Here is a 136,290-nt window from a genome sequence, read left to right on the forward strand (position 1 = left end):
TTTTTATGACCGATATGTAGATAGATCAGTGATTCTCAACCAGGGTACTATGGGTGCCACAAAAGGTTAGCACTGTTAGGTTTACAACATGATTCACAAGGTAAATCTATTCAAATAGAAATCCATAGCTGTGGTCTTTTTAAGTTCTTTGCAACAAAAAAACAAAACAAAACCTGCTCTGTTTTCCGTAGGCAAAAAAAAAAAAAAAAGAATGAAAACTAAGAACATTTCTAAGGGGTGCCTCAAGTGTAAAAAAAATTGAGAGACATTGATGCAGATGAATTACTAGTATAAAGCCAAGAGTAACAGACTTCAAGGGTATTACTTCAGAAATGCACAACAGTCCTGGTCTTGCATTTGTTTCTGTAGTGCTTATAAAAATTAACATGACTTTTGCTGTTATAACCTCTTTGCACCACACATAGTACAATCCTATATAGAAGGTAATCAATGTGCTAATAATGAAAAATACATAAGCATTGGAATCTGACCTTCGTAAATCAATTTCATAATAGAAAATTATACTAAATATTTTCTCTCTCTCTTTTTTTTTTTTTGAAGAAAAAGGGAAATGAAATTAAGCACAACAATTTTATTTCCAGAGAATTTTGCCTGCTTAGTATTTCACATCATCTTAGTTCTAGTGATTTCTCATACTTACTACCAGGCAGTAATAAACTACCAAGAACAAGCCATCTTGATACAAGTGATAAAAAACAAGCTCACTTCAAGAGGTACACTTTTTAAAACTTGTTTTGATTCCTTAAGAGAATGCATTAAAGGCAAGGCAAGAACATAACATCCGTAATTGGTTTATTCCATAAAAAAGCCATACTGTTTTCCAGCATATACTCATTTGAACTGTTCTTCCCTACATCTTAGATTTTTATTTTTTTACAAAAATACATCATATTGAGGCTGACATTTGAGAGTTTAATTTTTTTAATCCAAAAGAATAATCCAGCTATATTTCTGCAGTCAAATAGTTCCAGACTTCATGTCTTCTATTTTCTCAAACTGAATTTGACAGCTTTTAAATAAGAGTTCAAAATACGTCCACAATAAAAAAAAATATTGATCTTCAAATCTTATATACAAAAAGGATAGTTTGGCGACTGTGGAGGTGGACTAAAAGAAAGTGTCCAAGAATATCAGTACCTATACTTGGTAGAATAGTCTTTTGGTGACACCACCAGACCTCTACCTTTACGGGCTCCTCTATAAACTGTTTCTATAATGTCAATCATTTCTTGCTTGTCTTCCATTGCCCAATTAATTTTGTTGTTGTTACCTGTTCCTAAATCAATCATGATGTGTTTGTTCCTGCAAGAGGAAAGCAAATACCAGTCAATACATTGCATTGCCCTCTTCGGAAGTATAAACTTACTCGTCCTGAAGAATTTCACAGAATTCAGAGACACTATATGTAGCTCTTTCAACATATCCTTGCAGGTCAGTCAATAAGCCTAACTCTGAAAATGGCAGAGCTTATGTACCATTGTAATACTGAAGCTGAAACTTTTAAAGTAATGTTTTAACTTTAGGAACAGAAAAATAAGGCATAAAGATAACCCTTCTCAAGATTATTAATTACTCAAAAATAGTTATTTATCTTTAAGAAGAAGATAGATTTAATATTGTATTTGATTTTGTGGTAACAGGGTACAACTACCTCTCAAAACCAAATTTAGCACAATTTAGTCAATTAAAGGTAGACCTAACACCCCCCCAAAATTTGAATTTGGATTTTCTTTAACGCTTTAACAGCATTGTTAAAATTACATTAAAAATAGTTTTTTTTCCTTAGACTCAAGCTCTGACATTTCCTAAAGTACTGTGAACATAAACTATTATGCTAGCAGTTGGTCTATTCACTTTGAAATGATCAGGACGCTTTTATTGCCCAAAGATGCTAAAAAGTACAACCACAAAATGTGATGATCACACAAAGTATTTTGTTTTATGCCAGTGTCCTTTAAATGTAACTGTATGTCCAAGTCTGTCATTTTACAAAGAATTAGCAAATGTAAAGGACTTCATTAGAAAAATAAGTTATTTCTTCTGCGATACATGGAAACTATTAGACACTTGTAAAGCTAACATTTAAAATGTAAATGTTTTAGTTAGTTTTATGACTTTTTACATTTTTTAGATATTCTGTACATCTGACTTATAAAATCAGATTCTGTACATACACAAATGTGCAGATTTTCTAATTTTAGAGGAACAGTGTTGTGTTCATATGGCTAGCTGGAAGGGGAAAAAAAAAAAGTTTTTTCTCAAATTTCATGGGCGGTAAATCCAAGAACGCCTTCTGGACACAACGGGACAGTTAAAAAAAACAAACAAAATCAACAGAAATACCCCACATTATTAAGATTCCAACTTGATGGAAGTGATTCAGGTTGCTTAAGTTGGATGGCATATTTTCATGACACAAAGCCAATGAAAAAAAACAACAAAAACAAAACAACTGAATATGGAATGTTATGCAGTTATGAAACAATAAACATTGAACTTTCCACTATATTGAGACTCTACCAGAGAGAAAATTCAGCACCAAGTGAAGGTTTTATTTGTAGTGTCAGCTGAGTTCATGAAGTGCTGTTTTTAATTCACAGGACTACAAAATTTAGTAGCAACCAGCCTTGTCATCAACTTGACCAAAGATTTTTATCAAGATGTTAAATTAGATTAGATAAAATGCAGAGTGGCTTCCTTCCCAGTTAACATGCTGTTATTAGAGGTGCACTGATACATCAGTCAGATACTGGATCAGCACTGATATAAAGAAAATTGACTGTATGGGAAATTGGCCTGATGTGGCCAATAAATGCCCATGCAGCCACAGAGCAGCACGCAGGCAGCGAGGAGCATAGCCCGACAGCTTGGAGAACTGTGTGCAGCTGGTAAGTCTGTTGTGGTGGAAGGGGAGAGAAGGGGTGTGGGAGGGTAGATCAATGGCACTTGCAGTAAGGGAGGGAGTGGGGCTGGAGTAGGTGCTGCCCAGCTGGGGTAGGGTGGGGCACCCAATGGAGCCGCAGCTCATCCAGGGGGCGTGGGCTCCTGCTGCTGCGCGCACCCTGGGACGGCAGGGGGGCGGTGGCGGGGGGGGGGGGGAGAGCGTGTGCCCCTGGATCTGTGCGGGGTAAAGTGGGCTGCAGCTGCCCCCTAATCCCTGGACAAGCTGCAGCTCCGTCCCTCATCCCACCCCAGCTGGGCAGCACCTGCCCCAGCCCCATTCCCCTCCCTCACCATAGGGGTCCTTGTTCTGCCCTGACCCCCCCCCCCCCAAAACCTTCCCTCACAACAGACTTACCAGCTGGATGCAGCGGTATTGGAAATCGGATCGATATTGCCAGATAGCCTATTTTTTTAAGGAGGCATATATGTATTGGCCCCCAACATCTCTATTGGTGCACCCCTAGTTGTTATTTTTACATAAAACAACATTTCCCCATAATAAGTTGTTAAATATTTTAATATACTTATCAGCATACAAAAGACAAAAATGCATTGCCTTAGTTATAATACACAACCCAGAATTACCCATGTAAGTTATATTGTAGAAATAAGACATACCTAAAGAAAAACATGACTGTACAGGGATCATACAACTCGTACATCTTGTTGAAATCTGGTACTTCTGTAATATCCACAAGATAAATAACAGCAAAGTTTTTCACCTGGACAAAAAAAAAAGCAAAATTCCAATATATGAACAAATAAATACCACAGCAAATTGTTGTTTTTTTTAAATGGTGATAGATTTTATAGAAATGTTTACATTATTGCAATATTAATTCTGCCCAGTGTTCATTGGTAAATTAGTTTGATCTCTTTTTTCTTGTTGCCTTTGTTAATTACTTCTTAACAGAATAGAAAATACACACTATACTAATATTAAAGAAAGGTGGAATTTACAGCCAGCAACCAACAGAAAAATGGCTTACTAAAACTGTTATGTACACACCCCATGATGCCCAACTCTCCATTGCATGCCTCATTTAATAAATATAAATATTTAAGAAGTGTGGTAGCAATTGCTGTTATTAAACACATCAACCTTAACTCCATATTTTCAGTGGTAAATTCCAGAAGCTTTCACATAAGCTGAAGTTTTTCTACATTCTCTAATTTAAAAAAAAAAAAATCTGAGCAAATATGCATCAGCTCTTACTGAGCAGGATAGTAGGAAAATACTAGCAACATTAAAAACTGAAGCTTTTTTTGACCAATGAAAGTGGTAGCATCTGACATGGAAATAATTCTTACTGAATGTACCTACATATGCAATTCATGAGATTCAATAAACTCTGGAGCAGTTCAAGTCACTGCCAACTGCTCCCAGGAGCAGAGCCTACATGTGCGCCTGGGCAAGTAGCAATTTTAGCTGGGGCAGAGCAGGCCCCCAGCTTGCTGGTCTGACTTGATGCAACGTACACCCTGCAGTCAGTATCTACAGGTGCATTTCAGCACAGTAAAGTACTCTGCAGTAATATAGTACTGTCTCCAAAAGTACTATCCTACAGCGGAATTAATTAGTTTACTGTGCCCCAAAACAGACGCATGTGTAGACCATGACGCTTTACTGTGGAGCTAATTAGTCCATCTACATGTATATTACACCCCCCCAAGAAGTGATTTTACAAGTGCCACTGAAAGTACACTTTTATTTGTCTGAGTTACTACTGAGACAAAGCTACACATTCTACATGTACAAGATATTTGAATTTTTTTAAGTTAAGTTTGTGGGTAACTTCACTCCCCTAAGAAAACTATTGCCAACTGAAAAGTAAGCACAGTATACAAACTGACATATTTGAGAGATTAAGTCAGTGGAGATATATTTAACAATGATAATATATGTGTATACAAGAATGAAATATTTTAAGAGATGATATAGCTGTATCTAAATTACAGCCAATTTTGAGAATGGTGTTTGATCCTTTATTTACATGGTACTGTAATCTGGAAAAACGAGAGAACAGTCAGGATTGGGAGAACGTTTTTTTGATTCCTTTGGATCAGACTGCAAATTTCTCTCTCCAGATAATGGAATCTATAAGAATATCTCCCCAAGCTTAAATATTTTTCACAGTATTTGTGATTTTTCAGACAACCCCCAACTGGAAATAGTATATGATTAAACTAGAAATTACATTAAAATGTTTAAAAACTAATCAAAATATAAATTCCACAGAAATTCATCTGGTATAGTCTGAAATTACACATTTTTTAAAAGTCTGCATACACAGGTGCTGTAATTAGGAAAGTACTGTGATTTTTAAATTTGTTTCCAGATTCTAGAACTATTTGGTATATATTATGAACCAAAATAAAAATTAAAACTTAGGAGTTTCAAATCATGGTTTCTGTTCAGGAACTGCTGTACACAAAACCAAAAGTTTGTTAGCACAGTTCACTTCTGACATATGATCATGTTTATATTTTACTGTTATTTTGCTGAGCCAAAGTTGTTTGCAATTATTTTATACAATTTATCACCTTAAATGCCGCTGCAAATATAACAAGTACTAATACTCTAACAGTGCACATTGCATTGCAGTTCAGGTGCAATTTTCTTTCGGGAAATTCTTTACAATGCACATTTACATGAAAATACAATTTCTATAATCCACCAAAAGTAATCTTTGGATAAATTAATAGTGCCTGCTTTTCTTTAAGATTATATTCTCTACAATTTTTAAAATATATTTTATTCACTGAAAGTATCCCTGAAGAATTTATGAAACAAAGGGCATGTCTACAAATTGCCATACAGTAAAGCATGGTGTAGTATAGGTGGTTACTGCGAGGTGCACACAGCGCATGGGTAGATTTCACCACTACATCGCCATAGCAGTGCACTATAACTGCAGAGCATGCTACTATGGCAACATAGCTGGCAATCATGTGTAGACCTGCAAAAATCGCTACATTGCTGTAAGTGTGCCATATGGCGATGTAGCGCATTGCTATGTCACCGTAGGGCAACATGTAGGTGTGCCCAAAGTGTTTGTATTTTCTGAACTACACAAGTATGCCGTTTAAAAAAAATGTCTTTTAACACAAAAACTCAATGCAATAAAAAATATCTTCTATCAAACTGATATATTGTTGCTTATCCAGCTTGTAGTGCCTCAGTCTGGTTTCCTTTCCTAAAGTTTCAGATAACTTCTTTGTTTTATGAAGCCAGGAACTTTTACTGAATAGTAAATAGGAGTGCACCGATAGAGATTTTTTGAGCTGATACTGATGGCCAATTTTTAAGGAGCCGTATCAGCCAATGCCGATCTGACTGCCAATATGAAGCTGGGCAGCTTAGAGACCAGTGTTGGGCTGGTAAGTCTGGTGTAGGGGAAGGGGTAAATCGAGGCCCCGGCAGTGAGGGAGGGAGTGGGGCAGGGGCAGGTGCTGCTCAGCTGGGGCGGGGTGGGGTGTGGGATGGAGCCGCAAGCAGCTCGTCTGGGGGGCTCGAGGGAGGGAGGGTGCGGCTTCCACCCTGCACACACCCTTGGAGGGCACACAGGGGGGAGGTAGAAAGTGTGCCCCTGGATCTGTGGGGTGAGGGTGGGCTGCCACTCTGGGCCGGGGCTGTGCCAGGCTCTTCTGGGTAGGAGGCTGGGCTGCACTCAGGGCAGGCAGTGGTGGTAGTGGGAGCAGGGCTATAGGGGTTGGAGGGGAAGGCTGCAGCCACCCCAAAATTCATTGGGGTGCATGCAGCAGCAGGAGCCACTCCCCCCAGACCAGCTGCTCGTGGCTCCATCCCATGCTCAAACTGCCCCAGCTGAGCAGAGCCTGCCCTAGCCCCACTCCCTCCCTCAACACGGGGGCCTCCATTTGCACCACCCATGCCCATTTCCTCCACCCACCCTTTCCCTCACACCAGACTTACCAGCCCAACGCTGGTCTCCAAGCCGGTGGGCTGAGCTCCTGGCCCCATGCATGGTGCCGCTGTGCGCACGCATGGGGCATTTATCGGCCGCATCAGGCAAAGAAAGCCGATTTCCGATACTTTAAATTTTCCCTGTATCAGTGCACCTCTAATAGTAAATAATAAATACCCAGTTTTTTAAAAGATGAACTTATTCTGAACATCACAGCAAAGCATTTATGGATTTTATCACAATAATCTGGAAACCTCATGAACATTAATTTAATTTACCCTACTAACACCTCACTTATTAGAAAAGAAGCACAGGATGATAAAGTGCTGTGATTTTCTACCAGGATGCCACAGTACCCTGAGATGCCTTGATATCCTTTCAAGGGCATTGCAAGGTGTCACACTATGGTAGCACTGTTAGGTGTGCATAAAATAAACCCAGGGATTTCAAACAGGAATCCTTAGCGTTAAAAACATTTTGACCTATTGTGGTCTTTCTGAGTTCTTTGCAACAGAAGAATTGTTCCATTATTTTTCTGTGGTCAAACAGGTTGAAAACTAGGAGCTGGCATTTTTCAAGTGGTACCTCAAGTCCACGTGTCAGAGAGGTTTTATTTTTTTCACCTTCCTCAGAAGTATTGAGGGTTGGTTGCAGCCAGGGCTGGGATTTTGACTGGTGTGTACCAGAACTCCTGCTGGGACTTAAACATTGAGATCCCTGGCTATAGGGTCTTGCTTCTTTCTCAGCTTAGGGGCAGACTTGGGGTCAGGAAGGAATTTTAGACTTTAGTCAGATTGGTAGGGACTGTGGGGTTATTTGCCTTCCTTTGTGGGGGTTGGGGGTAATTGCCCTCTTCTTTGGATCTCTTAAGTGTATACAACAACTCTCATAGCAGAGGAAATTATCCATCATTATCACCTTGCTTTACCCATGTCAGATTAGGGTGTTATTTTGTGTTGCTGCATCAGGGTCAATTGTAGTTTTACTAATAGGTACACAGTGCATTTGTATAGGATGGTTTGTATAGGGATGCTCCTGCCTCTGGCCAGGGTTGGACTAGGTGACCTCCAGAGGTCCCTTCCAGCTCTACTTTTCTATAATACTAAAAAGGTTGAGAACCATTGATATAATGACTTGCCCAAAGTATGAGGCAGACAGAAACAGAACTCAGACCCCAAGTCTCAGTCCAGTGTTTTAACCATAAAACTACCTTTCCTTTCCTCTTGCTTTCTCCATGCCCTCTACTTCAAACCTGGCAATATTTTTTAAGCAGACTCTGGAATGAGAAATTAATGCTTTACAGCATCAGACCAATAGAATCAGAGCCATGTTAGTTGTAAGCTTGTAGGGACAGGGACTAACATTTTGCGATATACACTGTACAAACAGAACAATTACATCCTTCTAAGTAGGTCAGTATTGCTCTTGTACTACACAAAACTGGTTCTCTAACATTTCAAGATAGTGCCTGCTAAATCAAACCATAAGAGCAAGAAATTAACTAGTAACCATAAACATGATTAACTTCAACATATAGACAGGAATCAGTAAATCAAGTTCCAGTGAGATTCTTTAGTTTACATCAAATCTTTTTTGCTGGTACTATATCAAATCCAATTTTAAAATATTTATTTTTGAAGAATATACAAAAACAAAATGAGATACTTAGATAGCTAAAACTATTCAGTGAAGATATCTATGGACACGAATGAAAATCTCAGTACCAATATTAAAGTGTAGTGCAGCCTAAGTAAAAATTCTTGCAGTAGTTTCATTTAATCACTGGAACTTCTGAGAAAGTATTTCCTTGTAGACCACAGGGACTTATGTATAGTGTTCCATAATCTGGAAATAAAAACACTACCGATAAGATTTGTAGCATGTCTTTTGTCCAAAGAGCTTTTTTACCTCCACCTAGCTTTCAACTGAATTCTGATTTAATGAGTTGACTAAAACTGTTAGTTTGTAAACTGACACTGCACATTATACAAATATTGAACTCAAAACTATTAATTCCTAATTGTAGGAATTTCATAGAAACAGTGAATTAAAGTGATACTGAAATATGTGTATCGAGATCTATAGAGTACGTAAAGAAACATTCTTATCTGGGTATTCTCAATAATGTATTTATCTGAATAATACCCATGAAGAACTTCAATAGACCCCCTGGAAGAATGTATCTGTACCTTTATTTTCCTTTCCAAGAAAAGTCTGAGAGGCTATGCAAATCCTAAGGGATAACACACTTTTTTTCAATATATAATCCTGCCCCCCCCAAACATTAACAGCTCAATGAAGTTAAGCAAAAGAAATAAAAAGATAAAAGTTGGATATTTTCTCTATTTTATTGGGTCACTTTGGCTTCTGTTGAATGTGTTAAGAAGGCTTATAATTCTTATTGCATTTATCAATCCCTTTCCCAAAAAATGATATTATACCTCATGTATGGTTTATGTAGCAATACAAGAACAAGTAAAACTGATTATCCAATTTCTAAATTAATTCAAATGTTGCTAGTGGAAACAAGCCTGTACTTTTTTTTGGGATCCCAAATACATTACAAAATTAAGTTTCTGAATTAAGCTTGAACTACACAGTGTAAGTGTGGTTTAAGCTGCTCCACGTGTTCTGGGACCCACGCTGTGAGCCGTGTGGATACTGGGGTAGTCAAAGCAGGCACTGCGTGCAGCATAGTTCAGCTGAAGTAGCAGCCATGCTTCATGTAATGGTCACCTCAGCTGGACTGCGCTGGATGTGACAACCGCCCAGCAGTTTCAGGACTGTGCTGTACCTGGAGCCTGCTCCAGCCAGTTGAGGACCTGTGCTGCATGCAGTGCCTGTGAGCTCCATATAAGCACAGGTTCTGGACTAGCTGGAGTGGGCACTGTGTGCAACATACTTCCCAGGGCAGGTGCTATGCATGGCAGTCTGGCCACAGCAGCCACCGTTTGCAGCATGGCTGCCAACTCGCCCAGACAGTGCCATATTTAACGCCCATTTCAACCATTCTGAGATCTGTGCCACACAGTGCAAGTCCCAGATGGACTGGGAATGATTATCAAATCAAGCAAGCGGAGTGAGAGGCAGGGGAAAAGAAAGAGGGATGGTGAGGGCATCTGCAAGCTGGATCTGGCCTGTGGACCAGTCCCATGCCATGGGCATGTCGTCCCCACATAGGTCTGATCAGACCTAGGGGCAGGACTAGGGGACAGATGGTGGGACTCTGTGGGCTATATGTTTAACACCCCTGACACAGAGCCCAGAAGAGCTCCAGGAACAGAATCCAGAACTAAATTTCTACCTTCCTGTTACATGCAACCTCTGAACATACCACAACAGTAGTTCTCCAAGGCAGACAGAGTGGTGGGGTAATCTACTGAGCTCAACAACATCACTTATGTTCCCACAGGACAGCATAGTGCTGAGATACTATATGGTTCTCCATGTGTTACCATCCAAACAGGAAACAGTATAACTACCTTAGTATAATGCCACAGACTGGCTGTCACTCAGAGCCACAAAACATTGTGGATCTGTGACAACTGCTCGTTAAAACAGTAACTTTTGTCACAGGAAGTTTCCTTGGACAAATTAAGTGTGGACAGGTATTTGGTTGCAGCACCTCTGATCAGCCCTTATCATTGTAGGGGACACCCAGGCAGCCCTCTCATCCTTGTTGCCCTATGGCAAGGGTGATAGGGCTCTGATCGAATACCGCCAGCAGCAGTTGATGAAGGGGAGAGGGATAGGGAGGGGGTGATGGCAGAGACCAATCAGCCTGTGCCATTGCAGAAAGCTCACCTGGCAGCAGCCAATTAAAGCACTAAAGCCCATTAAAGGACCAGGAGTTTTAAAGGACTTATGGGGCAGCCCAAAACCAGCTCCAGTCAGCTCTCAAGCTGCCCAGGAGCTAGGAACTTTGAGGGGCTTGCAAACCTGTCAGGTGACCTGGGCAAGGGGAATTATGGAGCAGCCTCTATTGCCCCCTGGCTAGAGAGCATACCTTTGTGCAGTTGGGGGTAGTACATATGTGGTCACCCATATATCGTTTTTGTTGTTGTTTTTTGTTTTGTTTTGCTACAAACAGGCCCAAATAGATATATATTGTTTCCAACTTGGGAGGCAACATGCACGTAGCTAACTCAGGTAACTCCATACAATACCTTGAACCAACTTAAGGCTACAGTAAGGCAGCTACAGTATATTATTTCTGGTTCTGGCTCTGTAAATTGCTTTGTGCTATCAAGGGGTACCTATACACGAGCAGAGAAGCTGTCCCAATCCGCTGTAGTTACAGCGCATCAGAGCAGGCTCGACTAATTGTGTCTGCTGGAGCATGGCAGTTACTGTGCTCCAGCAGACTCCAGCATCTCACATATCAGCATCCCTTAGCTTAAAAATGGCAGTGGGCGTGCTTTAAAGCAGGGATGCTGGCACATGAGATGCTCTGGGTGGTTTAATTAAAGCAGCTCTTGGAGCCACTTGAATTAAAGCACTCCCCTCTCTCCCCAGAGCACATGTACAAACGCCTAGGATGGGCCACAGTTCAAATAGGCTGAGAACCACTGTGTTATGGAAAGTCAAACCAAGGAGGAAAACAAAGGAAGGTGTGACAGGAAACTAAACCTGCTGTAGTGGTAGACCAGGTTAAGGAATCCTCATCCAAGTTAAGGAAATCTAATGGATTTTCATTTCCTGGGCTGAAAGAAGCTGCAAACAATCCAGGAACAGCACTGTATGAAACTGTCTAGCAAACCCCCCTGATTAAAGTCCCATCTACATTTGTCTAAAACTCTTCTATATCTGAAGTTGCTTTAAGACAGCTGAAAGATGTATATGAATATTGCAAGCTACAATAGGTTACAAAAAAAAGCTTGAAACTGGGATCTACTGCAGGATACAGTTGTAAGAAGTGCATGGCATATTGTCCATGCCGGCCAGCTAAACTGTTTTAAAAGTCTTAAATTAGATTTTAAACACAAACATGGTTAAGATACAAGTTGGATTGCACTTACAGAAATTTCTAACTTTCTTTGGCTTATCAGAGCCTAAGAAATAGTGAAAGACGGGACAGTTAGAGGATTGGGTTAATTTAAAGGGAAATTTTGGGAGTTTCTAAAAGCATCAAGAGGGTGTACTAATGGAAAGCATAGGAGAAAATGAGAAAGAGACAAATAAGTTTTATAGAATGGCAACATGCTTTGGATTACCTCAAACTTTAAATATTAAGAGATTTACAAGCTTTAGACTGATATGATTAACAATTAATATGTCTTTTTTGGCTGAATACCAACAGTATTGATTGCACTTCATTTATCAAATCTCTTTCCCTCTTACATTAACTCTTGGTGTAGTTTTTGCCTCTGAGTAACAAACAAATGGCCACTGCTTGAGTAGTTCTCATTACTAATCTTACTTTTAACCATTGTTGCATAACATAGATCCAGTTCTACAGTTTAAAACTGTTTTATTTATTTGTATAAAAATTATCAAAGTTCCATGCCTTTGGGGTTCAGAAAAATTGAAGACCCCTCTTAAAACAGCCCTTTGAAAAGCATTTCAGATATCCTCACAATATTTTAAGACTATTTTACATTTTTTTTGCTTTGACAAGCTTCTGCTTAAAAGTGGATAACAGTATACAACATATGTATTGTGAGATTTTCAAAAGGAAATGAGTCATCAGTATGCACAGCACCAAATTGAATGCTTACTTCAGTTACTAGTAACAGACTTCTACTTTGCATTTTAGAATTTTGCTATATGGTCCCCAAGACATTCAGATTAATAATGTTCAACTCTTTCTGGTTACAGAGTACCCCAAAACATTACTACTTCCTAAAACATGTTGCACATTTAAAAAAAAGTTGCACCTGGATATTAAGTGTAATACAGCTACATTCTCTCCAAATGTAGCATGCAACTACAGCACATTAACATTTTGAATTATATTCTAGTAAAGCACCTGTGCAATTGGAACTTCTACTCACTCTTTACAACAGCTGCGAGATCCAAACATGGCTCGTAAGCAAGAGGATGAGGAAGGATCCCCCCCTTTAATCTGCCATTTCTGCAGGGGGAGATTTTTAAATAAAAAGTTACAATGCTCTTTTCCCCTCCACAATCAAACTTAAATGCCAGTATGCCTTCCAAACTGCCAAGAGTCCTGCCAAAGATAGATACTAACACTAATCCCACAACATTCAAGGGAAGCATAAGATGCATATAAAGTACCAGGAAGCTGTTAAAAAAAATCCCTAAACTAAACTCTATTATGTCTCAACACTTGGAACAGGTACAGTAGCCTTACCAGAGTGCCCCTAAGAACACTGTGCAATGACTAATACAGAAACACCTTCACATATGGTTATTCTGTAGAAAAAGGCACAATCATTTCTGAAAATAATTACTGACTGCCATCTGACACAAATTCAGATAATATTCCTTTTTGTTCTGGTTCTTTTTACCTGTGTTTTATTTGAGTTTGCTGACAGTTCTGCTTAACATGTCCTGTGCTGCTGCATAGTGGTACAAGTAAGAGAGGCTGTACAGTTAATCACCTATTTACATAAACAATGCTTAATTTCTTTTCAGTATCTAAACTGCTTAACAGGAGACTTACTTGTGTTCATAGGGTGTTGTTTTTCCATTTGGAAAAGCTTCACAGATTAGCACAACATGCACAGATTTCAACAAGTTTTACAAAGTCTAAATACAGTCCATTAGCAAATGCTAAGTGAAGCACAGCCTACTCCTGGGCTTTTAAATTGCTGGAAGTGTTTATTTAAAGGCATGCCAAAGTGTGTCAATATTTTAAACTATTCCAATTAAAAAGTTGCTAGTGTATTAATGTTACATTCTCTCACTTAAAAGGAATAATGACAACATGAACTTATCTATAATGTTACTACTAGTTTGGTTACACACACGCTTCTTTCTCTTTGCAGATTAAGCTATTAAATCCAGGGGTGCACCGATAGAGACGTTTTGGGCTTAAACCAATGGCCTATTTTTAATGAGCCATATTGGACAATACTGATCTGATTGATGATATGCAGTGGAGCAGCTTGGAGAGCAGCATCCAGCTGGTAAGTTTGTTGTGGGGGGCACAGAAGGTGGGAAGGGAGCGGGGCTGGGGCAGGCACTGCACAGCAGGGGTGGGGTGAGGGATGGAGCCATGAGCTGCTCGTCTGGGAAGCACACGGAGGGCAGCTCCTGCCAAGTGCACGCGGGGGAGGGGGGCATGCGCTCCTGGATCTGTGCACAGGCCACGGGTGGGCTGCTGCTGCAGGCTGGGGCAGCGCTGAGCTCTTCCCCGGGGGTTGGACCAAGCTGCGTTCGGCGAGGGCTACAGCAGTGATTGGAGGGGAGCTAGAGGGGGAGAAGGAGCTGGAGCCACCCCAAATTTGCCGTAGGCCTGATCCCAGCACCGCCACTGTCCACCCTAAATGCAGCCCTGGCCTAATCCCCCCCACCAGGAAGAGTCCGGCGCTGCCCCTGGCCCCGGCCCACAGTGGCTGCCTGCCCTTGCCCTGTGCCCAGATCCGGGGACACACGCCCCACCATACCCTCCCACAGTGCGTGCAGGGCGGGAGCTGCTACCCCCTCCCCATGTCCTCCAGATGACCTGCTGGAGGCCCCATCCTGTGCCGTGCCCCAGCTATGCAGTGCCTTCCCCTGCCCCAGCCCCACTCCTGCCCTCACTGCAGGGGCCTCAGTCTGGCCCCCCTCACACCCCTTCCCCCACAACAGACTTACCAGCCAGACCAAGCTGTGCTCCACGCTACCAGGCTCCACTCCTGGCTTCCTGCATGCTGTGCCACAGCTGCGTGTGCGCACAGGGCATTTATTGGCAACATTATCAGCCACATCAACCAAAAAAAAGTTGATTGCCAATACTGTCAATTTTCCTTATATTGCTGCTGATCCAAGATGGGGCAGATGTATTAGTGCACCACTAATTAAATCCTTATCTATTAACAACAAATAGAAATCAATGTTTTAATTTAACCGCACTGTTTCCATTTGACTGAATGTCAAAGAACATGTCCCTTTTTAGTATCTGATGAAATGAGCTCTTGCTCTCATGAAAGCTTATACATCTCTGATTCAGTTAGTCCAGGGGTGTCAAACTCATCAAGCGCTGTGAGCCAGGGTGAAAGGTGAGGGGCTGGTCCACCGGCTGGATGAATGGAGCAGGACCGATCCATGGGCCAGACCGGGCTTGCAGACCAGCCCTGCATGCTGAAACCAGCATGAGGGTGAGCAAAGGATGGGCGCTACATGCAGTGGGTGCCCTGGACTGGCTGCACGTGCTACATGCAGCACGAGCCCCAGACTAGTTGTGCACTCTGCAGGAAGCACGTACCCAGCACAACCCCACATGCCGTTTCGCCCTGGCCTCATGTGCCGCATGCAGGGTGCAGGGCTGACCCAGCGCACGCAGCACACGAATCGTGGGTCCACTCCAAGACCCGCAGGCAGCACCACAGGCCAGATGACAGGACGCTGCAGACCAGCTCAGTTCTGCAGGCCCTATATGTGACACCCTTGAGTTAAACCGTCCAAGTGGGGGCCAAGTGCTTTGGTAGGCATGCCATGAGACCTGCACCCTTCGCGAGTGGGACTCTAATCTTTTTCCAAATTTGCTGCTCTGCTTTCCGCTCCCTGCTTGCTCCCACACTTTGCCTTTTGTTCCCTGCCTGACCTGCTGTTTACCACACACGGAGCCTGCCTGTGCCACAGGTTGGCCCCGCCACATCTGTCCGGCATGTCTCTCCCCTGCCTCCTGCCAGAACATGCTGGGCAAGGGCGGGAAATGCACCATCCCGCAGACGGACAACTTGGTGGCCAACAAAGTGCCCGAGGCTGCGTGGCCTCTGCCGGGCACCAGCCCACACCCACCTTCTCGGCGATGCTGTACAACACCTCGTCCATCTTCATGCACGTGGGATCCCAGTCGTGGCCGAAGCGGATGACCACCACGCGGTCCTCCTCCGACAGGATGGCCTGGTCCACCTGCCAGCCATTGTGCAAGTGCGGTAGCATGTACGACATAGCGGCGGCCGACCTGCGCGAGGCCTGCGGACCACAGGGTCGCGAATGAGGGGGGAAATCCCGCGTGCCCGCCCCTCCCCCACCTCAGCCAGACCCCGCGCCCCTTCCAGCACGTCCCGCCCCGCCCTGTCCCGGGACACTGACCTCCGCCCCCGACCGCGGAGAAGACGCGGCCCCGCCGCAGCAAGCCCACTCCTGCGACCGGACCGAGATACAACGCTCCCGCTCAGCCCAACTCCCGGCGTCGACGTAGGAGGGTGGAGCGGAAGTGACGCGAGCGCGTTTCTGGGCCCGGAGTGAAGGCAACAAAGAAGCGCTTCCGCCCTGTCTCGGCCGGTGCCTGAGCCCTGAGGGGCTGCGAGGCTGGAGGAGACTCGCTGCTTCCTTTCGCCCACCGGACTGTGTAAGGCGAAGCGGGGTAGAATCACATCTTGGAATGTACCAACCCCACAGTGTGCGTGTGATGGATTAGGACTACAGTTTGGAATATACCAACTCCCAGACAGAGAGTGTGTGTGTCGGGTAGTTTAGAACTACGGCTTGGAACATACCAACTTCCAGAGTGTGGGGGGAAAGTAGGGAATGAAACACAGGTTGGAACATGCCAACCCCCAGAGTGTGGGGGGGAGCCCAGGCCATACCACCAGACGAACAAATGCTGCGCCCCGGGCAATCAGGGCGCCCCCAGGCTCTGGGAGGAGTGGGGGTTGCTGCACTCCGGGGCGGTACGGCGGCCGGGCGACCATGCTGTGCGTGGGCTGGGGGCGTGGTGCGGCCCGGGCTTACCTGTGGGTGGCCGTGGCCCTTCCCCGCTTGCGCGGCGAGCGGCAGAGCAGCCGGACGGGCCTGGGCGCGCGCAATTGTCGGCGCGCCGGGGTGGGTTGGGGGCAGGGGGCGAGGCGCGGGGCCTCCTCACCCCTGCCTGGTCTCGCATCTGGGTGGAGCAGGGGGCGCAGGTGGATCAGCGTGGCTATGTCTTAAATATGAAATGGTTTGTCAGAAGCTCAAAATGATCGGATTTGCTGAAAAATTGTCTACACTGAAAAAATATGCAAAATAGATATGCCAAATAAGCATGCAAATGAGCCTTATTTACTTTTTATTGCTTATTATAAGTCAATGAGTGGGTGAGAACTGGGTCTTCAAGTTGAAGCATTTCTTTATTTCGAGGCATAAGAAAGCGCCAGTAGCAAACCCAAAAGTCGGGTAAGACTGAGAGTGAAGTGGGTTTTGCGTATGCTGCATCAGTTTGCTGCCTCCAAAATTACTGTATATTTTGAGCACTTTTACTATTATTGATGGTACATTGTACAAGGGTTGAAATGATGGTTCTGATATGGTAATGATTGTACACCTGGCAACACTGAGGTGGATCTGCCCGAGGTGGCTCGGGTCAGGCAAGAGTATGATGTGGGGTCAGGCCAGCCCCGTGGTGTTCCCCCGGGCTCCAGACTCTCAGCAGCAGGGGGGCAGCCACCGTTTCCCCATGGTCACCAGGTTTCCAGCCCGCCCTGGGCTGATGAGGCTGCTCCAGGGGCCGGGTCTCGGGCATCACCCCGGGGTCAAGCAGCCCCCAGTCTAGGCACAACAGTGGGAAGCTCAGTGCAGGCTTTCAGCTGTGTGGGGTAGTGTTGAATGGGCCTGGGTTGTCAGAGGTTTCTCCCTTTGGCAACCCAGTCCCATTCAGCAATACCCCAAGCCTGGCGTGGAGACCTGATGCACTGGTTGCACTGGAACAAAGGATCGTGAAGCGCAGATCAGAGAGTAATGGCAAATGGTGGCTCCCATCTTTTTTAGTAAAAGCATGGCAAGGTGGAGGGGGAAAGCAACTTGGGCTCGTGGGTTTGCGCGCAACTTGGCAAGCTATTTGCACATCCGGCCTCCGCACAAATCATTTTTCTTACTCCTGTTGACTGTATAGAAAGTTCTTCTAAATCATATACAGATGTGAATCTGATTCGGATCAGTCGCGTATTGTATGCATGTATGAGGAAGCCTCGAGGGCTAAGAACAAATGGTGTAATACATCGGAGAGTTTTGCTTTTCATTTTAAGGATCATCAGTTATTTCTGGGGAATGTAAGCGGTATTGTTCTTCATGACCTGTACCAGCTGCAGGTCTTTACCGGGCAAGGCTGCCACTGAGTTCCAAAAACATGTCAGGTAGCAAGCCACTCAGCTCTAAGTAGGATGATGTGGCTGAGAAACAAGGACTCTGAGAACTGTGTACTAACTGGATTACTTTGTTAGTGAACTAACCTCATTTTCTTATGGTGCCAGTCCAGAAACTGTCATTACATTAAATGCACAAACAGCCGATTTGATGCAGGGAACCATAAGAACGGCAAATTAAGTCTATTAATTAAGAACTATCAAATTAACAGTAGGTCGGTTGTTAGAGCAGGAGCATGAACGGCGCATGCCCCCAGCAGCTGGGCGGGGCACAGCTGCGCTGGTGGCAGCAGGAGCCCGGTGGTGGTAAGCACAGAGCTCCCATAGATGCAGCTGGCACTTGCAGGGGGTGGGTGGCGAGCACTGACCAGGAGTTGGTGACCACCCCCAGGTGCTGCCGGCGGTGGCAGCCAGGGGTGATCGTGGACCGCCCACAGATGCCACCGGCGGGGTGGCAAGGGGTGACTGCCTGCAGGGGGTGGTCTTTTTGCAGGGGGTGCATCACCACGCTCAGGGGGTGGACACGCACCCATGTGCACCCCGTACGCATTGCCCCTGAGCAGGAAGTGGTCTTCAACCGTGTGATTTAAAGGAAATTTCTTAGTCATCAAAGACTACAAACTGCATGTGCCTGAATATCTGGGTCCGGCCAGTGTGTGCTCGTGAGACCTAAATACATACCCAGCCACCCACACACACAAAGCAATTCATGCAGAGAACTTAAAATAACTCTTAGCTATCCCTGTTTCATGAATCTTGATTATTATTGATATACATTTTCAAGAGTGATAGCGAAGAGCTATGAGAGTTGCGTGGAATGAAAGTAACTTGAGACTAAAATGATTGATGGCTTTTGAAGTGAGAGACATTGGATATGGAGAAGCTAAAGGATAGCAAAGCATGGATAATCAAAATTATATAGGGCCATGCCCTCCAAGAGATTCTAGATCTGAAGTCAGGAGGGCCAGATTTCAGTGGTGGAGCCTGATCCCACATCTTTCAATTAAGGATCACTGCTAATTTGTGAGTAGGTTCACATTGTGTTATTGAGGATAGTATTTATTTCCATTAAGTGCAAATTTACAAGTGTGGCTATAGCTGCTCCCTAGCAAATTGTTCATTTCTCATGTATAAGGGAACATTTCTCTTAATCCTTTTGGCAGGTCATGGGAGACCAAGAACTGCCTGGTGTTCTGATCCTTGGAGTTGGAGGAGTAGAAGGTGTTCTGGAAAACCATGTGGGGCTCCTGAAAAAGAACTTTCACCTTATCACCATGAAGGAATTTCTTGAAAACAAAAAAGAACTGAGTGAAAAAATCAAATCTATTTTCATATTTGAACGCAGACCCACCATTGACCGGGGACTCCTTGAAAGCCTGCCTAACTTAAAGGTGATTGCCAACTCCGGAGTAGGAGTGGATCACCTGGACTTGAAACTGATTTCTAGCTTTGGAGTGAAAGTGACTAATACTCCACAAGCTGTATCTGACTCCACAGCAGATACAGGGATGGCCCTGATGTTGGCATCTGCCAGAAGACTAGTGGAAGGTAACCTTTTTAATTCCTTTGCTGATGTTTTTCTTCCATTTGAGCTTGTTTTGGCATTTTCCATTTTTCACTTTGTCATCGTTCACCTGGCTGAAATACTTTTTAGGAATCTATTTAGGAAGAAAAGCACTGAGGATTCAGCTTTTCAAGTGGTGCTGCTTTTCTGTTTTTTCCTCTTATACCTTGTACCCAAACCTGCTCCAGCACAAGTCACTGTTCACGAGATTAAGGCCTCTGTCTAACCTAAGTGCAAACATCCAAGAAAACGTTACAAACAATGAAGAATTCATTCAGCAAAAATCAACGTATTGGAGACATAGGATCAGGAGGAATCCCCTGGGCCACTGAGACCTTATTCCCTGCTATTGTATGCAACTTTCATACATCACTTTAAAAAACTGGTCAAACTCCATCTTAAAAGTACTTGGATATTTGACACCCCCTTTACTCCTATGAACTATTCCAGAACTTCATTCTTTTGATGGTTTTGTGAACATTCCTTCTCTTTTTAATTTCCATCTTAAATTCCTTCATAATCGGTTTATTTCAATTTATTCACTTTTTTTTTTAGGTTGTCAGATTGCAGTTTCTCCAGACACTGAGCGTTTTGCTGTTGACTGGCTGGGAGTGGAAGTCACTGGGGCTACCCTTGGGATCATTGGAATGGGCAGGATTGGCTATAAAGTGGCCAAGCGGGCCAAAGCCTTTGACATGAAAATTCTGTATCACAACAGGAACCGAAGGTACAAGCACATTTATTCTGACTTGAGCTGAATCTAAGATATTTTGATAATTTAAAATGTTATTTATAGAGCATTTTCTTCCAACCCCTCCCCCGTTTTTGCTAGTTGAGGCTCAAATTCTCTTTGACTTAATTAATTAAATAGTTCTCTTGTTGCCAGGCTCAGAAATTTCAACATGCCCTCCTAGAATGTCAGGTTGAGCAAAAGCCAAACTTCTGAGGCACAAGAGTTAATGTATAATAAACTCAAACTCTTGGAAACCAAGCATATAAATGCCCACATAGCTTTAATTTTTGCAACCCTAGAGCTAGCACTAGCCACTAGGTATTATATGTAGTCACTCCAGCCATACTCACTGTGCTAGTTGCCACTGTACAGAGTGATGAAAAGATCTGTTGAAGCTATGAATGTGATTATGATGTAATGGGGTGTAGGTTGTAGCCGTGTTGGTCTAAGGACATAGGCAGACAAGGTTCCTTGGGTGAATTTGATATCTTTTATTAGACCAACCCAAATAGTTGGAGAATAGTTAATTAAGAAAGCTTTTGAGTTCAAAAACCCTTCATCAAGCTAAGGAAGTTTCAGCAGTTGGTGTGTGCTCTTCCCCCCCCCCCCCGCCCGCCCGATGGGGCTGGTGCCCCCCCGATGGCCAACAATGATGCTGTCAGTAGGGCTCGTGCCCCCTCTGACAGGGTCGGTGGCTTCTGCAGGTGCCCTCCCCAGATTCAGGAGGCACCAGTCACTCATGTCTGACAGTGTGTTTGAACCTCTCTCCCTGACTCCCTTGCTTGTGATCAAAGGAAAGAAGTACACATGCATCTACAGTCAGGTAACTTGCCACCTCGATAAGAGAGAGGTGGTTGATGTTGAAAGGACTGTAAAATGTGTTTGACTTCCAAAAAGCCTTTGATCAGGTGTACCATGAGGTTCTTGCAAAAAAATTGGAGGATTGTGGGCTTAACTGCGAGACAGTTAGGTGGGTGTGAAACTGACTACGGGGTAGGACCCAGAGAGTCATAGTGAATGGATCTGTGTCATCCTGGCAAGAAGTGGACAGCGCTGTCCCACGGGTCGGTGCTTGGTCCAGTACTTTTCAACATCTTTATCAATGATTTGGATGAGGGGGTGAAGAGCTCACTGGCCAAGTTTGCAGATGACACCAAGTTATGGGGAAGTGTGGTCATGCTTCAGTATGGGCTACAGATACAGGCAGACCTGGACAGGCTGGCAAGTTGGGCGAGTCAGAACCAGATGAAGTTCAACATTGAGAAGTGTAAGGTGCTCCACCTGGGGACGAACAACCCCCTACACACCTACAGGTTTGGTGGTGCCAAACTGACCAGCACCACAAACGAAAGAGACCTGGAGGTAATAATAGACCGTAGCAGGAATGTGAGTCAGCAGTGCGATGCTGTAGCCAGCAGGGCAAATAATACTCTAGTATACATCAACTGATGCATCTCCAGCAAAACCAAAGAAGTGATTCTTATGCTCTACTCGGCATTGGTGAGACCCTAACTGGAGTACTGTGCCCAGTTCTGGGCACCACACTTTAACAAGGATGTGGCAAAGCTTGAGAGAGTCTAGAGAAGGGCCATCCATATGTTCAGAGACTTGCATGGCAAGCCATACGGTGAAAGGCTGAGGGACCTGGGACTCTTCAGCCTGAAAAAGAGAAGGCTGAGGGGTCACTTGGTAGCAACTTACCACTACATCAGGGAAGTATATCAAGGGCTTAGTCAACAACTGTTCACCAGGGCATCCCTGGGGAAAAAACAGGAGTAATGGCCACAAATTCCTGGTAGGCCATTTCAAGCTCAACATTAGGAAAAACTTCTTCACAGTTAGCATTCCCAGACTGTGGAATAAGGTCCCTCCAGAGGTGGTGTAATCACCTACCCTGGAAATCTTCAAGAGGAGACTGGACAGTCACGTTGCTGCAGTCACCTGACCCCAGCTCTCTTTCCTGCCCGGTGCAGGAGTCTGGACCCGATGATCTGCGGTCCCTTCCAGCCTTACAATCTATGAGATCCAGTTTCCCTTGTTCAGCATTGTGTTCTGTAGGTTGTGTCAGTAGTGAAATACAAGGATCTTTTTTCCAGTGAGATTTTTTTTGACCATTAGATGGGAGATGAGCCTGGTGTGGGATTAATGATTAGTAAGTGAAAGTATAGCATTAGATGGCATCACATGCATAAGAGAGAAGGGATTAGCAATTGAAAGGACTGTAAAATTTAGCAGAAGTAGTATTTTTTTCTGTTGGGTAAGCCAGGCATTTGGTTGCAGGGGGGATGTAGGTGGCACCTGTGCAATATGGCCCCAAAGAAGAAAATGAATCTGCATGTAATGGACAATATCAGAGATTGGAAATTCTCAGTCAACAAGGACGCTACAGCCAGCTGGTGTGGTTTGCTCAGTGTGAACCTGCTGGAATGTCTGGCATCTCTTGCTCTTGTTCCTGTGTTTGCACTCAATATTCCTTGATCTTGTGTATTGTAAGAGTTGTTTCCCCAGCTACTATGGAAGCCAGTCAGTACCCTAAGACAGTTGGCCACAGCTGGAGCTCAACAGCAGCATGATTGGCTGTGGTCTCAGTACTGTAGTCTTAAGGACAGAGAGAGAAACTGCCTTCTGGCTGCAAAATGTACCTGATCCCTGACAACTAAGGAGAGAAAAAATACCAGGCCTGGTCTGTGCTTCTACATGTTTTTATTTTCCAGATCTTTGTGAGGGCTCAACTTTAAATTGGCATGAATTGGCACAAAAAAACCTAGTAGCACAGCCAGCTAAAGTGATTCAGGCACACCAGTTTGTCTAGCCGGCAGCACACAACGGAGTTGATGTGCTTCCCAGCTGTGTGCAGAAGCAATCCGTTGAAGCTTGTCCATGTGAAGGAGAGCAGTGAGGAGTTGCATCTTGGGAGCCCTGGCACAATTTATGGCAACTTTGGATCATTAACCCTTGTCTGCACCCCTATGGGCACATAAAACTTCAAAGTAATCTGCGTAAGGATGTGGGAAAAGGGTTCTTTGAGAAGAACTTCTTCTTTGAGCAGTTTTAGTAATAGAACAATGATGACAGATTTTTCTGGTCAGCCACTACAAGGTGACATAATTGCATTTGTGTGAGTGTATCTGACTTCCTATCCAATAAGAGTAGTGATACGTGCACACATCTTAGCCAGTATATTATTATATACTACATTTTATTTACCTATTTAGATTTTTTTGCAGCAGTTTCCAAACTGCTGACCAGATCTTGAATTCCTTCCTTAACTTGTATTCTGTTGTCTCAGAAGCAGTACTCCCATTAACAGGAACCTAGCACAAACTAATGTAGGCCTTCATGTTTCTGTTCTATATCTGGATAACTGCAGAAAAAACAATAGAAGGTTTTAAGATAGGCACATCATTCTTGAGGTTAAAATATAAATTAAGTGTGTTTATTTCTGTGCTCCTTAAATCCTGAGTGTGCTTTAGTATGGTAATTTTTTTAGTACCATTGAACAGTTCTAATCATTTCAAGAAATGGTCCACCTGCTTTCATCTCGCGCTAAATTATACACTGCCTCATGAGAAGTACTCTTGAGAACAAATATAACAACAAGCCATATGTTCCAGTGACAATAACAAATGGAGAATGGACCATGAAGGAGCATCTGCTCCTGGAGGGAGTGGGGGGTTTCTACTTAGATAGTACTAGAGGTAAGAGGGTAATCAGTGTATTAATTTAATAGAATCATAGAAAGTTAGGGTTGGAAGAGACCTCAGGAGGTCATCTTGTCCAGCCCCCTGTTCAAAGCAGGAACATCCCCAACTAGATCATTCCAGCCAGGGCTTTGTCAAACCAGGCCTTAAAAAACTCCAGCGATGGAGATTCTACCAGCTCTCTAGGTAACCTCTTCCAGTGTTTCACCACCCTTTTAGTGAGAATTTTTTTCCTAATATCAAACCTAAACCTCTGTTGCTGCAACTTGAGATAATTGCTCCTTGTTCTGTCATCTGTCACCATTTTTGTTGCCTTCCGCTAGACTCTCCAACTTGCCCACATCCTTTCTATAGTGGGGGCCCCAAAACTGGACACGGTACTCCAGATATGGCCTCACTGGTACAGAACAGAGCAGAATAATTACTTCCCTTGATCTGCTGGCAATGCTTCTACTAATGCAGCCCACAATGCTGTTAGCCTTCTTAGCAACAAGGGCATACTGCTGACTCATATGCATCTTACTGTCCACTGTTAACCCCCAGGTCCTTTTCTGCAGGGCTGCTACCCAGCCAGTCAGCCCCCAGCCTGTACTGGTGCGTGAGATTGTTCTGTCCTAAGTGCAGGACTTTGCACTTGTCCTTGTTGAACGTTATTAGATTTCTTTTGGCCCAATCCTCCAATTTGTTTAGGTAACTGAATCCTAGCCCCACCCTCCAGCGTATTTACCACTCCCCAGCTTGGTGTCATCAGTGAACTTGCTGAACTTGCATTCCATCTTCCAGACTGTTGATGAAGGTATTGAACAAAACCAGCCCCAGGACTGATCCCTGGAGCACTCCACTGACTGCCAACTAGACATTGAGCTATTGATTACTACCTGTTGAGCCCAACAATCCAGCAAGCTTTCTATCCATCTTACAGTCCATTCATCCAACCCATACTTCCTCAGCTTGCTTGCAAGAGTGCTGTGGGAGACAGTAACAAAAGCCTTGCTAAAGTCAAGGTATAATATGTCCACTGTTTTTCTCCACATCCACAAAGCCAGTTATCTCATCATAGAAGGCAATCAGGCTGGCCAGGTGTGACTTGCCCTTGGTGAATCCATCAAATTTGCATAAGACTGAGCTTGATTCCTCCCTTAGCAATCTGTGTTTAAAGCACGGGTTCACCTCTCACACCAGAGCCTACACTGAAGGCCAGTCAGAAGAGGATTCTCACACTTCTTTCCCTTTTATACAGTTCCTTTTTATATTTCTAAACCAGCCTCTCCCCTGCTAAATGGCCTTCATTTGATCAGAGAGATGTTTTCTTGTCCAAATGAGGAGCTACTTGTGCTTCCCAAATTAGCTAGTAGAAGAGGTCTGCAAATCTCCTTGATAGGTCCCCTGCTAGTGACCTTTGTGTGGATCATTGCAGCTACAAGGGAGCATCAACTCAAAGGTGCCTGATGCTTACACAGTTTCCTACTTTGCACTGCAAGTGACTTGCTAGTGAAGTGGTTGGCAGTGATTCTGGAAAAAAGTCATGTGCTGGTCTAAGATAGATGTTACAGAAGAAAACAAAAACCAATAAGAGATCGTTGTGGTTTTTTTACTCCTTCAGGAAAGAGGAAGAGGAACAGGCTGTTGGTGCCGTTTATTGTAAAAAGATGGAAGACTTGCTCCAGCAATCAGATTTTGTCATGCTGGTTGTGAACCTGACGCCGCAGACACACAAACTGATTGGGAAAAGGGAGTTAGAGCTGATGAAACCCACTGCTACTCTCATTAACGTCAGCAGAGGTGGGGTGTTATATAAGCATGAGTTGGGGCTCCATAGTTAAGAATAAGTTGAATCTTGTCTTTTTCTACTGAGAAGTTCCCTTATGCAAGTATTTCATATTTTATTTAGCACACAAGAAAGTTCTGCTCAGATAGATAATGCTCATTATACATGGAATACTGAGCATCTACAATTCCCATTGATCTTTTAAAAGGAGTAACAGGTGCTTAGCAGGGTCTTAGCACCTCCCAGGATTTAGCTTGGTAGGAGACTATTTCCTCTAGTTAATTTAAAGATGTGCAGACAAGGAGAGCCCAGTGCCTGCCAGCTGGAACCAGTCTCATATATACACCAATCTGACTGTCCTGGAGGCAGCAGGCCCCATTAGTACCACACAAAAATACATAAGTGGCAGTTCCAGAGACATTACAATCACAAGAGATAACACAGATAAAATGAAAGATGGAAAAGGTTTGGGCAAGTGACTTATCTAAAACCACATGGAGGTCAAGGGCATATCTAGCGTAGAAAGTCTGTCTGGTCCCAGTCCAGTGTCCTATATATTGGACCATGCCAGCTCTAATTTTAAACAATCTAATTGTTGCTAGAACTGTGTCTGATTTTTATAATGAGCTGAAAATCTATTAGTATTGCTAACTACTTTGAGACCTTTTTCTTGATTAAAGATGTGGACGTTTCTTGTTCATTGGTGTATGTATCTGGGCTGCTCCTGGATAAGATGTTATCATGTTAATGCAGGTGCAGTAGTTGATCAAGATGCATTGGTAGAAGCTCTTCAGAACAAAGTCATCAGGGCTGCAGCTCTTGATGTGACTTACCCTGAACCTCTGCCAAGGTAGAAAACTTGTTTTGTCTCTTTAATCTAAAATTATTTCAATCCTAAAGAACATGAATTAAAACCTGAAAATATTTTCTCATACACAACACGCATCTTTCCTTCAAAATCAGCATCCCAAAATTGGGGTACGTATTTTAAATGGGGAAGCTGTTTTCCTTGCTGAAAAAGAAGCACTCCAGGAGACGCTGCCCATGTTGTGCAGCTGTCAAGATGACTGCTCCTTGCGTCTTTCACAGCTATGGCTATTGGTTGAGTACTGCAGTTTGTGCCCAAAGCAGCAAGCAAACTGTTGATAGTATCTTAATGAGACTTTTGATGTAGAAACAACACTTTATTGACAGGAACTTGCATAAAGAACTACTTAGCAGTGGTTTTCAACCCGTGGTCTGCAGACCCCTGACAGTCCACAGACTGTCTAAGGGTTCTATGAAAGATGACTATGATCAACCAAAAGTATGTGAATACTCACACTTACAATTCAAAAGGGGTTTGCACATCCTTTCAAAATTTTTTAGGGGTCCACAAATGAAAAAGGTTGAAAACCAGTGACTTAAAGAAGTAACGGTCTTGCTACTGCTCTTTGTAAGGGTCTAGTGCCTAACCTTACACGACATAGATTGAGTCCTCCTGGGAACATAGAGTGGGCAGGAAGTGTGGCATTGCAAGAGACAGTTTGTCATACCAAGAGGTTTATGTTGCCATACTTCCTGCACACTCTGTTTCCAGGCAGACTTGATGTCACAGAATTGGACTTGATTCTGGAAAAAAAATTTTTTCTATGTTTTTCCTTCCAAAAACAAGTTGCATGTTTTATTTGGGAGGGAGAGTTATATGTAGGAAAATATGGTACTGTTAAGTTCCACAGCATCCGTTCATAGCTGTAAACATATTTTAGATGTAATTTTCAGATTTCATCCACATCTTATGTAGTTTTTGGTCCTTTTTGGTTTTCTGAGCACAGAAGTACAGTCCAGGACCCCCAAATTCCATTTCTGCTTCTGACACTGACTTTCTCAGTAGCTGTGAACTAGCTGTGTAGGCTGAGATACCTTTTTCAAGGCTGAATGAATGCCCATTAGATCAAAAACTTACTTGAAATACCAGTATCAGTCACTAATCGCTGTCACTACCACTATCAGTCACAGATTCATTTAAGATGTGTAAAGGTAAATCCTCAGTCTCCTATATACACCAGCTCTGTAGCCAGAGCTGTAACCAGTCTCATATATACACCAATCTGACTGTCCTGGAGGGAGTAGGCCAATGCAAAAGAAATAGGTAAATTAATTCCTTTTCTGTTCTGAGTAGCCTGTGCATTATGGTCCCCTCTTCCTCACCATACAAAACTTGGCAGAAGTTACTACCAGTTAGACTAAATGCAACAGCGCAGTAGCATAAAGTTAAACTCTAATCATTCTGTCTTGTTTTATTTCTTCCAGAAATCACTCATTGTTAAAGTTGAAGAATATTATTATAACGCCTCACATTGGAACTGCTACAGTCCAGGCCACCTGTATGATGACTGAAGAAGCAATAACAAATATGCTTGCTGTTCTCAATGGTCTCCCTATTCCTAGTGAAGTGTGCCCCAAATGACATGTCAGGAGCCACAAATAAATACACAGCGCTGTATTTTTATGAAAGGACATTTTTGGCCTTGCAGTCGGCCATTAAGTGACAGAAAAAGAATAAGTTTCTGCAGTGCTATCACAGTTGTTCTGCCACCCAGTGGCTATTTGCCATAATTGTATTCTTATGATTTGATTAATAATGATGAACTAATAAAGTACAGAGGCTCCAAGGTAACCTGTTGCAGACAGTCTTTTGATATCCCCGATCCGTACTTTCATCAAATGTGTGCTACTTTTTGCTCAGAATACTTGGTAATGAAGAAATGTGCTTGAAAACATGTTAGTGGGTTTTGAATTGTCTTCATAATAGCTTGAGATTAGAAACGTATTTGATTAAAGTGGAAATGTTCACTAAATATATCAAAATCACATGATAATGAAAAGGAAAAATATTTACTGAGGATTTAATGCAACTCTCTTGGACATGTTAAGGATGAATCATTGAAAAATTCCCTACAGAAATGTGACTGTGCTCTACAACTCCTAGCCAGCACAGTGATAGCCTTATATCTTATATCACATGATATCAAGATGCAATAAGGCTGACTTTCCCATTCATTAAATATTTTTTGTCCTAATGTTCCAAATCATATTTTTACTACATTCTTTATCTTTGATTATCAATGTTAGTATATTAAAGCAGACCATTAAAAAATTATCTTCCCGTTTTCCCAGGGGCTCTTTTTAAAAGCCAAAGTAAACGGAAAAGTGTTATAGTACTTATATCAGCTTCTACTCAGAAATACGTTATTGGGTAGCCAACAAAGCTGGATCTGCCCCCGGAATTATACAGATGATCTCTCAGCTTGAAGCAAGAATTAATAACTAAGCATAAACTCACTCCAACCCAAAGTCTGACTCCCTTCTCCAATCAATTTTCTGAGTAGGAATACAGAACACAGTGAAACCATGGAATATCTTATTGCTGCCTTGTGTTTCATAAAATTGGGAGTCTCCCATTTTTCTGTAGCATAGCCAAGCCTCCTGGAAGGATTCTAAAATAAAGACATCATAATATTCTAAGACAATCCAGCAGATAAATAGTCGGTGTTTCCATAAGTCACTGAAGATGCAAATGCTGTGGAGTATTTAATAATAGGCAGATGATGCTAATGGCGACTAAAGGTCTTCAGTTCTTGCACTTATTTTCCCTAAACCCCTTACAAAAATCTAGTAAAAGGTTTAATCTACTTATATAAGAAGTCTGACTTTTTTTCTAGATACATTACCAATTCACAGTTGTCATGGAAGCACTGGGGCCTATGGGTGCTCAGCACTTCAAAACACTTTATTTCAGTGCCTAATTTTAGGCACTTCTGTTGGAAAATATTTACCTACACACCTAGTTATATAGTTTGTTTAGGATATTTCTGATCAAATATTCTACCTTTTATGAACTCTTCACATTTCTTAAGCAGAGGTAACTGCAAATAACCTTAGGAATTAAATAGTTAATTTTTAACTTGATAGGTTTAGTGTTCAAAGTTCAAGATTAATCTTAGTTATTATTTACAGGGATCACATTTGGTCCAGAAAGTGTTTACATATTTAGGTGCAACTGATCTGTAAAGGTTTTTTTAATTATTATTATTATGAACACACTATACATGGTCTGACACTCAGAGATCCAATGGAGTGAGTTTGAGTTTGTGCATAGTTACTGTAATGTGACAGCCTAAAACCTAGAAGGAACAGAATTGCTTGGAGTTGGGTTTGTGAACACTGTCTTTTTTTGAAGGCTGTTGATAAGTGACTCAAAAGATCCACTTAATTTAGTTTGTTTACCTCACATTTTATATAAGAGTTTTCATTCTGCATTTCTCATAATGAGAGAAAACAGACTGATAATGAAAGTGCTGCCTAACAGTTCTTAAAAATGTTCTGAAATATTCACATAATTGTGTGTTTTTCTTCCTTTTGCAGGTCATGGAAGAACATGAGCTGCCTGTGCTTTTGGTAAATGAGGTGGGAGGAATATGCGGTGTCCTGGAAGCGCATGTGGACTTCCTGAAGACACATTTTCAACTCATCACCATGAGAGAATTTCTTGAAAACAAAAATATTCTTAGTAAAAAGGTCCAAGCCATTTATTTGTGGTGGCACAAACCAGTCATTGATCCTGAACTTCTCCAGAGCCTGCCCAACTTAAAGGTGATTGCAAATTCAGGAGTAGGAATGGATCACTTAGATCTGAAACTTATATCTGGCTGTGGAATAAAAATGGCTAATTGTCCACATGCTGTTTCAAGCAGCACAGCAGACACTGGAATGGCTTTGTTGCTGGCATCTGCTAGAAGACTAATGGAAGGTAATGTTTAAATTACTATACAGGTTTCCAGAAAATCATATGAGCTATGCCTACCCACTCATATTTTTCCTAGAATTATTCCTATTGTAATAAAGTGGGACTATCCAAGCCTCAGAAAGGGGCTTGCATAATGAATATTAGTATTTAAAGTACTAAACCCTGTTTTTAATATTAGTGACTACCTTTATACACTATATTCCTTCTTATAACAGATTAACTGCTCAGGTCTTTGTTGAAAATCTTTGAGGAAAATCTGTTTAAAGGACTTTGGTATAACTTTCTAGTTATGAGTGGAGCTAGATGTTTAGGCTAAAACCCTGAACCTTCATCTGTGCAACTACTGCCATTATGAGAATAACTGAACAGCTAAACTGAGCAACACCTCTTTCCGCTATCATTACGTTTTGCAACCTTTTTCAGCAATATATTTTCAACGTGTCAGGTTTTTGACCATTAGGGATTTATTTCATGACGTGGTGATAATTTCTATAGTGCTGTTGACAAAAAAGTGACTAATAATTTTGGGTACCCTTATTCTCATACTTCAAAAGGTTTTAATACCTTGAGGTGCCTAGCACTTTCTGAAAATCAAGCCCCTTCATGATGTTTCAGATTACAAACTGAAAAATATTATTTAGTTTTCAAAATCCGGACAATACATTCTAACGCAAACTTTCCTTCAGATCCATAAATATGTTTTATTTTAAAACCCTACCACTCCGTTGCACAAAAATAACCATTGTTATTGTGAAAGACTGCTGTTTTTTGTTTGGCAACTGTAAAAAAACTCATAATAACAAATGGCCCTGTTCCCATTTGGTCCTGTGGCTAGGCATTTCTGCTCTAAAAGATTTAGAAGTAGTGCAGGAATTAGTTGTGGGGTAGTAGCTTCTTTATTCTTTCCTGCTAGGAAGGTGCTCCTAACGCTCAGCTCCCCCACTGTGAGAAATTAAATGCCTACAACTTCTTGTCCTTTCATCGTCTTACGGTCAAAAGCAGGAGAATTGTCTTTTACTTTCATCATTCCTTGCTTCGGTATTTTGGCCCAGAGGACAACATTAGTAAGACAAGTTATAGAAACCAGGGCCAATTTTAATCTTGCCTGGTGTATCAGAGTTTTAATTCTGTATGCTCTGTGCTTGCCTACACTAGGAAAATTTCTCTCTGGGAGCTATCAGGAATGGGGGCTGTGACGTAGACAGGACTCAGATATTTTTACCACATTATCTCATAATTTCAGAGTACTGTTGACAAGAGTACAGTGATTCTCAGCCAGGGTGTGCCTTGAGATCCTTTCAAATGTGCCACATGGTGCCACACAATGTCAGCAGTTTTAGGTGCGCAAACAGAATTCACAAGATAAAGCCAAAGGTTTCAAATAGGAATCCATTGTGTTAAAAGTATTAAGACTTGTGGTATTTCTGAGTTCTTGCCAACAGAAGACTTGCTATATTATGTTTTTATAGTCAAAAAGTGAATGGAAATGAAGAGTTGGCATTTTCTGTGGGGGTGCCTCAAGCCTAAGTTGAGAACCAATGGCTTAGTGATTAGAACCATTTGGGTAGCCAGTGCAGTTAAAAGAGCTTTCCGAACTGGTTTTAAGAATGGCTTTAATTTTTTTTTGAGCGGGGGGCGCGGACCAGAAATAAGGGGACTTTTCTCCAGTGTAACCAAAGCTCTCGTACAAAGGGCTTTTAATTGTTATAGGTAAAAATTACTTTTCTTTCAATATTTCTACCTCAGCTGATCAAAAGATCAAACATTTACCAGTATTTTCTGTATTGTTAATGATTCTAGGATCTGCACTTGGCCACTAAAATTAGACACTGTGAATATGATCATTTTGTATTTTGTCCCACCACTGTTCACTAATGTCCTTCTTTTGAAGTCTGTAGGCTCACCTAATTTAAGTTATCAGAGACCTTCATCAATTGGGAAACACAATTACATTTTCACCCACTGGGACCACAACAACCACAGGTTTTTATTATGTTCTTTGTTTTCCAATAGCTTAATTATTTGCTTATTCCCAGTCCTTGTGCTAGGCCTGCTGCACTGTAGCCTTGTGACCTTCCTAAATAGGGACCCTGAAGCATAAGCCATCCATGGCAACTGAAAGCAGAAATGTGTAACAAATTATTTTCAATGCTACCTTCCTTCAGTCTATAATGAATACTGTTTTGGGACTATGTTGTGTTCAAAGGATGCAGTAGTATGCAGGTCTTTGCTACAAAATGGCGTTTTTCATCCGGCACAGGTGAACTTGAAAGATGTGGACTTCCAAGCATCAGCTATCTCGTGTGATTGTCACAACTTAGGCAACCTCATCTTGTTTCTCTGTAGCCCTTCTGGGACGTAAGCTGCGGAGCAAGATTTCTCTGAGTTTTTCCCCACACCACAAAGAAGGCAGGGAGCAGCCAAGATGCCTGACTTTCTCTTTGTATCCAAGCCTGAATGGAACAAGTGGCAGAAGGAGGTGGTGGCTTATGCTGCATGAGCGTGGGAGACATTGGGAAGAGACTGGGGAGACAGGGTGGGTGGCAGGGGATAGAGGATTGCACATGGCATGGGGAACAGAGTAGGAGCAAAGGTTGAAAGCTGAAACACCCACAGATTAGTACAGGTTACCAGGTGGAATTGGGAAGGCTGTTCCAAGGTCTGTTCAACTCTGAATATCTCTTTCAGCTTGCCCACCGGTTGCCAACCGCCGCATACCTACAGCAACTCCAGGTGGCCTCCAGGATCCTCCAGCTGTAGCTGAACCTAAAAAGAGCATTCTGTCTACTTGTTCCTACATACTGAAGCCAGTCTGTTTCTCACATGGACTTTTTCATCTTTTTAGGCTGTCAAATTGCTGTTTCCTTAGACACTGAGTGTTTTGCTCCTGACTGGCTGGGAGAGGAAGTCACTGGGGCTACCCTTGGGATCATTGGGATGGGAAACGTTGGGTATAAGATTGCTTTGAGGGCCAAAGCTTTTGAAATGAAAATCCTGTACCACAACAGAAAGCAGAGGTAAAATTATAATCTGTTGCAATATTTTAATTCAGAGGGGGACAGTGATTATGTGATTATAGCAAAGGACTGAGGAGGAGCAGAGTTTGATTATGTTTCATTCAGGTCCATATTTAGGTGCTTAAACCCTAAGTTTACAAACCTAACTTTGTAATGTGTTTTTTTTTAATTGGGTTTGTTTGTGATTTGCCACAGAGGTACCTAACAAAGGAAAACAGGGCTTCTTCCCTTTCTATTTGCTTATGATCTATACAGGTCAAGTGTGTTTTACATTTTTTCTCCCCCACCCCCCGCCCACACACACACTTTTTAAAATTGGATCTTATTTCACTGGGACTCTCCAAATTGTTATAGCACTTCAAAAATAAAAAAGGCCAAATAGCTGAGAAGAATGTTGTTTTTTGGTGATACTACTCACAGCTCTTTGTGAAATCTTGTTCCTGTTGAAGTGAATAGGAATTTTGCAGTCTGTTTCAATAGGGCCAAGATTTTGGTTTTTAACCAATTCTAACTCCTAGGAGAAAAGAGGTTTATATTAAAAGTCCAGTTCAATACTTCTTCCATCCAAAGGATGAGATAGTTCACAATGTGTATTTGAGATCACTGAAGCCTTGTTTATATTGAGCATTTTAATAATTAGCGGCCAGCAGCTAGTAAGGAGTGTATTTATGAGCCCATAGCAGAACTGTTAGAAATTATGATTTTCACTGCTGCCACTTTGCCTGTATTTGAAACTGTGATAAACTTTCTTTGTAATTTTCTTATCTTACCTTTAGTCAAGGAGTAGGATATGCCTATTCAAATAATACACATTTGTGTTAGATGTGACCCAGATAAACATACCGCATAATTTTGAGTTATGTTCAGCTCCTGATTAATTTGCTTCCTGTTTGTTGTTTTGGATTGCCCAAGAAAATAATTTGTGTTTTAAAGGAAAAAAAGCCATGAGTAACACTAACCCTGAAGTTTCACTTTGAGTGGAGCACACATTTTTACTATTTCACACTTAACTCCTTTTTTGTACCCTTTTGTACAATGGGACCCTAGAAGTACAGGTCCCATTGTAAGTCAGTTGGACTTATGTTCCTGGCCATCACAGGTGCTTTTGACAATCTGTTCTTTAGTTCCCAAAATCTAACTCGGGAAGTTTATAAAGCAAAGGAATGACATAACAGTTCCCTTTCATAAAAAGCTGGATCTGAAAATGTGCCTCCATTTTCCTGACTTCACCAAGTATTGAACATTTTGTTATGTCCAAATCCTGAATCACCATTGACCCTGAGGGATTCCTTTGCTACTTTCATCCTTCATAAAATAATGGACTTGCTGAAGGATGGTAAAAAAATCAGGTTCCCTCTAAGGTGCACGTGTGCGCAGCCATGCACAAGTAAAAGTCTGGCCATGCACTAACTTTTTAAGGCTGCGCACCAACTGGGAGAGGAGCTGGGCTGCGGCGTGGGACACTTACTAAAGGTAAGCTCCTCCCCAAGGCGAGGTGGAGCCTGGGGCCTGGCACAGGCTCTGCCAGCTCTGGAGAACTGCTCCGCTCTCCCACATTGCCTCGGGGAGCGAGGAGGCACATGGCATCAGGGTTGGGGAGTGGAGCAGTTCCCTGGAGCTGGCAGAGCCCGCGGAACAGTTCCCTGGAGCCAGTGGAGCCCACGCCAGCCCCAGCCTCCATCCCTGCCTTGCCTCACCTCTGGGAGGAGCCACTGCCTGCCCTGAGTGAGGCTCTGCCAGCCCCAGGGAAGTGCTCTACTCCCCAGCCCTGACGCCATGTGCTTCTTGACTCCCTGAGGCGATGCGGGGGAGCAGAGAAGTTCCCCTGAGCCAGTGGTGCCCGCCCTAGCCCCAGGTCCCCAGCAGAGCCAGCCCCAGCCCTTAGTCCCCTGGTGGAGCCTGCCCCAGGCCCTAGCCCCCAGGCTCCACTGCCTGCCCGGAGTAAGGAGCTTACCTTCAGTAAGTGTCCCACGCTGCACCGAAAGGGGGAGGTGGGACCAAAGCACCGTGCTTACAGACCGCTACTCCTTAGGGGGAACATTGATCAGTACTGCCCCACAAACCCAGGGATCAGACATCCTTTGTTTCTCCTTGACATCAGCTTTGTTACCTAGTGATACTGCGGAAAAAAGGAAATATTTTTGTAAGCATGACTTCCAGCTATGTGATTTTTATTTCTCCATTAGAAAAGAGGAAGAGGAACAGGCCATTGGTGCCATTTATTGTAAAAAGATAGAAGACTTGCTCCAGCAGTCAGACTTTGTCATGTTGGCTGTGAGCCTGACACCTCAGACACACAAACTGATTGGGAAAAGGGAACTGGAGCTAATGAAACCCACTGCTATTCTCATTAACATTTCCAGAGGTAGAGTACAGTAAATTTTTTAAACAATGTACTGGGCTGGCTGCAAAATGTTTGTCATCCCTTGTCCTGCCGGCCAGAGTATTGGTCCAATTTGTACTGGACAACATTATTGTCATGGTCATCAAAGACAGTCAGGCAATCTAGAGGTTCCTCCCTCCTTCCCCAGGGAGTTGCTTTGGTCCAGATGAAGGAGGATGGGTGTGTGAGACAGTGGTTGGTGAGCTAGAATGGGTCAGACTCTAGCAAGACAGTGGTTGATTAAGAAAGCATAAAGACCTAACTGGACCAAAGGATAAACACCATGGATACTGGTGTTGAAGGAGGTGTGTACCCCACCCCAGAAAGAAAGAAGGTTTAGAATCTTAAGGTGCAGACAGAAGTGCAGCTCCCCACTGTAACTCATAGCACTTGCACAGAAAGTGCTACAAGTTATAGCAATCCCCCAGACCCAACAGATGTTTACTGTTGTGTCCTGGAGGCTGGGATATTCAGCTGCAATTTGAAGTGGCTGCGAGTCTGCAGCAGCTCTCCCTTAGCTCTTCCCCTCCCCACTCCCAGCCCCAGCTCAGTCTTCAGAATGGCAGGGAGGGAAGGGAGCAGAGGGAGTTCAGTCTGGGTTTTTTTAGCTGGTGCTGGATGATGGGCCAGGTGGATAGGAGCCACTCCAAGGTAGCAGGGCTCCAATCCACCTGTTCCAACTTTCATCACAGGCTGAAAAAACCCAAAACCAAACTCCCTCTACTCCCTTTCCCCCTCCCATTCTGAAGACAGCACCAGGACCAGGGCTGAGCTGCATCAGCCCAGCCTTGCTCCTAGCACAAGCAGGCAGATGTTAATGAAGGTGCTCCATTTTGGAGTGTTTTCATCTGAACCCTTATACAATGAGGGTTCAGACTGTTGCAGGACTGGGCCCTTTAAAATGCTCTGCAGCTTTGCACTTGTGTTTGGTCATGGCTGTAGAGTACTTTCAGGGGCAGAATCTGGAGAAAATTGTTACTTCTGTCTGCACCTTTAATAATAGCACAATTCTGTTTTTGGCATTTCTACATTAAATCTCTCTCAGCTTTGTTTAAAGGCTCAAAGTCTGGTTCACGCTTCATGTGTTTTCCAATTCTGAGAGCAAATTAAGTTTGAAATTGTTAATTTTTTTCCTTATGTGTACTATGAGAAATAGCGTTTACCCACTTTACGGGGTAGTTTCAGGATTAGATAATGTTTTGAAAGCACAATGACAATGTAAAACACAAGTGTTAAGTAACAATAAATATTACTGTGTACATGCAACTGCATAACTAAATCTATTTGTACTTCAATTTTAAAACCAAAATCTTTTTTCTTGATTACAAAATCTCTTACATTTCATTTACAATCTTCCCTTTCATTGTTAAATTGCTATCTGTCTGTGATACAAGAAAGATATGCTGTTTTTTTGCAGGTCTAGTAGTGGACCAAGAGGCACTGCTGGAAGCTCTTCATACCGGTATTATTAAGGCGGCAGCTTTAGATGTCACCTACCCTGAACCACTGCCCAGGTAGAGAGCAGTATTTATCTATCAAACATTTAAAATTTAGAGGACACAAGATAAGGCCAGTAGGTGGGAATTTTGCAGGATGGAGAAGCATCCAGTTGTTTTGTGTTATGCATTATGATGGGAGATCTCCTGAAATGCACAGTATGGTAATACAACAAATTCAAACAAAAAGATGTATGTAAATTTAAACACATGCGTAAGTGCTGTGCTTTGAAGTGGGGCCATTTTTAATATCAGTAGGTGGCTTAACCACACCTTTCCTTTCTGTTCCTTTTTTTTGCAGAGATCATCCATTATTAAAATTAAAGAACATCATCATAACTCCTCACCTTGGCATTAAAACACACAAGACCACTCGCATGATAACAGAGGAAGTAGTTGCAAATATACTGGCAGCTCTCAATGGTCTTCCAATGCCCAGCGAAGTGCTTCCTGATTGACATATATAAAAGGATGTCACAACTATAAAATAGTATTATTCTGTAACTGTTGGAATTAAATCTTGTTACTAGAAATATGTGAAACTCTTCCTTTTACTTGAATTCAAAGCCAGTTGTGATTTTTAGGTTGTACGCATACATACAGCTGTGAATGAGTTGTATATGTTACTGTTGCAGGTGGATAAAAACATTAAATAGATCTGTGACCGCAGTCTGCTGATGATGATTGCTAGTGTATATGCAGTACAAAATAAATATGTTCTCAGGAAAGTTAAATGAGACAATCACATGGTATTTTTCAATATGTTAAAAAGCCTACTTTCAGCTATGGTGAACATGTCTGACCTCGTTGAATCCCTTCTTGGTTTATCATTTTGCAGTGATATTTTTTTAAATACAGGAGACCACCAAACCAAATTTAACATTTTGTAAATTTTAAAGCCTTGAAAATTTATATCCCAGAAAACTTTAATTACCATTTTAAGTCATGTTGCATGATATTTAGACAAGATAACATTTTGCAAACTGTGTTGATTTTGGAGACTTTTAGAAATAGTATTTCCCTTCAAGACAGAAAACAAAAAAATAATGCCTTCTAAATATAAAAATAGATTGTCCATCAAATTTTATAAGTCATCCCTTAAATGTCCACTGAAACTTAGCAGCCAGCTAGGGGCCATGCTCTTCTTGACCTGCTGCTCACGAACAGGGAAGAATTGGTGGGAAATGTATTAGTAGCTGGCAACTTGCACAGCAGTGACCACGAGATGATTGAGTTCAGGATCCAGAGGAAAGGAAGGATGGAAAGCAGCAAAGTAAGGACCCTGGACTTCAGAAAAGCAGACTTCAACTTGCTCAGGGAACTCATGGGCAGGATCCCCTGGGAAGCCAGTCTGAGGGGAAGAAGAGTCTAGGAGAGCTGGTTGTACTTCAAAGAAGCCTTACTGAGAGTGTGGGAACAAACCATCTTGATGGGCAGGAAGACTAGCGAGTATGGCAGAAGACCAGCTTGGCTTAGTGGGGAACTCTTCAGTAAACTAAATCACAAAAAGGAAGCTTGTAAGTGGAAACTTGGATAAACAACTAGGGCGCAGTATAAGAGCATTGCTTGGGCATGCAGGGATGAAGTAACGGCAATCCTGTGGCCACGCCAGACAAGAAAGCTGATATTTTTAATAGTTTCTTTGCCTCTGATTTCTTGAACAGGGACTGCGACATCCTACCTACCAGAGGTAGGGACAATCTCGGGGATAGCTCTATCAGGCCTTCAGTCAGTGCAGATGTAGTTAGGGATCTTCTGGAAGGGCTAGACATTTTTAAATCTGCAGGTCCAGATGCCCTCCACCCAAGGGTGTTGAGGGAGCTGGCAGGGGTCATTGCAGAGCCCTTGGTCCAGCTGTATGAGCATTCGTGGTCATCTGGCCAGGTGCTGGGGGATTGGAAACTGGCTAATGTGGTCCCAATTTTCAAGAAAGGGAGGAAGGAGGACCCAAGTAACTGTAGGCTTGTAAACCTCACCTCGGTGCTCAGGAAGATCTTGGAGAGAATTATCAAGGAGCACATCTGTGGGGGGCCTGCAGGGGAGATCATGCTCAGGGGCAATCAACATGGGTTCATCAAAGGAAGGTCCTGCCTGACCAACCTGATTGCCTTTTATGATCAAGTAACTAAATTGTTGGATGATGGTGTCGCCGTAGATATAGTCTTTCTAGACTTTACGAAGGCCTTTGACACTGTCTCTCACCCCATCCTCATCAATAAATTAAGTGACTGCGGCATTGATGCCTACACAGTTGGATGGGTAAAAAATTGTCTGTTGTGGCGCACCCGGAGAGTACTGGTGGATGGGTTGTACTCAACCTGGCGAGATATGAGCACTGGGGTACCTCCGGGCTCGGTCCTCAGGCCCGTGCTGTTTAACATCTTCATCAGCGACTTGTACGACGGGGTGGAAAGCACGCTGTCCAAGTTTGCTGATGACACTAAGATGTGGGGCAAGGTGGACACACTTGAAGGGAGAGAGAGGCTGCAAACAGATTTAGACAGACTACAAAAGTGGGCAGATGAGAATAGGATGGGGTTCAACATAGACAAATGCAGGGTGCTGCACCTTGGGAGAAGGAATCCACAGCATACATACAGGCTGGGGCATTCCCTTCTTGAAAGCACAGAGGCAGAAAGGGATCTTGGAGTCATTATTGACTCCAAGATGAACGTGAGCTGCCAATGCCAGACCGCAGCCAGCAAGGCCAGCCATACCTTGTCATGCATCCAAAGATGCATCTCAAGTCGGTTCAGAGAGGTGATATTCCCCCTCTCTGTGACTTTGGTCAGGCCGCAGTTGGAGTACTGCGTCCAGTACTGGGCTCCGCACTTCAAAAGGGATGTGGCCAGCCTGGAGAGGGTTCAGAGGAGGGCCACCCACTTGGTGAGAGGGCATCAGGACAGGCCCTATGAGGAGAGACTGAGGGACCTGAACCTGTTCAGCCTCAGCAAGAGGAGGCTGAGGGGGGACCTGGTGGCTGCCTACAAGCTCATCAGGGGGGATCAACAGCAAATAGGCAGAGCCCTTTTCTCCCCAGCACCACCTGGGGTGACAAGGAACAATGGTCATAAGCTGATGGAGAATAGGTTTAGGTTGGAGATCAGAAGGCAATATTTTAGTTAGGGTGGCCAAAATCTGGAACCAACTTCCCAGGGAAGTGGTCCTCGCCCCTACCTTAGGCAAATTCAAGAGGAGGTTGGACAATCACCTGTCTGGGGTCTTGTGAACCCAGCATTCATTCCTGCCTGTGGCAGGGGGTCAGGCTAGATGATTTGTTCAGGTCCCTCCTGACCCTAGCTACTATGAAACTATGAAGTCAGGAAGGCCAAAGCACAATTGAAGTTGCAGCTAGCAAGGAACATGAAGGGTAACAAGAAGGGTTTCTGCAAGTATGTCAGTAACAAGAGAAAGACCAGGGAAACTGGGTCCTTACTGAATGGGGGGAAGGTCAAACTAGTGACAGAGGATGTAGAAAAGGTTGAAGTGTTCAATGACTTTTTCATCTCAGTTGTCACAGGCAAGGTAAGCTCCAGGCAACACAGTTTGGGGAGGAGGGGAGCAGCCAACAGTGAACCAGGTTAGGGACTATTTGGTACAAGTTTGTGGGGCCAGATGGGATGCACCTGAGGGTGCTGAGGGAGTTGGCTGATGTGATTACAGAGGTGCTGGGCATCATCTTTGAAAACTCATGGCTATCAGGAGAGGTCCTGGATGATTGGAAAAGGGCAAACATAGTGCCCATATTTAAGAAAGGGAAAAAGGAGGAGTCAGGGAACAATAGACCAGTCAGCTTCACATAAGTCCCTAGAAAAATCATGGAGCGGATCCCCAATGAAGCACCATCATGCCCCAGCCAGCTCCTCTGCAGCTCGTTGAACTGGATCATAGGAGCCCTGGACTTGCAGGATGGCCCCCAGAGCTCCCTGCCAGCCAGGGATACTCTACCCTAGCTCCACATGCTGTGGTCCTAGGCGCGTGTGAAGACACTCCACCCAGGAGCAATAAACTCTGGTACAAACTGTGCTGGAGTTTATTTAGCCAGGCTAATTTCAAGTGTAGATGGGCTCATAGTGTAACAGAGAGGACATATGTCTCTCCAATCTGATCAGAACCTCTCTTATTTTAGTGTGTAATAATCTTAATAATTCTGCTAAAAGGCTGTGCACAACTCTGCCTAGTACTTTAGCATTTGCTAGGCTCAGCACTCAGCAATAACTCTGATTGTGCTAGCTCCTGAACTGGAAGCAATACAGCAGTTTTTGCACCATTGAATGGTGTATGCCCTGTTTTGTTGCTTGCCATACATAATACCATTTCTCAGCAGGGTTAATTAATCTGGGTGAAGCATTGTGCAAAAACTGCTGTATTGCTTCCAGTTCAGGAGCTAGCACAATCAGAGTTATTTCAGGCACATCTGCATAGAGCTGCCTTGTGCCATTTAGACCAGTGGTATCAAATTGGCCTGGAACCCTGGGCCAGATCCAGGCTGCAGGGCTTCTTGTGGACCGGATCAGGCTGCTGTGGCCACCAGAGCAGTGGATGCAGTGGTGACAGTGGCAGCAACCACCACAGCTACACAATGACCACTGTGGCAGGAGCAGGAGTGGCTACTGCAGCAGCAGCAGTGGTGGCAATGGAGCAAGGGTCTGTGGGCCAGGCAATTAACTGTACGTTTGGCACCTGATTTAGACATACTCTCTAAATAATGTCAGGATGCCTATAATCTCAAGCGGTCCTCTCTAAGAAACCTGTTTGAAATGAGTTGCATCACAGCAGTTCATAGATTCATAGATGTTAGGGTCGGAAGGGACCTCAATAGATCATCGAGTCCGAACCCCTGCATAAGCAGGAAAGAGTGCTGGGTCTAGATGACCCCAGCTAGATGCTCATCTAACCTCCTCTTGAAGACCCCCAGGGTAGGGGAGAGCACAACCTCCCTTGGGAGCCCGTTCCAGACCCTGGCCACTCGAACTGTGAAGAAGTTCTTCCTAATGTCCAATCTAAATCTGCTCTCTGCTAGCTTGTGGGCATTATTTCTTGTAACCCCCGGGGGCGCCTTGGTGAATAAATACTCACCAATTCCCTTCTGTGCCCCCGTGATGAACTTATAGGCGGCCACAAGGTCGCCTCTCAACCTTCCCTGGCTAGGTCCAGTTTCTCTAGTCTCTCCTCGTAGGGCTTGGTCTGTAGGCCCTTAACCATACGAGTGGCCCTTCTCTGGACCCTCTCCAGGTTATCCGCATCCCTCTTGAAGTGCGGCGCCCAGAATTGCACGCAGTACTCCAACTGCGGTCTGACCAGCGCCCGATAGAGGGGAAGTATCACCTCCTTGGACCTATTTGTCATGCATCTGCTGATGCACGATAAAGTGCCATTGGCTTTTCTGATGGCTTCGTCACACTGCTGACTCATGTTCTTCTTGGAGTCCACTAGGACTCCAAGGTCCCTTTCCACTTCCGTGCCACCCAGCAGGTCATTCCCTAGGCTGTAGGTGTGCTGGACATTTTTCCTCCCTAGGTGCAGCACTTTGCATTTCTCCTTGTTGAACTGCATTCTGTTGTTTTCTGCCCACTTGTCCAACCTGTCCAGGTCTGCTTGCAGCTGTTCCCTGCCCTCCGGCGTGTCCACATCTCCCCATAGCTTTGTGTCATCTGCAAACTTGGACAGAGTACATTTCACTCCCTCATCCAAGTCACTGATGAAGACATTAAAGAGTATCGGTCCAAGGACCAAGCCCTGCGGGACCCCACTGCCCACACCCTTCCAGGTCGAAACCGACCTATCCACCACGACTCTCTGGGTGCGACCTTCCTGCCAATTCGCCACCCACCGGACTGTGTAGTCATCCAAGTCACAGCCTCTTAGCTTGTTCACCAGTATGGTGTGGGATACTGTATCGAAGGCCTTCCTGAAGTCTAAGTATACGACATCCACCCCTCCTCCTGTGTCCAGGCGTTTCGTAACCTGGTCATAAAAAGAAATTAGATTGGTCAGGCACGATCTGCCTGCCACGAACCCGTGCTGATTTCCCCTCAGCATAATTTGTCCTGCCGGGCTCTCACAAATGTGAGCCTTGATAATTTTTTCAAAGACTTTGCCAAGGATGGAGGTGAGACTGACTGGCCTATAGTTGCCCGGGTCCTCCTTCCTCCCCTTTTTGAAAATGGGGACCACGTTGGCCCTTTTCCAGTCCTCCGGAACCTGGCCCGTGCGCCATGAGCTTTCAAATATTCCCACCAGTGACTCTGCAATGATGTCGGCCAGTGCCTTCAGCACCCTCGGATGGAGCTCATCCGGGCCTGCCGACTTAAAGGCATCCAGTTCTTCCAAATGACTCTGCACCATTTCAGGGTCTACGCATGGAAGTCTGGCGCCTTGCTGCTGCCTCTCTACAACCCCAGTGAGAGACTTGTCATGCCCCTCACTTAGGAACACTGAGGCAAAGAACTTGTTGAGGAGTTCAGCTTTGTCCCCCCTGTCTGTCACCAATTGTTTCTGCCCATTTAGCAGGGGTCCTATTCCTCCCTGGGCCTTCCTTTTACTCCCTATATATCTAAAAAACAATTTCTTGTTGTCTTTTACTTGGGTTGCCATCCTCAGCTCCATGGTAGCTTTGGCCCGTCTAACTGCCTCCCTACAAGCACGAGCAGAGGAGGTATATTCATCTTTAGTGATCTCTCCCTGTTTCCACTTTTTATATGCTCCCCTTTTGTCCCTTAGGCTGCCCTGGATTTCTCTGGTCACCCAGGGAAGCCTCCTGGCCCCTTTCTCTCTTTTGCCTTGCTCGGGGATCGTCTTGCTTTGTGCCCGAAGGATCGTTTCCTTAAGGCACAGCCACCCTTCTTGGGCTTCCATCTCTTCAAATCTCCTACTCTGCAGTGCGTCCTTGACTAATCGCCTGAGTTCATTGAAATCAGCTTTCCTAAAGTCTAGCACTTTCACCCTACTAGTTACCTTACCCACTCAACGTCTTATGGTGAATTCTATTATTAGGTGATCACTGTCCCCCAGATGGCTACTGATCTGGAGGTCCGCTACCATGTCCAGTTCTCTTTTGTTACTCTTTTGGGATTTACCAAAATGCACATGTAGGGTGTGTCTACATGTGCATTATATACAGGAGCAGTTTACTCATGAGTAAACTACTTGTGAGTAAATGCTCCCAGGCAGGTGTCTACACATGTTGGAAAGCAGGAGCAGCAAACTGCTCTCACTTCCTGGGGTCCTGCAATGGGCCCCTGCCACCACTAGGGGAAGCTCTGGAGCTCCTGTTCCTGGCTCAGCTCCACCAGTGCAGAGCTGGGTGGGGAACAGGCTGGGGAGCTGAGTGCAGTCATGTTTAAGACATTCATAGCTCTTTCTCAGCTAAGACCTGGGGTTACTACCACCTCTCTCAGCCAAGAAGTTCTTACCGTTCTACTCAATATATTGACATAATCTTGATTTACCATTTATGAAGCAGGCAAAGAAATGAGTTTATGGCACTGAATGAATGCCCTGAGAGACAAAAACTTCACATTTTCCAAAGGGAGCGTGCTCTCTCACACATTGTCAGCAGGCAGCCTAGGTTTCCACTCCAGTACCTTATCCATAGAAAATTACTCCCTCTCACTGCTCTCTTTGCTTCTTAGCAATCAACTCCAATCTTTCAATCTACAGCTTCCAAGGGCTTGAAATTTGAGCAGGGCTGAACGTCATCTTTCCTTGTGACTTGCTGATTCTGCACTTCTGGATTTGCAGCAAGACTAGAAAAGGCAAATTGCTCAGCTCTCTGAAATATCTGCAAGAAGTGCTTCTAAAGAGGTAACTTTCATTTGTTTAAAACAACTTTTGAGTCATTCTGCAGACAGCAAATGAATGCTGTCAGCTTGCTAGCAGACAATGCATCTCAAGAAGGGCATGATTCATAGATTCACAGATGTTAGGGTCAGAAGGGACCTCAACAAATCATTGAGTCCGACCCCCTGCCCAGGCAGGAAAGAGTGTTGGGGTCAGATGATCCCAGCCAGATGCCTATCCAGCCTTCTCTTAAAGACCCCCAGGGTAGTAGAGAAAACCACCTCCCTTGGAAGCCCATTCCAAATTTTAGCCACCCTTACTGTGAAGAAGTTGATGTTTTAAAATTATGTTTTAACTCTGGCCTTTTAGCCCTTCTCCTGCTGCTGTTCTGTAGCTATCATATTGTTCAGAAACAAGCTTTGTGGATCATGACTCTCCTCAGCTGATGACATAGCGGTCTTAGAAGAGTGGGAAGTCTGACTTTTCTGTAATATCACAGTGTTCTTCTAATTTAAAATTACAAAAAGATCCTCCACTCAAAACTTCTGTATCTTTCTAGAGTCCTGACTCCCTCCCCACTAGATTTGAAACGAAGTACCAGTAATTAAAAAAAAATAACAAAAACCCCCGCCTATATAGGGGAACTCAGATATTGTACAAGGAAAAAAACTTGGAAATATTAGAAACAGGACCTGACCTGGAAAGCCTAGATGCTGATGGAACTGGGTATGGGTGGTTTAAATTCAGAGTTTCTGATACAAGATCATCTCTATAAATATCTGCTGCTAGGTGTGTTCCTAAGCAAGTTGATCCAATAAAAGAAATCACCCTAAGAAATCCTTGACATGCTTTTCAGAAGCATCTCTGTGCACCTTGATGGGATACTTCAGCAGCTACTTCCCTTCCTTTCCTCTAAATTTAACCAGACTCATCCCAATTTCCTAGCCCTGTGAATATCAAAGAGAATTTGTCTCTGTAATAGCCAAGTCCTCTTGCTTTTCTCCTTCTCTCAACCACTATGGGCTCCACACAGTATTGCCTTTAGCCAGTCTGCCTCTTCCCTTCCTACAAAAATCTAGAGGTAGTGTTGCTCACAGTGGATGCATCTACATGTGCAATGAGTGCACATGAATAAGCTCTGGAGTTTATTGCTCCAGAGTTTTTTTCTCCCAGGCTCACTGTTTAAGCGTGTGCCCAGGAGTAATTAACTCCAGAGCAATCAGCTCCAGAGTTTATTCATGCACAGCATAGGAAGACCGGTCAGATCAGCCCCAGTTGACAGGAGACCAGGGGTCAGCCTGCCAGCCCAGGGCTGCTCCAACAGTGTAGGGGGCTGGTTGGGGCATGAGGGTGCTTCAGGACAGGGTTAGGCAGCAGGCAGCCCCCACACTGAAGCACCCTTATGCCCCAGCCAGCTGGGTCAGCATCTACACGTGTGCTTCTGCACACAAAAAAAAACCTCTGCAGGAGGGTAGTAAAAGCTCTATTATCCAGCATCCCCTGGGAATGGGGTATGCCAGCTAATCAAATATGCCAGTTAATCAAATATGCACAGTCTGGTGTGCTCGCCAGGGTACAGGGAGGGGGGCCCCATGCAGGCTGCTTTGCTGTGGGCCGCAGGCCAAAGAAGTGACAAATTAAAACTCAGCTTGCGGCGGCGAAACCAGAAGTCCCTGGAAGTGGTACTTCCGGTTTTGCTTTTGCCACATCCCTTGAATGCCGGCTAATAAAGTGCTGGTTAACACAGCTTTTGCTGTACTTGTATTTACAAGTACTACCTTTCTGTGGAGTTTATTAGTTTCATGTGCCCTAATAGGGTCGCATGAGTAGATGTGGTGACATTAACTGGGCTTGCCTACATGTGTACTTTAATGCACAATAGCCTATTTTACTGCATGTTAGTCATGGCAAAAACTGCTAATATGCTAATGTGCAGTAAAATTTGCCTACTGAGCATTAAGTGTCACTAAAAAAGCATGTGCTTTCACTACTGTGCATTAGCGCAACCTAATATGCATTTAGTTAGTAGGTCACATTAGAGATGTTAATTTAATGCACAGTAGCAAAAGCACATCAATGAACATGTAGATGCACCCACTGCGGAGCTAAATCATCAGCTCCACAGTAAATGTCTCATGTAGACATACCCAGTGAGTGCAAATTATCATATACACTTAAATACCTGAAGCTTGTATGAAAATCATAGTGTCGTTTAAGTCTCCATAACCAGTGCCAAACTGGTTAGTTCAAGAAAAAAGCATACCAGCTTTTTGCATTTATCTAGGAGTCACTGAATAACCAATAACATTTGTTTCCAGGAGTGCTGGAATGGGGAAGAGGGGCTGTGAGAGGTGGATTGGTTTGTCAGCACTTGACCACTGCTAGATAATATTCTCAAACTCCAGACTATGTATTCCAGATGTAACCTTCCACCTCTATTACAAGACCACAATTTGTCCCTTGCAAGAAGAACATGAAGTGGCAGGAGGGTCCCATAAGGCACCTAGCTTGGGAGTAGTCAGTGAAGGAGCATGTATTGAGGCACAGAGCTAGAGGGAATCTGCTTATTAAAAAAATGGCTGACTGGTACATTCAGAGCAGAGGAAAGATGAGCAAAGGACACTGGGGGTTGAGCATCAGGTGTGGAATCTCTATCACATTTCAGGGAGGCAAGCTGTTCCTCTTTGTGGGACAGATCTGTCAAAACCACATCTGCTACTCTGACCCCAACTCCTGTTGATATAAAATGCAAGGAGGAGAGTATGTTTGAAAGATTTATTTCTCTGAAGTGAAGAATAAATACCAACAAAAACAAGTTCTGTATTCTAAGGCAGGGGTTTTCAACCTTTTTTGGTTGGTGTAGCCCTGGCACCTGGTCGAGAAGCAAGGAGTCCCCTGGCCATTCAATGAGCCGTGGTTGTGGGGGCAAAACCAGAAGCAAAACCGGAAGTGCCCCCACTTCTCTGCATCGCTTCCCAAGTACCCCCTGGTTGACATCCCCTCCTCTAAGGTGTTTGAGTCTCTTCAACTCCATCTGTAGGCTGACTGTGAAAATTGTAAGTGCTTTTAAATTTTTTCCAGGAACTATGGGTGTCTACAGATGTGCTCCATGCATGTTTTACAGTGATGTAATTTAGAGCAACCTTTATAACATGATAAAGTTACAGTGTTTTTAAACATGACAGAAGTGCAGTGTTTGGTGGAGAGGGCCTCTGAGCCTCCCTGCATTTTCCAGCCTAAGAAGCAGGGGGCACTCCACAGCTGCCTGGGGCAACAGGAGACTGGACAGCAGCAGACCAGTGGAGGAGGCAAAGTTGGGATAAGAGGCTGTCACAACCTCTCATCCTACCCCTGCTGTCTCCCCCACCTCCCGTGCTGGGAGCAGGCACAGCTTCTGCTACAGGCTGGGCAGCAGCTCTCACCTAGGCTGACAGTCCAACTCCAAGCATCTGGTCCTCAGCCATTTAAAGCACTGTAGGGTGCTAAAGTGCTGTAAAATATGGCACTTCAAATTTAATACCTCATTTAACAAGGATTAATGTATTTTTACGCATATAGTCCACACACGGATATAACCCAAACCAATGTATAACCCACGGAAAATTGTATTTTTGGAAAATAGTCCATGTATAGACTGCACCCATATATTCCCCGCACCTGATAGTGTTGGTACTGGGTGGGGGTAATGACCGCTCCTTACCCAGCTGCTAATTGCCCGACATGGTGATCAGTGCGTTGGTCTCAGCCAGTGTCCACAACATGCCCCGGCAGGTGGCGGCCGCGGTGGCATCACCCCCAAGCGAGAAGGAGACAGAGGGCGAGGCCCCACTGCGGCCCCCCAGCCTGCCCGTGCCACTGCCCCCTGCCCCAGCCCCTGGCAGCGCAGCCTGGCCTGCCTCGGCCTCCGCAGCAGCAGCGGCATAGCCCAGGCTGCCCAGGACCAGCGGGGAGGCGCTGCTGGGCATCCACGACATGCCCTGGCAGATGGTGGCCACCACGGCAGCGGCAGTGTCCCTGGGCGAGAAGGAGATGGAGGGTGAGGCCCCGCCACGGCCCCCCAGCCCACCCGCGCCACCGCCCCCGCCCTGGCCCCCGCGGCAACGGTGGCGCAGCCTGGCCCACCCCAACCCCCACGGCAGTGGTGGCGCCGCTGGACGTGGAGGGGTCTGCATAGCCCACACCCTTGTATAGCCCACAACCATCCTTCATGTTTGTAAAAACTTACATAACCCGTGAACTATATGCGAGAAAATACAATAATTTAAAGCACTGGACCCATTTTTAAAGTGCTGTAAAGCTGTGCACTTCTGTTAAATCACAGCAATAGAATGCTTTACATGGTGAAAGAAAGCAACTTCTGTACATACCCTAGAAGCCACCTATGAAGCATCCTGTTCAAAAAGTTATGTTTTTTGTTATGACTTGTTGTTGTGTCTGATTTACTGGAGTTTTGAATGGTGCTGCTTTTGCTTTTTCTCCCCCAGGAGGTGTTAATATAATGATGCATTTGTTTTCAAAGGCTGTGGTGCAGTTAACCTTATTTATGTTTTTAACCAGTCTTTAGAGATACAGTTTATAAATTGTGCTAGTTTTTACCCCAAACTTTGTTTCAACTTTATCCCTACAAAAATGGAGAAAGAATAACATTTAGCTTGTCTGTCTTTAATAAATGTAGTTGAGTTTCAAATGGCAGATCTTTCAAGAATAAGCAGATTGCAGACACATCAATATATTTCACTGTGATTTTTTCCCATTGAAAGTAATTTTAGATACAAAATAAACTGGTGCAGTGACTTCAGTCCCCATATACTATAATTTAAACTAACACAATTAGTCTATTTATATCTCTAGATACTCTTGTTCAAATTCATTAAGTTGAGTTACATAAGTGGGAACTAAATCACAGATCTGTGAGTTCAGAGATCTCTTTTAACCCACAAAACTCTGACTTTATATAGACTTTGACCTGTAAATAGATATTGTTTAACTCTTTCTGTTAAATTTTATTTTGTTGTTTTTCACATATGGATGTCAGAATATACTGTTTGTAGCATGACATACAATCCATTCTTGCCATAGTAACAAAACTCTGCACATACTGGACTACTGTAACAAAAAGCTGGTGACTCCTGTTACTTTATGAAGAAAAAACCGCGGGTAGAGAAGCGAGGCAATGGCAAAACCCTGGTGCCCAGGCAGGGGACGGTCCCATCATGGTAAAGGGTTGCACCTGCTGCCAGTCAGGATATCTCAGCCTAGAGCTAGCTGGCTGGCAGGAAACAGGCAGCTGGAGACCTGAGGCCATGACTGCTTACTGTAGGTTTGGCAGCCCACAAATAAGCCCACAGGGCAATGCCCAACTCAAGCAGCAGGACGCTGCTAGATGAGGAGTCACAATGGCATCAGTCATTCATTAGACCCTGAGGAGAAATCCCTGCAGGTGGTTAGGGAGTCACCTGACCAGAAGGTGGCCAGGCTTGAGGCATGACAGTCTCACCCTGCAAACTGCTGGATAAGAGCTCTGGGTCAGGGAGGCTGCTGAGGGAGTGTCAAGCTCATGTGATTGCCTTGAGTCCTGTTAGGGGCAGGTTCAAGGCATGGCCAGGGGGCCCAGTGCCTGGAGCAGGGCAGAGTTTGGGGACCAGGGGGCCAAAGCCCAAGAAGGGCTAAGCCAGAGCCCAATACGGCAAGGCTAGGGCTGAAGCCCAGAAGCTGGGTCTGAAACAGTGAATCCTGAGATAAGCGACCCAGTGAGAGAACAGGGACAGAGGCCAAGTGGGCCAAAACCCTTACAAGAGAGTGATCTGACAGATGGATACCATCTTTGAGGCATGGGCATGGTGTAAAGGGGAGGTCAGAGCCACATACTTAACCCTTAAGGCAATGAGCATGGACATAATAACTATGGGCCAATTAGCCTAATGTCTATCCCAGGGAAAATCCTGGAAAAATTCATTAAGGAGTCTATGTGTGATAGGCTTGCAGAAGGTAGGATTCTGAATGACAGCCAGCATGGCTTTGTCCTGGGCAGGTCTTGTCTTACCAACCTCATCTCCTTTTAGAATCAGGTAATTCACCACCTGGATAAGAGAGTGGAGGTTGATGTTGTATACCTTGACTTCTAAAAAGACTTTGATCTGGTATCCCACAATATTCTCACGAGAAAATTGGAGGATTGTGGGCTTTCCTGTGAGACAGTTAGGTGGGTATGAAGCTGGCTACAGGGTAGGACCCAGAGAGTCCTAATGAACGGATCTGTGTCATCCTGGCCAGAAGTGGCCAGTGGTGTGCCACAGGGGTTGGTGCTTGGTCCAGTACTTTTCAACATCTTTATCAGTTATTTGGATATGGGGGTGAAGAGCTCACTGGCCAAGTTTGCAAATTACACCAAGTTATGGGGAAGTATAGTCACACTTGAAGATAAGCTACAGATACAGGTGAATCTAGACAGGCTAGCAAGTTGGGCAAGTTGGAACCAGATTAATTTAAACATTGAGAAATGTAAAATGCTCCACCTGGGGATGAACAATCCCCTACACACCTACAGGCTTGGTTGTGCCAAACTGACCAGCACCACAAATGAACGGGACCTGGGTGTAATAATAGACCACAGTATGACAATTAGCTGGCAGTGCGACTCTGTTGCCAGCAGGGCAAATAATACTCTGGCATGCATCAATCGATGCATCTCCAGCAAAACCAAGGAAGTTATTCTTCCCCTCTGCTCAGCACTGGTGAGACCCTAAGTGGAGTACTGTGTCCAGTTCTGGGTGCTGAACTTTAACAAGGACGTGGGAAAACTTGAGAGAGTCCAGAGAAAGGCCACCCATATGACTAGAGACTTGCACGGCAAGCCATACGAAGAAAGGCTGAGGGACCTGGGACTCTTCAGCCTGAAAAAGAGAAGGCTGAGAGGGGGCTTGTTGGTGGCTTACCACTACATCAGGGAAGTACATCAAGGGCTCAGTCAACAACTGTTCACCAGGGCACCCTTGGGGAAAAACAGGAGTAATGGTCACAAACTCCTGGAAGACCATTTCAGGCTCAACATTAGGAAAAACTTCTTCCCAGTTAGAGTGTCTAGACTGTGGAAGAAACTCCCTCCAGAGGTGGTGCAATCACCTACCCTGGAAACCTTCAAGAGAAGACTGAACAGGCACCTTGCTGGGTCACCTGACCCCACCTTTCTTTCCTGCCTGGTGCAGGGGGCTGGACCCAATGATCTTCCAAGGTCCCTTCCAGCCTTACAATCTATGAATCTATGGATCTGTGTTCACAAGAGGGGATCTGACGTGGGAAGCCCTGGGATAGCCTCCCTTTTTCTAAAAGACAATAAAACCAAGGCCTGGTGGGCAAGTGAAAGAGAGTGTGCAAGGACAGCCAGCTAGGCAAGGACAGAGCGGCCACCAGGAGGTGTCACAGCCACCCCCCTGGGGATGAGTACTTGTTACAACTAGCTACAGAATAGTGCAACAACAGATTTTCAGAAGAAATATGATTAATATAGTTTGGACTTTAAACTAGAAAATGGTTGTATAACCGCCCTGTTGAACTGTTTGAAACAAAACATGTGTGGGGAAATGTTACTTATGAAAACATAGTTTTTCATCCCTTTTCTAGGTCATGGAAGAGAAGGAGCTGCCTTATGTGTTGACAGACAGTATAGGAGGGACACATGGAGTGTATTTGGAGCACACGGAGTTTCTGAAGAAATATTTTAACCTTGTTGCCATGAAGGAATTTCTTGAAAACCAAAAATGTTTTGGTGAAAAGATCAAAGCTATTTATATATGGTGGCAAAAGCCAGCTGTTAACCAGGAGCTGCTCCAGAGCCTTCCTAACTTAAAGATGATAGCAAACTTTGGGGTAGGAGTGGATCACTTGGATTTGAAACTGATCTCTAGCTTTGGAGTGAAAGTGACCAATACCCCGTTTGCTGTGTCTAATGCCACTGCAGACCTGGGCATAGCTTTAATGCTAGCATCTTCCAGGAGATTGGTAGAAGGTAACAATTCATATTGTTTGGTACTTTTTTTTAAATATAAAATGACTTCTTAGAAGTTGTTGTATAAAATAAATGTTAATGCAAAATTAAGGGTAAAATGTATGTGCACAAAAAGCAAGGTATGGAGAAAAATGAAGGTAAATATCTCACAGGCCCCTGGCACATGTTCATTTAAAGGTGCCATGGGATCTGCTCCCTGGGTTGCACTAAATTTAGTTAAGGGGTGGGGTGAATGGAAATGAAATGACTGGTGAGACTATTCCATTTTTCCTTGGTTTTTTTATATACTTTTTTACAGTTCTCTTCTGTATGTCTTATATGATTATATCATCAATATTTACCAATTACCTTTTACGGTGGTCATTTTCCTGTTAGGCTGCCATCTGCATCCTGATGTCTCAAACTGCTAAACCACATCCTCTTAACTTTTTTGCTCAGATAGATTAGATTATAAAAAGGTCACCCTAAACTGTGACCCACTTGCTTTCCTTTTAGTTAGCTGTATTAGTTATGTCATGGCACAAAATGACATTGCTTATGCTAAGCATTTTGCTAAGGTGGCTTTCAGATCTATACTTGATCCCAACAATCACAACTTCTACCATGCCAAACATGTGGGAAGAGGTACGATTATGGGATTGGGGATCAGATCCGAATCATACCCTTTCTACTTGTCAGTACAGGGGGAGCTCAGATTCATGATCCTGGTCTGGCAAGTCGAAGCCAGGTGCCCACAGATCTGGGTCCAAGACTGATGATCAGCAGGGATGGTTTCAGACCCCAGTGCAGTCGTGTCCTGGCGCCAACAATCAGCTGATTGTCAGCCTGGGCCCCAGACCTGCCACATATTTAACTTAAGGCACCATACAAACCAGCCATAAAAATGCTCCACATTATTATTGTACATAAAACATTGTCATGGCTGATTTGCCATTTTATGACACCTTAAATTGGGTGCACATATAACACCTTTGCCATTTATGCTGTGATTTAACATGTTAATCGTAGCATAAACGTAATGTGTAGAGGGGGCCATAAGAACTTTACCCACACATGTGATATGTACAATTCCCAAACAAAAATAGCAGTAAGACAGATATGCTCCCTTTTCCACCCACCCAAAGGATTAGGATTTATCTCCTAAAGCTTTTCAGGGAGCAGTGAACTCTGCCTCTAAGACTGATATCAACTGGTTCCCCAGCAGCTGGTATTCCCTGCTCTGTCTCTTCTCTCTGCTGCCTTTTGTATATCTGCAGGAGAACCCAGTGGCAGCCAAGTATCCTGGAGCCACCAGGAAATGGAGAATCTTTGGTTCCACTGAAAGTCCTACAGTGGTACTAGTACCTATATTTCATAGTGTCCACAGCATCTCATAGATGGGGCTTAGCTTCTAATGACCAGCCACACTGAATAGAAGCTACATTGGCTCAGGTATAAGTCTAAGGGTTGGCAATATTTACAGAGCCCAGGAAATCTGGCAGTTTTGTTTTGAATGTGAAACGGAGGTTAAGTCTAGTGTCTCATTCCATTCCCTTACTCTCTCCCAGTAGGAGTTAGAGATTTATACTGTCATGAGCATGTAATTAAGTCAAGAGCCCTGCCTGTCAATGCAACATCATGTTTTAGGGTCAAAAGGTGGTCCTTTACTCCCATGATAGCTTGTGACCAAAAGTAGAGTTATATGGAGGCTTGGAACCATGCTACTCCTCACATAATATTTGTTTTGGTTTTTTTTTAGGATGTCAGATTGCAGTTTCCCCAGACACTGAGCAGTTTGCTGCTGACTGGCTGGGAGAGGATGTCACTGGGGCGACCCTTGGGATCATTGGAATGGGCAGGATTGGCTATAAAGTGGCCAAGCGGGCCAAAGCCTTTGACATGAGAATTCTGTATCACAACAGGAACCGGAGGTGAAAGTGCACCTTGCTTTTCAAGATTACCTGTAGCTCTCATTATCAAATATTTTTCTTGTCCCAAGTGGGATGAGGATGTAGTGACATGATATTGTTGTTTAGGCCCTTTTTGATTATTTGTGATTTTAATTCTAAGCAGTGAGAAACAGTTCTGGCTTGTTTTATTTTATGTTCAATTTAGGGCCAAAGCAGAAAGGAATAGAAATGTGCGTGAATTGCCGCTCTTCCTATAAACCAGAAGTTCACAAACGTTTTCAGAATAGACCATGGCTTAATAGAGTGTGAAAAAGGGAGATGGTTCAGTCAGTGCATAGCATGAGACCTGAATAGAAGCAGCTGGTTTGACCCTGAGGCAGCTAAAAATAAAGAAATCAGTAGCATGTGACCTGCTAGAGCTCTGTGGATCAACTGTGGTCTATAGACCACAGATGGAAACTTCTCCTAACATAAATACCATAAATCCCCTCCTTGAATTGTGCCTGCCCCTATATTGCAGACATAGAAAATGAAAATTGATTGAGATGGGAAAGTATTCATGTCGGAGCCAGAAGCTGTGATGACCAGTGTATCTATTTACTACTTCTGCATTGTAGTGTTGGGGCCTCATGCTTGGCACTATACAGACATTCAGCAAATGACAGTCCTTGCCCTGAAGAACTTAGTGTCTAAAAGATGAGACATAATTGTGGATGGTGGTAAATGACCCAGTGAGACACTGGCAACCTTCTGGACATCTCTAGTATCCCCAAATAAGGTCCCTGGCTGCAGTCTCCCTCATAAGAATTGCCTTTGTTCAATGGTTTGCTTTTGTTTATCTCCTCTTCTCATTTCTTACTTTGTTACTTCCATACACTAAGTTTTATCCTAACCAGGAAACTTCACCAGGAAGCTGGTATCATAGCTCTTGGAAGAGAACAGCTTTAGAGGCTCTTTAGAACAGTGCAGTTTGCTGTGGGTCAGGCACTAACTCATAGTTTCATAGTAGCTCCACTGACTGGCAAAAGGCAATCAGGACTCATAGTAGACACATCTTTTATTAGACCAACAAGATTTTTGAAAAAAAATCTCTTTAATTACAAGCTTTTGAGCACAAACACCCTTCATCAGGCATTGGAGAAAAGATTGTAAAAGTTCTTCTTGGTAGAAATTAAATTTCATATTTCTATTGACTCCTCTGTGAAATCCTATGAAATATGAACTTTCATTTCTACCCAGGAGAACTTTTACAATATTTTCTCCAATGCCATACAATGAGAGGCTGAGAGATATGGGTCTGTTCATCCTGGAGAAGAGAAGACTCAGAGAGAACTTGTTGGCAGCCTAAGGGGTGCATATCAGGGACTGGGAAAATGTCTGTTCACCAGGGCTCCCCAGGGGAAGACTAGGATCAATAGTCATAAATTGCTAGCTAACCACTTTAGATTACAGTAGATGTAAGGAAAAACTTCTTTACAACTCGAGTATCTGGGGCCTGGAATAGATGCCCGCCAGAGGTGGTACAATCACCTACTCTGGGTATCTTCAATAAATGTCTGGATGCTCACCTTGCTGGAGTCATCTGACCCCAGTAGTCTTTTCTGCCCAAGCACAGGGGGGCTGGACCTGATGATATTGAAAGATCCTTTCCAGCTGCTAACATCTATGAATCTATGATGGTCTGAGTTTTTTGCAACAGAATTGCTCTATTTGTCTGTAGTTAAAAAAAATGAGTGAAAGCTAAGAGCTGGCATTTTCTGAGGGGTCTTGAGTCTAAAAAGGTTGAGAAGCAGTTAGAAAGCAGGCATTCCCAAACTGTGGTACATGTACCCCTGGGGGTACGCAAGACATCTCTGGGGAATACACAGGAGAAATTGTGTAACAGCAGATTTAATTTTCATTAGAATAACTGGCATTTAAGGGGTTACAATATAAACTATATACTGGTAGGGATACATGGTCAGCTGGTAAATCTGGAAGGGGGTACACAGTAAGAAAGTTTGAGAGCCTCTGAGGTAGAGGATACTTATGTGACCCCTTACTGAGCAGCAAATAAGATATTGACCAATTATTCAAACTTTGGGAGAGCAAGGGAATGTGTTTTGTAATGCAGATTTGAGCCAGGGATGTGAATGGTTAAATGTTTCTATATTTAACTGTATCATATGCTGATAACCAGTACTACCTTACTGGTTATCATTTAGTGCAGGGCTGGGAGTAGTCCAGCAGGAACGGGGAGAAGGGAAGCGGCACAGTGCTCCTAAAGGCGGCAGGGCTGGCAGGGAAGAGGGAGGGAATAGGGGGTACTTGTACCTAGTATGGCAGAGAGGCTGTGGAGGAGCAGCAAGGGTCCCAATCTTTCTTGTGGAGGCATAATAGCCCTGGCCCTTTCCATGCTGTCCACCCTGAGGTGCACGTGTACCTGTTGCTGGCAATAAGCTGGGCCAGGGCTCTGCAGACCCCACTGCAGCCACTTGCAGCCCCGGCCCCTGGGCAGCTGCACATGGATGCCAGCAGTAGGTGAGGGACCTTCCCAGCCCACTGCTGCTGCCCAGAGAACAAGCAAGTACAGGTGGAAGCTGGTCCCCAGTAGATACATGTTATCATGTTTAACTGATAGCATTAGGGGAGTTTAAATTGGTACTTAATTAATTAGTATTTACATCTGTCACGGCAGGGTCCTCACGGAGGGCCGTGATCTCCTTGAGGCCCTCTCACCGCGCTACTCCGGCCCGAGGGCACCCTCCGTTCTCACCCGCCACGTCTTGATGGAATATATGTAATAGGGAGGCTGCCTTGTGTTACCTCGGGCCTGTCAGCTCCTGGACCCCTCGTGGGTCTCCCCGTATAATGGGCGCTACCCAAGCGCCCTAGCCTTATGGGCTATGCATGGCTCCTACCTCCCCTGATACCACGCCCCAAGCCTCGCAGATGTAAAGGACGTTGTCCGGTCTGTCTCTCTACTGTGGCCCACCCTGGGCTCCCTCTCTCATGCCCAGCCTCTTGCTGGGACTCTCGTCTGGCCCACTCTGGGCCTCCCCTGCCAGTGTGGTTCCGCTTCGGGACTCTCTAGCGGGCCTCCGGTCCTATGGGCCAACCGCACGGATACCCTCCCTGACTCTGGCTCCCCGCGCTGCTACTCCCGGTCTTCTCAGGGGCAACTGCCGCGCCCTGCCTTGGTCTGAGGGGGATTGCCGCACTAGCCTGCGGCCGGGCTCGCTATGCCCGTGCGCCCACACTAGGCTACTCAATAGTACACAAGGGCGTTCCCCCTCTCTGGGGCTCGCCGCGCCCACACTGGGCTACTCAATAAAACACAATGGCGTTCCCCCTCTCTGGGGCTCGCCGCGCCCACACTGGGCTCTTCAGTAATACCGCCCCTTTCCTGGGGCCGGGGGCTATGTTCCCCCACACGCAATCCGGGGTCTCGGTCCCCGTTCGCAACCTACGGGCTGCGCCCGCGACCCACTGGCCGTGCTCCTCGCCACCCGCTGCTCGCGCAGTGGCGTGCGAGCTGCGCCTTCCCTGGCGCTATACAGGGGCTATGCTCCCCCACACGCAATCCGGGGTCTAGGTCCCCGTCTGCAACCTATGGGTTGCGCCCGCGACCCACTGGCCGCGCTCCTCGCCGCCAGCTGCTCCAGCACTGGCGGGCGAGTAATTGAAGCCTCCTCCAACCCCTACAGCCTCGCCCAAGCCTCCGGGTGTAATAACACAAACACAAAGCAAAACCACAAGCCCCTAGGCTGTAACACAAATGCAAGCCGCCTGGCCATAACTCCTCATCATAGCTCAAGCCTCCAGGGCTATCATGAGCTGTACTTGCAACTTAGGCTCCTTCCCATATCTCAGCCAAGGGAGCTCCTACCTCTCCAGCTGCTGGCAAGGAACTGCCAGCCTGGCCTCAGCCCTGAGCTTTATAAGGGCCAGGCCCTGCCCCCTACAGGCAGCTGGCTCCGCTTGGTTGCTCCGGCAACCCACAGCTGTGCTCACTTGGTTCTGCCAGGGCTCTCTCTCTGGCAGTTTCTCCTCTCTTAGGAGCAGGCACTAAGGTGCCCTGTGACAACATCGCTAATTTGAAACTCCTCCAGTATTTGCTGTTTACCACTGAAATTGAATTTTGCTTTCCTTCAGAAAGGAGGAAGAGGAGCAGGCTGTTGGTGCTTGTTACTGTGAAAAAATGGAAGACTTGCTCCAGAAGTCAGATTTTGTGATGTTGGTTGTGAACCTGACACCTCAGACACACAAACTGATTGGGAAAAGAGAACTAGAGCTGATGAAACCCACTGCTACTCTCATTAACATCTGCAGAGGTAGGGTACAGGATAACTGTTTGCCAAATGCAACTCTCTTTTAAATTTAAAAGTCTCTGGAGAAAAATCAACCCCTAATGCCAGGTAGAATTTTTCTGTAAAATTTCTGTCTATAGCCCTGATTCAGCAAAGTGCTTAAAACTCATTCATAAATTGAAGCATATGAGTACTCCTGTTAAAATACAGTGGAAATTTGCATGCTTAAAATTAAGTATGGCTGTAAGTGCTTTTGGAAATTATGGATAGGATTATTATGGTTAAAGTAATGCATAGTTTTAAATGGTCTGTAGAATCATGGCTAATAACAGCAGTTTTTCATACAGGAGTTTGGGGCAGTAGGCACAGCAAGAGGGTTAGATTGTTCTATTACCTTTGACCAGACAGTTAAAAAATGACCTCTGAAGCTTTATCTGTTAAAGACAGATTCATCCAATAAGCAAAACTTATGTATCATCTATTTAAAAAGCACTTGTCTTATCTAGAACCTTGGAATTTTAGTATAAAACCTTTTATTTGTAATTTTATTGCCAATTTTTAGAATCAGTACTTTTTCTGACAGAGATGGAAGTACATTGATATATTAAAATGTACATTACAGTATTTTTTATTTAGTAGATTTTGTTCCTGTAATCTAGGCCCAGTGATTGATCAAGATGCACTGGTGGAAGCACTTCAGAATAAAGTTATCAAGGCTGCTGCACTGGATGTGACTTACCCTGAACCTCTGCCAAGGTAGAAAATAGTCAAATCAAAAAGCATGTGGGTGCACACAAAGTTTTAAATAAGTAAGTCTGTGAGTATTCACATGAATGAGAAGCTGCATCATATTTAATTATTATTAATATATTGATCCCATTTAAATCAACAGGACTGCCTATATACACAGATTTGTCAGGATTAGCAACCTAGACCCCAACCCAACAGTCCTTTTAAATAAACACAATTTATGTAAACTTCTTTAGGAGTTTTGCTGCCTAAAAGCTGTAGGATCAGGCTTGGAGTACAGCAGTTAAGTCCACTCTGTATATGCTTTAACCAAGCAATAATTTCATATTAAAATGTAACAATAATAATAATGAAAAGAGCTGATACAAGCTTTGAGTTTCATCTCTAATGTTTCTATTTTCCTTTTTTTTCCAGAGATCATCCTTTGTTAAAATTAAAGAACATTATAATTACTCCTCACATTGGAACTGCTACTAAACACGCACGGTGGCTCATGATGAAGAGTATGGTTGAAAACATATTTTCTGCTCTGAATGGTTTTCCTATCCCTAATGAAGTATTTCCTTAATGTGACTTCTGTCTCTAGTGGGTTATGGAATAGAGAAGATCCCACACAACTTACTGATTCATTTGATGCACTAGCTGGGGGAGTATCTAGTTGACTGCACAATTTCACAATGATTGCACACTTAATTCATATAACACAATTTTATTTTAAAATTCTTTGCTACACATATAACACTGCTTAACTTTAAGAAATACCACAAACATTAAGAACACAATAACTACATATATCAGAAACAATGCTCCAAATGCACTTCCTTCCCAAACAATGCTATAAGAATTAGTATTACAAAAACAATTACAATTACAACTAAAAGTTAAATTTGAATCAATACTATTATTTTCATAATATACTTACAATCCTAGAATTCCGTGAAGCCAAACACCTAAATATGGTTTCATTCCTCAGTAGTATGGTTCAATGGTCTGGCTTCAATACTGATAGGACTAAGTCCCCTTCCTTCAGTCCCTTTCGGGTGCTCCGCGGCTTCAGCATGAACTAAGAGATTCGTGTTCACGGAGAGGGTGGTTCAAGGGATCAGTCTGATCTGGCCTACACTTGCAATTCTTCCTTTGTTGTTCTGCAAGTGAAGTTACCTCCAAATTGGGACAGTAGGTTACGGTTTTTATTGAGTGAGTTGCCGTCTTGGGCCCCTCCTACCCAAACCTGTCACTACTCCCAAATTTGGGCTCAGATCTTACTTAACAGATTCTTTTGATTGGTAATTAGTTTTTTGTTGACCATTTTAATTACTTTGAGGAATTTCCATATCACTGAATTGACTTTTATTTCCAATCTTTTAAAAGGCTCCTAGGTTTGATTTCTCGGAATGTGGGATGTTTGCTTAAGAGTCATTTTTATGTTAGCTTTGTTAAAGGCCTCTAAAGATAAAATTCAAGAGTTAAGACTTTGAGCAAAGTCAGGACCTTCTGCATGTAGACCAAAACAATGGCCTAGATAAGACGATAAATCTTGTCTTCTTCCTAAACTGGCTAATGGGCAACTATTACAAACATTCAAATATTACATTCAATATGACAACTTCTATTTGGCAATAGCTAATGTTTATATTAATGAAAGGAAATACTAATTTGAATCTTATGTATATAATTAGTTTATGCGTGTTAAACAATAACATGTAGAAGTAAAATATTTGTTTTTAAGTTTATTTTGATTTAACTATAAAAAATTCTTCGTGAAAATCATGGAGTACTTCATCCTAAGCTTAACATGAATGAGTAACTTGGCTGCATTTCTGCTGAGTCTAGCTTTTGGTGCACTTTATTTTGATTGCCTCGGAGTTGCCCTACAGCATTCTAGCACAACAGACAAATGAAAATAACTTCACCCACACACAGTAAGGCGATCTGTATTGTAGTGCTTTTAACAGAGAAGGATACATTCCACAGCAAAATGTAGCCTGTTGTTTTTAATAATTGGTTAGACTTGGCAATGCTTGTAACTTATCCTAAGGGTCAGTACTTGGGATGTGTCACCCAAGGAACAGTACATAGAAGGAAACACGGCTGAGTGCAGTATTAGCCTACACCATAAAATCTCTAGTACAGTACCAGTGGATATGTAGCTTATCAACACAAGGAACATTTTGCTCATTTCGTTAAACCACCTATGGACGCATCAAAAGCTGTACATAAATTATGTCTACAGGTGGGATTTTTCTGGCATAGGCATGCAGGTTAAGGTTGTGGTGCTAGAAACAAAACTATGCAGGCCAGGCCTGGACTGGCACTCCAGACTTCCTCTGCAGATCACCTTTGCTACAGTCTCATTCTTTTCTTTTTTAGGTGGTTCAGTTCCATTGATTAATGCCTTAGGGCATCATAAAGCAAAGGCTTTGCCTGTTTTACATCCCTCCCCATTGATCAGTACTATGGTAGGGAAGCAGCATACCATCAGTGCCTATTCTCCTTTGTCCCCAGGCTGCTAAGCCTACATGAGGATAAGGGCACATTCTGGTCCCTCCCTTTATTCCCTCGCATATGCATATAGGGCAGGTGACAGATGCACTTTTTAGGTGTTCTTAAGTCTAGTTCTAAGTCTAGTTAAATAACAATCTTTCTAGTTGCTACTGAAATTCACCCATGCCTGAGATAAAATTCAGTGCAAATGTTCATCAGTAGTGAGCGTAGCCATGTTTTTGTATCATTGATGGTTTGTGCATCAGTAAGACAGTAATCCCTTCCTTTCCTGGCAGCACCAAGCTCACTGAGTGGTGAGTATTATTTCTATTGTGACAAGTACATAGGTGCCCACTGTGCTAAGTCAGTGGTTTTCAATCTTTTTAAAATCAAGGCACCCATTGGAAAATACAAGCTCCTAGCTTTTGACTACAGAAAAATAATAGAACAATTCTTCTGTAGCAGAGAACTCAGAAAGATCACAAGAGGTCAGAATGTTTTTTGATAGTATGCATTCCTCTTCAGAATCTCTGGGCTTATTTTGTGAATTGTGTTTCCACCCCTAACAGCACTAATATTGCATATTAACCTTAAAAGGATCTTGCAGCACCTAGGTTGAGAATCACAGCTTTGTCTGAGACAACTCTGGTTGTCTTCTTCCCAGGAGGCGCCTCAGTTGTTCTGAGTCATGACTGATACAATATCTCTGGGGAGGGAAAGTAAATATCAAGTCTTCAAGTGTCTCCTGCCCACCTAGAGAACAGTGTTACTGCTGTTTGGAGTCAACAGCTTAACTTCCCTTTCACATAAAAGTGAGAAATAGGTGGAGAATAAGTGTAGGGAAACTGAGTTCATATATGACCCGTGTAGGACAACAGGTTAGAATGAAATCTCTGGCTGGATCCAGATATGCAGGCATGTGAGGTCTGAGGTGCTGCAGACCTCTTTGCAAATTTTGCAAACTGGGAGATCCCAGTAGTAAAAACAAATGCTGCAAAAAAGTTGCATGGCACACACAGGAGCGTGTGCTGGCAGACATGAAGGCTTGGTCTTCCTGGGAGATGCTCTAGCTGCTGGCCAGAGCATCTCCCCTCCTCTAGTTCCACCCTGGCTCCTCCAGCATGCCGGGACAGAACTAGGAGGACCAAGGAAATGGCAGCTTCCTCAAAGCAGGGCACTTTGTCCCACACCAAAGCTCATGTGCAGGGGTGTGTGCCATAGGGGCCGAGTACGTGGGGGCCCCAGGGCCCTGGCCCCGCTCAGGAAGGGGCAGTCCCCGAAATGGGAACATCAACTCCTAGTACTGGGCTTCATGACTCTAGGACAGCATTTGCCTTGGATTTCCAGTATTGTGCAAGGATCTGGGTTTTCTGTTCATCACAGAAAAATGCAGGAAATGGTGTGTTTCCTCTTGCAGGCTGGCAGAGTTCCAGCCTGCAAGGGGCTGCGGGGAGTGGGATGCAGGAGGTGCCACATGCATGTGTGCACATACACACATGGACATGGCCAAGAATATAGCCCCAGGCAGTGTGGAGACAAGTTCCCCCAGCTGCCTGCAGGTAAAAGTCTACGAGGGGCAGATTGAGGCTTCCATGGTGAGGGAGAGAGTGGCAGGGGTTGGGCCTGAGGGCGCTGCCCAGCCAGGGTAGTTCATGGGGCCTGGGGCTGGGGTAGGAAGTGGGAGAGACCCATGGCTCATCCAGGGGACCAGGGGGTGCGGAATGGCTGCCAGCTGCTGTGCACACTCCTGGGGAGGAGGGTATGTGGGGGAGGCACAGGCCGCCCAGATTTTTGCACAGGGCCGATGCAGGTTGCCTGCTGCCCACTGCAGGCTCAGGGCTCCCTGCCCTGCTGCCCTCCCCCTGGGAGCCCCATGCCAGCTGTGCCCCACGTGGCATGTGGGGATGCATTCCCTGGGTTTATCCTGTGAATCATGTTTGTACATCTAACAGTGCTAATTTTGTGTGGCACCCTGCTAGCACCGGTGAAGGGATTTCAAGACACCCCAGGGTGCCATGGCCTTCTGCTTGAGAATCGCTGTGCTAAGCAGTGTACAAACACACAATAAAAAAGCTGGGTCTTGCCTTAAAGCCCTTACAGTCTAGTTGCCAGAGCTTCAAAGGGGTGTTTCTCCTTTGAGTTGGGTGGACTGGGTCAGAATGGAGCAACAGGTTGAAGCAATGTCCCAGGGTCCCTGCTGCTGTCCTGCCCAAGTGTGAGATGGGGGGAGCAGGGGCTAGGATGGCTGTGCACGTGCTGACTCCAGCTTGCTCAGGCTAAAAGTGGAGTACTCTACTCATCTGGGGCTGATTACGGTAGTCTGAGATTTGATTCCCATCAAAACAGGTGAGGGACAATTGTAAGAACATAAAAGACACCATACTGGGTCAGATGAATGATCCATCTAGCCCAGGAGCCTGTCTCCGACAGGGGCAAGAACGGATGCTACAGGGGGGAGCATAGAACGGGGTATCTTTAGACCACCGGTTCTCACCCTGCTCTGTTCCAGGGGCAGGGAGGACATGTGGGATATGGGGGCCCCCAAGCAGCCCTTTGCAGGCTGGAACTCTGTCAGCCTGCAAGCGAGGGTTTCCCACGTTTTTCAATCTTGAAAGAATGGATTTTGAAAGTCTGCTTGCAATCCTTTCCTATGTTCTTGCAACCCACTTTCGGGTGGTGACCCACGGGTGAGAAACGCAGCTCTAGGGCGATCTAGCTATGCTCTCCCTATCATCCTTCAGTCTTTGCCCTTGAGACTGCCCCCCCACCCCAATCAGTTGAGGCAAAGAGAGAATTCAGCTACTTCACAAGAGGAACACAAAACGCAAACACTCTTGGTTCAGAGGTGAGACCTTGTATTAGGCTTCTTTTTCTTTGATATCTTTTATTAACTAGAATATAGTTTCTTCGCTGCTTCACACGCACCTCCTGCGGGACGAGGGCCCGGGGCGCGACAAGACACCCCGATCCGAGTCAAGCCGAGACCTATCCAAGCCGAGTAGAGCAGGGGAGGTGGCGCGGAGCCGGGGCGGGCCCGCCGTGCCCGCAGGGGGCGCTGCGCAGTCCCCCAGCCGCGATCGGCGGGCGGGCGCGGGGCCATGTGGAGCCTGGCGGCCGGGGCGCGCCGGGCCCTGCACGTCTCTGCCGCCCTGTGCGGCTCCAGGAACCTGCTCAAGAAATTGGTCTTCAAAACCAAGTAGGTGCGCGGGGATCCCCCCCCGGCCCAGATCGGGGCCGCGGCCTTGCAGCCGCCGGGAGGCTCCAGCTCGCAGCACAACGCAGCCCCCGGCTCTGCCGCAGCTCGGGGATGTGCTCGCGGGGGCGATGCCAAGCAGGGGAGGCCCCGGGGCGGCTGGAACGCGGAGGTGTTGTGTGTTTGTGACGTCACAGAGGCGCTCTTGATGATGTCACCGTGGTACTGCCCTTCGGGAGCCTGCCTGCGCTCGCTCGGCATGGTCAGGAAGTGGCCTGTTGTCCTCAGTCGATCTCTTCCTCCCCATGAGAAGGATGACACTTTGCCTCAGGATCCACCTCTCATCTGGCTTTCTACCTTCTCAGCTTGGGACTGGAAGTGTTTTTGTACAACCCCCCCCCCCAAAAAACCCCAAACAAACAAAAAACAAACCAAACCCCACCAGGTGGGAATGTTTTTTGGTGCGGTTTTTATTTTAGAATCTTTTATGTGTTTAAGCCCCTTGGCTGCATCCAGATGAGAGCGAATGTGTGGTGTGTGTGGCACCACACATTGCACAGGCAGGCTTTCCCTGTGGCAGCTGGGAGGGGGGCGTTTACCCACAGGATCCCAGGGTCAAAAACACCCATGCTGAAGAAAAGCAGGGTGGTGCATGTGACAGCAGTGCGTGCCACCCAAATTTGGAGCCTGGCAGACCAGAGCTGCACTCTGGCTGCCAGCCAGGCTTCATGCCATGACTGCAGCCCCAGGAAACCCCCGCATAAGGCTGCTGGCCCCAGCCTCCCATACTGTGCCCGGGGTAACCTGCCATACACCAGAGTGCACATGGTACCAGCGTTCGCTAGGGACAAGTAGCATTGGCGCAAGGTCTGCACTCATCCTGACACTGTCCTTGGTCCTTTTTGGGGGGGATTTGATTCTCCTGTGAGATCTTGTAAGGGCAGCAGGTGTTCAGGGTCTTCATCTGGTGTTAATGGCTTCTATTCAGGGGAAGTGCTGTTTTTGTTAGATGGACCCTGAAAATGTGAGGTTGGCAACTGAAGAATCAATTTCTAATGAGACCAATGTAGTAAACTTTATGTTGTTTATCTTTTTCCAAAAGGAAGAAGTTTTGGTATGACAGCCCTGGGCTGGGGTCTCATCAGGTAAGTGCACACTGTTAAAGTATCATCTTTGTGTCCGTCCTGAGGGGTGAATTTTGCTTTTCCTATTGCCCATCATGGTCAAAATGCACAAATTTCAATGAAGAAGCACCAGAAACTGAGTAACAGAAGTCACACTAACGTTTAGGCACCACGTCAAAAGGAGTCTCATCTTCAACAGGTGTAAGAAGGAAAGATCCCAGTCCTGTCGACTGGAATCAGAAGTGCTGACTATGCACAAGAATGGTTTAAGACTCACGAATCATTCCATGGAATTGCAAGTCTGGTGGTAGAAACAGGGACTAAATGTAGGTATAATGCAAAGGAGTAGCAGAAAGGGAATAGCAGAAGGAGTTATTTTAAGTTTGTCAGTGTCAAGTTATTTGTGTTTGCAGTAATTTATTTGTGTTTGTACTCCTTTCTGGTGTGCATGTGTTTTTCTCATGTGCCCCACGATACCTGTGTAAGTTTTTCTACTGGGTTCCATGGATGTTCATGCCATAGCTTCATTGGAAAATATCACCTTAATCCTGAAGTCTTGCTTTTCTAAGCAACTTTACTGTCTGCAAGATGGTGCTCTCACCACCACAATATTTTGCCTCTCTTTTCTATGTGGGCTAGCCCTTGGCTGCAATCTTACGACACATTCATGCGTGAGATCAGTCAGTGGCAATTTGTTAAATACCTGGAATTATGGGTGTGATGTGATGGCAGAACTGGGACCTTATGTGAAAAATAAGTTTGTAGACTTAAATGCTCTCCTAGCAACTAGACTTCTAGGTTTTAATTATAGCAGCTGGGCCCTCTGGTGTAGATGAAATTTTGCTGGCAAAAGATTTTCTGCCCTCAGAAGTAAGCTAGCTCCTGGAATGGCAGAAGCATCCTTCTTCTTGCACAGTTGTGTCCACAATTGGAATTTGGATGGGAGAGCTGTCTTAGCTCCAGGTTGTGATCTGTTCTCACCCATAGCTGGCATCATTGTACTAGCAGAACTTTGTAATGTAGATGGCCCTTAGTTTGTAGACATTTGTTCCCTGGCAAGTGAACTGTGATGTTTGTTCCACGCATCCATCAGTTTTTAGTTACTTTCCTTCCTTACCAATAGGACCCAAATTCAGATAAGTGGCCTAGAGCAGGAGTGTTAAACATAGGGCCTATGGGCTGGATTTTGAACTGACTTTATGCGCTGTGGGACCAGTTGCGCTGCATGTGGTTCATCAGCTAGACCTGGGCCTGCACGCAGCACAGGAGGTCCAAGGTGTGGCCTGCAGGCGGCACCCTGTGTGCCGGCCCTGGTGCTCATGGATGCCTGTAGACTGACCCTGGAGTCAGCATGCAGGACTAGTTCAGTAGGGCACCACATACAGCATGCGCCCTGGACCAACCCCTTGTTGTTGCATGCAGTGCTGGGTCCAGCCTGCATGCCACATGCAGCAGAAGCTCCAGACCCAGCACTGAATGCTTCATGTGGGACAGGAAGTCTGTCCTGATTTGGCCTGCAGAGCTGCTGAGTGATGATCCATGGGGCCCTGGTAGCCCCTCCCCTCACTGGTGATCAGCTGCAAGAGCTGTCTGTCATATAGCCCCACCCCTTGCTGCTGACTGGCCGCATGGGCTGTCTGTCTAACAGGCAGCCCTCATAGCCAATCAGTAGTGAAGGATGGGGGCCCATGAGCCCAGAAGAGTTTTACGTTCCTGGTCTAGAGGATGTTGTCTGACTAGCCAGTTAACTAGCCTCAGAGTTGCCACGTCCCTTCCACTTCTGAAATATTTCACTATTTTGGATAATCTGTAGCACACTATCTGTGAAGTTTAAAATGTAGTATTATATTTAAAGCACACCCCATGGCCGGTGCCCCACGCTGCAGCCGCTCGCAGCCCATGTGGGGCTGCCTGTGCCTGCTTAGGACAGCCCTGCGTGGGCTTTGAGCGGCTGCAGCAAGGAGCATGGGCCATGGGGCGGGGGAGGGGCCGCTTTTGTCCACGCTCCACACCAGCTTCTTCACTGCCGGCGAGCAGGGGGTCAGGGCTATGCACTGCTCCCCGCCTGTACCGCAGGGCTGGGGGAGCACTGGGAGTGAGCGGGCGTGGGAGCAGGGCCCACACTCATGTCCCAAGGCCAGCACCAGCAGGGCCCAGAGCAGGGCGGCAGGGGTACAGGGTCCCAGGCGGCAGGGGCTCTATGGAGCCAGGCCAGCTGCCCCCTCTCCCTGCTGGTGCAGCCCAGCCCAGCCCAGCTCCACAGACCCTTGCCAGCCTGAACTCTGCTCTTGGCCCCACCACCAGTGCTGGCCCTGGGACATTGGTCCTAAGACACTGGGACATTGGTCCCAAGATGGTGACCAAGGGGCAGGGCTACCCATGCAGCCCTCCACAGCTTGCCAAAACTGGGTAAGCGGCCCTCCACCCAAAATAATTGTCCGCCCCTGGGCTAAACTGTTAGTTTCCACAGCATCTGGTGGCAATGAGTTCTACACTTGGTCTTTTTCACACTGTGTATACCTTCTTTTTGTTAGTTTTAAACTTGCTACCTACTAGTTTCATTTTGTGACCCGTAATTCTTGTATTGTGAGAGAGTAAATAATAAATCTGTATTTACTTTCTCTTCACCTTCTAGTATTTTGTAAACCCTTCTCATGTGCCCCCTCAAGCATCTCTTCTCTAAACTGAATAGGCCTAGCCTCTTTAGTCTCTCCTCATATGGAAGCTCCTCCATACCACTAATCATCCTCGTTGCCCTTCCCTATACCTTCTCTAGTTCTTCTATATTCTTTTTGAGGTATGGGGACCAGACCTGGGCACAGTATTCAAGGTGTAGATGCACCATGGTTTTATAAAGGGGCATGGTGATGCTTTCCATTTTGTAGACATGCCCATTAAGAAAGGAATTGTAAACATTGCATTAATGCGCCTTTTCTAATGTGCATTAAATTTAGTACCTCCAGTGTGAGGCAGCAGCTCATTTGCACAGTTTTTAAGTAACACATAATGTCCAGTAGACTATTTTACTGTGTATTAGCGTAATGTCAGGGTTCTTATGTTGGTTACAAATGTCCAACTCGGGATCCTTAAAATTCTAGTTTATTAGGTGGATTGAAACACTGTAATGAGTTAAATCATAAACCTTGGGGCTGGTCCCCACATACACACACACAGTAGCAAGCTACAGAGTCAGGTATACCTATCCTACAAGCGCTGGAGTCTGCTGTTGATGGCCAGTCGAGGCTTCTTTCAGCTTGGTGTTATCCTCCAGAAAGGGGTCGCCAGCTGATCCTTCTGGCTGGACAGGTCTGGTCAAGTTGGAGATCAAGAGGGCACCACTGAGGGTCACTTTTCAGTGCCTTTTATCTGTCCTTGGCAGACTTTGGTGACTCCCCAGTTTTCAGGTTTGCCCAATCCAGGGGTCATTGACCCTCGTGGGACTCCTCCCCCCCCCCCCCCCCAGTGGCTACTGGATGGCATCTGTCAGCCCCAGGGGTCATCCGTATGAATGTGCAGGTTTGGGAGTCCGTTGATGAATTTTGAATAGGGCTCTGGGAGTGGTTGATCTGGAGATATTCAGCCCAAAAGTTGGTCCCTGGCAATGATTAACTCAGGCCAGGGCTTCTAGCCCTTGATCAGTGATGGTTAGAGATTTCCTGGTTGTTACATTGTCTTCTATTGAATTCTTCCCTTGGTTGATCTGGAGTTTCCCAGGTGTTAATTGCTGTCTGCTACCATGTTACACATTCAATCACTGATTCACTCACTCTTTCAGGGGCCAGCCTGATACAGGGAAGGACAGTTTGATTCCTGCCCTTGTTGACATTGTTACAATGTATAACTTACTTATGAAACTACTTATGACTACTACACACAACTCCAAATATGCTGCACAGCTATGCAGAAGAACTTCAGAGAAAATTAGAAATCATCTATTTCACCTAGTCTACTCCAAAAGAGACCAACTCAGGAAGGAAATCGTCATACACTACAACAGTTTAAAAGATAGAAATCCATGCATGTTCCCTGACAATATACAGCAGATACAAAGAGACTACGAAAAACTTTCTACAGCATTCATCCTACATAAAAAGAAGAAATGGGACAAATTACTCCAAGAACAAGCTCCCCAGCCACAAAACAACCATCAGAGGAACAACACCAACACCTTACGACCTTCCTACCTCAGACTTGATGAAACTGCAAGCAGCAACCAACCCACAAATATTATCAATCTCTCCACACACACGCTTACCAAAACTGAAAAATCTGTCCTTTCTAAAGGCCTAAATTTCTGTCCAGAAAAATACCCTAATAAAATACTTCAATGAGGAGAACTAGAAGAATTCTTCCGACGCCTGCGCCTCAAAGAATATTTCCACGACCACACTGAACCCACTCCCAACGACAACTCATCCTCTGACAACATTCAAGAAAAGATCAATGCCAAAAAACCCAAAAAAACATCAGATTGGACACCTCGCAGTGGACGAAACCCTAACCTTGACCGCTACATTGACTACTTCAGGGAAAGAATGAACAATGAAATAATCAGCAACACGCGCCACCACAACAACCTCTGTCTACCAGAGAAAAAGGCCATAGAATCTCTAAGATCTAACCACCACATAGTAATAAAACCAGCAGATAAAGGAGGAGCCATAGTCATCCTAAACCGTGAGGATTACATAAAGGAAGCCAACAGACAGCTCTCTGACACCACCTACTACAAAGAACTACAAGAAGATCCTACTCCCCTTTTCACCAAAAAACTCAACAATACCATCAAATCATTTCCACCGAGATTACAAGAAAAACTACAGACCTTGATCCCCCCACTACCTAACCCAGGGACTTTTTACATGCTCCCTAAAATCCACAAACAAGGGAACCCTGGCAGACCTATCATATCCAACCATGGGACCCTAACTGAAGAAATATCAGGTTTTGTTGAATCCATCCTAAAACCGCTTGTCACCCACAGAGCAAGTTTTGTCCAAGACACCACAGACTTGCTACGGAAACTTAAAAACATAGACCACCTTCCCAGCAACACACTCCTAGCCACCATGGACGTTACCAGCCTATACACCAACATCCCACACCAGGATGGCATCCATGCCTGCCTTACATATCTACAGGAACAAGATTACAGCCCAGAATACAGGCCCAAAGATATCACTGAGCTTATACACTTCACCCTCACACACAACAATTTCACTTTTAATAATCAACACTTCCTCCAGACGATGGGAACAGCTATGGGCACTAAAATGGCCCCACAGTATGCCAACCTTTTTATGAGCCACCTGGAAGAAGACTTCCTCAAGAACTGCACCATCAAACCCTTGCTGTACTTACGATATATCGATGACATCTTCATCATTTGGAGTGAGAACCAGGAATCTCTAATTGATTTCCACCAGAAATTCAACAGTCACCATCCCTCCATCCGACTTTCTTTAGAATACTCCAGCACCAACATCCCCTTTTTAGACACAATGATCAGTATCCAGAAGGGTAAAATACAGACCACAGTATGCAAGAAACCCACAGACCAACACACATATCTGCACAAAACCAGCAATCACCCGAAACACACCAAAAAAGCTGTGATATACAGCCAAGCCCTCAGATACCACCGCATCTGTACTGAAGAGAGCACCCTGGATCGCCACCTCACCAATCTTAAAAAGGCTTTCACCCAGCAAGGACACTCCTCCAGAGAGGTAGATCACACATTTGAAAGAGCCACCTGGATACCACGTGAAGAACTGCTGCAGTACAGAAGAAAAACACCCACAAATCGCACACCGCTGGTTATGACCTATCACCCATCCCTTGAACCTATACGGAAAATCCTCAAAAAATTGCAACCCATATTAGGAAAAGACCCTATTCTTAAAAAAATCTTCCCAGAGCCACGCATCCTAGCCTTCAGACAAGCACCGAACCTCGCCAACCTCATCACAAGAAGCAAACTTCCTCAGCCCCAGAACACCCCAAAAGGATCCAGACCGTGCCATGACAAGAAATGCAAAACCTGCCCCCACATCTCCACCACCTCCACTATTACTACACCCCGCAACAGAGCCATCAGCATCCCAGGATCTTACAGCTGCACCTCCAGGAATGTAGTATACCTCATCCAATGCACCAAATGCCCTGATGGAAGATATGTAGGAGAGACCAGACAACAACTGCGCACCAGAATGAACGCACACCGGAAATCCATCAAAGACAGAAACACCCAATTACCGGTGGGGGCACATTTCTCACAGGAGGGCCACTCTCTCTCCAATCTCTCAGTCCTGATCCTCAAGGGAAATTTACACAACACATCCCAGAGACAAGCCTGTGAGCTCCATTTCATTAACCTGCTGGATACTAGAGATCAGGGACTAAACACAGACATTGGATTTTTGATACATTACAATCTGCCTGGCAACTGACTCCCCAGCCCAGCCCAGCCCAGCCCAGCCCAGCCCAGCCCCTGGCTTCTTTACTTTTCATTCCGTCCAGGAAGAGCACGCAGCAACTGCTGCAGTGTCCTTAGCCTGACGAAGGGTTTTTGAACCCGAAAGCTTGCTTAATAACTATTCTCCAACCATTTGGGTTGGTCTAATAAAAGATATCAAATTCACCCAAGGAACCTTGTCTGCTTATGAAACTAAATACATTCAGTTGAAAGATGAAAGGTGAGGAGTATAAAATATAAGCTACAAATGCCATGGCACACAAATAGATAAAAATACCAAACTACAAGGGGAGATACAAAATGCACACATACAATTTTTAAAACACAATTCCTTATCTTAAAGTAAAAGAGAGAGGAAGGAAGAAAAGGTAGAAAAAGAGAAACATATCCAAAGAGGGGAGAGCAAATGCAGGCAAGAGGAAAAGGGGGCTTTCTGCTACACTTACGTGATGCTCGAATGCTCAGTAAAATAGTCTACTGCACATTAAAACATGTGTAGATGCACCCAATAATCTCTAACATTTTGTTTGCCTTTTTGATGGCTGCTGACCGCTAGGTTGATGTTTTTAACGAACTGTCCGCAATGACTCCCAGATCTTTCCTGTGTGGTAACAGCTAATGTAGAGCCAGAAATGTTTTGTGATTTGCTTAAACTCTGTTTATAGCTATTATTTTTGTTTTTAAAGGTGTATAAGCCATCGGGCTTGGCCCCTGTACTAAAAGCTTCTCAGCAAAGAACTAGGAAAGAAGACAGTATACGCACAAGGGTACTGAATATAGTCTTGTACAAAGCTATCACAGACATGATGAGCACCTGTGAAGTCAGTCAGGAACTCTATGATCTCAAGCTGGAAATTTCCAAGGCAAGTACTCAAGCTACAATTTATGTAAAGCCACTATGATAATCAGTGTGACAACTGAGTACAGTAGTCAAAAAGAACTTGCTTATACTTGGGTCCTGCACTGTGGTCCATGGGTCTGTCTCTGATTGCTGTCAGAAAGCAAAGGTGAACCAACACCTGTTTTACGGGCAGCTCCTCTGTGGCAGCAGAGGTCTTTCAGTGCTTAAAGAGCTGGTGTTCCTCTGCTGATGGAATGAAGAGATTTTGCCACCCTAGGGAAACTGTGAACATGCATGCCCTCACAGTTTTGCCAGATGATCTCAGATTCTGCTAAGAAAATTATGCAGCATAGAGCAGGACTTGTGTTGGCTGGATGTTCCCACACAAAAAGAACTGCACTTTGAATGGTACAGTTCGGTGGTTTTCAACCTGTGGTCTTCTGACCCTTGGGAGTCCACAGACTATGTTTAAGGGGTCCATGAAAGATGACTATGATTAGGGACCCGCCGAAATCATGATTTTGTGATTTCAGGCAGGCCCCGCAAAAATGCATGTGGCCTGCTTTTTTGTCAGTCTCCCTGAAAAGAAGAAAAAAAACCTCACCAAAAATAAAATGCTTGCCAGTCCTTGTGGCTGCTGCAGCCTGGCTACACAGTCCACTGGGGAGGGGAATGGGAGAGGGCAAGGAGCTGGTATGGCAAGATTGCTACCGCCCCCACCCTTCGCTGCTGATTGGTTAAGAGGGCTGCCTGTTGGACTGACAGCCCTTGCAGCCAGTCAGCATCGAGGGATCGGGCTGTATGACAGACAGCTCTTGCAGCTGATCAGCAGTGGCGGGGGCTACCAGGGCCTCATGGCCAGTCAGGGGTGTGGGGGGCCCACTGCGCTATGCTCACGAAAATGACTGCCAGGCCCGCAGTCTGCCTGTGAAATTGGCCAGCATCTGCCTCGACTTTGGTACACCTCAAACTACGATCAATCAAAAGTGTGTGAATACCCTCGGTTAAAATTCAAAGGGGTCTGAATCTCCATTTGAAATTTTTTTAGGGGTCCGCAAATAAAAAAAAGATTAAAAATCACTAGTATAGTTTAATTCAGGTCATAACATACATGGGCATTGCTCCCTATCCCTACTCTAAGAAACAAAGCCTACTGGTAGCAGCCCAGGTTTGGCATGGGTCAACCCATATCTGCATGGGTCATAGTAGACATCTTAAAGTGTGAAAGTTTTGGGGTTTTTGTTGTTGTTAAGTAAAGTGTTGTGTAATAGTCTTTGCATTTTGCAGGTATCCCTGTTATCAGACTTTTCAGTATGTCGTGTGTACTGGAATCCTACTACAGTAGGTGACAGCAAGCATGTGGAAAGTATTCTACAGAAAAGTGCTCTACGTATAAGGTACTAGTGCATGCTATAAACCTGTGGTGCCCAACCTTTTCACCATGTGGGCTGGATCTGCTGGGGGGTTCAATCCATGGTGGGTCCCCAATCCAGCTGCAGAGTGGGAGAGGATGTTGTGCAACTTGACCCTGATCTGTTTGCCCAGGGAAGTGGGGGTGGGCCAGTCACAATCCAGACATGGAGGGTAGGGGATAGGGTGGAGCAGCCCTGATCCAGATGTGCAGGGAAAGAGGAGCCAGGGAGCAGCCCTGATCCAGATATAAGGAGGGGTGGGGAGCATCCCAGCATTGCTCCAGGTACACAAGGGGGAGTGTGGAGTGGCCCCCATTCAGATGCACAGGGGTGGGATGGGGTGGGGTGCAGGGTAGTGCAGCCCCAATCTGGATGCACGGGAGGTGGGGGGGGGGGTAGAGGGAGGGCAGGAAGCAGCCCAGCCCCAATTCAGATGTGTGGGGGAAGGGTGGTTCATTTCTGACCTGATCCAGACATGCAGGGTGCAGGTGGGAGGGTAGAATGAGGAGCAGCCCATCCTGATCTGGCCCTGATCCCACTGCATGGCAATAGCCAGGGCAAGGCTGTATCGGACCATGCAGAGTTTTCAACACACCCTGCAAAATTTTCCCATGGGCTGGATGGCTTGGCTCTGCACCCCTGCTGCAAATTGCTGGTGCCCGAGTCATCCAGCTCTGTGGGCCAAATGAGTACTGCAGGGCTGTATTGTGCCTGCAGCCTTACCCTGCGCATTAGTTCCAGTCATGGACCACCCCTATGTGCCAGCCTGATATGGCACATGGGGCAATATCATCTGACCTATGGAGCTCCCAAGAGATGTTGCAGGGCAGCTGCAACACATGGAATAGCACTGGCTGTCATGGTGCTGTTGGTGTGGTCAGCTGCTATGGCAGTGGCTATTTTTGTGGCACCTGGTGCTGCTGCCCCAGTCGTTCTGCCTCCCCTCAGTTTTGCTACTGGGGCTCCCTATGGGTCTGGAAATTTAGCAGCAAATAATGCTGCCACTGCTCCCCCACCACCAAATTTTCAGACTCATGTGGAACCTCACAGACCAGATGACACTGCTCCAAAGACCAGATTCAGTCCATAGACTGTAGGTTAAAAACCATGGCTGTAAACAGCTTATCTGCTTTATACACACCCTTGCCTATTAGAAGTTTTCCCTAAGAAATCCTTAAGGTATTCTAAACTCACCAAAGTGACTCTCATTTGAATATTGTATATTAAGATGTTGGTTATCTGCATTTCTGGTTATTTTGGCTCAAATAATTTCCTTTGATGAGCCATGGCCATATCCGACCAGATAAGAATTTCCCTGGAGGACAAGCTTTAAGCTGGTGTAACACTAGCATATCGAATGAACACGTGGTATAGCCCTTGAAATCCTAAAATTTGTCATTTAAGTGAATGATAAGATTTGCAAACAACATCCTTGCCTGACAGTGCATTTCTGATGTGTTTTTATTTAACAAATACTGCATTGGTTCTAATGATGCTGTACTTTAACTCATATCTGGACACTGTATTTTTCCCAGGTATCTTTTGCTAGCCCGTCAGGTTCTGGGAAATGTGCCTCCAATAGTATTTGTTAAAGACAAAGCAGCTGTAGCCATGAGAGAGGTAAGACAGAATCACTGATTTGGTGCATAAGTATCACATGTTACAATGGTTTTGGAATGGAAGGTTTGGCATGTACGGTGTTTAAGTGGACTCGAAGTTTAGTCAGTACACCTGGAAAGCAATTCTGTCGTATTGTTCTGGTTATAAGTTGACATGGTAATTAATATAAGTCAGCTCCATGTTTTCACATTGTTTTAGGAAAGCAGCTTTTCCCCACCCACAAATATAAGTAGATAAGCAGATAAAGTCTTTGAGCTGTTACCACCCTTACAAAACCCTTCCAGAGAATCAGATAACTAAGGAAAGGACCTAAGGAGTTAAACGCACTAAAATACTAAAATCCTGCACTGAAAGAGTTCCAGTTTTACATTTTTATTCAGTACACAAGGTTATTACCAGCACAAAATGCAAGATTATCAGGGGCCTGTTTGTAGGTTGACCCTGCATATAAGTCAAGTGTAATTTGTATTGTTCTCTCCTGGGTTACACTTGTTCTTTTTAGGCAGTGGACAACAGTCTCCGGAGCTGTCTTTATTAATGAACCCGTTGACATTACCCACTTTTTTAACTTGTAATTTTTTTTCTCTAAGGATGTTTCTGACTGGTAAGTAGGTTAATCCAATAGAACTAGAATCAGATTGTGATAATGTCAATTTTCCTTTTATTGGTGCTGATACGACCTCTAAAGAAAACTAGTCCTGTAACCTAATGGTAAAGAGAAAGAAGACAGTAATAGGGTGACCAGCTGGCTGAATGCATTGCAGACAACAGAGTAGAGATTATAGCCAGTTGAGTTGTCTTGGGAACCAATTTTGAATACTGTAAAAAAGCCAATGAATCTCTGATGGAAAGAAGCATGGATATTAGCTACTGAGGGCATTATCTAGGTAAAGGTAGAAGGGGTTGTCAGAATAGCGGAGTACTTCTAGAATCGTGTCCCCTTGGTATTTGTTGTTGTTTTTAAGGACAATCAAAGAGACAAGTGTTGGTAGTGATTGTGAAATTTCAAGGGCTAGGGACAGAAGTTATGCATAAACTAGTATAAGTGATTGGAAACCAGTTCAAATCTGTAACACAACAGAAGTTCAGCATGCATAAGCCACTTTCAAAATGGTTGAAACTGGTCTAAGATAAACCTGGATGGATGTAATAGCAGACTTAACTGATTTAAGTTAAATCAGTTTATTGAAATTCTGTCCCAGATCTCCTCCAGATTCAAGTTAACTCACAGTCCTCCAGCATCCCAGGATGCTTTGGACCTCCCCTGCAAACCTTCCTCCCATGATCCTTGGCCCAAGCTGTCTGCTCCAGCCGAGCAGGGAGGCATGCTCTAGCGCACCCCTGGCTTCTGGCCTGGGCCACTGCAGGCATGTGACTGCATATCCAGAATCAAAAATGAATGTTTGTTCACTTGCTTATCGGTTCAGTCTACACAATTTAGACTAACCTGTGAAGATTGAATTCATTCAGCCTCAGGTGTTTTGACTGTCTGTACTTAGCCTAGGAGTTAGAGAGAGTACTGGTCTGTGGACTCTTATGGGAACTAAGTATCCCAGGTATTGGGCTGGCGTTTAAGAATAATACTAAAAACTAATTGAAGTCAGTTTTGTGACCCGATTTAGTGATTCTTAGATATAAAGCTGCTGGCAATGGGCTTAAACAGTTACTACTGCTGTCAGAAGCATGGGAACATCCAGTGTTTAACTAGCAGTGTTTGAAAAAGGAGGATGAGCTTCATTATTTGCTAGGAAATTAACTATTGAATTTTCTCAAGAGTACTTCTAGATCAAGAAAATGTTTTACGCCAGCACACTTCAACCAGAGTGAAAATCTTTCTACTATACCTGTGTCAACAGCAAAAAAAAAAAAAGTAGAACTAGAAACTAAAATGTAGGCATGTGGTAGCTAATCCTTTTAGGATTTTTAGTCCTTTATCCTGACCTGAAAGAAACAGTAATCTCTGCATTAATTATACCATTTGGCATAAAGATTCCAAGCAGGGAAGGCACTTGCAATATGTCCAAAGGCTGATAAATTAGAAATAGAAAAGATCTGTTAGATTGGCCACTTAACCCTGCTGCCAAGGAAGGACTCTGCTCCACATTGCATTTTAGGGTACTTACTGAGAGGCCTCGGTAAATTAAGTGGATGATTACTTGGAATAGAACATAGAATATTTTACAAGAGATCCTTTTCAGAAGCCTAGAGGGAGGTAAGTAGAACATTCGTACATGTAAAGCAGAGCTCTCCATCCAGGAAGAGCACACACCAGCTGCTGAAACTTCCTTAGCCTGACGAAGGGTTTTTGAACCCAAAAGCTTGCTTAATAACTATATCAAATTCACCCAGGGAACCTTGTCTGAACTCTCTATTAGGTCTTCTACTGGCTTGTTTCTTTTCTGAATGTGAACAGAAGAGCTTTAATACTGGGATTTTAATTAGGGTTTTATTAACCCATTTTACAGATTGATGAGTTACTGGCAGTTGCTGATTTTGGATCTGAAAAAGAAAATTTGTCTCAAAATGACTTCAGGTGAGGTTTTTTTGTGATTTTTTTTTTTTAATCAAAATTGTGCAACAAGAGTCAGTTGTCTTCAGCTATCTATATCTAGTTTGAAATGGAAAGAATACTGTTAAAGATACTGTGCAGGCCGGGTCAGGCCCCCGGGCCCTTTTCGTCGCTCTGCACGTGGGCTGTGGCCGGCAGCCTGGGCAGGCCGGGTCGGAGAGGGCGGGCGCCGAGCTAGAATTAGGCACAGACACGTAACGGTTGATTTTAAGATTGTTTACTTACACCGAGATAGTTGCGGTGCAGGCTGAGAACTTGCTTGAGTTGCGGTTACAACAGAAAACACGAACACACGTGGAGTTTGCTAGGCTCCACGCAGACAGAACACGAACAATCACGTGGAGTTTGCTAGGCTCCACGCAGACAGAACTCCAGATGTCCAGGACAAGCGCGCATAAAACTCGTCGATACGTCTTATGGAAGGCTCCGTTCGAAGACGGGAAGAGGTGGGCGGTGGATCAGGCCGCCAAACTCCTCTGAGCAACACACAGGGTTTCTATTACCCTGCCGCGCACACCCAGAGTCCCCACGAGATGGATGCGGAGTCCTCTTCGGCTTGGGCGGAAACTGCTCAAGCCTCTTATACGGCTAGCAGGCCAATCGCTAGCCGCCACGTGGGAATAATTTAGCATTAGCCAATTGCGGGGCACGAATTTGCATGCGAAGAGCAGGAACTCCTTTGCACCATGCATTTCTGTGTTGCAAAGAAAATGCACCCTGCAAAGACCGCTGCAAAGTGGCGGGAACACTCCTTTGCACGCGGGTTCTCTGTGCAGCAGAACTCCTCCGTGCAATGAAGCTGTAAACCCACGGGGATAATTCTTAGTGCCGAAGCACACACAAAAAATCAGACCTTTGGGTCATGACAGATACCAGAAATAATTGTGTTGTGTCTGTCTGAAATTTGTATGCATTTATAATCCTATCATGGTATCTGAACTGTAACACTTGAAAATTTAGTACAGTAGAGTTATATAAAAAGGCATAATTAGTGCAGTTTAAAGATTTTCTTATTGGGCAGATAGTCTTTAAAAAGACTCAGCTTGTATTGTATTTAAAGCTAGACAAATTAAATAGACGATTAGAACTAAACACCAGCTATATTATGGGATAGTATTTTATTTCATTTTATTTTATTTTACATGGGATTTGGCACAAAAAACTTCCACTTTCAAATGATACCAAAATATGGTTAATATTTTTAAGCCTTCCCTCACTCACGCTGCACCTTGGATAAGGATGAACAGAATATTAAAAATCTAATTTATTTCCCATTCTTCATACATTACATTTACTCTTGTATTTTACTCAGTGTGGACATTTATTTTGCTTGTTGATTCTTCTGTACATGCACAAAGGTACAGTTTGTAGGTTGCAAGTTGAGAGGGAAAATTGTATTTAACAGGTCTTGAAGAGTCTCATGCAGTTCATTCTTTCTGGATTAATTGCTCCTAATTTGAAACGCTGAATCGCAGAAGTCAGCTCTGCTCTGTTGGTGATCTCAGCATTTATCTGCTTCAGCATTTCTGGAGTCCCAGTCTATGGGTGGTCTTCAGCAAGCAGCATCTATGAACAGTAAGATAGGGACAGAAAAAAATGCTTTTGACTCAGAGTAGAGGATACTTTTGTCTTGGTAGTCTGTTGGCTTTGAATTTCATGGATAGCTCTATAGAAGCACATCGGATATTAGTCATGGCATAGGGACTTCTGTACTTAGTAAATTAATATGTTAAAGGATCTGGCACTCCTGAGCCCACTGGTCTATCCTAGGAATTTATACCATGCTAACTTCCATGATATGAGACCCTAAAAAGTTCAAAAATATGCAAGGCCAAGTGTAACAGATCTTCATGGTAGACTCTGGAAACATACACAAGTATTGCTGAGACTTATCCATAGGGAAATTACCAGTATAGCAGAAGAACTCCATAGTGCCATTTTTATTCCAGAATAAATGTCCATATAGGGAGTTATTCTGATTAACTAGTACCATTCTGGTAATTTTTTCCTATATATAAACAAGCTTCATGGGCATGTCCAGATGAGCGCAGTTGTGCGGTACATGGCACTGCAAACACATTTGCAGCGCCACATACCGCGCAGTCTGGTGTTCTCCGCGCTGCAAGGGCTCACTGCCCAAGTGTGAGTTGCACTGTTTTTTTCCCCACGGGATATCCAGGGATAAAAAAAAAAAAAAAACGTGGGAAAAAAAAAAAACCTGGCACAGTACATACTCGGGCAGCATGCACTGCTGAAAAGTGGGGCTGGGCCACCTGAAGCCATGGTCTGCTGCCAGCCAGGCTCTGCGCGGCAGAATCGCCATGACTGTGGCTTCAGGAGGCCCCCAGGACCCCAGGTAAGGCTGTTGGGGCCAGGCACTGTCTCTCCTACCCCACCCAAGGCAACTTACTCTGTGCCGAAGTGCGCATGGCATAGGCAATCCCCAGGGACAAGTAGTTGTGGCTCAAGGTGCGCCACTGCTAGTTGTCCCTGGGGAACCAAACATTTGCGCACATGTGGACAGACGTGAGTTTTAGAATGATGCTCTGACGGTGATCAAGTCAGGAATCATTCTTATTTTGTGAGGAATTTTGATTAGAATGGTGGTGAGATGCAGGATGGATACACTTGAACCCAACTAAACACCTGACTGCTTGCTGCAGTGTCCTGGTAAAGCAACCTGATGAATTGTTGTGCCTTAAAAGACTCATGGTCCAGTTCACTAGGTGCAAATTAGATGCATCTTTTGGGGGAATGCCATGGTCATGATAAAGGTTTTTCCTGCAGAATACACACCAGTTTTCGGTTTGGGCCCGTGTACTTGAAGCTTTCTGAGTCTGTAGCTCCAATACAGTCTCTTTCCTTGGTCTGTCTGTGATGGTTGCCCTGGGAACAGGCTGTCTCTTTCCTCTTTACAGAAGCACGGTCTCGAAACTGCTGTAGCAGGTCCCCAAGTCCAGTACTAATGCCATCAGACATTGTTGTTATATAAAAACATCTTTTTCCAGAGATCCACTTATGAGTACTCTATAGTTCACCTTCTCAGGAAGAGGTAGCCTTGGAAGTTAGTGAACCAGGCTTTGGAGGAAGGGTTCCAAAATGAATCACTTTGCAGAGCAGAATACCCAGATCTAAATAATCAAACACCTATGAGCATTTCCATTCCTTGGTTTTTTCTCTCCTCTTGAATATTTGTTGATCCTAGCTCAGAATCACTTAAGGTAAGGCTGTTAAACACATGACCCATGGGCTGGATCAGACCCATGGAACTGCTCCATCTGGCCTGCCAGGTTACTGGTGGGCTGTAGGTGTTGGGGGCATGGCTGGGTGGAGTGGCCTGCTGCAAAATTTGTGGCCTCTGATCCCTGGTAAACATGGCTTTCAGTGGCAGAAGGGTGAGCAAACCCTGCGCTGACACAATCCTGCTTGGTGGGCAGCCATTTGTCCTATCACTGCCAGCCCTACTTCAGGCCTCTCCTCCTCCCGCTGCTCAGGTATTGATAGTTTTAACAGTAGACCTATTTATGGATGGACATAGATTCATAGATTGTAGAGTCAGAAGGGACCACAAAGGATCATTGTATCCGACCCCCCTGCCCCTGCAGAAAATAGGACCGAGGTCAGATGACCCCAGCCAGGTGACTATCAAGCCTCCTCTTGAAGACCTCCAAGTTACGTGACAGCACCACCTCTCCTGGAAGCCCATTCCAGATTCTGGCCACCCTTACTGTAAAAAATTTCTACCTAATGTCTAACCTAAATCTACTCTCTGCTAGTTTGCACCCATTATTCCTAATTACTTCCTGGGGTGCTCTGGTAAACAGCGCATCACCAATTCCCTGTTGTCCTCCCTTGATAAACTTATAGGAGGCTACAAGGTCTCCCCTCAGCCGTCTCTTGTGAAGGCTGAAGAAATCCAGATCTCTCAACCTCCCCTCGTAAGGTCTTTCATGGAGGCCACTAATCATGTGAGTGGCCTCCTGTGGACCCTGTCCAGATTCTCCTTGTTCCTCTTGAAGTGTGGCACCCAAAACTGGACACAGTACTCCAACTGCGGCCTGATCAATGCCGCATAGGGGGGGAGCATCACCTCCCTCGATCTGTTGTCATGCATCTGCTAATACACAACAATGTGTGATTGGCCTTGTTGATGGCCTCATTACACTGCTGGCTCATGTTCATCTTGGAGTGAACTATGACTCCAAGATCTCTCTCAGCCTCTGAGCTGCTGAGGAGGTCATCCCCCAACCTATAGGTGTGCTGGGGATTCCTCCTTCCTAGGTGGAGTACCTTGCATTTTTCTTTGTTGAATTGCATCCTATTTGATGCCATTCCCTCATCTCCTTAACACAGGGAACAGGAGTGAGAACACAGTAAAGCAAGATAATAAGCATATATAGGTAGTTCATAAAATCCAACTGAAACTTAACCAATTACACGTAAACAGATTCCGTAGCTTCTTCCAGGGGAATACTTGAACATGCATTTAAATTCTCTTTTCCTTTCCGCAGTGAATCAGAGACTTCAGTGACTACATCGTCCTCTGATACGTCAGCTTCATCTCTCCAGTCAAATCTTTTTGGTGTTGATCATGAAGTCCTGAATAAACAAATAATGGAATACAAAAAAATGAAAAAAGTGAAACATGTAGAAGGCATTGGATGGGCAGAACAGCAGCAGAAGCAGTTGGCTGTAGTGCAAAAACAGATGAGAATGAAAAAGAAGAAAACAAAGGGTTCTTTTCAGAATGATCTTACACCTCAGGAATACTTATTGAACAAGCACAAGACAGACTATTTGGATGATGAAACTGTATCCTTCTCAGAGAATGAATCGGAAGATGAATTATGGGATGGAGGTAAATGAATTTAAGGCAGATGATGACATAAACCAAAACCCATCCACTACAAAACTGACAAAACTGAAGTGAAATTATAAGCCGTACATTTCTCAATAAAAATAGCAGATAAAAAAGTCGGCTAGAATATATGCTGAAGCATTAGCTGTGTAACTCCACTTGATTTTCCTCTTCCACCCTCAAAAGGTATGGTATGATAGGGAAGAACTAATGAATACAAAGTGTCACAGTAAAAGAGGTTTTAAAATGCCGTTTTTAATAAATATAACATAAGTTGAACTTTTTTGAACTAACTAAGAACGTTATGGTTGTGCTGAGGGTTGCAAGTAAAGTTCCTTATCCTGCTATCGGAGAATAGACAAAGCAACTTTATTGTGAGCTAAAACATATTGATTGCCTCCTAGGAAGTTAATTTCCTTTGCCTTAATATAAGTGCAATGATCTGTCAAAGAGAAGGATTTCAAAGGACGTGATTATGTTACTTTAGAACCCTAGCAAGCTATTAATCTGCAAATTTGGAATCTGCTTCTTGAAGACTTATGTACATCTTGGTGTTGTGCTCTTACATTACTAAGACTTCTTTAAACTGTACACATATATATTCACCTTTTGAACTATTTCATTTGAACTGTAAACATTAACAAATTCATGAAGTAAGACATGGTTTCCATGAAGCTTGGAAAGATGTAGGCTTTTTAAGCTTGTCTTTGGAGGAGAGTATAAGTAAACGAGGCACAGAATGAATGGATGCAGTTTTTTTTTATCTTTCCTCCTGTTCTACATTTATTTAGTACATATGTAGCTCTTGTTTTTTATTATGAGCAGAGTTGGACACTAAACAGATTGCAGTTTGCAGAATTCCTGAAAGCAGCTGATATTTTAATCTTCAATTAGCGAGTAGTTTCTCTAGTAACCCTTCCTCCCTATGGCCTTAGGAAAAACAAAACAAAAAAGAAAGGGGGTGCGGGGGGAAGTGTGCCTTTATGCAATGGCTAACATGGGTTCCTTGGTCCAGATAAACTTGAAGTCTTCCAAGGATTTACCTTAACCACCTAATATATTAAAACCTAGAGCTTTTCTTGACTATTAAGCTTTTAAGACACAAGATGCACTTGTTTCTAGTGCAGCCATGGCCTCTATGTCTAATTCTTCTCCAAACACATTAAAATCATTTAAGATATGTGATGGCTTAACTGTCATTCAGCCTCTTCATTAGGGGAAAAATTGTGTTTTAACTTTACTATTCCAACTGTCTTTGTATTTGTATGCTGCCCTCCCCCAAACAGGACTTTGAGGAAAAATCCTAGCAAACACTAGTTTCAGTCACTACGAGCCTTGCAGAGGCCAAAAGACTAGAGTCTATCCAGTGGTTTTGTATCGTTCTCCCTCTCTATCCATTTTGCACCACAAGGGGAAACAAGTCCTGAATGGTAAATAAGGGTTTGCTTATTTATTGTCAGCTTACTGACAGCAAATGATTCTCCTCAATTAACTTGATACCCAGTTGGATACATTTGCAGAACCAGCCATCTCCTTTCCCTCTCTAATATAGATTGTATAAGTTTACTTATTTTACCTTTTCTTCCTACAACACAGTTTTGATGCATTAGCAATCAGATATGAACAAGTAAGGAAGGTCCAGTTACATATTAGACATAACTTGGGATGTGTCTACTATCTGTTCATATATTCTGTGGTAGGTAAGTTTAAACTCTTTCCTAACCATAGCCACCAGTAAATTACTCTTCTTGTGTTCTTTTATGTGGGTTAAGTTGATCTTGACTTGCCTTTTTCATTTTTTAAGCAACTAAAGAGAAACATCTAAATAGGACAAAGCCTCGTGTTCATATGAGACTTTGAAAGAGTAGGCTAAAGAATATGTAGGTAAATTGAATGTATTTGAATTTGCAGGACCTAATAAAATTCATCCTGCTGTGCTTAAAGAACAATTTGAAGCAATCTCTGAAATGTTAGCTATTATAATTTTCTTAACACAAGGAACATCAGAACTCAGGGAGGATAGGTATGGTCCCAAGAGGATGGGAGACAGACAAACATAATACTTATCTTTAAAAATAGAACCTTTCTAAGTACAAACCATTCAGCCTAGCTTTAATCCTCAGATAGATTTTTTTTTTATTTGTGAATGTTAAAAATCATAGTTATTTGCCTGACTTTGTAGAATTGGAAGAGAATATAGGACCCCATGCATGGTAGATGGGTACACACATAGATTTCATTCACATACACAAGCTTCTAGACCAGGGATTCCCAACATTTATGTGCCCAAGGGCACATTTAAATTTTGAAAGAAAAAGCAGTGGGTGCCATTATGAATATTAAAGTATTTAGATCAATAGATATTAAAGTATTTAGATCAATCCGATCAATCCTACACGGACACCTGAATAAACCTCAGGGGGCACGATGGTGCCCGTGGGCACCACTTTGGGAACCGCTGTTCTAGACCATGCAGTTAGTCATGTGGCCTGTGTTTGCCTGGGGCATAGGGGGTTAAGAAATTTCATTATAGGAAAACGTGCAAGACCCTTCATATGGTAACCACACCAGTACAGATCTGCAAGGTGGCAAGATGTTGTTAGAGAATGGTTTTAGCATGTGGTGCAATTGTTGGGGTGGGGAAGTCAAAGGCATAAAAAGGCTTTGTTGGTTAATGGTATGGGTAAGAGGGGTTCCGTCTGTGCTCAGCCTTGCTTTTGGCCAGTGGTCTTGGGTGGCTGTCTTTGTATTGGCAGCGGCCAATGCAAGTTGGCCAATGATGAAAATCGAAGATTTTCCTTTTTAAAGGAGAAAAAAGCAGGAAACCATGGGTTTCCCTTTGCAGGCTGGCAGAGTTCCAGTCTGCAAGGGGTTGCTTGGGCCTGGGGGGAGTGGGATGCAGGGGGCCCCATATACACGTGCACTTCCATGCGGCCAAGTTCGCTGATGACACCAAACTTTGGGGCAAAGCATCCACACCTGAAGACAGGAGGGCGATCCAGGCTGACCTGGACAGGCTCAGCAAATGGGCAGACGAGAACCTGATGGTGTTTAACACTGAAAAATGCAAGGTTCTCCACCTTGGGAGGAAAATCCTTCAGCATCCTGTAGGCTCAGCAGTGCTACACTGGCTAGCACTACAGAAGAAAGTGACCTGGGGGTCATCATTGACCACAAGATGAACATGAGCCTTCAATGTGATGCTGCGGCTAGTAAAGCAACCAAAATGCTGGCTTGCATCCATAGATGCTTCTCAAGCAAATCCCGGGACGTCATTCTCCCCTTATACTTGGCCTTGGGGAGGCCGCAGCTGGAGTACTACGTCCAGTTTTGAGCCCGACAATTCAAAAAGGATGTGGAGAAGCTTGAGAGAGTCCAGAGAAGAGCCAGACGCATGATCAGAGGTCAGGAAAACAGAACTTACGACATCAGGCTGAGAGCTATGGGGCTCTTTAGCCTGGAAAAGCACAGGCTCAGGGGTGATCTGATGGCCACCTATAAGTTTTTCAGGGGTGACCACCAGTATCTGGGGGAACGTTTGTTCACCAGAGCGCCCCAAGGGAGGACGAGGTCGAACGGTTATAAACTACTGCAAGACTGTTTCAGGCTGGACATAAGAATTTCTTTACTGTCTGAGCCCCCAAGGTCTGGAATAGCCTGCCATCAGAGGTGGTTCAAGCACCTACATTGAACATCTTCAAGAGAAAATTGGATCCTTATCTTGCTGGGATCCTATGACCCCAGCTGACTTCCTGCCCCTGGGGCAGGGGGCTGGACTCGATGATCTTCCGAGGTCCCTTTCAGCCCTAATGTCTATGACACCTATGAAATGTATGTGGCAACCATGATGGAGAGCAGCTCCCTCTAGCTAAGTCTGTGGGGACAGGGGGGCCAAGGCAATGCAGCAGGAGGGCATGTGCTCCCCGAGACTTCTGTACCCACAGTGGGGCACAGGGCTGCAGCTGAGCCGGGCCAGCTCTGGAGGAACCGCGTTTGTGGCCCAGTGGGTAGGACCCAGCATGGGAGGGAATGCAGAAATCTAAGGGGGGGGGCATATGCCCTCTCAGCACGTCACCTTGTCCCCCTCCCCTCGGTCGCTTGTGCCCATAACTCCCTTCCCCACATGGTTACTCCCTTCCTTACACAGTGGGGATCTGGGGTCTGGGGGTGGGGGACTGTGGGTTGGGAATGAGGGGCAACAGCATATCAGGGCTGCTCGGTGCCACAAAGTAGCCTGGGGGGACCGGGGAAAAACACAACAAAAACCTTGTCCTGGTGAGCGAAGGGGACAGGGGAGCTCTGATTTTTCCGTGATAAAAAAACCCAACAAAATCAAATGCCAAAATATATAGGTGTTTAGAAGTTATTTTATAATAATGTTTGAGGCGCTGGTAGGCTTCAAATAAGCTTTAAAACTGGAAATATATCAATAAAACATTGTGTTCAAGTGATACTGTACAGGTTTCCCTTGATTTGGGTGGGTTCTGTATAGGTGAATCCTCTCTTATGTGATGACCCTTTTTATACCAAAAATTTGTTATATGTGAGGTAAATTCACTCTTATGCAATTGGTGTGGTGGAAGCCCACAGTCAGCTGCTTTGTGCAGTGCATTGTGGGAATGACGCACACCAAAATATAGTCTGCTGTGTGGATCCGTGCTCCTCACTCGTTCATTGTCTGTGACGTGTTTCTGTAGTTGCCATCCCCATTACAATAGTACCCTGTGCTTGTGTGTACCATTTGCAGTTGGTGAGTACTGAAATTCTGTTGTAAAAGTGGTAGGAATGAGTCTGGGGGGTGAGTACAGTCGAGATCTTGGAACATATCCCTATTTGTTACATTGTAAACTGGGTTCCCTTTATGCAAATTTGAGTTATGCGCCATTTTCCAGGAATGCATGTACAACATAAAGCAAGGGAAACCTGTATATAGAGTGGTATTTCATTTTAATTATGGAAAAACATGGATTTGGGGGTTTTTAATGAGTGAATTTGGGGGGGGGGGGAGTTTATCAGAGAATTTGGGATTTTTAAACAGAGAAAACCAGGATCTCGGCTTCTAACTAGTCTCACATGATATTCTCCCAAGCAGAACTAAGGAAATATGATTTAGATTAAAATGGTTATAAAATAGCTGCACAAGTGATTAACTTTCAATCGTTTATTATCAACTTGGGAGTGGATCTGAGTGGGCATCTGTCCTGAGCCCATTTCTGTTCATTGTGTTCATTCACAATTTGGATTGCGGAACGGAGAATAGAGTTATAACATTTGGAGATGAAACAAACTGGCAGAGGCTGCTAGTACTTCAGAGGGTAAGATCAGAGTTCAGCATGAGCTTGGTTTTAGACTGTTCCTCCAGCTTAAACCAAAATGGAATTCAACGAAGACAACTTGTAGGCAAATGAGGTGAAAACTAATATAGGCATGCTTACGTCCTAGGCCTAACTCCCTGAGTCTCGGTGTACTTCTAAATTCACTCTCAAGTGGCTAGGTGACCGACTGTACAAGAACAAACCATGCTGCGCTATTTGCGTAGTGAATTACGCTTACTGGAATAGTCAGCTAGATTTCCGATCATACAACCTTAATTTTATTTGAAATACAAGTGGTTTAATTTAAGCAGTTGCAGAGCCATTGCTGTTAATACAGGTTACAGTAACGTATGTTAACATTTTTAATTTTGAATGTAGCTGATGTGAGGGTGTTTGCTAGAAGTTTTTCCCACCTAACATGACACATGAGCCTTGTGAGGGAAGAGAGATTATCAGAGGAGAGCTGGAGAGAAAAAGGGAAGGTCCAACTGACTGGCATAGAATAGCAAAGCCCACCAGACACCATTGTGAAGCAAAACTTCTATGTAACAGCTACCCATGACAGGCCTTTCATAATTATTTCAGTTTGTGTGTGTGTGTGCATTAAATCAGTAAAGTTGGGTCCACAAATGGCTTGGGGAACTCTTGTAGTTTCCCTCAAAGTACCACACAGAGAATCCTTGAATTTAAGGATTACAGTAGACCACAACCTGAATGAATCAATATAAAACTGGTAAAAATGCCAATTCTCATTCTGGGATGTTTAGTAATAGTGTATGAGATGTAAAAGATGGGAGGTAATTTTTCCACTTACTGATGGTACATCATCAGCTGGATTACCTTGTCCAATTTGGAGCACCACACTTCAAGAAAAATGTAAACTGCAAAGAATATGAAGACGAGCAGAAGGGTTAGAAAACAACTTAATATGGAGAGCGGAAGGAATTGGGTTTTAGTCTAGAAAAGATGATTAAGAAGGAGGAAATAAGTTTCCCATCTGTAAGAAATATTATATGAGAAGGGCAGTGATAAATTGTTCTCCATGTTCATTGGGGTTAGCACTAAAAAAATAAATTTAATTTGCAGTCAAGATTATTTAAATTGTTAGGAAAAACTTTTTAGCTTTAAGGCAGAGGGGGTAGGCAACCCCCTGGCACAGGTGCCAGAGCGTGGCGTACAAAGGCATATTACTTGCCATGCTCGTCTCGGGGTGGATGGTGGGAAAGGGGCCAGGGCTATGTTGCCACAATGAGGATTGGGCTCCTCATGGCTCCTTCGCTGCCCCTGCCCCAGGCATGCCAGCATCTTACAAGTTGAGGTTGGGGTGTTTTTGGTGCTCTGCCCAGAAACACTGCTGATCCCTGCTATAAGGCTAGTTAAGTACTGAAGCAGACTATCTGTGAAGGCTGCTGAATCTCTGCTGAAGGATTTTAAGAACAGGTTAGACTACCATCTGCCAGGAGTGGTCTCTAGATTTATTCACCTTGCCTTTGGGTAGGAGGAAGAGCTAGATGATCTCTTCAAGTCCCCTACACTACTATAATTAGTTTCATAGTAGCTAGGGTCAGGAGGGACCTGAACAGATCACCTAGCCTGACCCCCTGCCACAGGCAGGAATGAATGCTGGGTTCACAAGACCCCAGATGGGTGATCATCCAACCTCCTCTTGAATTTGCCCAAGGTAGGGGCGAGGACCACTTCCCTGGGAAGTTGGTTCCAGATTTTGGCCACCCTAACTGTAAAATATTGCCTTCTGATCTCTAACCTAAACTTATTCTCCATCAGCTAATGACCATTGTTCCTCGTCACCCCAGGTGGTGCTGGGGAGAAAAGGGCTCTGCCTATTTGCTGTTGATCCCCCCTGATGAGCTTGTAGGCAGCCACCAGGTCCCCCCCTCAGCCTTCTCTTGTTGAGGCTGAACAGGTTCAGGTCCTTCAGTCTCTCCTCATAGGTCCTGTCCTGCTGCCCTCTCGCCAAGTGGGTGGCCCTCCTCTGAACCCTCTCCAGGCTGGCCACATCCCTTTCGAAGTGCAGTGCCCAGTACTGGATGCAGTACTCCAACTGCGGCCTGACCAGAGTCACATAGAGGGGGAGTATCATCTCTCTGGACCGGCTTGAGATGCACCTTTGGATGCATGGCAAGGTATGGCTGGCCTTGCTGGCTGCGGCCTGGCATTGGCAGCTCATGTTCATCTTGGAGTCAGTAATGACTCCAAGATTCCTTTCCACCTCTGTGCTTTCAAGAAGGGAACTCCCCAGCCTGTATGTATGCTGGGGATTTCTTCTCCCAAGGTGCAGCACCCTGCATTTGTCTACGTTGAACCCCATCCTATTCTCGTCTGCGCACTTTTGTAGTCTGTCTAAATCTAGTTGCAGCCTCTCTCGTCAAGTGTGTCCACCTCGCCCTACATCTTAGTGTCATCAGCAAACTTGGACAGCGTGTTTTCCACCCCCTTGTCTAAGTCGCTGATGAAGATGTTAAACAGTGCGGGCCCAAGGACCGAGCCCTGAGGTACCCCACTGCTCACATCTCGCCAGGTTGAGTACAACCCATCCACCGCTACTCTCTGGGCGCGCCCCATCAGCCAATTTTTTACCCATCCAACTGTGCAGGCATCAATGCCGCAGTCACTTAATTTGTTGATGAGGATGGGGTGAGAGACAGTGGCAAAGGTCTTCTTAAAGTCTAGAAAGACTAGGTCCACAGCAACACCATCATCCAAGGATTTAGTTACTTGGTCGTAAAAGGCAATCAGGTTGGTTTGGCAGGACCTGCCTTTGGTGAACCCATGCTGGTTGCCCCTGAGCATGATCTCCCCTGCAGGCCCCCCCACAGATGTGCTCCTTGATGATTCTCTCCAAGATCTTCCTGAGCACTGAGGTGAGGCTTACAGGGCTATAATTACTTGGGTCCTCCTTTCTCCCCTTCTTAAAAATAGGGACCACATTAGCCAGTTTCCAATCCCCCGGCACCTGGCCAGATGACCACGAATCCTCATACAGCCAGGCCAAGGGCTCCGCGATGACCCCTGCCAGCTCCCTCAACACCCTTGGGTGGAGGGCATCTGGACCTGCAGATTTAAAAATGTCTAGCCCTTCCAGAAGATCCCTAACTACATCTGCACTTACTGAAGGCTTGAGGCTTGATCCCCAAAATTGTCCCTACCTCTGATAGGTGGGATATCTTGGTCCTGGTTCAGGAAAAGAGAGACAAAGAAACTGTTAAAAATGTCAGCTTTCTTGTCTGGTGTTGCCACCTGATTACTGTTTGTGTCTTGCAGGGGCCCTACATTGCCTGGTGACCTCTTCTTGCTCCCAAAGTACTTGAAAAAGGACTTTTTGTTTTCCTTAAGCCTGGACGCTAGCCTGAGTTCCATCTCTACCTTGGCCTTTCTAATAGCCCTCCTACACGCCCGGGCCGAGGAGGAGTACTCCTCCTGGGTGATAGTTCCTCCCTTCCACTGGTTGTACGCCTCCCTTTTAGTCCTCAGGCATTGCTGAATGCCCTTGCTGAGCCAAGGGGGTTTCTGAGCACTCTTACCCCCCTTGCTTCTCTCAGGGACTGTTATCTTTTGGGCCTGGAGGATCGCACCCTTAAGGTACGACTATTCCTCATGGACTCCCGTCTCCTCTACCTTCTGGGTCCTCAGCGTTTCCCCACTAGTCTCCTAAGCTCATTAAAGTTGGTCCTTCTGAAGTCAAGGGCTTTAGTCTTGCTGCAAGCCCTTGACACCTTGTGTTGGATAGTGAAATCCAGCAGGTGATGATCACTATTGCCCAGGTGGTTAAGGACCTGCAGTCCCCTCACCAGGTCATCCCCCGTGGCCGGGACCAGGTCCAGCAAGGCGTTACCCCTAGTGGGGCGGTGCACTTCCTGGATAAGGTGAAGGTCCTGTAATACAGCCAGGAACCTACGCGAGCGGTCAGACCTGGCTGTCTGCTCCTCCCAGCAAATGTCTGGGTAGTTTAGGTCACCCATGACAATAACATCTCTTGACCTAACCGCCTCCATAAGCTGACTGGAGAAGTCCTGGTCTAGTTCTTCCCCCTGGTTGGGTGGTCTGTAGTAGACACCCACCATAAGGTCCCTTTCGCCACGCCCCCCCTTGTAGTTTGACCCATAGCGTCTCTGCCCGACCCTCCTCTAACCTGAAGCTAATCCTTGATGATGTGAGGTGCTCTTTGACATAGAGCACAACCCCCCCACCTTTCCTCTCTGTCCTGTCTCTTCTATATAGGGTGTACCCCCGAATGCCCACCGCCCAGTCATAGGTAGGGTCCCACCAGGTTTCTGTGAGCCCTACTAAGTCTGGGTTCTTACTTGCAATCAGGACGCATAGTTCCTCCTGCTTACACCCCATACTACGAGCATTAGTGTAGAGGCACCTGAGGCCTCCTGAGGGTGCTCGTGCCTTCCTCCCACTCCCAGGACAGTTGTGGCCCCCTGCTCCTTGGACGTTGATGCTTACCTGTGCTTTCCTTCCTCTTGTCACCCTGCATGCTGGTTCTTCTGTTAGGATTATTTTTGCCCATTTTGTTTTACAGATTAAGCCATTTTAATGTACAAAATCTGTTTCTCTTTGTAATTGTATCTCTTAATTTGTCCATCAACTAACCCGACAATCTTCTGATCTGTTCCTGGTAGTATGGCAAACATTTTTATTCCGCAGTTTACCAAATCAGGTAAAGCTAGTTAAAACCTGTCACCCAAAACCCAACTCTCCACAGTGACAAAAACATTCATTTGACCAACAGTTTATTCTTTCTCTTTTGGACGTACCACTGGGAAAAAAGTAGAGAATTACAGACATTACAGTAGGTCATTTTATGAGGATACCAATTAAGGCCATAACTCAGCAAGTCACTTAAATATCTGCTTACTTCTAAGCGTATATGGAATCCCATTGACTTCACTTTGCTGAATCTGATTTTAATTTCTTTTTAGAGTTTATTTCTGTAGTCTTTCCAGCCAAGGAACAGTGTTTAATGTAATTCAGGTTCCCATTTTAATTATTTGTGTTCTTTTAATTATCTCTGAGGATTAACCATAAAAACAAAGTAAATTGGTTGACATTTTATAAAAATAGACAATAATTCATTCATATCAGTAAAAATACCACATGCTAACATTAATTATGGAAGTCCAGTACCTGGAAATTACAAAAAATCCATCATATTAACAGCTCCTGGTTCAGTCTACAAGTAAAGCAAGGGGCTGATTTGATTCTGCCTCAGAGTGGAAAAAAAAATCCCCCAAGCCCCCCAGACCTGATCTTCAATACACCTATGATTTTCTAAATCCAAGGCAACAATTACCCTTCTCTCAACATCTAGTTACTGGGATCCTAGAGAAAGTTAGATGCATGACTGGTGTAATCAACTACCACGCTTACCCTCAAAATCAAACTACAGTTCTTTGTAAGAACTGTATTTGCCTTTAATCCCTTGTTTGAAGAGTAAAATTGCTTCCAGCCACTGCTGCCTGCAATGAGTAATGTCATGGCAACAAGGCTGCATGGAAAAGGGAGAAGATACTGCTTAGCAACTGCTGGCACCTTCAGGCAAAAGGGCTCCATTCTGAATTTGAAGGAAACAAATGGCAAAGCCAGGTCTACAGCAGAAAAGAACTTGGAAAAAGGAAGACACGGGATGGAAAGAAAAAAGGGACCAACAGGGACTATCATAAGAAGTGTCTGGAAAAATACATGCAAACAAAAAATTCAGAAAAAAGCAACATCAAGCAAGTCTAATTAAAGTAGCTGATAATAAATGCATCTACAACTCCACGGAAGTCAGCAGATACAGCTCAGGACTGAGCCCCAAATAAGTAAGGTCTAATGTAGCTTCCATCACCCGAAAGCAACTGGGACCTAAATATTGAACACTTTACCAGTGGAATTCTAGCCTTAAGACGACAAAGGGCAGGAAGAGTAGATGTAGGGTTCCCAAGGCAATCCAAATTCTACTTTTGCCCAGATGTTTTGACACGACCTTTCATGATGTCAGTACATAACACAGGACTTGAAGGGACCCTCGGGGCCCTTCAACGATTTCAGTCCCTGCTACCGCAAGTAACCACATGATATAAACTAAAGCCCATGAACTTGCTGAGCTTCATCTTCAAACTGGATTCAAAATTATGTCCCACCTCCAGCCCCTACTTCTCTTGGAAGGTTGAACAACACTGCTAAGTACTTAGCAAAAAGTTATTTCTTTCCATTGGGCACGTACGCCAGTAAGTTTGTGACCTGAATGTCTTAGCTGGTAACACAAAAGTGAGGTCTAGGGACAGACTGGCTTCCATAGCAGGTACATCTTTAGTTAGATCAAACTGACATGAAGGCAGTGTGCTAGCTCCGGCCTGATGTCATTCCATTGATTTCAGTGGTTATTTCCCATTTCCACCACTGGGAAGACAGTAGGTCTGCAAGGGGCAGAGGTCTTTGATGAAAGGAATTAAAATTCTTGCTGGGTCAGGCTCCTTTTAGAACAGCTACCCTTTCCAGCAGTTCATCTTTTCATTTGGAATGTCTCTCACAAGTCTGTAAGTGTTTTTTGTCAAGAAAGGGAAAAAAAATTAAGACGGAGCAACAGGAATGATGCTGTGAGGTGGTAAGTACCGTCGTCTCCCGAAGTTAGCATCCTCACACAATCAGGCCATTAAGAAAGTAACCATGTTTAATTAGATTATGTCTTCACTTTCCAGGGATCTCCCACACCCAATTTGAAGTTAATCTGAAAGCCTTATGATCCCAAAGTCATAGGGTATGCAGGCTTGCCAAACTAAATCAAGGAAAAATAATAAGTAGTGTCTCTGACATCTTACACACCTTCAGCCACTGTCGGCAAGATAGATCCAAACCAGTTCCTCAGTCCTGCCATACTTTTATCACAGTGAAATATCAGGCATTGCCATAATCACGCAGTAATTTAGTTGGTTTTTCAAAGCTCAATATAATAGAAATATATTTTTTTACATTTCCCCTTCCCCCCTCCCACCTCCTAGGTGTTCCATGTGACCCAGTTCCAGCTCTAAGCCTCCTTTTCCTAAACAGCAGCAGAGGAAGGGAGACCTGGTAGTTTATAACTGTCACGACTAATCTCCTACCTGACGCCCTGCTACCTGGCTTGACGGGACATGCACTGGAAATCTAATTAACTCCCCCAATAAGGAAAGCAAAAAGGCCAATCCTGACAAGACAGAAAACAAGCAGCAAATGTGAGGAATCTGATGAAGCAAAATGGTGAAGCTGTTGAAAAGGGGTGGGTGGGAGGAGGAAGAAATAACGCAAGCTGAAGTCTATGGCAACCTGAGAAGGTAGCAGATTCTGTAGCTGAGACATGAGGATTTGTACGGCCTTGGAAGACATGTGTAAGGCACTTCACACATTTTAGAACTTGTCTGCAACTCAGGTAGCCATTGCTGTATCTAAGTACATTTGGGTCATCAAGCTAAGCTTCTCTCTTCAATCACAAGGGCTAATTTTCCCTGCCCCAATGAAAAATTCTAGAACACTGGTTTGCAGCAAGATACAAACTCTGTGACAAATTCAGCTTTTGCAGGGCTTTGCTAACTTCATTTATTCTGCATGGAGCAAGGCCTGCCAAATGGTAAGCACCATTTAAAGACCTCCAAGGATGTGACTCAAAATATGCAGCAAAAGGACTCCCTGTACTTTGAACAGTATCGCTGCTGCGGTAGACATAACTTGAGAATGTGGAAATCAACCTCTGAAAGTCCACGGACCATCATGGGACACATTGCCTACGGAAGTTATGGAATCTCCGCCCCTGGACATTTTTAAGAGCAGATTGGACAGATACTTGGCTGGGATGGGTTAGTCAGGGACGATCCTGCCTTGAGCAAGGGGCTGGACTAGGTGATCATGTGAGGTCCTTTTTGCCCTACTTTCCTATGATCATATGACATTCAAATGGCCAAATAAAAATAGCTAGTATCATGCACCAGTGGGCACATGCTTGCATTACATCATCTTTTAAGACTAGCAGAAATCTAAAAGGGCCTTGCCTGTATGACACAGATGTCAAACTCAATTTGTGCCACAGGCCAGCTCTGGACTGTAGGGCTCCTTACAGGCGGATCTAGCCCGGGCATAAAGTAGCTCCAGTGGCAGTGGCAGCAGCTCCAGCTCTTGCCACGTGCCCTATGCCAAACCTGGAGCTGCTGCCAGAACACACCTGGTAAGCATGCTAATTTGAATAGAACAGAAATCCTGCAGTGGACAAAGTTAGTGTCCATCAAGTATGATGCTTTTCATTAGGGGAAGAAACAGAATTATAATAAGAGGTTGGTTTTGTGTTGAAATAGCATTTATTCTTTGAATGGACTGTCTCTAAAAGTGCTCAGTTGTGCAATAACAATCTATTTCAGTGGTTAGCTCTTGGAAGAATATATTGCCTGGTCCTGGCGGTCAACAGCCAAGGACATAAAAACCTCCACTTCCCCAGTGTCTGCCAGATACCTACTGTCACCAGTCACCCCTTAAATCTCTGAAGTAGAGAAAAGGAGCACTTCAGCTCTGTGGAATCAAGAGGTTTAGGGAAAGAGAAATGACTGGCTAAATAACCATCTTTCCCTTTGTGATTTTCCCTTTCCCAGATCTTCATTTGGACATCAACCAGCAGTGATAATGCTCAGGAGGAAGGTTGAAAAGATTTATTAACTGAAAGAAAGATCAGTAACAGACTGCTTTCACAAACAGAGCATTTGCTCTAACATCTGTACTGAAAGAAACTTTCTCCCTAAGGGTGCAATTCAAGCTTCAGATTGCTGATTTCAGCATTTTCAGGTGATGAATTAAGGCTGTAGCAGCAGCTTCTCCTTCAGTACTTTAGTTACAGGAACAACTGCAGGCATACAGCCTGGCTAATTATAGAATTTGGTCTATTTAGTTTACCCCACTTAGTTTTAACCACTGGCTCTTAGCTTTCTCATAAGCAGCTTACAAGGATCTGAACCATCTTGGTTCCAATGAGGTCCTATTATCACTGAAGGTCAGAAATCAAACACATGATTGTAGGTGCATAGCTAAGAGGAGGCCATTACTTGCAAGATCAGATGTAGTTATTTGTGCCAGGGCATAATCAGAACCAAACGAGGTTCTGATTATCGAGCAGCTCCTAAGAAACTATGCATGCCAGATAGTCTTTACTTCTCTTCTTAGAAGGAGAAATAAGTGGACTCGTGGCACAAAGATGTTTAACTACCCAGTTGCTTTGCACATGGAAAAAAGTGCAAAGACCTCCTGTCTTAATGGGTCCAAGAGCCAGATCTACAAAACCTGCCTAGCACCACACAACTGCCCCCTGAAAAACCATAACTAGGAACCTACTGAATTCATTATGGCTACTCTCTGATTTTGCAGAAATCGCCCAGCACTATTTTCATGGCAGAGCATGGCAAGCTCCCCCCATACCTCTGATTGGCTGAGGGGCCCACCCCTCCTGGAGACTGACAGATGACCCCAAACAAATGGCTCCCATGGGCTTGATCAGGAAGCTTCCAATTTGCGCTTTCTCCCTCCCACCCATGTTTCAGGACAGCAGGGCTTCCTGATGTTTTCTGTTTTTGCAACTCCTTTTTTTTTTTCTCTTTTCCTCACTGATTTTGCACTTTTTTGTGAGGACTTACTGATTTTGTGGTTTCCAGGAAAATCACAAAATTGTGAATTCGGTAGGTCCCTACTTATAACACTAATTGGGCAAAAAAGATAGATTGGTTGCACCATGTCTTTGGAATCTTACTCCAGTTGTTCTGATTGCTCCTCAAGCAGACTGGGGCTCATTTTCTGGCACTGATTTGTCCTAGAGCACTGCAGAGATATTTCTCAGCTCTGAATGCCAGAGAGAACCTAAGGGTCAGACAAAGGACAAAGCCCAAACATGAAAACAGCAAAAACTGGACTATAAACAAAAGCAGTTTAACTGCAGCACATGTCCTAAGGCCAAAAGAGAACAGAGTTGGTTCAGACCAGCACAAAGAGAGGACCTGTATTACAACTAGAAGAAAGGAGTTTTCATATTTTCAGATGTTGAAGCAGACCACTTTGGCAAGCTGAATAAAGGAATGCTTGAATTGAGTCACTTTGGGCACACCTGGCCTGGTGTGTTGGGGAAAGAAAGAATTAATTAAAAACAGGGAACTGCAAAGCTTCTGTGTTATTTGTCTGGCAATGTAAGTGCAGTTCTAGCATGCAAAAATCTGTGTTGTCTGGGTACTTTTGCCAGGCTTATATTGTATCTTTTGAATGCAACAGCAGTTGAAACATCTGGATGAGCAATAGATTTTAAATGACTGGTTTCAAAACTGCATAATGGATCTTGGCAATCAGTAAAATTAAAATAGCCACTGTAAGGGCCAGTTCTGCTAGTTACGGCACAGATTTATTTCTCAAGACAAAGGCCATGGTTCTTCCTATAAACCTAACTTTAGCACAGTTGTAGATCAGAAAATTATACTTTAATCCAGGAAACTCCTTTCAGTATTCCTTCTTGCTTTAGCAGGAAAAACAGATTGAAAAAAAGTAGGTGACACTGATTACTGTGAATGTTATTAGGCATGCTAATTTAATGACTTAAATTTGTACGATTATTGCTGTCAGGATAGCTTGCTCGCTCTCTCTCCATCTTGCAATTTTGGGGTTTTATAGATGTACTGACAAGAATGCTGAACAGAGTTGCAGATACCATCTCTACATCAACAGACTTGTATCCAAAATGCATACCGCTTTAATGGCTTAAAATGTCACAGCAGCTATGAGACTGTGAAAGCGGGGATGAAATTAGTTGATGAGATTATAGAAAATGAGAAAAAAGCAGTTACGTCAGTTTTCAGAAAAATGCAGATGTGCAACCAATTCTATGTTGTTTGGTGGAACTGGATAAACAGCAGACTAGTACTCAGGTTAGCACCTGCACTGCCTTGCTTTCTGTTCTGAAAAATAATTTAACAAAAAAAAAAGTGATTAGTTTGTCCTGTGCCGGTAAGAATTGCTTATATTGTTTTGATTTTAAACTTGACTGTACTGTTAAATTCCTAGTTTTCCTGGGTCCATGACAGTATTTTTTTTTACTATAGAAGAAAACAGCTGTAGATGCTATGTCACAAGTGTATTTAGGTATACTGTAGTTGTCAAACAGATGTTAGGATGATTACCCAAATTGGCTCTTTACAGATTATCACAAATTAGCTTTCAGCTGTTCTGTTATAAAACTATATCCTTTTTCACTCACCATCCAGGAGCTAGTTGAAAAATCTGGTTTCTCTACAATGGCAAGCAACCACAGCCCTCAAAACAATTTAGCCAATTAAGCTATCTTCAGTTTTCAAAGAGGAACAAAGAGCCCTAGACTCAGATTTTAATTAATAAAAGGCTTTTCAGATTAGCCATATTATAGCTTTGTTAATACAGAAACCTTATATTAAAGGTTTAGTCTTAAGTTTATTAAAGGTTTAGCCTTAAAGTCTTATATTAAGGACAAACAAAATATAACAGTTCTGTAGGGAGGGTTATAAACTGCCTATGTTAGGTCCTACTTAGGAGCACCTATACATGAGCAGGGAGACTGCTCCAACGCTGTAATTACAGCGGGGCAGAACAGGCTCAAGAGTCTGCTGGAGCGTGGCAATTACCATGCTCCAGCAGCCTCCAGTGTCTTGTGTATCAGCATCCCTGCACTTCAAAATGGCGATAGGGATAGTTAATCCAAAGCTCATTCAACTCCCGCCGCCATTTTGAAACGTGGGGACACTGATACACAAGATGAACCAGGAGCTCTCCGAGAGCCGCTCTAATTAAAGCACCCCCACTCTCGGAACACGTGTATAAACACCCTAGATGGCTAGCTGTGCTCTAGTACAACAGCGTATGTAATCAAGCTAGATCAGCATCTCAACCTGAGAGTCACAACCCAAAAGTGGGTTGCAAAAATATACGCGGTTGCAAACATTTTAAGAACGGATCATATTTTGCATACATTAAAAAAAAATAGATGGTGCTTGTGCTTTACCATGTTAACACTGTGCATACTAATAAAGTTATTTGAACGTGCACATGCCACCAATTAGTCAGTCAAATGTACCATTACAGTAGTAATATAAAGGTACTTAGAGTTATGGGAAAAGAGTGTTAGCATTAATCACAAAGTAAGTCTTTAATTTAGTTGGTGAAATGGACAAATGTTTAAACTGTCCTGTTGCAACTGCAAGTACCAGTGATACTAGGAATTCATCACAACCTGAGAAGAAAAGCAATCATAGGTATAACCCTGCTTAGTTCAAGTTTGGGTTTTCATAGATTCATAGATTCATAGATGTTAGGGTCGGAAGGGACCTCAATAGATCATCAAGTCCGACCCCCTGCATAAGCAGGAAAGAGTGCTGGGTCTAAATGACCCCAGCTAGATACTCGTCTAACCTCCTCTTGAAGACCCCCAGGGTAGGGGAGAGCACCACCTCCCTTGGGAGCCCGTTCCAGACCTTGGCCACTCGAACTGTGAAGAAGTTCTTCCTAATGTCCAGTCTAAATCTGCTCTCTGCTAGCTTGTGGCCATTGTTTCTTGTAACCCCCGGTGGCGCCTTGGTGAATAAATCCTCACCAATTCCCTTCTGTGCCCCCGTGATGAACTTATAGGCAGCCACAAGGTCGCCTCTCAACCTTCTCTTGCGGAGGCTGAAAAGGTCCAGTTTCTCTAGTCTCTCCTCGTAGGGCTTGGTCTGCAGGCCCTTGACCATACGAGTTGCCCTTCGCTGTACCCTCTCCAGGTTATCCGCATCCTTCTTGAAGTGGGGCGCCCAGAATTGCACGCAGTACTCCAACTGCGGTCTGACCAACGCCCTATAGAGGGGAAGTATCACCTCCCTGGACCTATTTGTCATGCATCTGCTGATGCACGATAAAGTGCCATTGGCTTTTCTGATGGCTTCGTCACACTGCCGGCTCATGTTCAACTTGGAGTCCACTAGGACTCCAAGATCCCTTTCCACCTCTGTGCCACCCAGCAGGTCATTCCCTAGGCTGTAGGTGTGCTGGACATTTTTCCTCCCTAGGTGCAGCACTTTGCATTTCTCCTTGTTGAACTGCATCCTGTTGTTTTCTGCCCACTTGTCCAGCCTATCCAGGTCTGCCTGCAGCTGTTCCCTGCCCTCCGGCGTGTCCACTTCTCCCCATAGCTTTGTGTCATCCTCAAACTTGGACAGAGTACATTTCACTCCCACGTCCAAGTCGCTGATGAAGACATTAAAGAGTATCGGTCCAAGGACCGAGCCCTGCGGGACCCCACTGCCCACACCCTTCCAGGTCGAGACCGACCCATCTACCACGACTCTTTGGGTGCGACCCTCTAGCCAATTCGCCACCCACCGGACTGTGCAGTCATCCACATCACAGCCTCTTAATTTGTTCACCAGTATGGGGTGGGATACCGTATTGAAGGCCTTCCTGAAGTCCAGGTATACGACATCCACCCCTCCTCCTGTGTCCAGGCGTTTCGTAACCTGGTCATAGAAAGAGACTAGGTTGGTCAGGCACGATCTGCCCGCCACAAACCCATGCTGGTTTCCCCTCAGCATAATTTGTCCTGCCGGGCTCTCACAAATGTGAGCCTTGATAATTTTTTCAAATACTTTACCAAGGATGGAGGTGAGACTGACTGGCCTATAGTTGCCCGGGTCCTCCTTCCTCCCCTTTTTGAAAATGGGGACCACGTTAGCCCTTTTCCAGTCCTCCGGGACTTGGCCCGTGTGCCACGAGCATTCGAATATTCCCGCCAGTGGCTCTGCAGTGACGTCGGCCAGTGCCTTCAGCACCCTGGGATGGAGCCCATCCGGGCCTGCCGACTTAAAGGCATCCAGTTCTTCCAAGTGACTCTGCACCACCTCAGGATCTACGCATGGAAGTCTGGCGCCTTGCTGCTGCCTCTCTACAACCCCAGTGAGAGACTTGTCGTGCCCCTCACTTAGGAACACTGAGGCAAAGAACTCGTTGAGGAGTTCAGCCTTGTCCCCCCTATCTGTCACCAAGTGCTTCTGCCCATTTAGCAGGGGTCCTATTCCTCCCTGGGCCTTCCTTTTACTCCCTATGTATCTAAAAAACAATTTCTTGTCCTTTACTTGGGTTGCCATCCTCAGCTCCATGGTAGCTTTGGCCCGCCTAACTGCCTCCCTACAAGCACGAGCAGAGGAGGTATATTCATCTTTAGTGATCTCACCCTGTTTCCACTTTTTATGTGCTCCCCTTTTGGCCCTTAGGCTGCCCTGGATTTCTCTGGTCAGCCATGGAAGCCTCCTGGCCCCTTTCCCTCTTTTGCCTCGCTCGGGGATCGTCTTGCTTTGTGCCCAAAGGATCGTTTCCTTTAGGCACAGCCACCCTTCTTGGGCACCCATCCCATCAAAACTCCTACTCTGCAGTGCTTCCTTGACTAATCGCCTGAGTGCAATGAGATCAGCTTTCCTAAAGTCTAGCACTTTCACCCTACTAGTTACCTTACCCACTCGCCGTCTTATGTTGAACCACTCGCCGTCTTATGTTGAATTTATTAAGGATTGAAAGGGTGAACATAGGCTGTATGTAGTGTTTCATCTGCAGTGAACTGTTGGCAAATGAAAGCCTAAAACTGCTAAAGTTATGTAGGCATTTGGAGACAAGCACCCCAGCTAAGGGAAGCCTCTTGAATTTTTTTTTAAAATGAAAAATGCAAAGATTTGGAAATGACACAAGACTTGAACATGTATGTACTGTCCAGGAGCAAGCGCTGCATCCTCTTACCTCATTGCACATGTCATTGCTAAGTGTAAGAAAGCTCACATTTTGGCAGAGAAGTTAATTTTACCTTCTGCTATCGACATGTGAACTGAATTATTGGGAAGAGTCAGCTGCAAAAAAAATTAGAAGCAATCCCTCTCTCCAATGATACAGTATGGAGAGGAGAATGCAGTATCTCAGAAGACATCGAACTGTGAACAACTGATTGTCTTTCAGTAAGTGACTGTTTTGCTTTACAATTAGATGACTCTACAGATATATCAAACTGTGCTATTTTTCCAGTTTATGTTAGGCATGTATGGGAAGGTGATTTTCAAGAACAGTACTTTTTTATTGTGGATTTGCCTATTTCTACTACTGCTGCTGATATATTTTTTCCACTGCATAATTACTTGGAGTTGGTGGGATTGAGCTGGTCTAAGTGTGTTGGTGTTACAACTGATGGGGTCGCTTCAACAACGGGAAAACATTCAGGAGTTGTTCAAAGAATCCTTTTGAAAGCACCCGATGCAACGTGGAACCACTGTTCCCTGCACAGGGAGGTATTAGCAGCTAAAGACATGGTACCTGAGCTCCACAAAACTCTGAAACATATTGTCAAAATTGTGAATTACATCAAACAAAATGCCAAGAATTCACGATGCTTTCAAGTTTTTTGTCAGGAAATGGGCAGTGAGCATGTACATCTGCTCTACCATGCTAAGGTTAGTTGGCAGTCCCGGGGTAAAGTGTTGTCTCATTTATACAAACTTAAGTGAGTTGGCAGCGTTATTGGGGGAAAAAAAAGGTCTCACCTGGCAGAGCACTTTAATAATGACACATGGCTTGAAATATATTCCATCAGCTGAATGATTTGAAAGGGAAGAGGGCACAAGCAGTTTGAGCAAAATGACAAAATTGCTACAGTAAAAAATACCCTTTTTTTCTGTGGACCAAACACATTTCAAATGACAAGATGGACATGTTTCATAATGTGTCTCTAGAAACAAAAAATTAGAAAGATTCTGCTAACCGAGAAGCAGCAAAGAAAACAATCAGCAATCATTTACTTTCCAGCTGAGCAACTCAAGGGCAAAGAATGGATATGGGATCCATTTGGAGTTGTACTGGAAAATGTGAGTCTACATATAGTAGAGGAAGAATCTCAGCTGGTTGAGTCATTTTGTGATTGCAGTCTACAGAAAAAACATAGTGAAATAAGCCTTCTCCAGTTTTGGTGAAGTACTGCTGGAAAATACCCTGCTCTTGCTTGCCATGCTATTAGTGTCATTTTGCCTTTCAGTACAACATACTTGTGCAAAACCAGATGGTCTGCCTTGACTCAACTGAAGAATAAAACCAGGAACAGACTGGATGCTGAGCACAACCTTCGGATTGCACTGGCCATAATTACACCAAACTTTGATAAACTCAAAAAGAAGCAAGCTCAGGTTTCTCATTAAATGGAACTTATGCTTTGTTGTATAATAAATCCTAAGTACCATATTTGAATATTTTTTACATATTACAGTAGTATTTACCTCTTTAGTGGCCATTTTACAGTATTTTTTTCAAATTACACAATGATGAATGTCACTTGAGAATGGAAGGCCACATGTTGATATTACTGTTAATATTTTCCTGTTGATTTGTTTCTAAAATTAGGGCTGTTGAGCTGCTTTAACTTGTAGAGTGTAATAAGTACTTTGGGGCCAAAATACTTGCGTGTTTTCTACTTAAAACTATTTACTGGGCCAAGACTAGCCAGTGTTTACAAAAGCATCCTGCTACAAAAAAGGCTGAGAACCACTGCATTAGATGACCTCTGGGATCCCTATCAACTGAATGACCTATATGCTAACTTCTCATGGTTTGCAAAAAAATCCCTTGTTTTTCTCTCCTCTTGGTCATGGTTAGATTCAGATACATGAGGATTTTTTAAGAAGCTGATAAAATTGAGAAAGTGATTGCTGCATTATACAGCTATGAAAAAACTATTTTTCCTTGTATATCAAATAGGTTTGAGTGTTTTACAGTGGGTGAGACTAGGTTTTTCTTTTTCAGCATGAGATTTTTTTCTGCATAATCATAAATCTTATTCAAAGTATGGATTAACAAAAAGCATATACAAATATATTAGAAGCCCCAAAATTGAGAGTTTTATACACGGAATAAAAAGCCAGTATGCACCTGGTACCGTAGCAAAGTTTGGCGCCCAGGGCAAAGCCCGTACATGCCCTGTGCACAGATTTGGAGGGGGGGGCACATGCCCCCCCATGCTTGCCCAGGACTGCCTGCAGTGGGAGAACCACCCTCCCCCCATTCCTGTGCCCCCCCCAAATGAGCTGCTCACAGCTCTGTCCCACACCCTGCCCTGGTTGAGCAGCACCTATTGGTGCCCCTTCACTTCGGTGCCCAGGGTGGTCAACCCACTTGCCCCCCCTCCCTTGTTACGGCACTGTTTGCGCCTATTGCATGCACAGACCATGTATTGGTCTCCATAAGTAGGGTAATTCAGCATTCAGCTGCCAACACCATGAAGACAAACAGTTGCTTGCACATGCAAATACAAGTTTTGCTTTTGCAAAGTTTTCAGGGGCAATATCAGAGTCCTGCACCCACATCATTGAAGATTCAGTTTTTCTTTCCCTTATGATTACTCTGCCACTAATTTGTGAAGTCCTTTCATTCACAGGCCCATCACAGAAAGAATTATTATTAGAAGTGAAATTCAGAGGTCCTTAGTTTGCTGACTGGAAAAAAAAAGAAAGATCTACCTCAAACTAAAAGACGCTTAAACGGGATCTACCTCAGACTCAAAACTCGCAGAGTGCTTTTCACCCTTCAGAATTACAAAGCACAACACTTGATCCAGGACCCATTGGAACAAGTCCTGTAAAGGACGAGGGCACCGTGTCCACCTGGAAACGCAAGAACAATTGAGGGAGCCTGATCACAACTATGCCCCTGGGGGTTAATCAGATCCTAGAAGTCAGGCTCCTCTCCCCTAGTGGGATGAATAGCCTAACGGGGCAGGGATCGGATTTCTCTCCCACCGACGCAAGAGTCAGTACTGCCTGGGGAGGGGCAAGATACCACCTGGCTTCCCCTCGTGCTGCTGATAAGCGAGGAGATCGCGGTCCCGACTTGCCCCACGGTGCCCGATCTGCGCCGGGTGCTTAAGAGAGTGGCTTGCCTTGCGTGCTGCATCTGAACCAAAGCGGGGCCCCGCCACTCGGGGAGTGCAGCAGAAGCAGAACCGCCTCCGCCGATTCCCCTCCCCGGCTGATAAGAGATGAAAAGCAGGCGGTTATAAACATCAGCCCGCAGGCGGGCCCACGTGGCCTGCTCTCCCGGCAAGCCAGCTGCAAATGCCTCGCATGCTCAGGAGCTCAGCTCAGCGCCGTTGCAGAGATCGGCCGCCTGATGCTCGCGCGCGGCAACCGCCCGGCGACACTGCCTGGACCGCCCGCGGAGACCGGGCCCGCGCTGCAGGCGGGGGAGGGGAGGGGAGGGGCGCCGCACCCCTGGGCTGTAAGTCCCATTGCACCACTGAGCTCTAACAGCTGGGCTGTAAGTCTCGTTGCACCGCGCTGCAAGTTTCAATGCACCACTGGGTTATAGTCCCATCACACCACTGACTGGGCTATAAGATCCACTGTGCAGCTGGACTATAGTCCCATTGCATAGCTGGGCAATACATTTACATGGTTATAGTCCCATCAAACCACCGGACTATAAACTCCATTGCACAGCTTGGCAATAAGTTTCAATGCACTACTGGGTTATAGTCCCATCAGACCACGGGACTATAAAATCCATTGCACAGCTGGGCTATATGATCCGTTGCTGGACCATCGTCCCATTGCACAGCTGGGCAATAAATGTCAATGCACTGTTGGGTTATAGTCCCAGCAAACCCCTGGACTGTAAGAGCCATTGCACAGCTGGGCTATAAAATCCATTGCACAGCTGGGCTGTAGTCCCCTGGCACAGCTGGGCAACAAATGTCAATGCACTACTGAGGTATAGTCTCATCAAACCACTGGACTGTAAGATCCATTGCACAGCTGGGTTACAGCCCCACTGCACAGCTGGGCAATAAATTTCAATGTACTACTGGGTTATAGTCCCATCAAACCACTGGACTATAAAATCCATTGCACAGCTGGGCTATAAGATCCATTACACCACTTAGCAATAAGATCCATTGCTGGACTATAGTCCCAGTGTACAGCTGGCAATGTTTCAGTGCACGGCTGGGCTGGAGGCCCATCTGACCACTGTGCTTTAAGTCCCGATGCACAGCCGGGCCATGCATTGCACTGCACCCCCGGGCCGCAGTCCCATCGCACGCACCCCTGGCCGGCCTGCCTGCCGATGCCAATGCACAGCCGGGCTACAGCTCCAGCGCACCATGAGCCAACATCTGGAGCCCTTGCCATGGGCCGGCGCAGGCTGAGCCCCGGGGCAGGGCAGGGCGGGGCCAGGGACAGGGGCAGCGGCGCGGGAGTGCCCGGCCCGGGCGAGAGGGGCCGCCAGGGCGGCCTGGCTTTGCTCCGCGGCCGGCGCTGCCTCCTCTCCTCTCCTGTCCTCTCCGCGCGCCGGGCGGGCGCGTGGGTGGGCTCCGGGGGCTTCCCGCTGCGCCCCCAGGTAGGAGGGGATGGGAGCCGCGTCCCAGGAGCAGCCCGTGTTGTGCCCTGGGCAGATTCCCTGCCCGCTGCTCAATAAACACCAGCTGGACAGGAGATCACAGCAGGGGCGGTGGGGTTACGGCTTCCAGCGTGTGCCTGGTTGTTTGGTTTAAGCTGCCTCTCCCAGGGTCGTTGGGATACTTACAGAGAAGCCAGGCTGGATGGGACCTCCAGAGGTCATCTAGTCCAGCAGGTCTCAGCCCGTTTTGTACCAGGGGCCATTTGTAGGCATCAGTGGCCAGTCCTGACCCAGTTCCCCTCACTCCTGGCCCCCGCCCCCCCCAGTGTGAGAGGCAGGGGTGGGTGTGTGGGGCAGGGCAAGGCCCAAGGGGCCCCTCACAGGCTGGAGCTCTGCCAGCCTGCAAGGGAAAACCTGCAGCTTTCCGAATTTTTTCTCCTCTGAAGAAGAATCCATTTTTAAAGTTTGTTCCAAACACTTTCATGTATTCCTGTGACCCAATTTTGAGTCGTGACCCAAGGGTTGAGAAACACAGATCTAGTCCAACCCCCTGCCTGAGGCAGGATCTGCCCTCTCCAACCCACCCCATATCACCCTCACCTAAACTCTGCCTAAAACTACCCTCAACTGACACAACACAGACTTGCCCCCCCTAACTGGTGACAGGTAAAGCGGGAGAGGCACGGGGGTGAGTGCCTGGGCTGTGCTTGGGTTGGCTGGCTGCTCTCCGGGTGATAGCTTCTCCATACATGTCTCCATAAGTTCACTGAGTGGCGCCACTGGCTGCTTGGGCACATGGAGGGGCAGCGGGTGCTGGTCTGTGTCCCCCTCCCCCAGGACCCTTGTTACCCTGTGACCCTCACTTCCATTCCCCAGTTCTCTTTTGTTGTCCACAGTAATGAACTGTTATGCCTCTACCAGCCTCCTTGTAACCAAGAGGGGCTTATGGGTTTCCTTGTGGGCGTAGGCCCACACCATCTCTTTGATATAATAAATAGGCCTGATTGTTTTTAGCGCTGGATGTGGCTGTCATTTGGAGCTCTGCATTGCTTCTCTTGAGTTTTTTGCTGAGTTAGGGAGCAGACTGGAGTCATCCAGTCTTGATTTACCATGTTTGGTAACGCCCTGTGCTGCTGCTACAGCTGCTAGCTAAGGCCATCTCTCACCTCACTCATCACTCACCTACAGAGTCGTAGTATGATATGTGCAGTTTAACTTTTTACTTTTAGAGACAAGTATATGTACCTATTGGAAGATGTGAATGCTACCATATGCTTGAGAGGAGAGTTAATACATTTCATTGTTTCATTTTGCAACAAGCGACTTTGTTCCAGTTAGTTAAAATCGCTGATCCTTTAGGATTTTTATAGTGGGGTTTTTTGGTCGCTGTTTTGTGGGAATAGTTGGCATGTGTTAATGAAATAGGCCATCCATGACCAGCAGCAAGAGAAAGATGATTTTTCACAAGAATTCCCCACCTGAGCTGAGATCTGCTGAGCTTCCCATTTGCACACGCAAAGCTCTGTGTAGAGATTTCCCACTCTGTACCCACTCTGTTTTATGCCTGCCTGTAGGAACCTGTTAAATGGATCTACTAATATTGCTGTCTTGCCTGGAGAAAACACTTCTAGCTGTGGAAATCAAGAAGGCCTCTGTGGCTTTATTTAAACTGGGACTGAAAACTGAGCTGCAGAGAAACAGACTGGTTATAATCCAAACAGTGTTTGTATTATCAGCACGTGTTTAATCACCCGTTTGAAGTGGTGGGTGGATTGTTTTCAATAATGATAGACCTTTGGAAGGTCTCTTCAGTATGCTGGCTTTTAAGTTTTACTGAAAACTTCAGTTTTGAGATGTAAAAATTTGCAGTGGATGCTGTTTAAACAATTAGCTTGTCCAAAGGGGCCCTGCAGGGTATGTAAGAAAAATTCTTATTTGTGGGACTTGAATTTGACAGTGAAGAAGAATGGCCTGTTGTGGTTCAGTGGAGAATCAGTTTCAGTGTTGTAACCTCTTTCTCTTCAGCCCCCAAAGTTTATTACAGAAAAGGAAATGTTCTCCTCCTCTTCAGTTTCCTTCATCTGCATTTTCCACTGACTCTAGCAGCTTAATATTACTGTGCACTTAAAATGTCTTTCTTGATAGATTTAAACAGAGAAAATGGCGGATAGACCCATGTGGGAGCAAGTTGGGACAAGCTTTGTACATCTCTATTACCAGCATTTTGATGCCAGCAGGGTTCAGCTGAGTGCTCTCTATGTAAGTATTGCCTTGAGCTGGATGCTGAAACTTCCTCGTTAAGACATTCAAATGATTAATTATGGGCTTGACATTTCTTTCTTTCTGCTACAACAGTAGCAGTGATATGAATGACACAATATACGTCTGGTAAAGGGAATGGAAGCAAGCAAGGATGTGTCCCCCAGGTCAATCTGAACTCCTTGAATTTCCATTTGCCCTATAAATTGAGGTTCCTGGTAACAATTTCTCACTCCTGTTGGGGAAAAATTGTTGGAGAGAACTCTTAAGCCTTCCTTTCTAAATACCAGCCATAAACGTGTTGGTGTTGTATAGCTGTTGTCCCTCCTGCTGGAGGGCTTACATGAGCTGTCTGTCAGGCAGAAGAAAAAAAACTTCAAAAGATGAAAGGGGCAACAAGGTAGTCTGTGTCTGCTTTTTTGTATATCACACCAAAAAACTCATCTTAGATTTTGAGAATTGAACAGGCTACCGCAGTTAGTGTGAGATGGTATGAAATGGGCTGGAAATAGAATGGTCTCCATCGGAGTGGGCAAAATATGACCTGTGGGCCAGATGCAGCCTACCAATTGATTGTATCTGACCTGTGACTGCCCTGCCGTGGCGCTTTGCATGTGGCTGAACCTTCCCGCTCCTGCCCAGGGCAACCTATGCTGCGCTTCCACCTGCGCCTGCCCTACACCGGCTGACAGCCCTGGCCCTCACCAGTGTGCACAGCTTCCCGGTAGGGCTGCTTCCACTGCTCCTACAGCCCTCTGGGTACTGCTCAGCTCCCCCCACTTCACGTGGTTCCTCCTCCTGCCCCTGCTGCACCGCAGCAGGCAGTGCAAGAAAGCAGCAACAGCTGTGGGGACACATGCTGGGCACTACATGCCTAGCCAGGTGGGGAGAAACTGCAGCCAGGTAGCTCCTGCCTCAGTGCCTGGGGCTCCAGTTCCTGGCCACCTTACACACTCTGCCCATGTGGCATAATGAGCAGCCACCTGCTGGGACAGGAGCTGCACGGCTGCAGCTTCCCCCTCCGCCTGGCTAGGCATGTGGGGCATTCAACGAACTGTAGTTAAAGCAGCCCTGCCACCATTTTTCAGCACAGGGACGCTGATACACATGACACTGGGCACTTTAATTAGAGTGGCTCTTGGAGGAGCATCTCTGCAGGAGCATCTCTGCTGGGAAGGTGTGCACAGCGGAAGTGCAGCATGGGCTGCCCATTGTAGGAGTGGACGTGGTTTGGCCCCATGTGGTCACTACAGGGCAGCAGACCGCACCTGCACCTGCACTGCACTGCACTGCACTCACTGCCCAGGGAAGCTCTGCTACATGTACCCCTGTCCCCAGCTGGCTCTCAGGACATAGCACGCAGGCAGCCCTCCACAAACTTGCATATGCTTCCCCTCCACACACACAACTCCCTCCTCCTTTCACACATACAATATACAAGAGTAAGACTATTCTGAGCTATTATACAATCACCTCTATATACACTACTTAAAAAAGAGAAATTATTTTTTTTAAATAAAATGAAAATATGTTATAGTAGATGTTTAGTTTTAATATATGATTTTGTTATTTTGTTTATAGTTTGTTAAAATGACATCTGAAAGATTGTATGTATGTGGCCCTTGACAGCTCACCAAAACTCATTAAGTGGCTCACCATCTAAAATAATTGCCCACCCCTGGTCTACATGAAAGCTTACTTGACTCTAGCAGCATCTCTTTCTGGTTTTTGACGTAAGACTGGAAGGGGCCTCCTGGATCATCAGGTCCATCCACCATGTTTTCAGGCAGTTTAACCAATCCTAAAAATCACCATTTCAAACCCTTGCATGCACGCAAGGCACAACACTGGAAAACATCAGGAAACACAAACAAGGCACAACACCAGAAACACAAAGAACACCTCATAATATGCCATAGATAAAAGCAGAGGAAACAAAGACATTGTCAGTGCCCTGCTATTGCAATGGCAGTTGGTTAATTTATTTTCAGAAGATGTCAGGAGAAGATATCTTTAATATTGACCATGTTGTGAACAGCTTCATCTGTAACAAATGCTCATTTACTAATGCCTAAATAAGTAGTTCCCGAATTCTGTGGACCAGTGAACCACTGTCACCCCTCAAGATTTCATGCGGAATGTCACTCACCTTTAACACTGATAAGTAAAAACACTGTTAGCTTTCATGGAAACCAGAATTTGGGAAATAACTAGCCTAGTTCACAAGTATTTTACATGCATCAGTCTAGGATACATTTGCAAGACTCTTCTGTCTTACCTTGCTTCTACAGCATTGACATATAAGTGATTTTTGACAGCCATGCTTTCTTTCCAGATGGATGCTTCTTGCTTGACATGGGAAGGGCAGCAATTCCAAGGAAAAACAGCCATCATGGAAAAGTTGATGGTATACTTCTGTATCTACTAAAAATTAAGAGAAGGTTACCATTAAAAAAAATAAGTCTTTGTCTCACTGAACTGGCTTGCAGTTTGATTTACAAATGAAAAAGTAGGAGAGATGACTCTCTTCTGTGTCTGTTTTGCATAACTGTTTTTGGTGTTGAGAAATACTGGCAGTTGCTGCTGTGAAATTACTGTTAAAATGGCGTTGTGGAATTCCATGTTTGCATCAGTGACTTTAAGAACAAATCTGCTCAGTCAGATGTTTTTCAAGTAGCCAGCACCCTGAAGTCAAACTGAGTTCTTTACTCTTAAGTTCTACACAGTGTATTCAGCAGTCAGCTACTACTGTGATGTTGCTCATAGCTGAATTTGACCCTCTAGTTCAAACTCGACTAACAGTTCTGACAGTAAGTTAGACAGTATAGATCGCAGCTCATGCTTAGCTGTGTCTGCTCCCATAGCTAGAATGAGATCTGGTAGACTTGTCAGCAGATCTGAAAATAAAGAGGTGTCACTTTTTACATAATCACTTAGTTTGAGTGCAGGTGTTGAACTGTGAACTTAAATATTATGTAACTTAATAAGACTTTTCTTGCTAATTTATTTATACTTTTTCTTAAAAAGCCACATATGTAAATCTTTATATCAATAGAATCTATAGAAATAAGTAATGGTGGGGCCCGAGGAAGGAAATACTTGCAAAATGTCTTGCATGCAGAGTCATTGGGCAGTATTTTATAGTGTTACCTGTGTGGGGGAAATAAAAATTTAAGTTCTTTACTTTAGATACCATTAATACATTTAACACATCCTTTTCTAAAATATGCTGAGCTTATTGTAGTTAACTATGCAAAGTATCTGAAACATTTCCACTGGATCTACTTGCAACATTTTCCAGGCAAAACATTTGCTGATGGCTGATTTGCTCTTTTGTAAATTAGCTTTATTGCATCTGTTTAATTCCCTTGAGCTCCAGACCAAAAATTTATTTCTATGGGCTATCAAATACAAAAATGGAGTGCAGTATTTATATGGATATGTCTAGCTTGTGTGAGAATCATATTTAATGTTTCTTGATTTCCTAAACAGAGCCTTCCATTCCAAAAAATTCAACACAGCATAACATCCCAAGATCATCAACCAGCCCCTGATAATTCTATCCTCAGTATGGTGGTTGGGCAGCTGAAGGTGAGAATTGGAATATATTGTAAAGCTTTGACTAATACTTGTGTTTCCAGTATTCCTTCATTTAAATCAGTTTACTTTTTAGTCAAATAGAAGTGCTGTTTGAAGGACTTAAGGTAATATCATTACTGTTCTGTTTTGGCCTCAGTTCAGTAGAATGTCCAAAGGCACTGGAATGGATATCTAACTAGCACATGCTAACCTGATACACTTGGACAGTTTGGATGTTTTTATTGTAAATGCTGGTTGTGATTATTTTTTTAATATGTGAGCTATCCTTCCCACTGATAACTCTCCCCCCCCACTTTTTTCACATTAGGTGGATAACGATCCAGTGATGGGATTCCACCAGTTGTTTGTTCTCAAGAATATTAGTGACAACTGGGTCTGCACCAATGACATATTTAGACTGGCTCTATATAACTTTGCTTGATTTCCGCCCCTATTCCTAAGCCTCTTTCTACTGCCACTTGGCAATTTTTGACCCCCAAATAAATAAAACAATTGTTCTGTAATGGCGTAAGCCATCTCTTGGTGGCTGAAGGAACATGTGTTTAATCCATGTGTAAGGTAGATAGTGGAGAGGGTCTCCGCTGTTCATAGAAAAATGATATGCAAGCTAAGGCACCCCTAACCATCTTTCAGTGTTGATCACATCGCTGTCTTATTACCCTTGAATAGTAGATGTGTGTGGAGCATTTTTACATTATCATATTGATAACTCATATTAGCTTTCTAAACCGAAGCTGACAACAACAAACCCGGTGTAAGATACATTCAGTAAATTGCAGCTATATTCAGTAAATCTCAGGAGGATTGCTGGCTTCCTTTCACAAAATGCACTTTTCATGTCAGGTGCCAGAAGAGTGCCAGAGCAATGTGGCTTCATGTAAAATTTCTTTCTTGATATGTGAAGTACTATTAAGTGCTCGCCATGGATGTGTAAGAGGATGAGAAGAGAGTGTCCTGGAGTATTATCCAGGGTTCTGCACTGTCTATTCTGAATAATATTGATAAGGGAGAAGAGTAGCACCCACAGATGGTAGCAGGTCCTTTGTTTCAAAACACTGCTTGATAAGGAAATGGAGAAGTGATGATGTGGTATAACACAAGAACAAGTCTTAGTTAAATTGTAGTAATTTTTTATTAGACATAAGAGTTTAGAATCCTTATGTTGAGTCCCCATGTTGCATTCATAGTGCAAATAGTCCCATTGGTTGTGGGGATGTGGTGTAACAACAGCAGCAGAAAAACTCTGCTGTCAGCATATTGGATATCTCCCCTAGGGGACTCTGGTAAAATAGCTATATTGACATAACTATAGTAGTAGTAGCAGCAGCAGCAGCAGCAGCTCCATAAGATAGACCAGCCCTAAGTGCACATAGAAGAGTGGTAGCTTGACATACTCTACCTCCTGAGAGGGCCCTGTTTGTAGGACAGGAAATAGAAAATTGGGGAAGACGTATCAGTTTTAGGAAAAAAAAAAGGACTTTCTTTTCCCCCGACTTTAGGAACTCCTCTAAGGAAAACTTCAATAGAACAGCAGGTATGTTCTAATTGTTGTGTCTGAAGGAGCTAAGAGTAATTCAAATATAGCAATGCCCTCTTTTGAAAGGGCTCCAGTCATCTGTGTCTCCACACCCTTACGAGCTCATCAAGGTAAACTGGGTTTTTAAATGGCAGGGGACAAGGGGAAGGTGCAGTTGGGTCTGGGGATTATGCCTAACACAGTCCTGTCCCACCCTCTTCCTCATCTTTATACACTTAATGATGGCTGAAGATGAGAGAACATTAAATAGTTGTGCAGTGGAAAGTAGATTGTGTTGGGACATGACTCCCAACCATGGACATAGGTTACAGGATCATAAGAAAGTAGAGCTGCAAGTGACCTCATAGTCCTCTAGCCCAACCCCTTGCTCAAGATGGGATCAGCCCCGACTAAACTATCCTAACCAAATGTCCATCTAACCTGCTACATAAAATGTTTAGGGGTGGAGATTTCATAGCTTCCCTAGGTAGCCTGTTCCAGTGCTTGACACCCTTATAGTCAAAAAGTTTTTCCTAATCTCTAACCTAAATTTCGTCTGCTGTAGCTTCAGTCCATTGCTCCTAGTCCTGTCCCCTAAGGCTAGGGTGACCATATGTCCCAGTTTGGCTGGGACGCTCCTGGATTCTGTAGGCTGGTCCTAGCTGGTTGGTCATATAAGTCCTGGGCTGGAGTCTGGCAGGGAGGTGAAGTAGCATGATGTGCCAGGGTAAGCACTGCTGCTAATGTGCAGGAATAAGGATGTGCCATGTGCATGTGGGGTGGCCACACAGGTAGGGTGGTCACACCCCACACAGCCTTGCACCCCTGCTGGTGCCCTTGTTCCCCACCCATAGCCCTCCACTCCCCCCAGCTGCCAGGGCTACAGGGCCAGGGACCTGGGTCCACAGCCCCCTGCCCCCACAGCAACACCCAAGCCCTGGCTGCTGCCTACAGGAGGCTGTGGCTGCTTTGGTGGAGCAGAGTGCAGAGCCCAGCTTTCCCTCCCACACAGGCAGCACGGCTGGAGCGAAGCTTGTTGGGAGTGGGGACAGATGCGGGTTACCTGTTGCAGGTTTGGGCTCCCTGCCCTGCTGCCCTCCCCCCGGGGCCTCTGCAGCCCAACAGGTGGGACTCGGCGGGGCCGGGCAGGGAAGTTCGTTGCCATGCTGGGAGCTCTGCTCTGCCGTGGCAATGCATCCCCTGCCCTCCTGGCAGCAGTGAGAGGCACAACTCCACGCTGCCACCCCTACTCCTATCGGGCACTTCCCCAAGATGGCTTGGGGCTTGCAGTGGCCACTCAGCTCTGTCTGCTATGCTGAGTCTTACTGGGGTGCAGAGGACCTGGGGGGAGGGCAGCAGGGCAGGGAGCCTGAGCCCACAGTGGGCAGCCTGCCCCATGCACAGATCTTGGGGGCACGTGCCCCAGCTTGGCAACAGCCCAACTCCCTCCCTCCCTATGGGGGCCTCAATCCCCACTCCCCCTCCACCAGACTTACTTGGAGGAGCTGCTCTCCAGGCTGCCTCACGGCCAGGTACATGTGTGAATGCACAAATGCACATGGTGTCCCTTGCCTGACTGCCCTCCTGCTCCCTCCAGCTACTTGATGCCTGAAACTGCTAGCCAGCAGACAGCTCTTTGCAAAAGTGGAAAATCCATGTGTTTCTCTATCAAGGTGAAAAATCTGTGCTTTTCTTTGTTAAAAGAGAAAATGTGCGTTTTTCCCCCATTTTCCACAGGAAATGGAAAACCCAGTTCCCTGCTCATCAGTCATGCTTCCCAGGACTCTAATCATTTTTGTCACTCTCTGCTGGACTCTTTCTAATCTGTCCACATCCGTCTTGAAGTGTGGGGCCCAAAACTAGGCACAGTACTCTAGGTCAAGCACCACCAGTGCTAAGTAGGGCTGAAGAATAATTTCCTTTGATTTGCTAATGTCACTCCTGCTAATACAACCAAGTATGCTGTTTACTTATTTTGCAACAAGAGCACACTGTTGGTTCATAATCAGTTTGCTATAACTCCCAGGTCTTGCTCTGCAGTATTTCAGCCTAGCCAGTCATTCCCCAGCTTAGCCAGTCATTCCCCAGTCTATAGTTGTGTATGCAACTTTTGCATTTGTCCTTGTTGAATTTTACTTGGTTGATTGTGGACCATTTTCCCATTCTATCAGGTCATTCTAGAGCCCAGGAGTAACTGGCTGATTCTTTGTCTTTAACATGGCTCAGAATTCAAACCAGTGGATGTTCAATAATTGCCATTGCTTTCTCACCATTTTCTACCCTTAATGGGTGTTCACTTCTTTGCCCGTGTAACAGGCAGCAGATCTGCTGAACACCCCCTACTTTAGCTTGGTGTCATGGTTGGGGAGCAGAATCAGTTCCTCTTGCCTAGGTCTTGTACAGGAAAGGTTTTCAGCATAGTTAAAATGATTAGGAGGAGGGATGTTTAAGTGGGGAGAAATAATGAGAGAACAGGGAGATGAAAAGAAAGAAAAGACCTAGTTGGTCACTTGTAGGCAGACAGGAAGCCATGGAGGAACAGATACCAAATGGGAATTAGAGGGGATGCAACGTAAGAAATGGAAATGGAACCGAGAGGGGAATAATGAACAACGGAGGAGGAAATAATACAATAAGCAAACAGACAACTTTGTGAGGTCTAGATCATATCCAGTTATGAAGTCTAAATTAGATCCCAGTCTAAAGATTTGTAGTAGTTCAATGGCTATTTATTCACATGTTTATAAGTAAAACTAAACTAGTTTCATAGATTCATAGATGTTAGGGTCGGAAGGGACCTCAATAGATCATCAAGTCCGACCCCCTGCATAAGCAGGAAAGAGTGCTGGGTCTAAATGACCCCGGCTAGATACTCGTCTAACCTCCTCTTGAAGACCCCCAGGGTAGGGGAGAGCACCACCTCCCTTGGGAGCCCGTTCCAGACCTTGGCCACTCGAACTGTGAAAAAGTTCTTCCTAATGTCCAGTCTAAATCTGCTCTCTGCTAGCTTGTGGCCATTGTTTCTTGTAACCCCCGGGGGCGCCTTGGTGAATAAATCCTCACCAATTCCCTTCTGTGCCCCCGTGATAAACTTATAGGCAGCCACAAGGTCAACCTTCTCTTGCGGAGGCTGAAAAGGTCCAGTTTCTCTAGTCTCTCCTCGTAGGGCTTGGTCTGCAGGCCCTTGACCATACGAGTTGCCCTTCGCTGTACCCTCTCCAGGTTATCCGCATCCTTCTTGAAGTGTGGCGCCCAGAATTGCACGCAGTACTCCAACTGCGGTCTGACCAACGCCCTATAGAGGGGAAGTATCACCTCCCTGGACCTATTTGTCATGCATCTGCTGATGCACGATAAAGTGCCATTGGCTTTTCTGATGGCTTCGTCACACTGCCGGCTCATGTTCAACTTGGAGTCCACTAGGACTCCAAGATCCCTTTCCACCTCTGTGCCACCCAGCAGGTCATTCCCTAGGCTGTAGGTGTGCTGGACATTTTTCCTCCCTAGGTGCAGCACTTTGCATTTCTCCTTGTTGAACTGCATCCTGTTGTTTTCTGCCCACTTGTCCAGCCTATCCAGGTCTGCCTGCAGCTGTTCCCTGCCCTCCGGCGTGTCCACTTCTCCCCATAGCTTTGTGTCATCTGCAAACTTGGACAGAGTACATTTCACTCCCACGTCCAAGTCGCTGATGAAGACATTAAAGAGTATCGGTCCAAGGACCGAACCCTGCGGGACCCCACTGCCCACACCCTTCCAGGTCGAGACCGACCCATCTACCACGACTCTTTGGGTGCGACCCTCTAGCCAATTCGCCACCCACCAGACTGTGCAGTCATCCACATCACAGCCTCTTAATTTGTTCACCAGTAAGGGGTGGGATACCGTATTGAAGGCCTTCCTGAAGTCCAGGTATACGACATCCACCCCTCCTCCTGTGTCCAGGCGTTTCGTAACCTGGTCATAGAAAGAGACTAGGTTGGTCAGGCACGATCTGCCCGCCACAAACCCATGCTGGTTTCCCCTCAGCATAATTTGTCCTGCCGGGCTCTCACAAATGTGAGCCTTGATAATTTTTTCAAATACTTTACCAAGGATGGAGGTGAGACTGACCGGCCTATAGTTGCCCGGGTCCTCCTTCCTCCCCTTTTTGAAAATGGGGACCACGTTAGCCCTTTTCCAGTCCTCTGGGACTTGGCCCGTGTGCCATGAGCATTCGAATATTCCCGCCAGTGGCTCTGCAGTGACGTCGGCCAGTGCCTTCAGCACCCTGGGATGGAGCCCATCCAGGCCTGCCGACTTAAAGGCATCCAGTTCTTCCAAGTGACTCTGCACCACCTCAGGATCTACGCATGGAAGTCTGGCGCCTTGCTGCTGCCTCTCTACAACCCCAGTGAGAGACTTGTCGTGCCCCTCGCTTAGGAACACTGAGGCAAAGAACTCGTTGAGGAGTTCAGCCTTGTCCCCTCTATCTGTCACCAATTGTTTCTGCCCATTTAGCAGGGGTCCTATTCCTCCTTGGGTCTTCCTTTTACTCCCTATGTATCTAAAAAACAATTTCTTGTTGTCCTTTACTTGGGTTGCCATCCTCAGCTCCATGGTAGCTTTGGCCCGCCTAACTGCCTCCCTACAAGCACGAGCAGAGGAGGTATATTCATCTTTAGTGATCTCACCCTGTTTCCACTTTTTATGTGCTCCCCTTTTGGCCCTTAGGCTGCCCTGGATTTCTCTGGTCAGCCATGGAAGCCTCCTGGCCCCTTTACCTCTTTTGCCTCGCTCGGGGATCGTCTTGCTTTGTGCCCAAAGGATCGTTTCCTTTAGGCACAGCCACCCTTCTTGGGCATCCATCCCATCAAAACTCCTACTCTGCAGTGCTTCCTTGACTAATCGCCTGAGTGCAATGAGATCAGCTTTCCTAAAGTCTAGCACTTTCACCCTACTAGTTACCTTACCCACTCGCCGTCTTATGTTGAATTCTATCATAAGGTGATCACTGTCTCCCAGATAGCTACCGATCTGGAGGTCCCCTATCATGTCATCTCCCGTTGCCAATACCAGATCCAGTATGGCATTCCCCCTAGTGGGACCATGCACCTCCTGTGTCAGGTGGAGGTCCTGTACACAAGTTAGAAACCTGCGTGAGCGATGGGACCTTGCTGTCTGCGTCTCCCAGCAGATGTCCGGGTAGTTTAGGTCCCCCATGACTACCGCCTCTTTAGCTTTTATGGTCTCCAAGAGTTGCCTCAGGAGCCCCGCATCTATTTCTTCCCCTTGGTGTGGGGGTCTGTAACAGACCCCTACCACCAAATCCCTTTCTCCTTGCCCCCCATGTAGCCTAACCCACAATCCTTCTACTTCCTCAGCCTCGGATTCTGTCTTGATGAGGGTTGATGTATATTGCTCACTGACATAAAGTGCAACCCCCCCCCCCCCCCCTTTCTTCCCCGACCTGTCCTTTCTATACAATCTATAGCCCTCAATATGTACCGCCCAGTCATGGGATGAATCCCACCAGGTCTCTGTTAGCCCCACTAAGTCATAGGTGTTTAGTGCAAGCAGGAGCGCTAGTTCATCCTGCTTGTTCCCCATGCTCCTAGCATTAGTATATAGGCACTTGAGCCCTGCGACTGGCGCCTTTGCTGCCCCCCCGCTCCCAGTCCCATGGGGCCCATTGTTGCTTACCTTCTTGTTCCTTACCTGTTCTGTTGTGCTGGCCTCCCCATGGCTTTCAGGTTCCCAATGTTCTCCTTCTTCAGGCTGGGCTGTCCTTGTGGGTGCCACATGGTTTGGTGGTCCACAGCTTCCCCTGCCCTCGTACTCCCCTCCTCCCGACGAGCCTAGTTTAAAGCCCGCCGGAGGAGATCCGCCAACCTAGAAGAAAACACACGCTTACCTTTGGGGGACAGGTGAAGCCCATCCCAGCTGAGCATGTCCCTCGTCGTGATGTGCGGGTCATGGTCCAGGAAGCCGAAGCCTGCCTCGAGACACCACTGCCGAAGCCGCCAGTTGGTCTCTCGGATGCAGTTCTCCTGCCGTCTTCCTCGTCCGGTCACTGGTAGGATGGAAGAGAAAACCACCTGGGCACCGAACTCCTTCAGCACGCCGCCCAGAGCACAGTAGTCCGCCATCAAGTGATCGGGGGTTCTCCTGGCCGCATCATTAGTACCCACATGGACTAGGACCATGGGGTAATAATCGGTGGGCTTGATCCTGGCCTGGATTACCTCCGTCACATCCCGAATCTTTGCTCCAGGGAGGCAGCATACCTCTCGTGCCGAGGGGTCCTGGCGACAGATGGGTCCTTCCGTACCTCTCAGGATGGAGTCTCCTATGACGAGCACTCGTCGCCTCCTCCTCTGGGTCATCATGGATCTCTTGATCTGTTTGGGGTGTGAAGAACGTGGTGTTTCTTCTTGCCCAAGGGTGTCCTCCTCCCCTTCCATCTCCTGCAGGGTCGCCAGGGCCTCGTACCTGTTCACCAGTCGGACTGGAGAAGCTGGTACCGGTTCACTGCGTGCCGCTCCGGTCCTGGCTGTGACCGTCTGCCACTCTGCTGTGGAGGGTATTCCCCGGGGTGCTTCTTCCTTGGGTGCCTGGGCCTGCAGGGAAAGGAAATAACTCAATTTCATCCTCCGCCTCCCTGATCCCCCTCAGCCTGCTAACCTCCTCCCGGAGCTCCCTCACCTGCGCCTCCAGGGCCCTAAGACGGGCACCTGCTGGACAGGTGTGGGGGCCCCCAATCTCTGCTCCCCCCGGCCCTGCTGGGGATACCCCACAGGCCAGGAGGTAGGGGGACACTGGCTCCCCCATGGGCTCGGTCTGGGTGGAGGCCTCAGACCTGCCCCTGGTAGCCTTGTCCCCCTGGGCAGAGGCCCTAGCAGTACTCCTCGTAGACACCATTCTACAAGCTGCTGTTTGTAGACCTGCGCGGTGTCTACGCCCTACCCCTACAGGAGTCCCACTCCTGGCCCGCCCTCCGGCGCGAACGCCTGCGCAAACGCCGGCGTGCTCTTACAGAGTGCGCCTGTTTGCACGCTCTGTTCGCGCCGCGCGGCTCGGGAGCGCGGCTCCCTACCGGCTCAGCTATATGGGACCCGGGGGGCTTCCCCTCCGGATCCGGCTCAGCTGCGCCGGGTCCCTCCGCCCCACTTACCTTCGGGGGATCAGCTGCTGCTGCCCCCGCTGCCGATTCCTCTGTTGTTGCTGCTGCCGCCGCCGCCTCCGGTCAGTTGGTTGGTAAGCAGGGCACACGTGCGTGCGGGACACACGTGTGCTGCCTCCTCTCCTTCCCGCTGCTGGTTCCCAAGTTTGTTTTGTTTTATTGTATACTTAAGCATATTGTTAGTATGTATCACTTTTCACTAAGCATTTAAGACAACATTTAGATAATTTATGAGAGCAGAGCATAATAGCAAGCAAATCAACTAATAATATGAACACAACCAAAATGGGATAGTAGGTAGCCTTGAACATTTTTATGCAGATGAGAAATTAAAATGGTATGATTGCCACTGTGGGGAGAATGGAAAGATACTACAACCCACTTTCTCAACCACAAGCTCTCTAGTCTTGAATTTGAAAGGAAAAGGACATTTTACCACTTTGGCAGGTTAGGTATAGGACAGTGCTAAACATAAATGAACCAAAAAACTCCAAATGGCGGCAATCTCAATGAATGCCCTAAGTCATTATTGCAGATGGTATCTGCAGGCTCTCTCGTTATTGAGAGGGATTTACCAAACTATTGCATTCTTTTGATATCACTGGCATAGAAGCTAAAAAAATAACAAAAATAACTTCTCTCTTCCAACAAGAAAGCTTGCAGTGATAAAAATGACAATATATGGAGTCAAAACACCAGGAAAACACTGCTGGGAAAAATTACTGTTGGAGTTGTGTGGTCGCTAAACATGCAGATAAGATTAAACAGTCATACAAATTAGGTCAGTCTCTGGGTAGGGATATAAGGAAGGGGTTATAAAAATACTAAGTATTGCACCATCTTGGCCAGTTGTACTGAAATGAGAATTCAACAGCTCATTAATATACGTTCTCATATGAGATTACAGCTCAGTCATTAATTGCGGCTCTTATATTTGAAGGTCTTGGTTATTAAGACAAAGACTGATAGAAGCACATTGCCTGTACTGTACATTATGATATACTTGAATTAATTCCAGTTTGAAGTATACAACTGGGGAGCTGAAACAAGAAGCTTAAGTGCCTGTTAATCTCAGTTATATATATTTTGGGCAGTATGTACTGCAAAATTGATAGTGCTGTTTGTTACATCTAGCAGTCTACCTTGCTAATTTGGAACAGGACAGAAACCACCAGTCCACTTAATCACACAACTATTTGATAAACACAGCATATAAAAAACTCTTGCCTCAGAATTTGATTTATATTTAGTCTGTAGATCCTAGAACCCCAAAGCAAATAATATATTTGTAAACCCATAAAACAGCTCATGTGCTTCCTTTTCCCAATGCAGCTGTGATATGGACTGCCTGAAGTACTCCTCATTTAACAGAGGTGTGTCTAGATCTTATGTGCAAAGATGATGTAAGAACAGCCATCAACAGGCAATCAAAGTCCATTAGGAGCATTTTGTTTAGGACAACGGATTTGCAAGCTCATTCTTGAGAATAAAAGTTGTTTTCCCCTGTATTTATGATTTGACAACTAATTCATTTGTTTTAGCTGTTGCCATACATTAGTGGTTGTGGTTATATAGTACTTTACCTTTGGCTCTTCCATTTTAAGGTCTTCACCTAGTCAGAGGCCACTGAGCTAGGCCAGATACCTACAAAATGGTGATGTCTCTTTTTTGTGATCACTCCAAGTTTGATAGCTTTGGGTGTGTCCAGATGAGCACACGTGCAGTTTGTGGCACCCCAAAGCTGAGGTGGTTCAACTTATGGAAGTTCTGGTAGCAGACAGTAGCTGCCACCTCCATAAAAGTCAAAAGCCATAAAAGTATATTCATATGGAATATCCATCATCCAGCTCATGTGCTTCTGGCAATTCTGCGCAGCTTCTTTGCAGCTACTGCAATAGTTGCACTAGCAGATCAAAATGTGCACCCTGGGAAAGCACCAGCTAAAATTGGCAGGAGACATGGGAGTGTCTGCTTGCCTTCTGCTGGCTGCTGCATGGCAGCAGAGGCCTTTTTTCACTTGGGAAGGGTGGTGTAACTGCCAGCAGGAAGAAGAGGTCCTGCTGCCACAGCATACGTTTGTGTGTAGACGCACTTAGAGTTCACTTAGAGTTTTCCTGGCAGAACTTGAATTCACTGTAGCATACAAGAGGTCTTAGTCTTCTTTTCTGTCTATGGCTTTTTGTTCCCATTCAGCCTGGCCACAGTAAAGTATCTGGTAAAGTGGCTCTTGGAACATATAGGGCATGTATACACATACTTTTTCATTCTGCAACATGCTGGAGATCTGCCATTTCAGATCACGAGCTGACGCACACTGCACTGCACTGTGTCGAAATGCACATCAGCGCACAGAAAACGGTGGTGGTGCGCTTTGGAACTAAAGTACCTCCGAGGCGTTTTAGTTCAAAAGTGCACCACCATCATTTCCTCAATGCTGATGCAAATTTTGCCATGTATACAACTGCAAGCGTCGCAGCACTGGGAGCTTGCACATGTAAAAATGCCCAGTCTTCTGCTTTGCCTTTTTTTGAAAGTCCTGAAAAGACTCCTCCTCAGGGATGTAGTAATGTAGATCCTGTTGTAGATGGGCATGTAGCTACTGTGTGATTGGATTTTTTTTTTCTTTTTTAATACAAATGTCTGCTGGAGTTTGTATGGTCTCTGTGCCTCCTTTCCACATCAGGGCATAAAGGGCAGACTGGTTCTAACTCTCCCTCAGTTCCCTCTTAACACATGTGACAGAGAGAGAAAACTTACCCAGTGTTCAAATCATTGCTCTCTTTCCTTTTCTAAATAGGAGGTTTTGGTGGATTGTGGACGTAACATGAGTCAGCAATGTGATGCAGTTGCAAAAAAAGCAGATACAGTTTTGAGGTGCATTAACAGGAGTATTAGGTGTAAAACATGGGAGGAGATAGTACTGGTTTATTTGGTGATTAGGCTTCATTTAGAGTAGTGTGTGTGGTTCTGGGCTCCACATATTAAGAAAGACGTTGAGAAGTTGGAAAGGGTTCAAAATCAAATGCCAAAATGATAAAGTGTTACAAACAACAGGTCGAGAGAGTTAGGTATGTTTGGCTTGGAGAAAGGGAGATTGTAGAGGGTGGCGGGGGGGAAGGGGGCATAATAGCAGTTTTCATATATTTGAAAGGCTGCCTTAAAACAAGAGGAAGAGTAACTGTTCTCCCTTGCTGCAGGGGGCAGGACACAAAGCTTTACATTGCAGCAAAGCAGATTTAGTCTAGATCTCAGGAAAAACTTAGAAAAGTGAGGCAGTGGAATAGACTTCCCAGGGAAGTTGTAGAATCTCCTTGGTTCAAGGTTTTCAAGAGGAGGCTGGAAAAGCATTAGTTAGGATGATTTAGGAATAGCGTTCCTGTGTGGATTGGAGCAGGTGACCTGTGACATCCCTTCCACCCCTGTTGTTGTATGGTTCTTTTCCAGGCCATTTGCTGGGCAAATGTTTAATCCAGTGCCTCCCAACCTTTTTTTTGCTGTGACCCTAAATCCAGGTCGCGACCCCCACCCCTGCTGCTGACTCACTCATGCCCGGAAGCGCCAGCAGAGCCTGGGCCGGGCTGGGATTGCGGGGGGCAGCGACAGCGAGAGCCTCGCAGACTGAGAGCCAAGAGAGCCCCACAGGTGGGAGGGGCGGAGCTAAGGGCAAACCCCCCCACAACGCTGATTTGGGTCACGGCCCAAGGTTGGAAGCCACTGGTTTAATCCAAAGAATAGTTCTTAAAAACAGAAAGAGAAGAGAAGGAATGGATTAATAACCAACCCTGTACAGCATGGAAAGACACTTTGTATTAACCGCCTTGCCGAATGGTGGAATTCAGTCTGTCGTGTGGCAGGCTGATTCCCATCAAGGAAGGACACAGTTGATGTCTTTTCTTCACCTAGATATCAGCACTAACAATGCAGTACTGACAGCTGTGTTGGCTGCCTCAGTACTTGCAGATTTGACTTTAAAGCCAGCACCTAAACAAAGGGTGGGCAATTATTTTGGCTAGAAGGCCACATTAGGAATTTTGGTTGCAGGCCGGCGGGGGGTGTTGACCTGGCTTAGTGAGTGGGGAGGGGCCATGGGTGACTGGTGCCTTCTGGCTCTGGGGAGGCACCAGCGGCCACTTGCCAACAGGGGTGTCTTCCAGCACCCGATTGCTGATGGGGGCGGTCCCCCAGCAGCCAACCACTGACCCCGGAAGCCCAGGCAGCAAACCAGATGTGGCACTGGCAAAATTGGAAGTGCCACCAGTGCTTCTCAGGGGGGGAACTGGCCAGCGCTCCCCACTCCCTGGCCGGCAAGGGCCAATTTCAGGGGGAGCACGTGCCCCCCTGTACTCCACCTACACATCACCTATGGGAGGGGCAATTGATCCTATCCAGCCCAGGCCTGTCCACCCTGCACCTACCACGGGGGTGCCAGATGGAGTGGGTGGGCAGGCTCTCCATAAAGACTGGCCAGGATATCCACGGGCCAGGTGTGCTCAGCCAGGTAGATGGGATGGGGACTGAGTGGGTAGGGAGTGGATCCCATACTGCATCCAGGAGCAGTACAGGTGGGTGGAGGCCAAGGTTGTGGGGCAGTGACAGCACAGGACTGGGGTCCAAGGGCACTGACTGCATGCACCACAGCCTAGGCTACTCCCTGCACCTGGGCTAAGCAGGGCCCTGGGACCCATCACAGGCTGAATAGAATTCCTTGATGGGCTGGATCTGGCCTGCAGGCTGTATTTTGCCCACCCCAGCCTAAACTCCTCATAAATAGGACTCCTGGTCAAGTCCTTGGCTCTAACTTAAAAATAGCTCCAACACCAATGTGAAGCCCTGGCAGAAGGACATGAAACAAAGGATAAAGTTCCTGAGCAATATGACAGAGCAGAAGACCCACTGCTGATAAGTGTAATAAAGTTCAGCATGCATATCACTTCCAAAGGCATTGTTGCTACTGGAGAGATGACCAGGACATGGCCCATCACTGTTTCCATACCACTCCTTTGCACCACTTTCTCATTATTACTGGTGCCTTCCTTCTTGCTGGCATTGAGCAATGGCTCTAGGTATTGGACCTACCACACACAGTGCAGGTGATGCCTGAGGACCTGCCCTTCGAGGGAATGGAAATTGTCGTGGAAACACACACAGAGTACTTTTGGGTCAGGTCAGCAGAAGCTTTTATTTAAAAGAAACTACAGCTGTAGGGGGAGTTCCAAAGTGACATGGATTTCCCAAGCACTTGGAAGGGGTGCCCCCCCAAGAGCAAAATCAGGAGGCTTATATACTTTTTAACAGTCGCTTACAACTCACGTGATCATATAGTGAAATTAGCATGAAAAGCGGCTATAATATTACTTCATTATTTCTTTGCTGTAATCAGGATGGGAATTATGGGGGAGGTAGGGTTAGTTCACAGACTTCCTTCTTGCACCTGGGAATCTACTTTGTACATACTTTTTTTTTCTATCTTCAAGGCCGCGGTGAGCGAAGCAGTTGCAGAAGAGTTACAAAGAACAAACACTTGCCCTTATCTGTTCTACTGTACAGAGCCAGCAATTCTACACAAAGCGGTTATGTCATCTTATAACTAAAATAATCAAAGTTTAAGGCATATATTTTTTCTGATTCCACAAGATCTTCAGTAAGAGTACCAATGAAGCTCCTCATCCCTTCCCGGATTACAGATTAACCCCCTATGAAAGTCCTACATATTTTTGTGATCTAAATATAGCAGAGGATGCTTTTCTACTTTTGAAGCTGAGAGCCAGTTTAGCAACAAAGAAACAAGCCCAAGTACTCCAGGGAACAGGAGTCTTCCTGTGTTGATCAGAGCCCCTTTAAAGAAAGCAGATGTAATGGAAAAGTTGGGAGTCATACCTAAACATCTGAAGCTTGCCTTTACTTTTGACCCTGGTCTCTGATCCTTTTCTACCAGGCCCAGTGGACAATAACAGTTCCTAAATGGATGTCATTGCTCAGGGCTATTTCATACATTTCTGGTCTTTATTCCTTTTCCTTAGTCAAGGACCCAGCCTTTATGTAAAATCCTGTTACTAACAGATGTGGCCTCATTGCTTTGCGTAGAAGGTATAAAAAAGATGCTGCAGGTATACAAGGGGAGAGTCCTTTACTCCTGATATTTCTAATAGAACACTGATCAATACACACGTCACCACAGATTCAGGATGGTTGTGCTTATCTCCGTCATCCCATTGCAGGATGGACCATCTGCCAAGCTCAAAAGAAGTACCATTATTTACTTGAATCCAAGATGACCCTGAATCTAAGATGGTCCCCCAATAATTAGATTCTATACATGGAAAATATATAAATTTTTGTTATAATTTTCCATGTATATAATCTACTTATTGGAGGGTCATTTTTAATGACCTACCCCCCACTTTGGTGGGGGGGTAGGTAGTGGGAAGGCAGATGGTGTGGGGAGGTCAAGCAGCTTGCCCTCTGTTTGTGCTTTCCCCCCCTGCCACTTCTGCTCCCTGCCTGCGCCCCCAACAACCTCAGGTCTCCCCTGCCCCCCAGCCTCTGCTCCCTACTCTGTCGCCAGACTCTGTTTCCCCCTCTCACCCCTCACCCCTCAGTTCTGCTCTGCACTGGCAGACTCTGTCCCTGTTTTAGCCTGGGTCACTGAGCTTAACATCAGCCTAGTCCTGTAGCAGCCATATGGGCTGCACAGTGCTGCTTGGGGCTGGGCTGGGGCTATGCTTAGTGCTCCAGGTGCAGGGTACATGGAGCCTGCGGCATGGAGCAAGGGTAAAGTGGGGAGGGAGAGGTGCAGGTAGAGGAGCAGAGGCTGCATGGCAGGGGAAGATGGGGAGAAGAGGCTGCAGGGGGGTGATGGCAGGATGCAGAGGTGGCAGGGGCAGGAGGGGGCAGGCAACATCTTCAGCTATAACCGTATCCCCAGGTAGGGGCTGGAGCCCAAGCCAGAGCAGTCACCTCCCCTGCCCCACCTCCCTCATACTCAATTCCAAGACAGGGGCTTTCTCCCCATTAAATGGAGAAAATTAACCTCATCTTAGACTAGAGTAAATATGTTAGTTTAGGATAGTGGGGCCTACTCATTGTCAGCATAAGGTATACCATTCACACTCTATAATACCAAAAGTCTTTACATAAATGCACTAAGGAGGATCCCTTAGGAAGAGGGAGGAGATAATGGCAAGCCTAGAATGTGTCTGTGGTCGTGCCTCTCCTTTGAGGCTTGACCCTCTCTGAGGGCTTGCTGAAAAATCTACCTTCTAAGGGCACTTGCCTGCCATGACTTGATGGAAAATTCAGGTAGAATACCACCCCGGAGGTAGAAGGCTCTACCAACCAGGATGCTCCTGCCTGTACAAATAGCCCATTAAGGCTTCATTGGGCTTATAGTGGGGCTCCTCCACCCCTACACCGCCAACCCCAAGCCTCTGAAATTAAATGTAATGGCTAGCTCCTTCTGTTAGGGCTTCACAGCTGGGAGCTGAGTATAGTCTCTCCTCAGATGACTACTGGGAATCTCCAGCCAATACAAGAATAACAAAATATGGGCAGGTAGCATGCCCCTCACCCTCTACAAGTATTGCTTTCTGATAGGTTGACTCTTCTTTCACCATTTCCTGCATTCTTTTAGGGTTTCCTCTGGAGACTCCATGCCTATCAGGGCTGGCTTCTGCTCTCCAGCTGTGGTTCATCCCTCCTGGATCAAGAGGAACCACCTGGGCCATGCTGGGATCACATTATTCGTGTCCGAGGCTTCGGCACCATTTAAACTTCCCTTCCCCAGTTCCTGCAGTCCTGGACAAAGCCTCTTTCTCCAAAGGACCCTGTTTCCCTGGGAAGTCTTATCAGGCGTTGGACCAGGCTGAGACAGCCTGTTGCAGGATTGGGAATGGCTCCACAGCCCTTTCCCAAGCTACTGGGATCATTTGCCCCCTAATCTGATAGAAGCCGGTAAATAAATTGTCCTTATCTTTCAGGTCTTCTTCCCTACTCCCAGCTATCCCCAAAGTGTAATGTCAGGGCCAGCTTGTTTACCGTCCTCCCCTAATCCCGGTGCTTGTCCCAGGGCTGGTACGATGGCTTGGCTCCCAGAGGCTGCAGAAAAGGCGGTAAGCAGGGAATCCCCCTCCCAGGTCCCCCCTATTCTTCTATGTGTCCTTTCTCTGTTCTGTTGAATAGGCCTCCTTGTGAACTATGGAAAATCATCTCTTGTATCTTCACAAAAGATGGAAGTCATAGATACCCTGATCCACTCCAGGTCAGCCAAAGGGTGCCTTCCCAAAGGTAAGTCCTGTTCAAGCAGTCATTAGGGCTTGGGATAGAATTAAGCTCAACTAAATTATATGTTCATGCCTGAGTTTTCTAGGATATGTATCAGTGTGCATATATGTGACCTCTCTTGCCAGACTTCACCTGCAAGTACTACAAGGTTGGCCAAGTATTTTCCAGCAAAACAAAAGCATCAACTCACCTCACACTGTTGCAGAACTAAAATTGTGAAAGGAACCTGGAAGTATATACAAAGAGGTATCATCTTCTGCCCCTGTCAAGGGGTAAGACTGGGACATTGGCAGTCAACGCTTTGATTCCAGAGAGCTACAAACCAGGGGATCAGGAACAGACAAAGTCAGGAAGCAAGAGTCCCAACTGGAGTCAGGAGTCAAGGAATCAGGAGCAAGTGGATCAGGAGGCCAAATCTATAATGATCAAGATATGGGCATTCAAAGCAATTGAGCCTTGAGCCAGGAGTCAGAAGAAGGAAGCAGGTTCCAAACCAAAGTCTCTGGCCTTTGGCAGTCAGGCTTACTTGAGTAACCAGGGCCAGCTGGGTACAAATCAGTTGGTCTGCTGCCCTGACTTCAGTAACCCCCGCAACCATTGGAGGCGGAGTTACTGAAGTTGGAGTTTTACCAGGGACAGTTTGTGAAGTCCACCTAAACCCTCTACAAATGCAAGAGACCTGGTTTCCAAAGATGTGGAACTTCATATCAATATGTAAGAACTTGAAGCCATATAGGCCAGCATGGCCTTGCTTCCAGCTTTTCAGGGATCCATAGCATACATCCTGACAGACAACAACTTTGCTTGTGAGTGGTCACTCTGGAGGACTAATCATAAAATCAATAGTTCACTTTTGTAGAGGTTCCCTATGATAGAACTGTTTGACCTCAGAAACAAGACCAACTGGCACAGTTTTTATTTCAGAAGGGCATGAGTCCAGGCTTATTACCCAAAACCTTCCTTTTGGTAAGGTCTCCTTTACAGCTCGCTGCTGATTTCCCTGATTCCTAGGGTGATTTCTAAAATCAAGAGGCAAAATCATTCTTGTAGTTCTATTCTGGTGGAGGCAGCTTGGGCTGGTGGACCTGGACTTGATCTCATAGCACTGCAGACAGATACTCCATCTAGAGGTCCCTGTTAACAGCTGATGAGGCCGTTGGCTACTTGTGTACTACAGACAGAAACTGCTCCCAAGAAATTCTGCTACAGATCAGGAATACATTCATCTAAATGGAATGGGTTTTCAATATGGGCTGCCCAACACAGTCTGGATCTGGTCCTGGCCCCAGTGCTGAAGATCTTTGACTACTTATTGCCCTTAAAACAGGCCAGCCTTCATTGTGCACCAGTAAGGTCCATTTCACAGTTATCTCAGCTTGTGATCAACTGTGCAGCTCTACTTGGTCTGTTGTAGTGTCTGAAAGAGCAGTGTCCTGCTTTCTTAAAGAGCTTACCATGGGTCATAGAACTGCCTGTGACCTCAATCTAGTCTTCCTGAGATTTGTAAAGATTTCATTTAAACCTCTCTCAGAATGATATGTACACCATCACTCTCAAGATAGTCTTTTTAGTATTTCCTTTTTTCCAAAAGAGTGGCAGAGCTTTAGATTTTTTATGGTTAGACCTTGGTTTGTAACATACCAAAGGGACAAAGTAATGCCAAGTTCTTAACAAAAGTTCATTCCTACCATGGCGTCAGACTTTTATGTAAACCAGTCAACCAACATTCCTCTTGTCTTCCCAACCCACATTTAGCACTGTTAGGAAAGAAATTGCACACAGTAGGTGTATTCAGGAATTAATTTTATTTCACTGGCAGAATCTAATTGTACTGATTGTAGTCCCATTTATTTCCTACCATATCAGGGCCATATCAAAGGTCAGGCCATCTCTTCATAAGTATCTCATTGTACTATCAGTTGACCAATGAATGTCTCCAACTGGACATCAAGCTTCACCAGAATGCAAGCAACATCATTTTCCTACGTTTAAGTATGGATTTAGAGTGATAACTTAAAAAATTAGGCCATAAGAAATTTCAAAGAACTCTACAACTATTTGGGCCAAGATCTTCAACTGGTGAAAAAACAGCATGGTTTTACTGAAGTCAAAGGCTTTATGACAGTTTTTCACCAGTTGAGGATCTGGCCTACTGTCTCTTCAGGTAATGTAAAAACTACACTTACTGTTGAAACTCTTGGGGCACCTATACACATGCAATGAGGCTGCTTCGATGCACTATAATTACAGCATGCTGGAGCAGACTCAATTGAGTCTGCTGGAGTGTGGTACTTACCGCACTCCAGCAGACTCCAGAGTCTTGTGTATTAGTGTCCCCGCACTGAAAAATGGTGGTGGAGTGCTTTAACTGAAGCTCATTTGATGCTCACCCTCATCACCCTCATCAAATGAGCTTCAGTTAAAGCACTCCTGCCACCATTTTTCAGCTGGGGGGCGCTAATACACAAGATGCTCTCGGCACTTTAATTAGAGCAGCTCTTGGAGCCTCTCCAATTAAGGCCTCCCCTGCCTCCCACCTCCAACCTGAGCACATATATAAATGCCCTAGGTTACATAGCTTTGGAGGACTGGCTTAAACTTGCTGTTTTCTTTTATATGGACCCGAACAGCCTAGCGTCTGTTTCCAGAACACTCTAGAGTCTCCTATGGCAAAGTTGTAGCGCACATTCTGTTGTGCACTTCTTAAAGGGCTATACCCTACCTTAAGCTTGACAACAAATTTGACTAAATAAAATGTTTTAAGAATGTGCATAGTGTTAAATATTGCTCAAAGCTAAAATACAATACTTAAAAAAATCTGTGACTAAAAACACAGAGATCATAAATGTAAAGCTATATGATACTGGTTTGTGGCCACATTCCATTAAGAATTTTTAAAGTTAAAATATAGGGTGGGTAAATTAATAAATTGATAATATCCAAATATATGTTTTATACATATATTTTAACAGATAACTACTATGATGTGTGTGTGTGTGTGTGTGTGTGTGTGTATATGTAAGATAAAACAATTCGATTTGTAGTAGGAAAGTTACATATTGACTAATAAATATTGGCAAATACAGACTTTGTAATGATGATTCTATGATTCTGTGGCTACTATTTCAAATTATCAGTAGCATTTTAAGATCTTAATACAAAGTAGACTGGATTGCATTTCCCTTTTTGTATAGCTTCACCTAAACATAATACACTTATACACGTGTATAATGTATGTAATGAAAATAATATACTTATGCAGCAAACAGGGAAAAGCAAACAGGGCAGTCTGCAAGCAGTTCACTGGGAGCAAGAGGAGGAAGGGGAAGAGGAGCCAGGCACCAGATCCTGCTCTGGGAAAGTAAGTGAGCCAGGTTCATAGATCCATAGATTCATAGACTACAAGGCTGGAAGGGACCTCAGAAGATCATTGGGTCCAGCCCCCTGACCAGGCAGGAAAGACAGCTGGGGTCAGATGACCCCAGCAAGGTGACCGCCCAGTCTCCTGGACAGTTGCCTGTGTGGTTGGCTTGCTGCGGGTTGTTTGGTGGGTTGTGTGCTTGGGAGTGTGCTCTGAGCAGCTGGGAGGGCCGATTGCTGATTGATTACTGATTGGGTGTTACAAAAGGCCCTAACAAAGGGCCCTAGCCAGTCCAGGCCAGGGAAGGTTTATAAGCTCCAAGTGACATGGGGAGCAGCGAATGGGGAGAAGCAAATAGGACCATTTGCAAGTCAGTTCAAAGTTCAGTTTGCCATCCCCCTCCCCTTTGAAGGGGAGCCTGTAAAGTAAGCTTTTTCTTTATGTGACGGGCTGGCTGGTAGTGACTTAGCCCAGGGGTTTTTAAGGGGCAAAAGATGATTGGAGAACTTGAGATTCCC

The 136,290-nt window shown here is 45.2% G+C and overlaps 6 protein-coding genes across 16 annotated transcripts; 5 read left to right on the forward strand and 1 right to left on the reverse strand.

Moving 5' to 3' along the window:
• Nucleotides 1–796: 796 nt before the first annotated feature.
• Nucleotides 797–16,195, reverse strand: TXNL4A (thioredoxin like 4A). Of its 2 annotated transcripts, none has more exons than XM_006258246.4 (4): nt 16,095–16,195; nt 15,798–15,974; nt 3,583–3,686; nt 797–1,323 (listed from the first exon to the last, which is right to left on the reverse strand). In XM_006258246.4, exons 2-4 carry the CDS (start codon nt 15,948–15,950, stop codon nt 1,152–1,154), a joined length of 429 nt encoding a protein of 142 aa, XP_006258308.1. In that variant the 5' UTR covers nt 15,951–15,974; nt 16,095–16,195; the 3' UTR covers nt 797–1,151. The 2 variants fall into 2 exon arrangements, with proteins under 2 accessions (XP_006258308.1, XP_014462114.1); XM_014606628.3 differs by lacking the exon at nt 16,095–16,195 and adding an exon at nt 12,884–12,963 and having other exon boundaries at nt 15,798–15,885.
• A 12-nt stretch (nt 16,196–16,207) lies between these two features.
• On the forward strand, nt 16,208–28,546 carry LOC102560742 (probable 2-ketogluconate reductase). 7 transcript variants are annotated; one of them, XM_006258256.3, is made up of 6 exons: nt 16,208–16,404; nt 19,285–19,669; nt 20,241–20,412; nt 25,723–25,901; nt 26,641–26,737; nt 28,180–28,546. In XM_006258256.3, exons 1-6 carry the CDS (start codon nt 16,387–16,389, stop codon nt 28,334–28,336), a joined length of 1,008 nt encoding a protein of 335 aa, XP_006258318.2. In that variant the 5' UTR covers nt 16,208–16,386; the 3' UTR covers nt 28,337–28,546. The 7 variants fall into 7 exon arrangements, with proteins under 7 accessions (XP_006258318.2, XP_014462240.1, XP_019346057.1 ...); XM_014606754.2 differs by having other exon boundaries at nt 16,247–16,353; XM_019490512.1 differs by lacking the exon at nt 16,208–16,404 and adding an exon at nt 16,443–16,461.
• Nucleotides 28,547–29,827: 1,281 nt separating this feature from the next.
• On the forward strand, nt 29,828–38,306 carry LOC102560292 (glyoxylate/hydroxypyruvate reductase B-like). Of its 2 annotated transcripts, none has more exons than XM_014606618.3 (6): nt 29,828–30,006; nt 30,295–30,679; nt 33,522–33,693; nt 35,880–36,058; nt 37,494–37,590; nt 37,874–38,306. In XM_014606618.3, the coding sequence occupies exons 2-6, from the start codon at nt 30,298–30,300 to the stop codon at nt 38,028–38,030; spliced, it is 987 nt and encodes a 328-aa protein (XP_014462104.1). In that variant the 5' UTR covers nt 29,828–30,006; nt 30,295–30,297; the 3' UTR covers nt 38,031–38,306. The 2 variants fall into 2 exon arrangements, with proteins under 2 accessions (XP_014462104.1, XP_019346059.1); XM_019490514.2 differs by having other exon boundaries at nt 29,998–30,082.
• Nucleotides 38,307–45,262: 6,956 nt separating this feature from the next.
• LOC102560057 (probable 2-ketogluconate reductase) lies at nt 45,263–62,104 on the forward strand. Of its 3 annotated transcripts, XM_019490629.2 has the most exons (7): nt 45,263–45,378; nt 48,218–48,410; nt 52,975–53,359; nt 55,098–55,269; nt 59,383–59,561; nt 60,197–60,293; nt 60,702–62,104. In XM_019490629.2, the coding sequence occupies exons 2-7, from the start codon at nt 48,261–48,263 to the stop codon at nt 60,853–60,855; spliced, it is 1,137 nt and encodes a 378-aa protein (XP_019346174.1). In that variant the 5' UTR covers nt 45,263–45,378; nt 48,218–48,260; the 3' UTR covers nt 60,856–62,104. The 3 variants fall into 3 exon arrangements, with proteins under 3 accessions (XP_019346174.1, XP_014462241.1, XP_019346173.1); XM_014606755.3 differs by lacking the exon at nt 48,218–48,410 and having other exon boundaries at nt 45,272–45,378; XM_019490628.2 differs by lacking the exon at nt 48,218–48,410 and having other exon boundaries at nt 45,285–45,378; nt 52,956–53,359.
• A 3,728-nt stretch (nt 62,105–65,832) lies between these two features.
• Nucleotides 65,833–89,317, forward strand: RBFA (ribosome binding factor A). The gene is given in 8 exon segments (XM_059724308.1): nt 65,833–65,967; nt 67,067–67,109; nt 74,253–74,429; nt 75,695–75,804; nt 77,355–77,439; nt 79,905–79,972; nt 84,520–84,856; nt 84,858–89,317. Coding segments are annotated over 8 exon segments (999 nt in total). The 5' UTR covers nt 65,833–65,869; the 3' UTR covers nt 84,939–89,317.
• Nucleotides 89,318–109,448: 20,131 nt separating this feature from the next.
• On the forward strand, nt 109,449–116,126 carry LOC102571883 (nuclear transport factor 2). Its single transcript, XM_006269938.4, has 5 exons — nt 109,449–109,597; nt 111,743–111,856; nt 114,192–114,263; nt 115,349–115,447; nt 115,764–116,126. The coding sequence occupies exons 2-5, from the start codon at nt 111,758–111,760 to the stop codon at nt 115,875–115,877; spliced, it is 384 nt and encodes a 127-aa protein (XP_006270000.1). The 5' UTR covers nt 109,449–109,597; nt 111,743–111,757; the 3' UTR covers nt 115,878–116,126.
• Nucleotides 116,127–136,290: the final 20,164 nt, after the last annotated feature.

Source organism: Alligator mississippiensis, chromosome 3, assembly GCF_030867095.1.
Source record: "Alligator mississippiensis isolate rAllMis1 chromosome 3, rAllMis1, whole genome shotgun sequence".
NCBI classification, from domain to species: domain Eukaryota; kingdom Metazoa; phylum Chordata; order Crocodylia; family Alligatoridae; genus Alligator; species Alligator mississippiensis.

Excerpts from the sequence above, each read along its gene's own strand:
- LOC102560057 (XM_019490629.2), top strand. The coding sequence starts at position 48,261 with ATGAGCCGTGGTTGTGGGGGCAAAACCAGAAGCAAAACCGGAAGTGCC. Across the intron at positions 53,360-55,097 it reads TTCCAGGAGATTGGTAGAAG|GATGTCAGATTGCAGTTTCC; the intron begins GTAACAATTCAT and ends GTTTTTTTTTAG. Across the intron at positions 55,270-59,382 it reads TATCACAACAGGAACCGGAG|AAAGGAGGAAGAGGAGCAGG; the intron begins GTGAAAGTGCAC and ends GCTTTCCTTCAG.
- LOC102560742 (XM_006258256.3), top strand. Across the intron at positions 25,902-26,640 it reads TCTCATTAACGTCAGCAGAG|GTGCAGTAGTTGATCAAGAT; the intron begins GTGGGGTGTTAT and ends ATGTTAATGCAG. Across the intron at positions 26,738-28,179 it reads TACCCTGAACCTCTGCCAAG|AAATCACTCATTGTTAAAGT; the intron begins GTAGAAAACTTG and ends TATTTCTTCCAG.
- TXNL4A (XM_006258246.4), bottom strand. The coding sequence starts at position 15,950 with ATGTCGTACATGCTACCGCACTTGCACAATGGCTGGCAGGTGGACCAG. Across the intron at positions 3,687-15,797 it reads TGTACAGCATCGCCGAGAAG|GTGAAAAACTTTGCTGTTAT; the intron begins GTGGGTGTGGGC and ends TTTTTTGTCCAG. Across the intron at positions 1,324-3,582 it reads ACAGTCATGTTTTTCTTTAG|GAACAAACACATCATGATTG; the intron begins GTATGTCTTATT and ends TTCCTCTTGCAG.
- LOC102571883 (XM_006269938.4), top strand. The coding sequence starts at position 111,758 with ATGGCGGATAGACCCATGTGGGAGCAAGTTGGGACAAGCTTTGTACAT. Across the intron at positions 111,857-114,191 it reads TTCAGCTGAGTGCTCTCTAT|ATGGATGCTTCTTGCTTGAC; the intron begins GTAAGTATTGCC and ends CTTTCTTTCCAG. Across the intron at positions 114,264-115,348 it reads CCATCATGGAAAAGTTGATG|AGCCTTCCATTCCAAAAAAT; the intron begins GTATACTTCTGT and ends TTTCCTAAACAG.
- LOC102560292 (XM_014606618.3), top strand. The coding sequence starts at position 30,298 with ATGGAAGAACATGAGCTGCCTGTGCTTTTGGTAAATGAGGTGGGAGGA. Across the intron at positions 33,694-35,879 it reads TACCACAACAGAAAGCAGAG|AAAAGAGGAAGAGGAACAGG; the intron begins GTAAAATTATAA and ends TTTCTCCATTAG. Across the intron at positions 36,059-37,493 it reads TCTCATTAACATTTCCAGAG|GTCTAGTAGTGGACCAAGAG; the intron begins GTAGAGTACAGT and ends GTTTTTTTGCAG.